A 142,617-nucleotide genomic window follows, 5' to 3' on the forward strand; every position below is an offset into this window, starting at 1 on the left:
CTCAGTGGCTCCTCCAATCAGTTGTTGCATGAATGGGCTGAAACAACAATTGACATTGCAGGATCTGGAGCACATGAGAACTGGCATTAATGTCAGAGCAGCGATGGAATCAGAGGACGTGTTCCAAAGGTTGGTGCTAGCAAAGCATCTCAACAGCCATGAAAGCACCAGATGGAGATAGTCGCTGAAATCATGTGTGTGAAATTGAGGGAACCTGGGGGAGTGAGGAAAAGGTGGCTGGACACAACTGGGATGCTAACAGTTGATGCCACAGTGCCACTCACTGTAATTAGAATCCAGGAAGGAGTATACAGCTGAATAACCACAACAACTTTGCACAAATTAGACATTATACAGCAGGTTAACTAGATTTGTTATTGCTGACGTGATTAGCCCAGCTCTGTGATCTGCTGTGAGAAATGGATGGGAGCCTCTTGAAACTAACAGGCTCTATCACTTGTAGATTTGGGTAGTTAAACACCTGACTGGAAAAATGCTGCAGTGCGTCTGCACATGTGAAAAATAGCAAGGTGCACACCCTCAGAAGTGCCCTCACGCCATTGCTTGCAGGGAGGTGAGCAATGCAGGCTTTCCTTTTACATGAATTCCCACTGTGGATATTTCATGTGATCACCTCTTAATGATTTTTTTTAAAGGAAAATGTAACATTTAATTGACCTGCATGGAGCAGGGTGAACAAAGAAGAAAAACAAATCTGAAAATGTCCGTTCATATTTTTAAACCAATTTACTTTGACTGTGTCAGGGCCTGTTTTGAGTTTGCTAGACAATTATATGGCTAATGAGAACGTTCTCAGTGACATTAGACCAGATTAGAAATGTAGGGCTATAGACCCTCATGCTTTGATGCATAAACTGGGCACAATCTAATGAGGTTAGGAAGCCATGTCACTCCATATTTGTCCACTGTGGGTTTTCTTGCATCTTCTTCTGAAGCAGTTGGCTGGCAACTGTTAGACCAGCTGCTAAGCAAGATGGGCCCTTGGTATGGCAATTTCTGTGGTCATGGTAAATGAATGAGGTTATTTGCAGGAAGAACCAGTTTTAAGCCAATATTGGAAAATGGTTGTGGGAAGTTTGTGATGACAAATTCAAAACTAACATTCTCATAGAAAACCTGGCTGCATAAGTCTCATCCATCCAATCAAGGAACAGAATCAAACCATATTATGACCAAGCATGTCCTCTCAGAACCACTTAAAACAGCTCAGATACTGAACACTCACCATGAATAGTTCTCACAGAATCTACAGACCTTGAACTACATATCCCAATTGTTCAGCAGATCATCTGAAATAATGAATAAATGAGAAAATGAGGCTGCTCACAGACCATTTGCAAACAAAATGAAAGGTGAAATCTGAATCAGCTGCCCACTGAGAATTATGAACTAAGCTCTTGTCTCATGCTACACTAGTTTAATGTAAGAGATTAAACTCAGGGTGGTCCATTCCTACGGAAGAGCCGTGAAAAGGAAAGTTCCAAACCCGGCAAGTGTAATCAAATAAAGAGGATGTACAATCAGTAAGAACCTTAATATACATCATCTTCTGTATTTCATAACGTACTCTCTTTGTACATTATCTCACCTCTCCCACCTCCTAACCCAGCACAACGCCCAATGTAACCCTACCTCCTCTTATCCTTAACCTCCTCTTATCCTTAACCTCTGTAATGGGTTAGAAGCTGAACGTTTAGCCTTCATTAACATTGTACTGAAGTGTAATTTAGGCTCTCTAGTCAAAACATCTACACTGCAACTTGAGGTATAATCTCCAGCTTGGGTAGGCATACCTGCTCTAGCTTTGATGGAGCTAGTGCACTAATACAGCAGTGTAGCTGTGGGGGTACAAGCAATGGGATAGGCAAGCCATCCAATAACAGACAGGATTGTACTTGTGCAGCTAATCCCTCCCACTGCTTGTGCTGGCCTGCCTCTACTACTAGCACATGTACGTCTATCCAAGCTGGCAATGTAGCCAAGCGATATAAGCAAACAGCTGCTGGCCATAGCCAAAAGAGAGGCATTGTGCTGCAGGGAGAGCTTGTTTTCCAGGTCACCCAGGCAGAAACAGACACCAGCAGTTAAAATTGCCTTATGATATCTTCTCCCAGCTGTCTTTCCATCTCTCCATCAGGTCTCCAGTGGGCCATTCAGCCACGCATCAGCTCTCAAATCAGTCAGCCATCCAGCCTCTTCCTTTAGCAATGGGAATCTGTTTTCAGTGCTCTCTGCAGGTGTCATAAGTCATGTTCAATGAATTCTTACAACCTGCTTGCAAGAATTCTCACCCCTGCCCCCCCGCCCCCCGTCCAGTCTTGAGAGCAACTAGCACTCTGTTAGTAACTCGAGAGCTTTCACATGCCCTCCTCAAACCCACTTCTTCCTTCATTCTCCCCAGGAATGACTCCCATGCAAAGCATCTGCAGCCTAAGCTAAGTACAATGTAAGAGAGTTGGAATCAACATGGCATATACAGGCAGTCCCCGACTTACGTGGATCCGACTTATGTCAGATCCGCACTTACGAACGGGGCTTTCTCGCCCCGGAGCTCACAGGCAGCGGTCAGCCACCTCGACCTCCGGGGCGAGAAAAGCTGCTCCCGGTGCCCCAGGTCTGCTGGAGACCGTCTCCGGTAGACCAGGGGCATCGGGAGCAAAGCCACAGCCCCGGCGGGTTTGCTCGCGGTGCCCCTGGTCTGCTGGAGACGGTCCCCAGCAGACCAGGGGCACCGCGAGCAAAGCCGCAGCCGTGGCAGGGTCCCGCGCTTCTGAGGCTTTGCTCTGGCAAAACCTCAGAAGCGCGGGACCCCACCGCGGCTGCGGATTTGCTCCCCGTGTCCCTGGTCTGCTGGGGGGGGGGGCAGCTAGTATGCCCCCCCAAGCAGACCAGGCTTTTGTTGTAGACCCTGGGGCAGAGCAGCTGGGGTGCTGCCAGTTGGTCCTGCAGCGCCGCTCTGGGCACTACTGGACCAACCCGGCAGCACCCCAGCTGCTCTGCCCCAGGCGTCCCCAAGTCAGCCGTTGCTGAAACTGACCAGCGCTGACTACATGTAAGGGGACTGTTACCCCTTACTAAAACTCTGTGGGAGTTTTTTGGTTTACCAGCTTCAGAAGGGGAAGGGTTCATGAGACTGACAGACCCCAGAGACAATGGAAAGCAGTCAACACTCCAGCTCAGCCTGACTGACAGGTTGTAAGTGGGGATTGTTCTGGCTCTGGCTCTGAACAAACAAGCTGTGTGCAGAAGAGGTCCTGCAAAGACAGAGAGCTGAAAGAGGAGTACAAGAAGAAGTCCTGCAGCAACAGAACCAGACACAGACAGGCCAAGCAGTGCAGACCCTGTGTTGAGCAGCAGACTGGCAGTGCTCAGAAAGCCAAAAGGAACAGAGAAACAACACAAGGAGCTGGAACTGGCCAAGCAGCACAGCCTGCAGCTGGATGTGGTGAGCTACTGGGACCTGCAAAGTGTGGGGAAAGGCTCTGGACTGGGAGAGGGGTCTGGCCACTTAGAGACTGAGGCTGTGTGGTCACTGCCAGTGCAAGCGTGTCCAGCCTGCAGCCCCTTGCAGCACATCCAGGGCTTCTAAGGAAGAGACTGTGAACTGTCCTTACACTCTGCAGACTGCTGTGTTGATGTCCCTGTGCTACAGAGCAGGGCTGTGTGTTCTCATTTAACCATTCTCATTGTTTCTTATTCTATTCTCTTTAATCAGTTGATGTTTAATAAATTGTATTTGCTTTGAACCTTATGAAGTGGTCACTGGGCCAAGAAGGCCTGCAGTGTAAAGAGAGCACCTCGGAGTGGGGACACCCTAACTCCTGCCCCTAGTGACTACAAGGTCAGGGATTAAGCCCCAGGAAACCTGGGCCCAGCCTTGTTGGGGTTTCAAGGGCTCTGCTACTCAGGAGAGTGGAGGGGGAGCCCTCAGGATCAGGGAGCCGTGGGGTAAAGGAAGTGGGAGCGGGGACTCAGATCCTTTCGCTGGTTCATTTCACCGGGGTGTATAGAAGCCAGGAAAGTTCCCCACAAGAGCGGGACCATTCCCCCGCTTACATACAGGAAGCCTAAGGCACAGTTGCTCTGCCCTGGGCTTCCTGGAATCAGCGGCTGATCAGTTTCAGCAGCAGCTGACTTGGGGTTCTTAAGTTGAATCTGTATATAAGTCAGAACTGTCGGTCAGTTTCAGCAGCGGCTGAATCTGGACGCCAGTTCCGACTTACATACAGATTCAACTTAAGAACAAACCTACAGTCCCTATCTTGTACGTAACCCGGGGACTGCCTGTATTGTATAAAAACAGTCAACTTCATAATGGAGCTGGGTACATAATGTATATTTGGTTTGCTGACAGAATTATTTTGGCTCAAACTAAACTCAGATTGTTTTTAAATGTTCAGTGAAGTAAAACACAAAACAAAATACACACACACAAATCCATCACACATTTTGGGTGGAATGAAATATTTTTAAAATATTTTTGTTTTGTTTTTTATAAATAAGTAGTATTTGAAAACAAAACATTCAAATATTGCATTTCTGAAAAAAGTAAAATTGTGTTCGGTTTTGACATTTTTAAACTGAGTTTTCTTTTGGAGCAGGGATGAATGAAAAAAATGTAGAAATACTGACATGAAATGTACAACATATTTTGGTTTCCACTGAATTTGCATTTTTTTTGCCCCAAACTAATAATTAACACAAAACATTTGCCCAGCTCTACTGCAGAGACTGGCTTTTCTGATTCTCCTCCTTTACCCTTTGTCATCTCTTCCTGAATCTCAAAACCTAGGTTGTCAGCTCCCCAAAGCATGGACTTTGTTCTCTCCCTACAGCATCATGCACACTTATAGGCTATGCCTACATTGCACCCATAGCTCAAAATAAGCTCAAATTGCATAGCTTATTTTGAGTCAATTTTGAAATAAACTATCTGCACAGCGCCAGATTTCGAAATAACCCACTATTCCAAAATGTCCCTTACTTCTCATAGAATGAGGTTTACAAGGATGTTGGAATAGCAAGCCCATTATATTTTGAAATAACAGGCTTGCTATTAAGACACAGGATAGCTATTTTGGGAGTTTTCCTGTGTCCCGAAATAGCCATAGAGAGTGGAGGGCAGAAACAGTCCTGTATCCTGGCTTTGGGAAGAAATAACTTGCAGTGGTATTTGGATTCCTTTGTCATCATGGCTATGTCTACACTGCAGAGTTAGTTCAAACTAACGTCCGTTAGTTTGAACTAACTTTCATAGGCGCTACACTAGCGCTCCGCTAGTTCGAACTTAATTCAAACTAGCGGAGCGCTTAGTTCGAACTAGGTAATCCTCATTTTACGAGGATTAAGCCTAGTTCGAACTAGCTAGTTCGAATTAAGGGGTGTGTAGCCCCTTAATTCGAACTAGTGGGAGGCTAGCCCTCCCCAGGTTTCCCTGGTGGCCACTCTGGCCAACACCAGGGAAACTCGTCTGCCCCCCTCCCGGCCCCGGACCCCTTAAAGGGGCACGGGCTGGCTACGGTGCTTGCACCAGATGCAAGCCTGCCAGCACCTCGAGCCAGCCACCCGATGCCCCCCAGCTCTCCCCCTCTTCCCGGGACCAGGCTGGCGGCTCCCAGGAGCTTGCCCGGGACCGCAAGAGGCGGGCACCCGCCTGGGCTAGTGCGGACATCATGGACCTCGTCCATGATCTCCGCACTAGGCACAGGAAAGTGGCCGTCTAGGGCAGGAGAGCTGCCAGCCTGGCCACCCAGGAGCAGGTGTGCATGAAAATCAAGGGGGTTCACTGAGACCCCCGACCCTGAGCCCTGAGCTTACAATGGCCGTCCTGGATCAGACCAAAGGTCCATCTAGCCCAGTAGCCTGTCTGCCGACATCGGCGAACCCTAGGGACCTTGGAGGGGATGGACCGAAGACAGCGACCAAGCCATTTGTCTCGTGCCATCCCTCTCCAGCCTTCCACAAACCGTGGGCAGGGACACCACTCCTACCCCCTGGCTAATACCACTCCATAGACCCAACCTCCATGACTTGATCTCACGTCCCTTTAAACTCTGTTCTAGTTGTAGCCTTCACAGCCTCCTGCAGCAAGGAGTTCCACAGGTTGACTCTTTGCTTTGTGAAGAAGAACTTTCTGTTACTAGTTTGAAGCCTGCTACCCATTCCTTTCCTTTGGTGTCCTCTAGTCCTTCTTTATGGGAACTAATGAACAACTTTTCTGTATGCACCCTCTCCACCCAACTCCTGCTTTTAGAGACCTCTATCCTGTCCCCCCTCCGTCTCCTCTTTTCTAAGCTGAAAAGTCCCAGTCTTTTTAGCCTCTCTTCATATGGGACCTGTTCCCAACCCCTGATCATTGTAGTTTTCCTCCCCTCTCCCACCTCCTTTTCCCAGTCTCCCCCAGTTTTGTTCAATAAAGACAGATTCCATTTTTGAACACAATTGTCCTTTATTTTGTACATCAAGAAAAGGGGCTAGGGAAGGGTAAGTGGAAGGAGGTGAGGGAGGAATGGGGTACGAGCCCCCGATGGGGAGGACTGGGCTGGTTCTGCGGGCTTCTGGGGGTGGAAGCTCTCCTGCAGCCCCCCAATTGCCCCCTCTCCCCAGATGGCAGCCTGCGGCAAGTGCAGCCGGGCTGATGGCCGAGTGCTGTGATGTGCCCAGTGTGGGCACTCCAAGCCAGGACTGGTTTGCAAGCGGGGCACCCCTGAGAACTGTCTGTCCGGGGTGGGGGTCAGGTCCCTTTAAGCGCAGCCCTCGGCTAGCCTGAGACAGCATCTCCACGCTCTTAAGTCCTCCTCTGATGCCCTGCCGGCACTGCTTCCGGCCATCCTTAAGCCCGGTTCAGGGTCCACTTAATGTGGACATGCTAGTTTGAATTAGCAAAACGTTAATTCAAACTAGTTTTTAGTTCTAGACGCGTTAGTTCGAATTAGCTTAGTTCGAATTAGCTAATTTGAACTAAGTTCGTTCGAATTAGTGCTGTAGTGTAGACATACCCCATGACTTTATCCCGCTGATCCTGACCCCACCTACTGTGTGGAAGAGCTGTTCACCACCAATAGGCACTTCTCCCAGCATCCCTTCAACAACTGGTGCTCTGTCTGAAGACAGAGTGGTGGTGGCAGTAGTGTGGAGAGGGGTTGAGTACAGGGGAAACCATATACACTAAATAGAGAGCTCCCCACATCAGCTGTGTTCTAGCCTTGGACTTCAAGGTACAGAGCAAGAAGCACTGACTATTAGAGCTGGCAGTATCCTGGGAGGGGTTTGCGTGGCCTAAGTTAAATGGACTCCAAATACAGCCCTAGTTTCTGTGAGCAGATAATACTTGTTCAGAGGAGCCTCTCTTGAGAGCAGGCAGCCTAAGCCCATCTCCAGATGACTAATTCAGGCTGTAACTGAAGGGGAAATGAACATCAGAATGCTCTGGGGCACTGAGAAGTCAGGCTCTCCATCTTGGCTTCCTTCAGGGAAATGTCTTAATTAAGAGTCTGCCTTTCAGAGAAAGATCATTTTAATCTTAGAGATTAAACATTTCTTCTTGAAAGAGCAGGAAGGGAGTTTCCTCCATGCCATCTTCTCTCTGGATCAGTGTGACCAGATGCAGAAATGAAGGACAGACAGAGATCCCATCTTGCCCTCCCCACACTAGTGCACCTGAGTCCTGGGCCTCTAAGGAACACTGCAGACCTGACTTACAGCTCCCCATCATTCCAGTCCTGAACTCCTATGCAGTTCTGCTGATGGTCCTTAAGCCTGACCACAGTGTACCCTGCTATTCCAAGTCCTGCTCTTGTTTCTTGCAGTTCTTGCAGTTCAGTCCTGACCTGTGGTACCCCCTGCAGGGACTGGGTGCCTAAATAACAGCAAAAAAATTGTTCAGCACATATTGCCCCTTTCTCTGGGAGGCTTTGATTTGGATGACTGTGTTCTCCACAAAAGGAAGTATTTCTTCATTCAAATGCAGTCAACCTGTGGAACTCCTTGCCAGAGGATGTTGTGACGTCTAAGACTAAAACAGGGTTCAAAAAAAGAGCTAGATAAATTCATGGACTGAGGATAGATACATCAATGGTTACTAGCCAGGATGGGCAGGAATTGTGTCCCTAGTCTTAGTCAGAAGCATGAGCAATAGGGGATGAATTACCTGCTCTGTTCATTCCCTCTGGCACACTTAGCATTGGCCACTGTTGGAAGACAGGATAGTGAGTTAGATGGACCATTGGTCTGACCCAGATGGCTGTTCTTATGTTCTTAAATATTTCCATAATGATTTGAGATAACTTAGGTCAGCCCGTTGTTTGCTCTTAATTGTATCTTCTGTGCCTGGAGTATTTTTAGTCTGTTGCTTCCCTGCTTTCTGAGTGGGGGCCAGCCCACCTACCATCTTCACAAATGCTGCACCCGTGCTTCTGGCGCAAACACATCGTGGCACCCGTGTTCACTTCCCTTTCTGAAGAAGTCTTTGTCAACAAAAATTTGCTCATAAGAATTTTCGTGTATGGGGCTGAGAATCCCAAAGCCAACTCAGTCTTTTGACTGAACGTTTGGCTGTCACTTGCTACAGCCTTCACCTGGCTGCGTCCCCTCCAATTGCAGCCCTGGCCTCTCTCAAGCGGACTTTGGGCACAGTGGAGGAAAGGCCAATGCTTTCTATCTGCTGCATGCCACTGCCTCCATTAGCACTGGTCCTGCAGGCACCACAGTTGACGGGGCAGGCTCCCTTCTCGAAGGGCTGAATTCCCACTCTGCATTGAGTCAAACTGTTTTAAGGGTGTAAAATCATCTCTCCTCTCTGCCCCCATGACTAGATTTGCTGTGCCAGCCCCTTGCACTGTCAGGATTGGCCTCTGCCTTCCACAGCTTCACTAGACTCATGCTGTGCTATGGCCCAGGGTGCCAGCCCATCCCATATAACAGATGTGCCACAATTGTTTCTCGTGCACGTTCTGACATCAGGAAGAAGAGATGAGCATGAGGCAGCGTGCGCCAGAGGGGAGGGGTACAATGAAGGCCCACTGTACCTGTTGCTTTTGCTTTGAAAGCATTTATCTCATCAAAAAACCCAGCCCCTTCCCCATGGCCTTGACACATGCAGCTGTTCCCTTAGAAATAGCTGTTGCCATGGTTTTTCCAAAGAAAACACATCCCCCCCACAACTGCTTTAACCTTGTGACAGCAGCAATGACGTGGCTCCTTTGGAAAGGCCACTTCATGTAACTATGGTAACAATTAGCTCTCTATTTTACCTCAAGGGTTGTGTTAACTAGACAGACACAGATTTGCTCTCCCAGGAGCCAGGTGCTTCCCTTCCTGGCCGCGGGTCCAGACCACTGTGGCTGTCCCCACAGGGAGGAGGTCACTTGTACTACCTTATAGGGCTTTTCCTGGGGTAGGGCAGAAGACTCCTCTTCAGTCTACTGAAGACATTTACTTACAAGACAGAGATTGGAGGGTGGAGAAGCAAAGCCCAGCCCCCAGGAATTCCTCCAAGATAATAATCCCCCCTCCTCGCCCAATCCGTGGTGCCTTCCTTCACATCAGATTGCAAGGAGAAGCTAGACCAAAAGGGACTGAGCAAGCAGTAGGCTCGGAGTCCACCCACATCCAAAGGGCTCCTTTCAATCCCTCAGCTCTGGCAGTTGTCTCAAGGACAGTCTGAGATTTCTAGCATCCTCTGGGCTGCAGAAATTAAACCTCATTGTCCTGTCATGGTTTTATGGGGAGCTACGGCACAGTCTAAGCCAGCAAATGGCCATTCTTCTCTCAACCTACCGAAGTCTCGAAGATGGGACAATGGGCCAGAGAAGAGACATGAAGGTGAAACCCAGCAAGGCAAGGAATGTTGCTTGTACCCATTAAGGCTATGTCTACACTACAAGGTTTTTGCACAAAAACCAGCAGAGCATCCACACCTCAAGCACGTTTTTGCACAGAACATAGGGCCTTTGCCGGTGGAGTTATTCCTCTCCCCATGAGGAATAACTCTTTTTTGCATTACAGCCCTTGAGCAAAAAGGCAGGTGTGAATGCTACGGAGGGGTTTTTGTGCAAGAAACCCCTATTGGAAAAAGCACAGGTGCTCTGATGGCCATTCTGAATGGCCATCAGAGCTTTCTTGCACAAGAGTGTCCATGCAGTGTGGGTGCTCTCTTGTGTAAGAGCACATTGCTTTTGCAATGTGCTTTGAGGGCTGGACACGCTTTTGTGCAAGAACTCTTCCTCAAAAGGCTTCTTGCGCAAAAACCCTGCAGTGTAGACAAAGGCTAATAGTCCAGCAGTGAAGGAGAAGAGCAGCTGGCTTAAAATGTGGCTCCTGTCTGAAAAGAGACTATAAAAATGGCACCTCCTTACTCAACAAATCTGCTGCTTGGATTTAACGGAGTCACAACTGCTCACTGCAGTGACTAAAATAAGCACTGAACTGCTTTTTATTCCTCTTCGCCCTGCATATCCCACTCATCTCTGGGAGAAGGAGCTGGATTTGGTCCGACCGCATACATCATTAATACAACTGTTCACTTGCTTCCAGTTCTGCTCTCCTTTCACCCGGGGCAATCCACTAGAATCTTGATTAGTGTGGAGGATGAAGTGAGAACCAGACGGAGCCCAGCATGGCTATCCGCACCCAGGCTTGCCAGGTGCACTGGCAGTTAGAAAAATCATTCTTTTACTTTTCAGCGGAGCCAATGTGATGTAGGGTCACTTCAAAACCAGACATGAGAGAGGTAGGTCCACAATACCATCCTTACAGTGTTGCTCTCATAGTCAGTGGGTTTGTTTTCTTTTTACTGCATGAGGAAGTCAGCCATGTTCTTTCAAGACTCCTTGGCTACATCTAGACTGGCATGATTTTCCAGAAATGCTTTTAACGGAAAAGTTTTCCGTTAAAAGCATTTTTGGAACAGAGTGTCTAGATTGACATGGACACTTTTCCACAAAAGCACTTTTTGCGGAATAGCGTCCGTGCCAATCTAGACGCGCTTTTCTGCAAAAAAGCCCCGATCGCCATTTTCGTGATCGGGGCTTTTTTGCGGAAAACAAATCTGGCCTGTCTACACTGGTCCTTTTGCACTGGCCAGTCTAGACACAGCCCTTTAGTAACTGTCAAGGACCATCTCCAGATTTCCCTCTTCTGTAACGGATTGTCAATAAACTCTAGAATGTAACGTATCACTGCAGAACTAGGAGCAAGGTGCAATGCAGGCCACTCTGAAATGGGTCAGACCCCCAGGAAAGGTAGATCCAGCTCCTGGCAAGAGAATGTGGGGAGCACCATGCTTGGTTAAGCCACAGAAAACCCTGCTTTGTAGAGGTTGGGGGGAAGAGATCACGTTGCAATGGCCAAGACACCCACCTTTGTATCCTTTTGGGTGGGAATGGGAAGGGGAGAAAGGCCTAACCTTGCAGATGAAGTTTCTCATCCTTTCCCTTGGGTGAATCAGCTTTTCAGATCTCAGTTTACGTCAATGTGCGGGTCCCAGCACTAGATCTAGTTCTGGAGGAGAGGAATCCTTGGGACAACAGGGCCGCACCAGTTTACTTAAGGGACCATACTTATGATCAGTTGTAGGGAAAACCTCCTTCCCAGATGAATTGGAAATGTGAATTTTGCGGGGCAAATTCAGGAGATGTTCAGGTGTGGGTGTTCAGTGTATATAGGGTTAATACAAGTTGTGCACTAGACAGGGTCGCTGTTAAGGCTTCAGGAGCCTGAGATCCCAGCCCACAGCTTCCTTGATTTCAGTGGTTCTCAAATGTGTATGACTGTACAGACTGGCCCATGAAGACTTAATACGAGATGGCAGGCCACCCGCTCCCCAGCAAAAGGTTCAGTCCCTGCTCTAATTTCTTCTCCTCCCTCCTATGGTAGAGTGGATCTTCCCAAGAGTAGCTGTCAGGGCACTGCAGCAAGCAAGCCTCACAGCGGGTGGGTGGAGAAGAGTGACAGAGTCTGAGAGGGCAGGCGGGGGTGTGTGCAGTGGTGTGTGTGCACAAGCGACAGAACATGCTACAACTGACAACATGAGTCAGCTACAGAGCCAAGGAGCAGGAAAGGCAGAGTCTGGAGCTAGTCTTGTGTGCTCAAGCTCAAGGGAAGGAGCCTTCACACACACTTGCGAAGGGGAGGGAAAGCCAAGACACCAAAGACATTCTGAGCAGCTGGATCCTCAGAGGGTCCATCTCTGACAACCTCTCAACTGCTCCACTTTGGGGAAAGGTGGGAACAAGCATGGGATCATTCCCAAATCCCATTGGTTTGTCGGATGAGGAGGATGCAGATTATTTCTCCATCAAGCATAATCCCATTAGAATTCTGATGGCTCCTGAGTTAGAATGGGCAATTGTTTATGTTTATGGGAGACCTAGCAGCTGCGCACAACCCAACCTGGGCTTCTCTTTCATTGTTTCTTTCTGCTCTAGAAAGTTAGGACAGCAAAACTACTTTGGTCAGGATGTGAAACCACCCGCACAGCATAGTTAAACTGACTAAAGGTATGTCTACACTGCCACCCTAGTTCGAACTAGGGTGGCTAATGTAGGCATTCGAACTTGCAAATGAAGCTCAGGATTTAAATACCCCGGGCTTCATTTGCATGTTCCCGGGCGGGCGCCATTTTTAAATGCCCGTAGTTCGAACTACCTGCCCGCGGCTACATGCGGCACGGACTAGGTAATTCGAATTAAAACTCTTAATTCGAACTACTGTTAAACCTCCTGCAAGGAGGAGATTTAATTTGAACTACCTAGTCCATGCCGCGTGTAGCTGCGGGCAGGTAGTTCGAACTATGGGCATTTAAAAATGGCGCCCCGGGAACATGCAAATGAAGCCCGGGATATTTAAATCCCGGGCGTCATTTGCAAGTTCGAATGCCTACATTCAGGGTAGTCTGCCTTCTATAGCCTAAGTGACTTTGTAGACAGCACTACGTTGACAGAAGAATTTGTCTGTTGACCTAGCTACCACCTCTCAGGGAGGTGGATTACCCAGGCTGATGGGAAAACCCCTCTTGTGGGCATAGGTAGTATCTACACTGAGGTGTGCAGCTTGTAGTATTGTTAGTGTAGACAAGCTTTAGGGCAAGGAATGCATTCTTGGTGATAGGAGTGCGTGGGAGGAGGGGTTTATGTTCAGCACAGCTAGATCTTAACAACACCCTCAGCAGGTGACAGACAATAAAACCCAGTTTTCTCTTGTGAGTGCAGGGACCTAGTGTCAGTTCCCGTCCTCTGATGGGAAAGTGTGATTTATGGAGAACACTGCCCACACTCATAGACACAGCCCAGCCACTCTAGGAGGGGTTCATCATGTGCCCTAGGAGGAGGGTGATGCTGCATTAGAGTAGGCGATTGTCTGGTTTGAATCCCATGCTTGCCTGGTCCCTTTCTTGCAGCTCCTCTCAGAGGGGGGGGTCTAGGACAGTCTAGTCAGAGAAGGGAAATTCACAGTCTCTCCACATCCCAGGTCCCCCTCTGTCCAATGGAGATCACAACAGTTCCCTGCCTCCTGGAGGTGTTTCACGAGTAAATCCATTGATGTATGTGGGAGACGCTCAGATGTCTACAGCGCTGAAGGCTATAGAAATGCCTAAGCGGAGTGAACTGCTCTAGCCTTCCCAGTATTTCACCTGGCTATCCAAACCACAGCTGCTGTAAGGATCATCAGCCACACTCAGATGGAAACAAGTGAGAGGAAGACAGCCAGAGAGGAGAGGGTGAGCACCCCCCAGCAATAATCAGAAATCCAGCCTGGTGTGAAGAGGTAATTATGCCTGGAGTCAGTGAGGGGAAGGGAGAGAGGGAGCCAAGTTCTCCATAGCAACAGGTGTTTGCCACGTAATGGAGCCCTTTCCGTTTGGCCTCAGCAGCAGTCACCCTTATTCGCATGGTCATAAATAATTCAATTTTATCATTCACACACATGAATGCTGCAGGCCTGGGCTCCGTGCACATCCAGCCTCCATCTGTCTGGAGTGGGGAAGGCAAAGCACACACTGATAACAGAGGCAAACATTTGTTTAACATGTATGAGTGTGGCCAGATGGTACGGTGATTTGGAGGAGGGTGGGGGGTGAAAAGGAGTAGTAAAGAAGGGGAGAAAGAGAATGAAGTGAGCCGATGACACCCCTCCCTTTGGTTCCAATTGCCGTATGGGCCCTTAAACAATTCTATGCTATTTCATGGTTTTATTCCACATTTGTGTTCTTTCTATTTGGAGATATCCTTACATTGCCAGGTTAGTAGCTTGGCCATCTTTCTTCCTGCGTAGCAAACAGAGGAAGTTTCTAGCAACTACTGCCATCTCCATCAGCTAATGCAAGAGGTCCTTGCTAATCAAAGGGAGGCTGCTCAGTCTCCTAAAAGATGTGGGGTATTCCTGATTCTAGTAAGCTAAGCTTCTAGGACAAGGAAAGAACCCAAATAGTTTGGGGAAAGCTAAGACATCACACACATACAATCATGGAATCAGGCTATTACGCAAAGACACCAAGCAACATGGACAGCAGTGGGATGGGTTTGGGGTATTCTGGGTATGTCTACACTACATGGCTATTTTGGGATACTGGAAGTATCCTGAAATAGCTACCCCACATCTACACAGCCGCCCATTATTTCGAAATATTTTTCAAAATAATGGGCATGCTATTTCGCCATCCCGGTTAACCTCGTTGCAGGAGGGATAAGGGATGGCTCGAAATAGCATATTATTTTGAAAATTGGTGCTGTGTAGACACGCTAAATTTCAACATAAGCTATTTCAAAATGGTTTCAAAATAAGATACAAAATTTGCACTACGCAAATTGCATATCTCATTTCGAGTTTAGGATGCTGTGTAGACACACCCTCTTTGTCCAAAATCCAGTGGTAACCTTTCTCTTTCCTTCCTGTCTTGTGAAAGGGAATGGTAAACAGATGGGCAGCTCTCCTAATGTGTACAAAATGCTAGAGGATTTGGGGAGCAATAGTTTGCAGAAGGACCAAATTAGTCATATGTTGTAGGCTTGGGAAAGCCTCCTAGCCAGACAATTGGGGGCATGTAGATTTTTGGGGTCAAGCCAAGAAATCTTCAGCTCAGGTCTGAGCTAAATATTCCTGCCAAAGCCTGTGCCAATATTTGTGAGGGGGAGTAAGCAGAAAGCTTTCCTCTCCAGCTGCTTCCTAGAGCCAGAGGATTCCTGGTGTTTACCGCTGTATCCCACGCTGCCTGAGAAGGGAGAACAGCCCCCCTGAAACTGTTGCCTTTGTCAGAAAATAATGAAACTGACAAACAGAAAGACACATTGCAGAACGCCCATTGTTAGTGTAATTAGTAGGCTCTGTGCTGCTCTCTTTTGGGTGAAGGGGGGCTGATGAGAGAAAACAATAGAATTAACAGAGTTAATAGGGTGGATTTTAAAGAGACTGCATATTATTCCAGAAGAGATTGTGTATGCTGCATACACACAAACTGATCTGCATGCTGGAGATACAAAGATGGGTCATTAGTTCCCAGTGGCATCAGTTTCTAAAATCCCCTGGCAGATTCCACACAATCCAGACCAAATCACAACAAGGACAACAAGGGCACAAAAGTTGAGATCTTTTGTCTCCTCTCCATTGGATCTACATTTGGACACAAAGAGGGTTTCATTTGTACATCTGAAACATACAGACCATGTATGGGCAGATATAATTTCCTGCACACAAGCATTACATCAAGTATTATGATCAAATAGTAAAACAATCAGAAGTCTACAGCTACTCATGTAACCTTAACTCTGTCCCTTTGTGCATTGGCTTTTCAAAACATTATTATAATTCCGTAATTGCATACTATTATTTTCACAAGGCCTCATTCCATAGGTGCAAAATTAAGTCCTTAAATCTTGGTTACTCTTCAGAGCAGGACAGCACCTAAATACATGAGAGAGTAGGTATTATCTGAGGCACACTGAATCAGCAAAGGCTTGTTAAATTATTTTAAGTCACTTAGTTCTATTGCTAAGAGGAAGGGCTCACACTCTGCAATTGCTATCACTCAGCCAACTATGACCATTTTTCTCTCTAGAAATGAAAATACTTATTTTAAATAAAATAAATGTGTTGAGACAGAACCATAGGAAGCAACAGCAGCTATAGCTCTGGCATTTCCAGAACTGTGCATGCTAACTGCAGCTGCAATGCTCTTTGTAGAGGGGTTTTGTATGGAATGTCCCAGGATTTTTTTAAAAGTGATAACAATATAACGATTTAGTTATTTAATATTTAAGAAATACAACAAACAAAACAACCCCCCTGGATTATCCGGACATGGACAAATCACCACATCAGCTACCTTCCTTGTATGTTGTATCATTTCTCCTTTGTCTTTTCAGAATGTAAATTCCAGGTCAAAAAGGGTACATCTACACAGGAGCATTATTTCAGAATAATGTCCGTTATTCTGAAATAATTATGCAAGCGTCTATACAGCTAGCCCATAATTTCAAAATAATTTCAAAGTAACGGGTGGCCTATTTTGGCATTTGTAAACTTCATTCCATGAGGAATAACGTCTCTTCCTAAATAGCCATTTCAGAATAGTTTAGTGTGGATGCTCCACTGCTGCTATTTTGAAATAGCTCCTCCCCCATGTCATTCAAAGTAATTACTCCCCAGTGCTTCCTAGGGCTCTTAATAGAGGTAGTACGTCCACATTAGGGGAGCCTGCCTCAGACTAATTTCCAGGCTTCCCTGTAGTGTAGACATGCTATTTTGAAATAAGCTATTTTGGAATATTTATTTCAGAATAGTTTATTCCAAAATAATCATGCAGTGTAGACATAGCCATACTGTGCCTTTCTATGTCAGTATCGCACCGAGCACATTATGGGAACAACTGCAAGAATATTAGGCCCACAGCCTTAGATATCCTGTACTATCAACAGGCAGTTGTTTTCCAAATAGCTTCTACCACACTATTAGTGCCAAAGGAAGTCTTAGGTCAGGTTCTAGCAATCCTCCAGCCAAGTGGTTATTACATTCATGGATCTCTATAATCCAGTCTAGCACCTGTTATAATTTCAAACAGGATCTGATGAGGCATTTCCTTGCCTCAGTACCAGAGCTCTCTTCTCTGCTGTTTTGTGCAGCAGAGATTGCAAACACAGTTAAGACATTCCCCAGATTACTTGAGTAATCTTCCATTGGGTGAGTTACCCCAAACAAGAGTCATCTCAAGAACATCAACTTCTTCCTCAATAACCTGGACCAACAAACCCTTTACTAATTAGTAAACTCCACAGTTTACTAATTCAGTCTTAGGTCATATAATGGCCTGAGAGTGCACTAATAACATGTACACTAGTAAGACAAATCACATGTTAGCTGGTAAATTATGAGTAGTATCACTCCCATCATTCCTTGAAGAGGTAACCAGCAAGAACTGCCTGCTCTGAATTAGCCTACGAAGGAAGATCTCAAGATAATTAGTCCAGTCCTCATCAGTACTCCACAGAGGTTTACATTTGACAAGCAACTGATTCCGATTCGATGATCCTAGCCACAGGACATTATCTAGTATTCCAGATTCTTGGCACACAGGCATTTTGTTACAGTTGTAGCTAACAGCAACATGCAGTCAGTCTCCTAGAATTTTTAGCTCCTTGAAAGTTTAACCCTCAAATTTCCCCAGATCAGGTATCCTTGGTCTTTCAGTGAGCTCCTTAACACTCGCTCCCTACTGTCTATTGGTCAACACTCCTGCACCCCTTTTTGCTGCACCAGTAGGTACTGCTCAGATGGCCTCTTGGATTTCCTTTGTGCTCCTCTATCACTTTTGGAAACCTCATCTCTCCCCGAGTGGCATAATGGTTAGGGTAATGCATAAGTTGTAAGTGTCTTCCAAAGAGCTGATTTGTAGGGATGGGCTCAGTAGATTTCACCATTGGCTTCAAAGGCTTCATCCATTACTGTACAGGCTTCCAACAGCAAGTTCCCTTGGTAGCTTCTGGGAAGAGCAACCACACTTTCTGGGGCTTCCTTATTCCTGCTTGCAGTGGGGGTGCAATGTAGATGCTCAAATATATCATATTTATATGGAGGAGTGTGTAGCTGTGGGGGCTTCTTGGATTGACCTCATTAACTTTCTCAGCTCTAAATTCAGTGATGCAATTCAGTAATGGAGTAATGCACCGAAAGAGGCCATCTGACCTTTCTAATCAGTATGGTGCTACTCCTCCCCTTACCTTAACCCTCAAAACAAACAAAAGATCTGCCCAGGGACAAGCCCCTCAGTGTATGCCAAAGCACTTCAGCTCCCCATGCTGCTGCTGCTGCTGCAAGAGGGAGAAGTAGTAAACACCCAGGAAAGCAGAAGTCTCGGATTCCACCCCGTGGGAGATTTCCATTTTATTACTGTATTTGCTTTCCTGCTACCTCAAACAAAGGAGGAACTAGTACAAGTTCTCAGCACCCTGGACAATCTCAGGCATCATCACTTGTCCCTTAGGTGACAATACCCCAACATCAATGTAAGTAAATGCCAACAACAGTTTTGTCTGCAGATGAATCCTGAAGTGGGGCTGGGGATGAAGTGAAGATGTCTACTTTCTCTGACAATGGACATACCCGGGAGCTATTTGCTCTGTTGCTCTAGGGGAAAAATCTGCCCCCTGGGGATGGGGCATTTGACAAAGTATCTAGTGGTTCATCTATGAATAGCACCCTCCCATTGTGATCTGGGTGGGAAAGGAATTCTGTCCAGAGGCAGACTGAGCTGGTCCCAGTGGCTGGCCCAGTGCCTTTCACACACCAGGGCTAGATCCTCAGCTAGCATATGCCAGTGAAGCTTTTTGAGTTGGAGGGACCACCACCATTTACACTAGCAGAAGATCTGGTTCACTGCGGTGCAAACCTCAGCACAAAATAGCCTGGGGGAAGTGGAGTGAAGAGGTTTTAGAACAATATCATTTATACAGTCAGGGAGGCAGTTCAATATGGCAGGGAAACACAACCTACTTCTCCTTCCTCATCTTCTCTTAGCTTCTCCCAAGCCTCAGACCCCAACCCCCCTCCTTCACCCTTCAGCCTGTACTACTGCCATTTGAATCCTCAGCAAGAAATAATGCAAGGCACTTACCTGCCCTGGAGCCTGGCTGCTTTCTTCCACCTGAAGATGGAGGACTCGTGAAAACAGGGCACCAGCCTTGCAAAGCAGGAGAAGCTGCATCTGCCATGCCATCCCCTCAAACCTTTTGGCTCTTCTGTAGCTTTCTTCCCTTCCCAAGGGAGTCACCACATCCCCTGCCCCACGTTCACCAATTGTCTCATGGGTAGGGTACCTATGAGCTTCTCCATCCCACTCCCACCCTCTTTTCTGGTCCACACTCAGCACCCGGGAGTTTTGCTTCTACCCCATTTGCACGGAATCCACCAGACATTCCAGGCTGTGGCAACATGCCGGGGGCCATGCTGCTCAGTGCCACAGGTCCAGCTTGCTGCCAAGTGTGGATGAGAAGACACCAAGCTCCCAGGCTTTGACGAGGCACAAGGCTGCATTTTGGGCACCTCCAAAACTGGGAACCCAAGTCTGACTCAATTTAGAACTAGTGCCTGCTACATGATCCTGTTTATCCCCTCCCCAGAGGGGTCTGCTGCCTCTGACACCCTCAGGAGCCTGGATCTGCCCTCACCTCATGGCCGGGCTAGAGAGGCAGCAGAATGAAAGCTGTTGCTAGAGATCTGAACATACACGCAGGTCAGGACGAAGCAGAAGTGACTGGAGCCAGGCGGCAGTGACAAGGACGCTGGCTGGAGAGGCTTCCACCTGAACTCCGCACGGAGCTGTCCGTGGTGCTGCTGCTAGGAAGCTGACTATAGGGGGGTATGGCCCGGGGAAACACCGTCCACTTCGCTGGTGCTGAAATCAGACGGCCGCCAACACACTCCTTCACCCTGCCTGTGGGGCCAGGCGCTACCGGATCACCGCACATCTACTCTTACTGAAACCGGGGACATTTCCTTTTCAGGTGCTGCTGGAAGTGCCTGGCTGACAAATCTCTGGTTACCCGTCATCGCGCCGCACAAAGGCAGCCCAAGCTAGCTAGCCTTTCAATTATTAAACCCTAGGGTATTACAGGACACATGACCCAGCACCTGAAAAGTTCATCAGCTAGGATACCCTGCCCTTCTCCAGAAAGCCGGGGGGAGACCGGAGGAAAGCAGACTGGGCCACTGAAGAGAGAACTGGGAAGAGCCAGAACCTCACCCAGAAAAGTGCCTCTAGCCTCTTACCGCCACCATCCAAAGCGCAGCCAACCTTTCACCCTGAACTGTCCTTTGCCTGCCCCTTCCCCAAAGCCACTTCCTTGCTGGGAAATAGCTCCCTTGGGAAGGCGAACCCCTGGGGAAAGGACACGCTTTTTGCTGGGTGGTGTGAAACAGGCGTCAAGGAAATGGGTTGGATGCATTTTCCCGGTAATGGAGAAGGGCAGAGCTCGGACACTAGTGCCATTCGCTGCCACCGTTTCATTAACAGCAAAAAAGGAATTGGGGGTGGCACACGAGGAAGCCCCTTTGTAAGCTCCCAGCCCGCAATTGCTCTCCAAGGCGATTTGCACTGAAGAGACTCCAAAGCAAACCCCTTTCTCCTCTTGCAAGAGGGAAAACCCCGAAGGCCAGAGAAACCTTCCGGGATGTGAGATTAAAGCCCAGGGACACCACCAGGAGTTTGTTGAAATCAATTGTTAGCGTTCAACAAGTCCCGCAAAGGGGCGGTTGCCATTTTCCAGGAGAGGGTCCTTGCTCCGATCCCCAGGAAGCTGGGACTAGCAAGCGAAGTGAAGCGCGGGTAGAACTGCTGGCGGCGGGGAAAGGAGGGCAGGTAGGGGTGATTGTGCCGAGCAACTCTCCGCAGGGAGACTCAAGAATCGGAGTGAGGGGCAAAGAGACGAGCGAGGGAGTCACACGGCAGCCTCAGGGGAAGGAGAAAGGCGGGTGGCGGGAGGCGAGGGAGAACCGATGAAGAAGCACAGGCAACCGGCAGGGTCTCCCGCTACCTGGGACTGGGAAGTCCTGGCTCGAAGGAGCGCTGCTAGGAAAGCGCCCCCGGTCCCTCTCCCGGGTTTGCGGAGAAGAGGCTCCGGGAGTCACCCCCCGGCTTCCACCGCAGCACGGCGGGCCCGGCTGCCGCAGCACAAGCGCGCAGGGTTGCCGCCCCCCCTGGCCACCGCAGCCCAGTCCCCGCGGGGATGGGCGCGGGGAGCCGGTCCAGGCGCAGGCGGAGAAAAGAGCCGCCGCTTGGAGCCTGGAGGGCAGCCCCCCTCTCCCCGCGCAAGACACAGGCGCTGGGGCCAGCAGGACCCGGCCCTGCGAACCTCCCGGGGGCGAGGGAGGCAGGCTCCCGGGTAAACTTTCCCCAGCCTGCTGCCCCCCGTCCCGCGGAGCGGGGCTGCCGCCAGGAGGAAGCCTTACCTCTCGCCAGCCCCCGGGGCGGGAGGGGAGCCCGGCTGGTGGCTCCTTGCCGCGCCTCGGGCTCCCGCCGAGTGAGGGAGTCTCCCCACGCCCCTCCAGCGCAGCTTCTGCTCCGAGTCGTGCTCGCGGGGGCTCAGGGGGTGGCCTCGGCGCGTCCTGCCCCACCTGCCTCCTCCGCCCGGCGCGCAGCCGGCTCGGGCGCAGGGTGGGGCCAGGGCTGCGGCGCCCGGTCTTTTTATCAGGTGCAGAGACAATAGCCGGGGCGCCGGTCGCGGGACTGTCTCTTTAAACCCTCCATCAACCCACAGGTGGCCTGTCACCGCCGCGGACATCCATGACGTCACCCGAGAGGCGGTAGAGAGAGAAATCCGATTTCAAAACAAGAGTCCCTGGGCGACCATGGCAACCGGTTGCAAATGTCAGTGCACACATCATCCGTCCTGGGGCTGCTAAACTGCCTCCCGCGGGGCGGGGGGGTTGGAATCGGTGTAAATCGACAGCGGTTAGCGCCGGTGCCAGCCTTGCAAAGGAAGACAAGTTGCAGGGCTGCCTCAGGGTGCTGCCGGATTTGCAGACTCCGCTCTGTGCCTCCCCTCTCCCCGCAGCGTCTTCCTTTATTCTCTCTGCTGGGAGCGAGCAGGAGCTCCTCGGATGGGGAAAGCTTCGCTGCTGCTTTGCTCAGAGCAAATCCCAACCCAGCGAGGTTTTACCTCTGATTGTCAATAGGAAGAAGCTCTTTGAAAAGGAGAAGAGGCTGGATCCATTCAGAGTTAAGGAACACTGCAATTAGCCTCGCTTCCTAAAAAGGGGGGGGGGATTAAAATGCAGCTGCATAGCCTTGTTAGAACCTCCTTACACACACCTGGTCCTATTTTTTTCCTTGTGGCAGGAGAATTACTTGTCTCAGTTATATAGACTTAGAGAGAGCACTTGCTGCCCTCTTCCCTTTCAAAGCCAGCAAATGGGCTGGAAAGGTTTTTTGTTTACATGAGGAGATTATAACAGATTGGGTAGGAAGAAAGGTTGGATAAGGGGGGGAGGGTGAAGGTTGTATCTCTGAAACACTTGCAGATTCCTCCCTGGCAACTCAGTGCAGAGACGTGACTCTCTCCAGACACTACCTGGATCTGGTATAAATACCTAACTAGAGATTGATTGTGATGATTTAAGGGCCCAACTCAAACTCTAGGTCCTTTTCAACAATTTCACGCAAGAGTTAAACCATTACAACCCTCTCAGCAGTGGCCTGGAAATCATTTTAACAAATTAATCCCTTTAACAACAATGTCCATCATCCCAGGTCCCCAAGAGAAAGCAAAGGTGGGATGCCTGGAAAATTAACCACCTGGGCTCTGGCAGACCAAATGAGGGTCCCCATTCCAAAATCAAGGACCCCCCCCAAAATGCCTTACCCAAAGTCCTGTATATACAGCATAGATTATTCTTATATACACAAGGAATAGGGCTCCAGTTATGGAAGCATTGTATGAGAGGCAGTGATGGCTTCTCGCTTAGACAGCTCCCAGTCCATTTCATGTTTTATAGGTCAAAAGCTTTGCTCTTAAGCAGCCAGTGTGGTTACCAGAGAATGGGTGTAAATTGCTCCCAGAGTGATGCACTGATTAACAAGTGGGTGGCTACATGCTGCATTAGCCTCAGTTTCCAAATGGCCTCAATGTGCAGCCACATGTTGAGTTCACTAATGTAATCTTGATGGATGGAACATAGGCTGATGGCGAGTCCCATTGCCTTGCTCCTTTGGCTTTCTGAAGTGTTTTGCCCTGCAACATGGGTCACTGGAAGTGTCAGGATTATTTTGAAAAAATCTCATGCAACTTTTTAAACTACCTACAGCTTTTAGTAAGCATCTAGCCCAATAGGGCACTGATTCCTTATTGGGGTCCTTAGCCACAAGAACAGTACAAATAACAATGCAATTTTGCTATTTTCAGCCATGAAAGGAGCTTTTGGCATCCATTAAAATGGGATTTGGGGATGTTTCACTATGATGAAAAGGAAACCATATTACCACACTAAATAGTAATATAAAGGTATGTAGTGCTTTATGAATCACCAAGGAAAACAAGGTCCTGGCCCCAAAGGGACATAATGTCAATCAGAACCACAAAAGGACTACATAGAAAAATGGAAAAAAAATTAAAGTGAATTCATAAGAGGCCAAATCCGCTTCAATTACACCATTACACCTGCTGCTAGTGTCAATGGGGCTGCAGACGTGTGAGCAAAATGTGACCCCTGGTATTTTGTGAATCTGGGGACAAGTCATCTCAGTGTTTGCCTGAATTGAGAACATTTTCACCCAGAACTGAAATAAAGTTAATGTATCTGAATAATACTTTATTAAAAATCATGCATTGCACCTTCCACCTAGGGAGCTTAAAATGCTTTGCAAACATCAATTATATCTCCCCACAGACTTGAGGGATAAGTAAATATTTCATTAAGGTTGCTTTGGGGATTTTTTGGCAGTGTAAAAAAATCTCAGACATTAGAGATAGTTAAGACCTTTAGAACCAATTAATGCCTGCTCACCACAAAACCTAGGTCTGAATTGTTCCTTACACTCCTTGTACAGTCCAAATGTAAGTTACTCAAGCAATAGAGCTTCCACTCTCTCTCCATGAAGAAGTTCAAAGGTGCTTGAATGTAAGGTAGGATGATTTCAGTTAAAAACATGATCCTTTCTAAAGAAAAAAATGCCTTTTATATTTAAGTGGCATAAAATGTTCTGAAGGAAGCTTTCATAAGACAAGCTGTAGGATGTGTGGACAACAAACGGTTTGATAGCTGAGAATGGTAGCACTCATTAAAACTTCTGGATGACCCAATAATTTAGCAGCCTAAGCATGCATGAGACTGTTGTATGTCACTGTGTTGGCAGGGTTTACAGCAACTAGCTGAAATGTAATTAACAAGCCAAGTGTATTCTGAGAATTCAATCCTTGAAAGGGAATGGGTCTGACAATGGATAAGAAATACTATTCAAGGATGAAGTGATCTTAACTGTTCAACAGTATTTGTACTAACAATTTTCTGAGCAAATCCCCAGAAATCTGTATTTTCTTTGACACAATGTGTAAGTCATGCTTAATGTTCAGCATCACTCTATAGACCTTGTGGCATTTGCTATTTCTGATGCATACTGCTAGTCTTGGAGGGGGAAGTTAGCTTAAGGTTCAGAAACTGAAGCATTTCCTTCTCTACAAGTGTGGCCCTTACAAAGAGAGGCTGTAATTTCTCTGTAGTAGCATGGCTCTCGCTCATAACATCTTCATAATCTGCTGCAATAGGCCACCCAAGAAAGCAGAGAGATCTAGATCCAGAAGGCTGTTAGTAAAAGGCATAAGGAAGAGTACAAAGAACCTATTACACATCAGAAGAAAATTTGCTCCTGTACCAAAGAAATGAAAAGTTATACATGGGGCATACATGGTAGATGGCTACTCCCTGCACACAAGGAAGCTAGTGAAGCAGACCTGAAACAGAAGCAATCCAAGGAGTGAGGTTAGTGTTGCTAGTCTTGTTTTGGAAAGCACTTGTCTTTCCTCTTCCATTCAGGCACAACCAGCATGGCTGAAAAGTCAGGTAGAGCCTTTCGTCTGCTGGATTGGCCTCTGGGGGCTAGGGGGGTCATAAATATCTTCATGGCACCTAAATCCTGCCTCTTGCCTTTAGGTGGAGCCACAATACAAATAATAGTAAAGGGAGGCCACACTGGGAGAACAAATCAATGTCTTAGAGGAAAAGAATTGGGACTATCTTTAATGGAGAGAGAAGTTTGAAAAGAGGAAACAAGGTGAAAGATGCCACACATCAGCAGATTGGTCTGTCTCAGATGAAGAGGGTTAGGCTCTCTATGGGCTTTAAAGATTTCTGAAGAGGGCTGGAATAAAGGTTCTGAGAGTAGAAGTCCTAACAAAAGCCCTGTCTGTCTCCCAAACCACAATGTTCTTCACAGGAATCTTCATTTATCCCAATCCCAGACCAGATCCCAAACTTCCACCTGAGGCCTCCTACAATACCTGATTTTTGGTCAAAACAGCAACCAGAAACTAATGTATATAGCACTCCAAATCTCTTTTCTTCTCAAATATCTGCCACAGTTTTCACAACAACAATATGAGGGGCAGCTCATACTTTCAGACGGGAATAAAACATTCAACCTCATTTCAGATTGTGCAAAATGATTTCCTGTGGTAGGACTGACTCACGTTTCACAGCATGATGATTTTGCTTCTAATAAAACAATATCTGTGAATAGTATGTCACAAAATACACCTGGCTATAGTCCAAATCCATCCTTTCCTGAAATTTGTCTTTATTCTTAACATTCACACTCAAGCCCCAAGATAGGGTTACACTTTCAAAGATAGACTTTTGCCAGCACTGATTGCTTCTAGGTTTTTCTCCCTTGCTACATCTCCTGATCCTCCTGTGAACAGAGAGGCTGTGTCTAGACTGGTCAGTTTTTCCGGAAAATCAGCCGCTGTCTACACTGGCCGCTTGAATTTCCGCAAAAGCACTGACTTCCTACTGTAAGAAATCAGTGCTTTTTGTGGAAATACTATGCTGCTCCCGTTCGGGCAAAAGTCCCTTTTGCACGAAAGGGCCAGTGTAGACAGCTCAGATTTGTTTTCCGCAAAAAAGCCCCGATCACGAAAATGGTGATCGGGGCTTTTTTGCAGAAAAGCGCGTCTAGATTGGCCATGGACGCTTTTCCGCAAAAAGTGCTTTTGTGGAAAAACATCCGTGCCAATCTAGACGCTCTTTTCTGAAAATGCTTTTAACGGAAAACTTTTCCGTTAAAAGCATTTCCGGAAAATCATGCCAGTCTAGACACAGCCAGCTATTTTTATTGCCACGTGGCATCTGAAACAACATTATGAGAGAATATGTATTTGTCCCAGGACTTGCTGGCAGGCCTGTATTGTAGATCTCTGCACCAACTCAGAGACCCACAGCACAAAAATACACTACTGGGACTATGAATGTAAAGAGCTTTCTCTGCAAACTGGAAAAGGAGCTGCTTCTTTTGCTTCTGTGCATTTCATCAGCCACTGCTGAGAACTTGACATGTACTGTTCCATTATCATCCCATTGCTACCAACCTTTCTCTCCCACTAAGTGCCACTGAGCCGCCCTAGCAGAGATTTCTGAATGAGTAGCCAATGAGCCAGAGAAAAGGGTTAGAGTCTATTAATAGTTTATTTTTGTGAAGGATGATGTAGGGTTCAGCAATTTGGACCTCAGAGAATACATCAGCATCCCCCAAAGACTTTGGGCTGGACCTGGAATGAACTCCTCTTGCAAGTGCTGGTCACCAGTGGCAATGGGAGGTTGTTCGAGTACATCTTGGATCTCCTGGGCCCTTTGCTGGAATAGTCACAGAAAGTGCTCATCGTCTTGGATGGATGTTTGTCTTGTTTAGCCTTCAGCAAAGGGGTGGATGGCTATTTCCTTAGTAACACCAAGAAAAAGGAAACCAAGAGACACCAAGGTCAATGGCCTTGCAAACTGCGCACTAATTCCATGATTACAATCAAGAACAGTTACCTCTCCGTTAGACTCAAAGGAGACAGAGTAGGCAATGAGGAGACCTTGGAGTTGAACTGACCCTGGCAGCCAACCAGGTTATTTTCTCTGCCAGAAACAATGTAACAAGAACCCAAACCCTAACAGCAGCATGTCCTGAAGGATGCAATCAACTCTGAAAACTCTACCTGACAAATAGGCCAGGAAACAGGTATCTCACTCCTAACCTGACACTTTTATGACACTCAATTAAAATTTATGAGTTAATTGAAGAAATGGCTTGTCAGACCTCCTAGACAGACGGTGCAGCCCCAGGCCTTATCCACAGCAAGTATGGGCAGACAGTAAATCCCCATTTTCCAGTAGTTGTAGAATTCAGGGTTTAATGCCCAAGCCCAGCTACAGCTTTCCAGGTATTGTCCTCCAGATCCCTTAGAAAAGTTTTTAGAGAGTAGGCACAAGGGATTTCATACTGAAGAAATGACAAAGTACTCAGTGTAATGACCCAAAAGTGGCTAAGTTGCCATTGATGCTATTCATAAGTGTGTTTCTAGAGGCAGAGAGCCTCCGTGTTTCAAACCTGACATTTAGACAGAGGTGCCATCCTCTCCAGGACCCCAAAACTTCCTAGAAAGGAGGCGATTTTAAACTGCCCTTGTACAGCTCTGAGAGTATACTCTGTCTCCTTGAGCTCGGCTATGTATTTAAGTTTTGTATATTCTTCTGGGCACATTCTACACAAAACATCCATTAACAAACACCAAAAGCATCCCCATGCAGAAGCTAAAATAAGGCTACGTCTACACTGGCAGCTTCTTGCGCAAGAACTCTTTTGCGGAAGAGTTCTTGTGCAAAAACTCTTCCAGAAGAGAGCGTCTACACTGGCATGTGCTTTTGCACAAGAAATGTGCTTTTGCGCAAGAGTATCCATGCCAGTGTAGACGCTCTCTTGCACAAAAAAGCTCTGATGGCCATTTTAGCCATCGGGCTTTCTTGCGCAAGAAATTCATGTTGCCTGTCTACACTGGCCTCATGCACAAGAACAGTTGCGCAAAAAGGCTTATTCCTGAGTGGGAGCGTCAGAGTTCTTGCTCAGGAAGCCCTGATTTCATACATTACAACATCAGTTTACTTGCGCAAGAACGCGCAGCCAGTGTAGACAGGCAGCAAGTTTTTGCGCAAGAGCGGCTGCTTTTGCGCAAGATCACACCAGTGTAGACACAGCCTGACAGTATGCCCTGAAGGTCAAGAAACCTGATCTAAGTTCTCTCCTCTCCTCCACTCCCATCTCTTTATGTGTCCCAGTCTCTCCTGGCCTCCTCCTATTGGTTGCTTCTCTCAGGCATATCTTCATGTTTGCGTGTCTCTTGTAATACCGCAGTTAAAAGGCTCATTCCTGTCCATATTTTCCATTAAATCCTTTTGTCTGAAGGTTTCTATATTCCAAGTCCAGTGGAGACAGAGCTTTGCTGCTTGGTTTGGCTCAGGCTCGCTGTGAATGCTAAAGATTCCCAAAGTCACATTTCATTTAGAGTCAATAAGATTTATTGTGCATCATGTAAATCCCAGCTGATTAGTCAAACCACATTACAGAATCACCCCTCCTGGCACACACCAGGCTCGTCACAGCCATGTTGAGATTGTAATAATGTTATTAGCTTGGGAACCTCTAATAAACACTATTAAATGGGTCTTTTGTCCATTTAGCTGCCTTTCTCCCTTTCTGTATCTTGCTGCTGTTTTCCTGCCAGCGGATGGGCATTTGGATGTTCTTCTGTGTATAGTTTTATCCTATTAAGGTGGATCTCAATTAATTACACAGGAGGAAGAGAGACAAAGAGATAATTTGGGACCCCTCATTTTAATCTTGGCATCATGCTTTTGCAACATCTATGTAGCTAAGGCTGAGGACAACCCAGGTGCTCAACTAGCTCAGAGGGTTAATACATGAGCCTTTCACCTCTGCACACTTGAATTCAGTTTCTGATTAAATCACAAGTGAAACATGTTTGATGGGCTCAGTCTTATCCTCTTGCCAACCAGCTGCATGACTACACCAGGAAACCCACCACTCATTCTGACAGGACCTCATTTTGTAGCAGCAGCTGGATAGGAGCAGTGAGCTACACTAGAGTACACACAGCAGAATTGTGTGGGAAACTCCTGTCCTGGAAGAGCCAAGATGCTGTGGGTCAGCCCGAGGAGCACAGTAAGAGCAGCAGAGGGCAGTCTGGACCTGGGGAAGCAGGATGTGCTGCAGGTCAGGCTAGGGGGGCAGTGTCAGAGCTGCAGAGAATGGGAAGTTGCTGGCTTCTCTCTTGTCAACGTTCTCAACCTCTCAGGTTCATAGGCACCACTGTTTGCCCAAAAAGCAAATGTAAAGGAAAGTGAGCATTGCCCTCCATCTCCCCAACAGGAGAGCAGGCACTACCAACCTTATGCAGTCCCACCTCCATTCAGGCCCTGCAAATATCTGCCTAGCCAGCAGCTCCACACTCACTGCTTTCAGCAAAAGCCTGTCCAGGCATGGGGAGGCAGAACTCACTCTGACATGTCACAGCACAAGCCCCAGAACAGCCTCAGTTCTCTCCTGAAGCCCACCCCCAATGTTGGAGCAGGAGCAGAGATGTAGCATCTCTCAGGCCACAATGCCCTTTCACCTCTCTGCCTATCAGGCAGGTAGTAGCTGCTGGGTTTATTTAAAGCACCCTGCCTCATTAAACCAGAGCCAAAGCGAAAGAGGCCTGTCCTTCCTCTGGCTCTGAAGTTCAAAGGTGGTAGTAACAGATGTCCCTATCAGCTTTACAGCACCTGAGGCAGGCCTGGCGCTGTTTGTTTAACAGCACCATCAGTAACTGATTATTGGCACCAGCAGGGAACATCTGTTCAATTTACAGAAATGGCCATGCAGCCCCTCTCTCACCTGACATCCTCCCTGGGTTTTATTGAATCTTTGGTCCTCACAATTACCTCTAATTTCATTGCCAGCCTGGTGAAGAAAAGCACTTCCCCTGCAGCTACTCCAAGACATTTTTATGTCCCCTTCTCTCTGTCTCCACATTCTCTCTTTATCGTATTCGTGACCAGCACTTAAAAACTGCTTTGAAGGAATCAGAAAACTGAGGCTGGATGGGGTTTATCTCTAGCATAGCCAATGTCAGGTGCCCAGGGAACCACCTTTCAAACAGGAAGTCTCCGACTCTGCCTTGCCTCCAGACCAGTTGTGCCTGAGCTGCACACGCCTAATGCACAAAGAACACTTCATGTGCGAAATCAAATCAAGGTTAAAATAAACACATGGAAACCAAGGTAAGATATGCAGAGCGAGATGTGGATTATTAATGGCTGGCTGCTGCAAGGTCTGTTGCGCATAAGACAGGGCACAGGGCTTATACTTCTTGAGGTCATTTTACTGTTTTCAGCATCGGACTCAAGACTTGTGTGACTCAGGGTCTCATCTCAGCAGTGTTCGCATGCACTGTTTTTCATATGTTGAATGTTCCTCCAGTCTCAATTTGGTCTAGGTGCAGCAACTAGCATGTATATCTAAAGGTCCTGACCCAGCATGCCCTGTTCTCCTCAGCCCACATACCTCTACTATTACTCCTGATCCACCTTGCCTTATGCTTTTTCATTCCAGGTATCCCTACACAACTTTGCCAAGGAGCCTCAGTCCTGAACTGCTGTAGTTCCCAGAGCCCAGTTTTCCAGAGGTGAAAGGCTACTGCATTAACTCCTCTAGAGATATCTGGCTCTTAAACAGCTTTTATTATCTTACAAATTGAGATATGTATTATTTTCTTGGGTAGAGCCACATAATGAGGCTAGATGAAGCTCACCTTCTTGCAATAATTAATAATTAACAACTATTATTATAGGTAGAGCCAGCAGTGCTGCAAAACACTTTCCTTTATAAGACCCTGTTTTCAACAGCTTATAACTTTGCCAAACGTGAAATATTTGGACTGAAATTTCTTATGCAGAGTGTCTATTTCTGATAAATCAGAGAACAAGAATTGGCTTTGTCCATGCCAAAAAAATTCTTCACTTAGGGGACACAACTTGGCAGGGGATCTGGGGAGCTTAGTGGAGGGTCCAGATGTTGGGGGAATGGAGTTCAGTGGAGTGGGAATCCAGGTTTAGCTGGTTGAAGCTTATTGGGGTGGGGATCCAGGTGGCTCATTGGAGTTGTCCAGGTGCAGGGGGAATGGAGTTTATTGAGGAGTTTTGGGGAGGCTTGGCAGGAGGGTCTGGGTATGAGGGAGTCTGGATGCACAGGGGTTGGGTGGATGGGGGGAGCAGCTCCATGTGCAGAGATCCCTCCCCCTTCAGCTGAGGAGTGATGAGTGCAGGAAGTGGGGTTAGGGGGGAGAGTTTGCAAAGCTTCCTGCATCTGGGAAAGAAATATGGAGGTGGACCTTACTGAGCCCCAGGTGCTGTGCAGGGGATGAGGAAGTCCTGTTTTCCCTAGCCCAGCTGAGACTAGCAGCTGAGCCTGGCTCAGGATAGGAGCCACCAGCTGGGTCTTCCCCAGTCCTTTCCATGCCCCACAATGATTAACCTCTCTGTCAGCTTCCTTAGGTACCAAAACATATTGCTGGGAAGGGTCACATAACTGCTTTTTTTGGCTTCCCTGTCAGAGGGTCATTTTTGTTTTGTGGGGAAGCAAAGAATTCTGCAGGGGACATAAATTCTGCACATGTGCAGTGACAATTAATTCCCCCAGGAGTAACACTGGAACTGAGATAGAAATGTAGCTGTGTTAGTCTGGTGTAGCTGAAACAAAATACAGGACTATTAACAAAATGGTTTATTAGATGATGAGCTTTCGTGGGCCAGACCCACTTCCTCAGATCAAATAGTGGAAGAAAATAGTCACAACCACCTATTTGATCTGAGGAAGTGGGTCTGGCCCACAAAAGCTCATCATCTAATAAACCATCTTGTTAGTCTTTAAAGTGCTACATAGTCCTGTATTTTGTTACTGGAACTGAGAGCAGTCTCACATGTGCTCTCAATGCTCCCTCTTCTGTTGCACAAGCACTGTTAAGGAAACTGAGGTAAGGCAATGCCTGCAGGTGTTTCATTTTTTTGTCTAGCTCTGTATTTCTTGGGCTATCTAAAGAATAATTGTGTTAGACCATTATGTGGTTCCACTATCACATGTGCATGTAAGGAAATACAGTAAATCAGAGTGCCATAAGGTTGGTGCTTTGGGGAAAGGAGTGATTAAGAAACTAGAAAGTTTATGCAGGATCAGTGCAGGTCCCAGGGACCTAAGGCATCTGGATTGTGAGGTCTTAGTTCTATACAAAAATCCAGGACTCAGGAAGTGTTCCTGAGAGACCAAAGAAGTTTAAAGAACAGGAGTCCAGTGTAGGAGGATGAAACGCAGCAGGGTGGTGAGAGTCTCATGATTAAAGCAGCTGAATCCTGCCCTGAAGAACTGGATTTTATCCCTCCCTGTTCACAGCCATAGGATTTGCAAATGTTGCTGGGCAAGACAGTTAACCCAAGCCTTTTGCAGGCACTCCTTAATTATGAGTTTCTCATTTACTGGGTGCCTGACTTGAGACCCTGGGATTTGATTTGCAGAAGTGCTGTGCACTCACAGCCACAACTGAAGTCAATGGGAGCTCTGTGTTGAACAAATACAGGGCTAAATAATGCTAAGTATGGTGAAAAATCAGACCTTAAGCATCTCAAATTTGGCTCTCAAAATTAGTGGACACTTTTGACCTTAACCTTTCTGTACTTCAATTTCCTAGCTGTAAAACAAGTCTCTCCCTGGGTCTCACAAAGGGGTTGTGCAGATAAACTGATTCATATTTGTGAAGCACTCAGATGTCACAGTGATGAGTGCCTCAGAAAAGCCAATGAGGAAATTAATACTTTTGTAGTCAAAGCAGCATTCAAATAGTATGCAATAAGGAAGGCTCGGGGCCACACACTGAATGAAAATGCTGAGGCGCTATCTGTTCACTGAATGTCATCGGGATGCTGTGGGAAAAGAGTATGTAATTAAACACTATATCATAGTGCATATGCACAAGGGGAGGCAAATTAAGGCTGCAGTGCACAGACAACATGGAGCAGGAGTCTCAAAGTGTAGGGGGGAGGAAGGGGCTGCACTAGCCCCCCCCCAGTAACCCCCAAGCTGTGTCTATCATGATTATGAGGGTTAGCCAGCAGCCTGGGGATTAAGGGGTTAACTACACCAGCCAGATGGAGTGGCCAGTAGGAATGTAGGTAGGACTTTCAAACTGGGACAAAGGAATTTGGGTTTTTTCCTCCTTTGTCTCTCTGGGTGAGTCCTCTGCAGCTACAGGGAGGGACAACCATGTCCCTCTCTCTCCAAGAAACAATGCTTCACTTTCTGTAAGTAGGGTAAAGTTTAGGTAGTTTCGTTAGGCTTTATTGTTTTAAGGGTTGGGTATGGGAACTGATATCTGGTACTGCTTAAGAGATGTTTGGCTTTTCTTTTTAACTAAGTTCTAGCCCATGGTGTAAATCCTCCATGAGTATATTTTGTTACCTTTCCATCTGATCCTTATGCTTGCAACAGGAATATTGTTGTAATAATAAAAGTTTTCTCTTTTCTTTTTATTAACCTGGCATTGGTTACTGCGTGTCCTGATTTTAATAATAGGGGTGAGATTTCCCAAATGATCTTTCCCCTAATCTCGTTATTAATATTTGGGTGGTGGTGGCAGCAGATGTTTTATTCCCAAAATCTAGGTTTTTAAGATTTTGGGGGAAGTTTTATACCAAAGCCTGGTAGATAAGGCTTTGGGGTACATTTGCTGGCCCCCACTTCTGCATTTATCATGCCAGAGCGGGGAAGGAGCCATGACAGCGTCCCTCAAGGACAGGGTACAATGGGGGGAGGGAGGGAGAAGAGGGTGGGGTGGTGGTAGGAAAAGGAAGGGCTTGAAGGACCAGGAATGGAACCCCCACGTTGTGCCTTTGGGGCTCCCAGGTTGGATTGCGACAATACTCTGGCCACAGATGGCCTGGGGACCAGGAGTTTGAGACCCCCTGACCTAGAGCCTGGCATTGCATAGCTTTTGAGTGCTTGACTTTTCAATCTTAATATTATTTTAACATAGTTTCTAAATGTCATCTAATATTTGCATTGTGTAGATCCTTTGTCAGGATCAGAGTCCCACTGCCATTGGCACCAAATCCAGGGGTGCTCTGGGGCTGGACCACCCATGGGGAAAAAGGTGGGTGCTGAGCATTGTCCCATCATCTTCCTTCTCCCTCCACCACATCCTGCTTGCCAGGGGGCCCCACAGACAGTGCCCTCCTCTTCCCTCCCCATGACACTTGCCCAGCGTGATCAGACGTTTTGTGGTGTGCAGGAGGCTCTAGGAGCAGAGGGAGGAGTGTGGGCGCGGCACACTCAGGGGAGGGAGTAAAATGGGCCGGGGTTGAAGATGGATGGGAAGAGAGCAGGGCAGGAAGAAGTGGGGCAGGGGTGAGACCTTGTGGAAAAGGATGGAGTGGGGACAAGACCTGGGAAGAGCTGGGGTCCAGCACCCCCTGGCACACTGGAAGGTTGGCACCTGTACTTGCTGTTCTAGGCAATGTGCCGACACATGGTCCCTGTCCCAGGGATGTACCTTGTTTTGTACTTATAGAGTAATTTCTAATATAGGATATTGTCCAGAAGAACCAGACGTTCCTCTCTGCCTCCACCAAATACAAGATGGGTGGTGAATACCCTCCACTCACTGCATTTTGAAAACAAGTGTATATATAACACACACTGGCATTTGCAGATCATCCATTGGATGGGAACTAATAACCCCCTCACCTAGGTACCTGGGAGATGGGCTCTGTGCCACAGACAGTACAGATCCTTTGGGACACTGGTGCACCCAGGTCCTAGTTTTAAGAGAGGAAGTATCAGCCTAGCTATTGGGACAGGAGGGCTCCAGGAGAAACTAGAACCAAGGACAATTATTCACAAAGCCCAGGAAGTTGGGAGAGAACATTAAGGCTACGTCTACACTGGCATGATTTTCCGAAAATGCTTTTAACGGAAAACTTTTCCGTTAAAAGCATTTTCGGAAAAGCATGTCTAGATTGGCAGGATGCTTTTCCGCAAAACACTTTTTGCGGAAAAGCGTCCGTGGCCAATCTAGACGTGGTTTTCTGAAAAAAAGCCCCGATCGCCATTTTCGCGATCGGGGCTTTTTTGCAGAAAACAGTACTGTGCTGTCTACACTAGCCCTTTTGCGCAAAAGTCTTTCGGAAAAAGACTTTTGCCTGAACGGGAGCAGCCTAGTATTTCCGGAAAAGCACTGACGATCTTACATGAGATAGTCAGCGCTTTTCTGGAAATTCAAGCGGCCAGTGTAGACAGCTGGCAAGTTTTTCCGCAAAAGCAGATGATTTTGCGGAAAAACTTGCCATTCTAGACACAGCCGAACTGTCTGAGCCTGATTCACTCACGCAGCTGTGCCACCATGGTCACAAAGAGGCTTATAGAGACTGCCAGAGGGAACTACCCTCCCTTTCTGAAACATGCTCAAGGTGTGAACTTGACAAGAGCTGGAAATTGAGCCTGGTGTTGTTAGTTTGCATCATTTGAGTTCCTGTGCGTGACCTGCCCAACAGAGCTGGGCACTGGACTCAGATCTCCTTAGATGGGATGGTCTCTGCACCACAGAAATGAAGCCTCTGAGCAAGAAGTTATTTTGTTTACTTCAGTGAAGCCTTCTGAGTTGGGTGGATCTGAACATGAGGCCTGGTTACAGACTTTCTAGAGACACAGCCAGGTTAAATCTAATATCCTCTCTCCAACCTACAGCCATTAGGGGCCCCCACTCAGTTTTCTGGCTAGGCAATAAAGAATTCTAGCATTTTCAACATCACCCTGTTCTACCCCCCCTCCCCCTGTCCCATATCTCTTTTATATTTACTGCACTTATATCCCTGCTTTATGAAGTAGCTCAAAGTGCCAGGAATGCTTAATAAACCACTCAGCCTCAGAGAGAGAGGACAGGCCAGCAGCCAGCAAATGGAACTCGAGGGACCCCTGACATTGTTCTTTTCAAAGAAAAAAGGAGAGGGAGGGACAAAAAAGGCAAGTGCCCCTCTAGTGCATCTTCTCCGCTCCCGCTTCCTCGCTGCTGCCGCCTGTGTCACTAATGCAAAGGGCGGGAGAGGAAGAGCTGCTAAAAGCCTTGCAGAATGCAAGCCTCAGATTGCGGCACAAATGTGAGGAGAAACAAAAAGCTTTCAAGACCTTTAAAAACAACCGAGTGCTGCCCTCCCTGAGCCACCCCTCGCCCACTGGTCATTCCTCAGGTAAAGGAGACACCCACTGGCCAGGCTAATCGGCCAATTACAGTCCCCACGTCATGCACAGAAGGGAAGAAATGAATTGCGAAGGGGCAAAACAAGGAATGGATTTGATGTAGAAACAGATACTAGTTTAGCACTTGTAAAAGCAAATGACTAAACAGCTACTGGCTAAAGGTAGGCCTGCTACGGAGAAGTGATGGGCAGGTTTCCCACACTCAGCTTCTCACTCTTGATCTACAGCATTCCCTGCTATTGTCCTGGGATTTTCTAGCCTCCATGCAGCAATGCCAAGGCAACTCAATCCTGACCTCCAGCCACCTGCTAGTCCAGACCAGGTTCTTCACACAACACTATAATACATCCAACTAGTGACCTACAACACTCCCTGCTGTCCTGGTTCTGAGTTCCCCATACACAGCTCGGTCATTGCTTCCTACTTTTGACCCACAACATCACCCAAGCCTTGCCCGGGAATCCTCTTGTGCTCACACAACTCGGTCAATTCACCTAAATGCTCGAACACCCCATCCTTTCCCAGATCCAAGCTTCTTTTGGAAAGACACCATTATGAAAAACTATGTACAGGCAGTCCCCGGGTTACGTACAAGATAGGGACTGTAGGTTTGTTCTTAAGTTGAATCTGTATGTAAGTCGGACCTGGCGTCCAGATTCAGCTGCTGCTGAAACTGATCAGTTTCAACAGTGGCTGAATCTGGACGCCAGTTCTGACTTACATACAGATTCAACTTAAGAACCCTAGGCATCCCCAAGTCAGCTGCTGCTGAAACTGATCAGCGGCTGATTCCAGGAAGCCCGGGGCAGGGGCTTCCTGTAGTCAGCCACTGGTCAGTTTCAGCAGCGGCTGACTTGGGGACGCCTGGGGCAGAGCAGCTGGGGTGCTGCTGGGTTGGTCCAGTAGCGCCAAGGAGCGGTGCTGTGGGACCAACCGGCAGCGCCCCACCTGCTCTACCACAGGCCCGGGGCTTTGCTCCACGTCTCCCTGGTCTGCTGGGGGGGGGCCACTAGCTGCACCCCCCCAGCAGACCAGGGACACGGGGAGCAAAGCCTCACAGGCGCGGGACCCCTCCACCTCCTGGGAGACACCGGGAGCAAAGTGGCAGCGGCGGCGGAGTCCCGCACGTCTGAGGCTTTGCCAGAGCAAAGCCTCAGAGGCGCGGGACCCCTTCGCCTCCCCGGCTTTGCTCCGGGTGTCCCTGGTCTGCTGGAGACGGTCCCCAGCAGACCAGGGGCACCCGGAGCAGCTTTTCTCGCCCCGGAGGTCGAGGTGGCGGGACCGCTGCGCTCTGGGTGGTCCCGCTGTCTGCGAGCTCCGGGGCGAGAAAGCCCCGTTCGTAAGTGCGGATCCGACATAAGTCGGATCCGCGTAACTCGGGGACTGCCTGTATAGGCTTATGAGCCAGGGGTGAGTTGGATGCGGCTGAAAGAAATATGAGAAGGGCAAGGTGGGCTGGTACTGAGGTAAATGAAAAGATGGTTTGTAGAGGAACTGTTTGAGGCAAGGGCCTGTGTCACTAGAGATGTCAGTGTTTCAGGCTACAAACCGGCAGAGATGGAGTTTGGGTAGAATACTTTTCTGGCTTGTTTGTTTGGGTGGAAGGCTTTGTTGCAGGCCAGTACTCTGAGAAATTCCTTCCATTAATAGCTCTGACAGCATCTCACAGCGTACACAGCCCTGAGATCTGGGGGAAGACTGACCAGACCTCCAAAGAATAAAGCATTGGGTAAACTTTTTGGAGGGACTGTGGGCCCAGTTCTGAAATCCTTGTGCACACAAAGCTCTTTCTGTCCTCTGGGTGAGTGTGTTACATGTATGAAAATATGCAGTATGGCTGTAGCCACATCAGTCCCAGGATATTAGAAAGACAAGGTGGATGAAGTAATATATTTTATTGGAAATAAGCTATTGGGCCACAAAGATCTCTTCTTTCTCTATGGCTCAAAAGTTTGTCTTTTTCACCAACAGAGTTAAGCCAATAAAAAAGGTTACCTCAGACATGTACAAAAGGACAAGAATTCTGCCCTTAGAATCCTGCATCCCTTTAGAATACAGTAGTGAGCAGGCAACAGCAAGGCAAAAGGGGAGGGAGTAAAATCGGTGATTCCTATTTAACAAACACAAATCAATAGAGGCCAAGCAATTGCTATTTCTCACCATGCTGCAGATCACTTACCCTGCTACACCAGCAGAATTGCTTGGCATCAGAACCTCTCTCTGGCCAGAGGTGTCTTGTTTACTGGGCAGGGCAGACTAACCTTTGCTGTCTATTAAAGTGTTTCTCACAAAATTTCATGTGCCTTACTCTGGGGAGAAAACACCTGCCCAATACCTGCAGATGTCAACTCAACACTAGCCATGATGCCTAAGCTAGACCTGCACTGCTTGGAAATCTTGAGTCCCCTGTGTACAGTAGCAGAGGCAGCTATTTCCTTGTGCAAAGAGGGAGGCCACACAGTACTGGTCTACAGTAGGGAGATATTTCAAAATAATTCCTTATTTAAAAATAATAAATAGAGCATAAGCACTACCAAGCCCGTTATTTTGAAATAACTCCTGCTTTCCATGTGGAATAACGCTGATTTCAAAAGAGTTATTTCAAAGTAGCGTTAGTGTGGATGCTCAGCTGCTGCTATTTTGAAATAATTGGCCTCCAGAGGCCTCTCACAGCTGCACTTGTGGCTGCTCTGGCCACATACCTGACATCTCCAATGCTCCCATTCTCCAGCAAAGCTTAAAGCAGCAGGCTGACGGAAAAGGGCTTGTGGCACATGTGGACTTTCCACAGCTCCATGCCACACAGCACCCATCCCAGAAGCCATGCCCGACCCCAGTGCTCCCTCTGAGCCCCCGACAGCTGCCAGCATTCCCACAGCACATTCGACTCACCCTGGCCAAGGATGAAAGGGTACTGGCCTGGACTGGTGCAGAGATCCTGGACCTCATCGAGATCTGGGGCGAGGAGACCAACCTCCAGGATCTCCACACCAAGAGGAGAAATGCCAGATGGCCAGCAGCCTGGCCGAGATAGGGCACATGTGGACCCTCAACCAGGTCCACATGAAGATAAAGTAGCTCCGGCAGGCCTACAACAAGGCCATATAGTAAAGTGGACACTATGGGTTAGCTTCTCACACCTGCTGAAATTACAAGTAGCTCGATGCCATCCAGGTAGGGGGGCTGGTCACCTCCCCCCCACTGTTGTCATTGAGTTCAGCAAGGACATGCCTCCATGAGGACGAGCTTGTGGAGGAGGAGAAGCAGTCTACCAGGCCATCATTCTTGCCAGCCATGAGCTGCTCCTCACCCTGGAGCCAGTTCTCCCTCCCAGGATCTCTCCCGGGCCTCGAATGATCCCAGTGAAGGCACTTCAGGTGAGTTCTATAACTTTCCCTATACACATACAGGGGCAGGCGATAGGCTCCAAGGGTAGGTCTACACTACCACCCTAGTTCGAACTAGGGTGGTAGTGTAGACATACCCCAAGGGACTGCACACTCCTCATTTGGCCTACTTGGCCTGAGAGTCACACAACAGCCTATGTATGTGGCTGTACATGAAGCACCAGACCAGAGCTCTCAGCTCCATGACACTCTCACACAGGAATCCCTTGCGTCTTCTCACAAGGTTCCTAGAGAGGCCTGCCTTACTCTGGCCTCTGTGGTGGGACACCTTCCCATGGCAAGTCACCACTAAGGAGGCTGGGGTTATGGAAACACACAGCAGTACCACACCTGGCACAAGGTCATGCCTGCACTTGGGCAGCAGCCGCTCTAGGTCAAGTGTGGCAATGCAAAGGACACTGATTCCATGCATAGGAACCTGCCGGGGACAGGACGAGGAGGGGACCCAGTAGCACTCTCTCTGGCAAGTGGCCTCTGCTGCTTACATACACCTCCACCAACACCACACTCCTCTTCCAGCAGGCAGGGATAAAAGTTCTCTGTCTGTGGGACACCACCAGTGCCGGACTCAGTGTGTGGGGGACACAGAATGAAGCTGATCTACCCTGTCCCCCCCCTTCCACCCACAGACTCCTGGCTTGGCTGGTATATTCCCATGCCTGCTTGTCCCGAGGCTGTAGGTGTAGTGATGCTCCTCTGGGATGTCCATGCCTCTGCAGGAAAATGCCCACTCATTAGGCAACAGATGGCCTTCCTCGAAGCACATCACCATTGTCTGAACCAAGACCTTCAGTGTCAGCGCAGAGATTAGGGCTAGGCTTCATACACAGTGTCTCCTGGGATAACTGCCGTGTAACTTTTCTTCACAGCTGGCCCAACTACGAGCATGCTGCATCCTCCACCTCCCACACCATCCTCCTGACTCTGCAGGATCCATTGGAGAAAGTGAACCTGCTGTGGGACCAGATGGCCTGCCTCCAGTTCATCATCCAGTGGCATGATGAGCAGTGCTGGGAGCCGGCTGCTGACGGAGGAGCGTTGGGCTGACGGGGAGCAGCAAAAGGCCATGTTGGACCAGGTAGTGCCAGCATGAGGCTATATGCTCCTTTATCACCTCTGTGATGGAGTTCATGGCTCTGTGCATGGAGCAGGCAACCAGCCATCTCTTCACCCCCCCAGTTCCTTGCCCCCACCCCATCCTTCCCTTCACTTCCCCTCCTATGCCCCAAGGGGTTTCTGGGGTCCCTGAACACATGGTGATGGGATCTCTTGGGCAGCTGAAGCCTCCCAAGCTACACAAGGCAGGCACCAGTTCCATCTCTGAGGTCTCCCTCTTTCATCCTCCCTCATTCCAGGTTCTTTCCCCAGTTCCTCCCCTGTTGGATATCCCCCAAATAAACAGGTTTTTTTAATGGCTTCTTTATTTGCTCTGGAGGTAAGGGGAGGAGGGACCCTTTGTGGAGAGGCCTGGAGGAGAGTCTCACAGGTGATCTTGGCTAAAACTCTCCCTCAAAGCCTCCCAGATGAACACAGCCCCCGATGTGCTCTCTGTATGGCGCTGATGTCTGACTGCTCATAAGCTGTGGCCAGCCAATCAGCCTCTGCAGGAAAGTCTCCTCCTTGCTTTCATGTAGGTTGTGGAGCACGCAGCAGGCCGCCACTATGGAGAGGATGTTCCGCTCACTCATGTCCAGACAGGTGAAGAGACTCCTGAACCTCCCCTTTAGGTGGCTGAATCATAGAATCATTGAATACTAGGACTGGAAGGGACCTTGAGAGGTCATTGAGTCCAGTCCCCTGCCTTCATGGCAGGACCCAGTACTGTCTAGACCATCCCTGATAGACATTTATCTAACCTACTCTTAAATATCTCCAGAGATGGAGATTCCACAACCTCCCAAGGCAATTTATTCCAGTGTTTAACCACCCTGACCGTTAGGAAGTTTTTCCTAATGTCCAACCTAAACCTCCCTTGCTGCAGTTTAAGCCCATTACTTCTTGTTCTATCCTCAGAGGCCAGGAAGAACAAGTTTTCTCCCTCCTACTTGTGACAACCTTTTAGATACCTGAAAACCGCTATCATGTCCCCGCTCAATCTTCTCTTTTCTAAACTAAACAAGCCCAATTCTTTCAGTCTTCCTTTATAGGCCATGTTCTCTAGACCGTTAATCATTCTCATTGCTCTTCTCTGGACCTTCTCCAATTCCTCCACATCTTTCTTGAATTGTGGTGGCCAGAACTGGATACAATACTCCAACTGAGGCCTAATCAGCACAGAGTAGAGCAGAAGAATGACTTCTCGTGTCTTGCTCACATCCTTGCTCGTGTCTAGGATGTTAATGCATCCTAGAATCATGTTTGCTTTTTTTGCTACAGCGTCACACTGACAACTCATATTTAGCTTGTGGTCCACTATAACTCCTAGATCCCTTTCTGCCATACTCCTTCCTAGACAGTCGCTTCCCATTCTGTATGAGTGAAACTGATTGTTCCTTCCTAAGTAGAGCACTTTGCATTTGTCCTTATTAAATTTCATCCTGAAGGCACACTCCAGCACCACGTGGAACCTTCTGAGCTTGGTATTGAAGTTCTCATTGGTGGAGTCCAGGCTACCCATGTAGGGCTTCATCAGCCAGGGGAGCAATGGGTAGGCTGTGTCACCCAGGATGCAGGTCAGCATGCCTATGTCCCCAACCTGATGGTGTGTCAGGGAGAAAAGTGCCAGGGTGCATCTTCTGGAGTTCCAGAAGATGTAGGTGTTGTGAGTCCTCCCCTACCAGCCAATGTTAATGTCCACGAAGTATCCCTTGTGGTCCACCAGGACCTGCAGTACCATAGAAAAGTACCCTTTTCTATTGATATAGTCCAAGGCAAGGTGGTTGGGGGCCAGAATGGGGTTGTAAATGCTGTCTATAGCCCCCCCCCACACACACACAGTTGGGGAAGCCCATGGTGGCAAAGCCATCCACAATGGAATCAACGTTGCCAGAGTGCAATGGTGACACGCTTCTGCAGGGGGATGGTGGGTCTCAGTTGGGTGTCCTGTCACCTGAGGGCAGGGGCAAGCCACTTGAAGAGCTTAAGGAAGGTGGCATGTGGAAGTCCTGGATCCACCGCTGGTTGTCCCATCGCTGCAGGATGATGCGGTTCAACCTGTTGGAACTGGTTTCCCTCTGGCAGAAGAGGTGTTCCACGGAGTGCAGGGTATTGAAGATCATGTGCTGCAGTGGGAGTGCTAGGACGTGGGTGAAGGGGTCCTCCAGTTGGGGCTGATCATTGTCCTGTTGGAGCAGCACATGGGCGGTTGGGATGAACTGCGCCAAGAGGTGTAGCATGAGGCCCATGAGCCTGGTGCTGCTTTACAGCAGCTCTGGCTCCATGATGTGAGTGCTGTGGTATCTGCAAGGGCAACCAGAGCACACGGCATGAGTTTGGTGTCCCATGTGGGGGTAGGCAGTGGAGGAGTGGCGTGTGAGATGTGGCCATAGAGAGGAGCCCCTGAAAGCATGTGTCTCAGCTAGCCTCAGCAAGCAACCACAGGAAGTGTCTGCCCTCCTGGTGCCTTCCCTGGAATGCTTCAGGGGGCTTTAAATCCAATGCAGGCTCCAATCAGTGTAGACGTGCTATTTTGAAATCATTCTGCACTATTTCGATGCTGCCTTGTAGAGTGGACATGCTATTTCAAAATTATTATTTCAGGAATTATTATTTCAAAATAAGTTATTTTGAAATAATTTCCTAGTGTAGACATACCTGCAGAAACTGTGCAGACAATGGAGCAAGATAATACCACTAGCAAATGATAGTGCAAATCAGAAACACGGAGCAGGAGAGCAGACACGTTCATTCCCTGGGTGGGAAATTATTGAACATACAGAGGTAGGGGCAGACACAGGGGCATTCTTGGCTTCTTCCTTTAAATAATCTTTGTTGGTACAGCACAGGGGAGAGGTAGAAGAAGCAGAGGTGGGACAGGTGCCAATCCAGAAACATTACTGAAATATGGGAACAATTGAGGTTCAATAGAAACCATTGGAGAGAGAAATTATTACCCACCATCAGAACAGAGAGAAATATATTGTAAGCTGTGTGCAGTACAACAGGGATTTAAATACTCTAGTGCTGAATTTGGCTTAACATGACTCCGTAGCTCATTGTTTCTTGCACCTGTTCTACCAACAAATACAATCTGCTGTGATGCTGAGTTCCCACTGATGTCATTGGCTCACAGGAACAGGGCCAACATAAGCAACTTTGAAACTGCAGATTAGCTGGAATGGCCTCGTTTGGGCATACCAGTCCCAAACCACATGGATCAAATTGTATTGTACCAGCATGACTCTGCCAGTGCCTTCTAATGGACAGTTACAGTCAATCCTGTATGTTTAGATTACAGTCCCAGATTCTGAAAGTTGTCGGGGGGAAGAGGGCAGATTTAGCTCTAATTAGTTCCTGTCTCACCTTGCAGATGTTAATACTGAGCTCCCCTCTTACTTGAGTTGTGAGGTACTGTTCATGCCCCACCCTTTTCAATATCAGCCCAAAACAACAAGAAAGGACAGAGGAGTCTTTGTTGAAAGAATCTGACTCCAAATTTCTGCTTTGTTTGTTTCCCTCCCTCTGCCTCTTTAGTCTATTTTGGGAAGAAGGTGTTTGAATAAGAGGCACTTTACAATAATTGTTTCATTCCTGCAGATTCATGCAGCACTGAGATTTTTTTTTCAGCTTACAATGTCTTTAGCTCAGAGACTATTGAGACAGAACCTACAGTTCAACTCAGGGCCAACCTTGCAATTTGTGAGGGAGCCAACAAAAGGGGCTGCTGGGAGGAGAACATAAATGGAACGGTGAGTTGTCTCTCTCTTTGGTTCCACTGTGGGGGTTGGTGGAAATCAGAGTGGGCTGTGAGCCTGTGACCTTTTTTGTTTGCTTGTTCCCCCGCCATACACCATACTCTGCAATGTGAATGGTATCGCTTCTTCGCTATTTTACTGCCCTGTGGAATCATTTCTTTGGAAGCTGAAATTCATGAAGAATACATCATAAAATAGAATGACCACAAAATCATGTCCTGCAAACAAGCTGCTCTTAAAACCCAGAGGTCATACACACCCCATAGGCCACGCACCAATGGAGGCCCTAGGTCAGTTTTCAGCTTTCCCTATTTCTATCTCATTGGTGGTTTTTTCTCCCTAGTGGCAATCTGGACAGAAAGGCCAAAGTTACAGCAGTGAGGTGTACCCTGCAGTCTACAGAAAAGTGAAGATGCCACATTTCCTCTGCCGGTGTAAACATAATTGCAATTAGTCCTTCCAGGAGGCCAGCATTGGAAACAGTCTGAGCTCTAGAATGAGATGCCCCCATTTGACAACTCATGGCTGTGTCTGTCTGAGTAATACAGATCTTTTGTGGATTGGAGAGAATGGGGAAAAGGGAAAAGGAAATTCTGCTCTCCAAATCATTTTGGTGAGTCAGACCTCAGGAAAGACCTCACCTCAGTCTACGCCTTTCTAATTACTGTTTCCCTCCCACAAAACAATGTTAATTAAGGACAAGGGACTGTCAGAAGTGAATGGTAGCAGGAAATATATCTTATCCTTACACCACTCAATAACCATTGTCACTGGACATTAACTAGAATGGGAAACTAAGATACACAAAGCTCTTCCCACCAAGAAGCAAGGGTGACACCAAGTGACAGAACAGAGACCCTCTCTATTCCTATACCCACACTATGGGGGCGCATGCACGACTGAGTCCCTCTGATTATCAGGAATAAGAAAATAATTGAGGAAAAACTAGTGCCCTGTCCTTGCACAAGAAAATGTCCACACTGCCATGTGTGCGCTGTGCTTTTACACAAGAGCTCCCATGGCAGTGTGGATGCGCACAAGAAAGCTTTGATGGCCATTTTAGCCATAGGGCTTTCTTGCACAAGAAATCCCTGCCGAGTGTCCACACCGCCCTCTTCCACAAGAGCTCCTGCGCAAGAGGGCTTACACCTGATAAAAAAAAGCGTAACTCTTGTGCAAGGAGCCCTCTCTTACCACACCGTACTGTAAATTTCCTTGCACAAGAGGGGGCGGGCAGTGTGGATGCTCTGCAGATTCTTGCGCAAGAATGGCCATACTTGCGCAAGAAGCCACTAGTGTAGACATAGCCTAAAGTTTAAACCCAGAGACAGTGGGTCCTTGAGAATCTTCAGGAAGTGTTGGAAGGGAGCCAGGAGAGCCAATGAAAAAAGAGTGAGAGTTTTAGAATTGAAGTAGGACCCTGCTGCGTCAGTCTTTGTGTGATCAGAGCAAGAGCTGGGAGAGATGAGTTAAGCCACGAAAAGGCATGGAGTTTCCAGTGATATCCATGTGTAGGAAAGACTAAACCTTAGAACAACAGATATGTAAGTAGTACAGGGAATGTTTAATCAGATGCAATCAGGTTATTTTCTTTATTTTTGGATTTGTTAAACTCCTTTGTACTGAGCCCATGTGCTCCCCCCAACTCTTCCAAACACTGTAACTTTTAAACTGAATCTCAGGAAAGCAATTCTCTGTGTTTTTAATCTGCCTTTTTTTAGTTGTCCTGTAACACCTAGCAACCAAATATGCTTTACTAAGTGTGTCTTCTTTGTTTTGTTAATAAAATCAGCTTTTTAAGACTATACTCTGATTCCTGTGTCCTAAAATGAGGAGATTGTGTGCATATGCTTGAAATTGAAAGGTCCGTTATTAAGCAATTACTGTTTGTTATTACACTTTCTCTAGAGGGAGGATTAAAGAGCTCGAGGGTACCCCATAGGAACAAATTCCCAAGTGAATCTTCCTGGGTTCTCGAAAGGATTTTTGCATTTGGGTAGCAGTGTACCATCCAAGGTCAGGGAATCTCTGATCATGAGGAGTTTTTAAGCAGAAGCTTTAATGGCAAGATATCTTAAAGTCTCTTATGGGCCCCGCACCTTCTGTACTTCAAGTGCCAGGGTGGTAACAGCTTTGACAGATACCACCCCCCCAGTTTGAGAACCCCTGCTTTACAGGAACAATAGACTTTTGTTATCTGAGCTAGGAGGGGGCAGTGCTTTTGTAGTGGGGGATGGGGCAGGATCTAGGATTGGGAGTGTATTGGGGTTATGCTGCACATGGTAACCAAGACTGCTGGAAGCCAGAGTATAGCTGGTGTTTCTGATTGGCTGTTGTGGTCAAGAATTGCTGACCCATGGCTGTGGCTATGCACAGACACTCAGGCTGCGTCTAGACTGGCAAGTTTTTCTGCAAAAGCAACTGCTTTTGTGGTAAAACTTGCCAGCTGTCTACACTGGCCGCTTGAATTTCTGCAAGAACACTGACGATCTCATGTAAGATTGTCAGTGTTCTTGCGGAAATACTATGCTGCTCCCATTCGGGCAAAAGCCCTCTTGCGCAAGAGGGCCAGTGTAGACAACGCGGTATTGTTTTGCGCAAAAAAGCCCCAATTGCGAAAATGGCGATCGAGGCTTTCTTGTGCAAAACCGTGTCTAGATTGGCACAGACGTTTTTCCGCAAAAAGTGCTTTTGCGGAAAAGCGTCCGTGCCAATCTAGATGCTCTTTTCCGCAAATGCTTTTAAAGGAAAAACTTTTCTGTTAAAAGCATTTGCAGAAAATCATGCCAGTCTAGACATAGCCTCAGGGTGTGAAATGCAGGATGTTTACAAGGAACCCAGTTTAGGAGCCACAACACCAAAGCATAGTGACTGACCCTCTCATTGTTCTGAATTTCACTGCAAAATGTCATACAAGGGAAGCAGAATAAAGACTGATAAAGACTCAGGTATTCCTGCAGAAACCCTAGTAGGCAATCCAGAGACTAAATACCTAGCCGATGGGCAGTGGGAGTGGAATAGGCACTGGAAGAGAGTACCAATTTTGCATGGGGTTTGCTCTACCCACACCACTACACCCCTTCAGAGCTAGACACCCTTCGGAGTCTGTTGGCAGTCAGGGATGTTAGATATCATGTAACTGAATAGTTGTGTAACTGCATGAAATCTTAGGGGATACACAACTATTCGATAGTTCTCAGGGATGGGGCCAGCAGCCAGTGCACTCTCAGCCCCTCTCCCAGAGAGGCCCCTGCCACCCTATGTTGTTGCCTCTGTATCAGAGGCAGCAGCGTGGAGTGGCAAGAGGGAGCTGGTCCGCAAAGGGAGCCACTATAAAAAACAGCTCCCCATGCAGACCAGCTGCTTGCCGCCCAGCGCTGCTGCCTCTGATAGAGGCTGGTCCGTGGCAGCAGCACCAGTTTATGGGGGGTCCGAGCTCCCTGTGGACAGAGGCTAGTCCACAGCAGCAGCCCCCATCCACAAGGGGTCCAAATGCCCTGTGAATAGTGGCTGCTTGAAAGCCAGTTCCCTGTGCTCATCACCTTCCGCTCGGCTGCCTCTCTATCAAAGACAGCAGCATGGGGGTGGGATTTGGATCTGGTGCTCATGGGGAGCCTGCTTAAAGCTGATACAGAGGCAGCAAGCGGGGGGAGTGTGTGCAGTCGACAAGATTAACCGACAAGCCCAGGCTTCTCGGTTAAAAATCCCTATGGGCAGTGGCTGTACGGAGAGGTGTCATGCGACCGGAGGGGAGAGTGGGCACTGCACTTTGGGCAGGGAGATACTGGCGAAGAGGGTGCCTGGCGGGCACAGCTGGCTCTGTAGGGGACAGAGGTAATGCCCTGCCAAAGCTGAGTACAGCTCCCTCCTGGGGTGTGTCCAGACTGTGCCCTGGGGGTGCCCTGTCCTGCTGGGGCCCATGTGCCATCATGCCCAGTTGTGGTGGTTGCCATGGTTCCCGGCGGGGCTGCCCAGGCCCCTACAGGCGATGACTCCTCCGGCCGCCAGGGGCCACTGTCGCTGCCGCGTGCGGCCGACTCTCAGCGCCTGCCGGCGGCCACGCTCCGGAAGCACTGCCGTGGTACCCTCTTGCCCTCGTCAGCAGGGCTGAGGCGTTGTTAGTAGCGGCGCCTTGGCGGAAAGATGGCGGCGGCCATCGAGTGAACGGATTGCGGAGGCGCCGGGACCCCGCTGCGGCCCGGAGAGGTGAGGAGACTCGCGACGCCCACCAGCGCCGGAAGCGCAGCCTCTCTGCCGAGGCGCCCCGCCCCCCTCACTCTGTGAGCCTCCCACCCCGAGGCCCCGACACTGGGGCTGCCTCTGGGGGAGGCTCCCGCCCCCCTCTCAGCATGGCACCCCGCCGCCGGGTCCCCGCGGTGTTACCCTTGCGGCGCCCCCAGGGGACCCCCTACCATCCCCCCCACCCCCGCGTGTGGTGTTGGTTCTGCAGTTCCAGTACAGTGTGTTTCTTCCCTCCCAAGGGACGATGAAGTGATGGATCATGAGGCTCCGACCATCAGGCCCCGCAGAATCCAGAACCAGAACGTCATCCACCGCCTGGAGCGCCGAAGGATCAGCTCTGGTAAAGCCGGCACCCACTGGCACCAGGTCCGGGTCTTCCACCAGAATGTCTTCCCCAACTTCACTGTGGTTAACGTTGAGAAGCCGCCCTGCTTCCTGCGCAAGTTCTCCCCTGATGGGCGCTACTTCATTGCTTTCTCCTCGGACCAGACCTCCCTGGAGATCTATGAGTATCAAGGCTGCCAGGCAGCAGAGGATCTCCTGCAGGGTTATGAGGGAGAGATCTTGGCTAATGGCAATGACCAACGATCTGTCAACATTCGTGGGCGGCTCTTTGAACGTTTCTTTGTCTTGCTGCATATCACCAATGTGGCCTCCAATGGCGAGCACTTGAACCGGGAATGCAGTTTGTTCACCGATGACTGTCGTTATGTGATTGTTGGCTCTGCTGCCTACCTGCCTGAGGAACCTCATCCCCCATTTTTTGAGGTTTATCGCAACAGTGAATCAGTGACTCCTAATCCTAGGTCCCCTTTGGAGGACTATTCTCTGCATATCATAGATCTTCACACAGGGAGACTGTGTGACACAAGAACATTCAAATGTGACAAAGTCATCTTATCTCACAACCAGGGCCTATACCTGTATAAGAATATCTTGGCTATTCTCTCTGTGCAACAGCAGACTATTCATGTATTTCAGGTGACACCTGAAGGCACATTCATTGATGTACGGACTATAGGCCGCTTCTGCTATGAGGATGATCTCCTGACCCTGTCTGCTGTCTATCCGGAAGTACAACGGGACAGTCAGACAGGGATGGCAAATCCCTACAAAGAGCCCTTCATAAATTCTCTGAAACACAGGCTGTTGGTGTACTTGTGGAGGAGGGCAGAGCAGGATGGGAGTGCAATGGCAAAAAGAAGGTTCTTCCAGTACTTTGATCAGTTGAGGCAGTTGCGTATGTGGAAAATGCAGCTGTTGGATGAGAGCCATCTGTTTATTAAGTACACCAGTGAAGATGTGGTCACGTTGCGGGTGACAGACCCTTCACAGGTAGGGCCTGTCTTCTTGGGGCAGCTTATTTCTTTGTTGAGATTATTCTTATGCAGATAAATACTATAAGCTAAGTTTCTGGTATAAGTGCTGAGTTGGGTTTTTGAGTACTGGGTAGAAATGTGCTGTTAGGTCTGCCACAATACATAATTTGGATTTTATTGTGAGGTGTCTTGGTGGTATCTTGGATGGTATTTGGCAAGATTTCCCCCTCTTACAATGTCAAAACTTGTTAGAAATTAGAGAGAAGAGCAATGTGGTTAATCCAATTTCATCTTCCAGTAAATGCAATTTTGTTTTCTATACTACACTACTGTTACTTATAGAGAGTGATCCAGTCTTTCCCCACTCCTGAATCAGATGACTTACACAAACTATATAATTTTCATTCAATTAGCTTCTGGTTTCAATCCTTCCAGCCTGACGATCATTTTGTTCTTTTTTCCCCCACTCTCACCAGTTTCTTTCAATTCTGGTGCCCCGGACTAAACAGTGCTTTAGAAGCAGTCATGCTAGAATAATGTAAAGAACTGTTAACTTCCCTACTGTGTGGCCTATGGACTCTGCATGTGCCACCCTAAACTGACCCTTTTTTCTTGCTGTATTGTATTGCATAGTTGGATCTCTAAGCCATTACTGTTTTCCAGATATTTATCTCTTAGTATGTATGTGTGTTTGAGTCTTTTTCAGTTGTAATAGCTGGCATTTTTTGCAAGCTAAATTTCACTTTTTCTGCTTACAATTCTAATCCCTCAAGCCTCTTGCTCTCTTTCTGTCCTGGATGGTATTTTCAACTCCCAATTATGCTTGGGAGAGCGCTGCACCAAAATTTTTTTAAAAGCTGCATACTATTTTAAAATTCTGCAAAATTCTGCATATTTTATTTGCCAAAATAATAATGTAATCAGGCCAGTTTCAATTATTTTGGTAGTTTATTTCAAAATACCTGTCAGTAAGTACGACTGTAACAATACAGACAACAAAAAAGATTTAGGAAATGGTTTTTGACACACAGATTTCTCACTAGGCATATTAATACAGAAATTTGAATGTTAAAATATACAATATAATACATTTCTGCAACTTTAAATTTATTTCCCGCACCCTTCTAAAGAAGTGCAAAGGCTTTAATGAGTTGGGGTAACAGAAGAACTGAAGGAGAGGGAAGTAATTGCTGGGAATGAGCCTGGGAGTGAACCTGCCTGATTGTTGGATGTGGGTGGGAGCAGTATGGAACAGGTTTATTTTTTGGGGGGAGAGAGACAATTGTTAGGGAGTTGAGAATCTTTCCCCATGCAAACCGTGGTTGAACCCTAGTCTTTCCTGTTCAATCAGGCACATCTGCCCCGGCCTTGTGTGTCCCTATACCTCCATTCAGCCAGGAATAGCTGCAAGTGTCCCCTGTGGCCCTATACCCCACTCCTCTCTGTCCCCATGTGTCCCTGCATCTTCACTCTGCTAGACATAGCTGCTCTGTATCCATGTGTCTCTGTATCTGCACCCTCACTTCCCTTTCATCCAGGCATAGATGCCCCTATTCCCATGTGTCCCTGCACTCTCTCCTATTCCCATTCAGCCCCAGCTCAGTGTTGTCTCCCCACTATCTCTGCATCCAATCTGTCTCCCCTCACTAGCTATTATGAACTCTAGCCTGTGAGAGCCCCATGTGCCCTGCTCTGTTTGTCCTCCCACATAATACCTGTCTCCTTAGCTGGCAAGGCGCACTATGAAGAAAGCAACATTTGCCCCCTCCATTTCCAAGGTTGGCTACTCTGGCCCATGAGCCAGCTGCCTCTCTTCTGATACCATGTACACCACTCGTGTGCAAAAAGTGTAATTGTAACATGACTCCTCGCATGGCTTTCACCTCCCCATCCGAATCATTTATTTTGCAGGAGAAAAAAATCTGTGGAGGACATGAATTCTGTGCTTGTGCAATGGCACAGTAGTCAATTTTGGTATCATCTACTATTTCTAACTAATACATTGTTTACTCCTACTTTCAGGTCAGTAATAAGGTTAAATCAGACCAGCTCTAATGCCAGTCTATGTGGTAGACTTCCCCTCACTCCTATAACACTTGTTTATTATTGCCTTTTTCCTAGAGACTTTCATTTGTTTTCAGTCCATATGAGATTGGTCTCAGACTACTTTACATTTTTTTTATCTACTTAATTCCTTTCATCTGCTTATTTTATAATTCTATTAAAATTATCTGGCAAGAACTCTCTCTAAACTTGCAGTTCTGCTCATTGTTTCTTTTTCCCTGCAAGCTTAATAACTCCCTTCCTACTGCCCTCAATATTTGTCCCATTGTTTTTCTAGGGCTAACAGTTGAAATAAATGGATGGTAGCTGCCCATTATGAAACTTTCTTTGGTTGTTGTTTCTTCCATTGTTCACATACATTAGTCTGTTATAGAATCACAAAGAATATTAGAGTGTGTGCACTGTTTGTTGTTGTAAAATCGTTGAGGACTGAGGCTCTTTTGTAAAAAGCAGCATTGAAATATTTGTGGAACAAAACCACAAAAAATAACATTGATATTGCAATTGGGTTGTGTTTTGGGGCCCACTTTATTCCTCAAAGAGCAGTGTTTCTTAAACTGTGTTCTGCGGCACACCGCTGTGCGGGGAGGCAGTCAGAGGTGTGCCGTGGAGAACAACAGAATTCAAAATGGCTACCCTTAAAGGAGCAGGCGACCTTTCTTTCCTCTGACATTCCCCCAACCCTTTTTTTCCCTAAGTAACTTTCCTCCCGACCCTTTTTCCCCCTGAATTTTTTGGGGGGGGTCAACCAAAAATCCTTGGTGAATGGTAATAGAGATGTAGCCGTGTTAGTCTGATCTTGCTGAAACAAAAAAGAGGTGTTCCTCATTAAAAAAAAAAAAAAAAAAAGTTTGGTATTCCTCAGTCTTAAAAAGTTTAAAAAAACACTGTCATAGAGTCTTGAGCTCTGTCCGTGTCCAAAAATATTGTAAGACTTCCTGATTAGATTAATGCAACCTTTTCACTTGGATGTGGACTTTGACGGGCATTTGTGACTGATCATTGCAATGTTCTTTAGTTTGCTTCCATTTCAAGTACACTTAGATTTCATAGCTGATACAGTTCATGTCTGGCTTAAAGCCTGAAAGGCAGCAGCAAACTAGGTTAGTTCTTCAGGAGACGCACTTAGTTTCCCACTTTTTTTGCAATCACTTCCAGATATTGATTTTGTTCTGTGATGGTCTGTGTAGTGATGTAAAATTTCAATTATTTGGCTAATTGAATAGTCGATGCAATTTGCACTATTTGATTAGTCAATAAGGGTGCTTCCACCTTTGAAGTGTAGCAACAGCTTTGCTACACTTCAAGGGTGAAAGCGCTGTGGAGAGCATGGGTCCAGTGGAGGACTGAAGCAGTCCCCAGCTGACCCCATGCACCTCGCGGCATTTCAAAGTGGCAGTGCCGTAGGTAGCCCAGGGTAGCTGGGGACTCTCCTGCTGATCCTGGTCTCCACATGGTGCTGCCACTTTCAAATACTGCGTGCAGCCCGGTCCAGCCGGGGTCTCCCAATAGCAAGCTGGTCTTTGTGTAAGGCTCTGAGTTGTGGAAAGTCTTTCCCTTACCTCTGATTTGAGGGAGCCAGAGTTCGCTGACAATTAGGCCCATCTCATCTCCTAGGTTCTGCTTGAGGAAGAGTTGGGTGAATTGGTATTTATGACTTTGGGGTTTTTTTTCGTACATTAAGAGGGAAAAGTTGAGATTTTAATTTTTATTACAACTCATAGAAAGATTGTTTAAAAATGTACATGAAGCCTGACTTTTGATAAACACATTTATGCATTTAAACAAACAGAAAATAGTAGAAAGGAACACAGAAAAGGTCATGTTTTAGATCTGCCTACCTGAGCACAAGGTCCCTCCTGCCATTTCCATTGCTCTAGGATGGCTTCTATGGCAGCTGAAGCAGGGTTCTATATTTAGTGAAAATTCTGTTCTTTCCTCTGTATTTGAGTCTAACCTTTCCTTTATTTGTTTGATTTTGCAGTATGTCAATGTGTAGATGACTACATAATTAATCAGTAACCCTGAGCTTATTAGTTAATCTTGTTGACTACATGCACTCTCCCCCCCCCCCCCCCCGCTGCCTCAGGGGTGAGGGGTGGTGCCTGTGAAGACCTAGCTTAAAAGTGGCTCTCCACAAGCACCAGATCCACCTCGTCTCCTTCCACTACACTGTGTTGCTGCCTCTGACAGAGACGCAGCAGCACGGAAGGTGAAGGGGCAGGCGGGAGCCAATACATGTGAGGAGCTGGCTTTCAAGCAGGCTCCCCCTGCGTGCTGGCTCCGCAGACCTGCCTTCACATGCAGCAGGGGCGGGGAGAAGAGGAGGCAGGAGCTGCTGCTGGGGGGGAGCCAGTTTAAAAGCTGGTTCTCCCCAGCACCAGCTCCACTGTGCTGCCTGCCTCCTCTCCTCCCACACTGCTGTCTCTATAAGAGGCAGCAGCATGGAGGGGGGCTTGGGAGGCTGTCGCGCAACAGCCCCTTTCCGGGAGGGTGGTCTGAGCTCCCTGAGGACAGGGACTGCTGCTGTAAAGCAGTCTTTGTCCATGGGGAGCTCGGACACCCACAGACAGGGTCTACTGCCACCCCGTGCTGCTGCCTCTGATAAAGAAGCAGCAGCGCAGAGTGGTAGGGGGCACACCAGGAGTGGGGCCAGGAATGTATTGGCTTGCGGCCCCACCTCATGGACTATCAAATAGTTGTGTAACTGCTAAAACTTCATGCGGTTACACGACTATTCAATTATATGCTATCTAACATCCCTATTATGCAGTAAGGCCTAAAATTAAGATACAGTGTAATATCAAGTCTGGTTTGTTTTTCCCTAGACTTCTTGGGATCTCATCTTTACATTGGCAGTGGCCTGAACTAGATGATTAGTAGATGTTTTCCAACTCAGTCTTCTGAATAATACCAGCACACGTAGTGGAAACTAGGGATGTTAAACTGTGTTTAATCAGCTAATTGAGTAATTGATTAGGGGGGAAACTGTGGAACCTCAGTGGGGTTAGCTCCCAGCTAATTCCCATCTTGCACTCAGTCCCCCCTCCCCCTTCCAGCTGCGCCTCTGCTTTTTAAATGTATTATGAGCCTGGTGCCTCTTCATCCTTTTAAAAAGCAGAGGCACAGCATTTGGGACCGGGCAAGACCTGGAAATCAGCTGATTCCTGGCTCACGACCAGTCCCCCGCTATGTCTTTGCCTCCCTTGCTCCCCCATGGAGACAGTGCTGGGGGGAACTGGCTTTTAAGCTGCATATGCTTATGCTTATTGGGTAGTTGACTAGTTGTTTACATCCCTAGTGGGATCCTATACTGAAAGTATGGAATATGATGTATTTATTCTTATGGGTCTAGACATGAAGTGTACTATGGATATACACTTGAACCTCTTTAAACTGGCAACCCTGGAAAACAGTGTATGCCAGATTAAAGAATTTGCCAGGTCAGGGAGGCTGCTGAGGGGTCTGAGCATGATAAGGATGGGTTGCTTACCTGGCACCCCATTCCCAGGGACACATGGCTCCACACTCCCTGCTGCTTTCGGCACTGCCCCTTCACTACTATGGGAGTGGCAGGGAAAGTCTAGGAGGAAATGCATCCCTGAGTTGCCTTTCTCCCTTTGCCTCCCAGGGTCTGTACCACAGGTGTACCCAGATTAGGGACACCCAGAGTGCAGTGGCCCCCAACTTGCGATGCGATGGGTTCCTGGGGAAGCGTGGCAAGTCGGGGGCATCCTAACTCGAACCCGCATTTACGATAGGTGCTGTGCGCCATCGTAAATGCGGGCCGGGGACAAAAGTCGAGGGTTTTCAGCCCCTTCCGCACTTACAGAAATGGTCATAAGTGCGGGGACTTGCAGCTCGGGCTGTCCTAAAGCGGGGGTTTCCTGTACAGAGGTTCATGTGTGCGATGCTTTTCTCAATAGCTATGTGGTTACCTAACTGATACCAAGTATAGAATAACATCCCACACAAAAACAAGTAGCTCTAAAATATAACTTAAGAAAAGTTTCTCTGGTTTGGCACTTTCCATTGGTAAATAATTACAATGAATATAGAGCTCCCTGTAAAAGAAATACCTTAGAAATGTAATTTTGCAATTTTTAAAGTGGTAAATATGTGTACAGAGTTGAATTGAGGGTCATCAAACCCTTCTCCTTTCCTTTGCACTCCAATTCTATAGACCAGTAAGAGTCTTTCCAGAGGGTAATGATTTTTTAGGCAATACTTCAGGTGATTGGGAATAATATGTGGGTATTTGGCAGCCATCCATTTCCTCCATTTTCTGACTAGTCTTAGGGTACGTCTAGACTACATGCCTCTGTCGCCAGAGGCATGTAGATTAGGCTACCCGACATAGTAAAATGAAGCGGCAATTTAAATAATCGCCGCTTCATTTATATTTACACGGCTGCTGCGCTCAGCCGACAAACAGCTGATCGGCTGTTTGTCGGCTCAGCGCGGTAGTCTGGACGTGCGGGTGTCGACATCAAAGGTATTTGTCGACCACCCAGGTAAACCTCCTGGGATGAGGTTTACCTGGGTGGTCGACAAATACCTTTGATGTCGACACCCGCGCGTCCAGACTATCGCGCTGAGCCGACAAACAGCCGATCAGCTGTTTGTTGGCTCAACGCGGCAGCCGTGTAAATTTAAATGAAGCGGCGATTATTTAAATCGCCGCTTCATTTTAATATGTCGGGTAGCCTAATCTACATGCCTCTGGCGACAGAGGCATGTAGTCTAGACGTACCCTAAGTAACAATGTTTCAGTAACAGCTCTCTTGAGAGAAAGAACAGGGTAGCATGGATCACCTTCTCCAAAACCAACACAACTCTGTAACAGGCCATGGGTTTGGTGTAGTGATAGTCTAAACTAGAGATGTAAAATTCCATTTAATTAGTTAACTCATTAAACTTTATGTTTAACTGGTTGACTGATTATATTGGGGAAGCACTCCAGCCCACTGGCTGGAGCACCCTTCCCCCACTTCCCTCCGCCATGGGCAGTAGCTGCTGCAGAGAGGCTGCTTCAGCCCCCACCAGTTAACCATAATAGGGTGATGCTTATTTTGTTAACCATTTACATCTCTAGTCCCAATGCCATCCCTTTTTGAGAGACCTATCTGAGTTCTCTCATTCTTCTCCCCAACCCTCAAATTATCCTGTAGGGTGAAGTCTTGACATGTGTAAGTCTGAGTTCTTCAGGATTTACAAAGGTGTTACTCTGTTGCTATGTGGTGTTAGAGGTAATGCATGTGTCTTATATTTGGGTTGGAAAGTTAGTGTCTGTAGCAATTGATTAACGTTACTTAGGGAAAGATTTACTGCAGAAGTACCTGAGTCATCTTTTCGATTTACAATTGCAATGGCACCTGGAAATTCTTGGATATGAGTGCTAGTATTAAAAAGAAATAGTTGTTCTCTTTTAGGCTTTCATTTCTACATCAGCAGGGTACGTGGAGGGCAAAACTTTTGCAAGCAGTGTTGGAACAGAATGCACTAAAAATATCTCATCTCTGCATGTTGGAAATATTAAGAAGGGGAAGACAATAAATGTGGGGGAAAAAAAAGCTCTCAGCTCTTCACATGCAGGAAAAATAATTTGTTGCCAGCCAGCACCTGGTTTAAAATCACTTCCCCAGCAGGAAAGAAAATTAAATCTGCCACTTTAAAAAGCATTTTATATTTGGTGGGGAGTGAGGAAAAGAAAACAGAAATATTGACATCCAGTTTGAAATGAAAAATTGAAAGCATATTAAGTTCCCTTTATAAATAATTACACTGCGGTGAATAGGCTGGATAATCTGGTACCCTTTGAGTTATTTGAATAGCATGATGAATTTGTATAGTGCATGTGAGATTCTCCTACATAGCAGAGTAATTGTGGGTAGTCTTGTGTGTTGTGTGTATGGGGGGAGGGATTCCCAGCTAATATTGGCCCTGTATTGTATGTCTATACTCTGCTGGAAAACCACTAACACTGCTACTCTTTGCAGCCTTCATTCTTTGTTGTATACAACATGGTGACCACAGAAGTTATTGCTGTGTTCGAGAATACTTCGGATGAACTACTGGAGCTCTTTGAGAACTTCTGTGATCTCTTCAGGAATGCCACCCTACACAGCGAAGCTGTCCAGTTTCCCTGCTCAGCTTCCAGTAACAACTTTGCCAGACAGATCCAGCGCCGGTGAGCCATTCGGAGCATGCCTTATACCATATAGGTACATGCTCAACACTGCCATCCAAAGGCCAGTATCAAGTAGCTATGGCAACCTTGAAAAACTTAGATCATTAGTGACCGATGGGTATATGAGTCCATTCTGAAAATGGTACATCTCAACACAGCCTTATGGTTCTAAAATCTGCCGAACACATAAGGCGATGCAAAGTATGCCTAGTTCTGTCTTGTGTGGCCTTCCACATAAATGGTAGACCAACACTAGAAAGCATACATGACAATCTATGCAACCAACCCTACGGAGAAAGATTTCAGAGGGAAGACTGCTGCCAGCACTCCTTGTGTTGTGACTTTATCTGAGCAAGGATTTGTTAAACCAAAAATGTCACCAAACTTGGGATTTATTTTGCTAGACGGTTTTCCCCAAATGTAATGTGAATAAAGCTGTGTTTGTGGCATTTTCTACAATTTCAGCAAAAAGTATGCTGTTCCTTTTTTCAGTTGGACTTTCCTTTCCAGTGTGAGAGTAAAACTGCAATCTAGTGTCAATGAAAGTAGAGTAAGATATAAAAGTAAACAGGTCTTCTAAAATTATTTTAAATAGACAAGTCATGTTAGTAATGCATTTGGTGATATTTCTAAAACAAGTTCCTAGGAATATATAGTGATGTGCCCAAGTGTGCGAGAGTTTCTTTTGCTTCCCACAGCTTATTTAATTTCAGCATAACTATTTAGTGACCGTTTCTGCCATTGCTTATAGGGGGGCTTCATTTTGATTCAAGTTGTTGCATCCATACAAGTGAAGGAGACTTAGTCATCTTGTACATTTCCTTAAGTCCCACTGGGGATTCCTTACTGCTTGTGAGAGACAGAACTTGATCCAAACCTATGAAGTGCTGCTCTTGTTCTGTAGCTGAAACAAAAGTCAAGACCTTCATAAGCAATCTGCTTGGTTGTCAGAGCCTATAATGGGGCTGGTTATAGGGATGGGATGCTGCTTTTTAAATAAGTAAACGTAATAGGCCCCTGTTCTCAGAGTTTACAGTCCAATATAAACGATTCCTAATAAATTGTTCTTACCTGTTGGTCTCAAAAATGTTGGATCGCACCAGCAAAAAGCTCAAATTTTGCTTACGAACTTGTAAAAAAGAAATACTCCAATCTAGATAAATCTCTTCACAGGAAAGAACGTTTCAGACTGTGTTGAGGTAAACAGCTGCAGGCTTCTCTTCAAGGTGGTTCTTCTTCTACAGTTTCTTCCCTTTGTGCAATCAAAACATAATGGCTGGGGAGAGATGGATTCCCAAGTCATCCTTCAACCTGTGGAATTCAGCTATTATTGCACACCCTTAAGGCTTCATTTACAATGTTTACAATAGTTGCAGTAAAATTGGATTGATTGATTGATAAGATGCTAATCCATCTCTCCCCATTTCTGATCCTGCATATATTTCCTGTACTGCAGGGCATCTGTAGCCCAGACCTTGTGGAATGGCAAGTTCCTATCGGCTTGTCAGTCTGTAGTTCTGAAGCAGAATAGGAACACTGACTAGAGTGGGTAAAAGATCATCAGAATCAAGACTGATGGTGTATTAGGTGAATTACAATTTCTGAAGCTAATAGTACTAGTTTTTAAACAGCTGCTGTTTTGATTTTTGTTATCTCTGTACTTTTCAAACACTAATATACCTACATTGTGCCATTTGCTTGTGTGCTGTGCAAATAAAATCTATCCCTTTTTCTCTTCCAGGTTTAAGGACACTATTGTGAATGCAAAGTATGGAGGGCACACAGAAGCTGTGCGGAGGCTGCTGGGTCAGCTTCCAATCAGTGCTCAGTCTTACAGTGGCAGCCCTTACCTTGACCTCTCTCTCTTCAGTTATGACGACAAGTGGGTATCAGTCATGGAACGGCCAAAGACGTGTGGAGATCACCCCATCAGGTATGAGGAAGCGTCTGAAAATTGCACATGGCTAGGACTAAATGTGTGTTTCTCAGAAACGTATGTGTGTGTCAGACTGATGTGTATGTATAGGGATGTTTGCCTTTCCCCCTCATCTCTCCCATTTGACCAAAGTCCTTGCATAAATTATTCTGGAAGACCAGTAAATTAGGAAGTTCTGTCTGTCCTCAGATCCCCCACAGACAGAGCAGTGCTCCCAGTGCTTCCCTACCCGCTTGCATGTAAACATGTAGCTGCTGAAAATGTCACCGGTTACACATTTACAAAAATAAATATATTTTAATAATAGGGATGTTAGTGTATAGTCGAGTAAATGATTAACTGATATACCTACTAACTACACGCACACAACCACCCCACTCTTTTGCCTCTATATCAGTGGTAGCAATGATGGGGTGGGGGTGGGGGACACGAGCGGGAGCCCACGAGGATTTAGCTTTAAGCAGGCTTCCCATGAGCAATAGATCTGCCTGCCCCTCCCACTCCTGCGCTGCTGCTTCTGATAGAGGCAGCAAGGGGGGACATGCAGGAGCCGGTGCTGGGGGAAGCCAGCGTAAAAAGCCGGTTTCCCCCCAGCACCAGCTCCAAGGTGCCGCCTGCCCCCGCCCCTGCCCCATGCTGTGCCTCTAACAGAGGCAGTAGTGCAGGAGTGGGAGGGGCAGAGCAGCCTCTGTCCATGTGAGGTCCAAATGCGAGTCCAAGCTTGCCATGGACAGAGGCTGCTCTGCTCCATGGGATGTCGGAGCAGCTTCTGTCCACACGGAGCTCAGATCCCCCACAGACAGAGGCTGCTGATGCGGACCAGCCTCTGTCCATGGGGAGCTCGGACAGCCTCTGTCCATGGGCAGCAGGCTGACTACTGATCCTACTGTAATGAACAGTGAAGAGTAGACGTTGCAGGAGATACATTGTAGAATGTAAAACCGAATCTGTTAGAATAAAGGTCTTGATAAAGACAATAGGGATGTGTTATGTACCAGACCACATTTATGCTTTTAAGCAGACACTTTGCAGCAAGTACACCTCAGAGTTCTTACGGAAGCAGCTGGTCTCAGTTTGGTGGCAAGCATGGTAAGGGATGAGCTGGGGCACAAGCCTGCAGGCAGGAGTGAGCAGGAGGCCCAGGCATGGGGGCAGGACAGGGGCTCACATGGCACCTGTGTGCTCGGCATCCGCTGTTTGCTGAGGGAGTGCAACTTTCCCTTTCTGCAGGAGCAGGCGGAAGGGACAGAGTGGGAGGGGGTTCCAGCATGGTGGAAGGCCAGGGGGGGTCAAATGGCACCTGTGTGTTTAGCACCCCCCTCTTTGCTGGGAGAGTTCAACTTTCCCTTCCCACAGGAGCGGGTGGGGAGGAGGGAAGGGGACCAGGCATGGTGGCAGGGGAGGAGCTCAAGCCATGCTTCACTGAGCATGAGCAAATGGAGGTTTACTGCAGAGGCATCAGCTAATAGCTTCCCCTACTTCATCCAGATTGCCATGCGAGATATCAGCCTTCTTCAAATCACACAGAGTGATGGGGAGCAGATGCTGACTGAATGTGGCCACTTTGTGCTGAAATGATGCTAGACCACTTACTCTGCTGGCTTGGTGTGGAAAGGTATCCTACCATGGAGGACAGAATAAGGCAGGCCTCCCCTGAAACCTTGTGAGAGAGATGAAAAATTTCCTCTGAGAGTTTTATGGGCAGATTGTCCAGACATGTTAAAAGCTGTTTCAGGGACTTGCCACTGTGTAAGCACTGTGACCACTACAGATCACACCCAATTGCCTTAGACCACTTTTAGCAAGGAAAAAGAAAAAAGGGAACTCACCAGAAGTGCCCTTCTCGGAATCAGTGCTCAACTGAGAGACATCCTGGGAGGAGGGGATTGTCTCCAAGATTATAAAAAGTTCTTGGCTCTTGGTGATATTGGTTGCTCGGCTCAACTATTGACCATTCTCCTCTTCCTCCTCCATTCTGCTGTGCTCCATTCTGCTGCTTGAGTATGCCTGAGTGTCCTGGGAGGAATCCACAGATTGTCTAGGGAAGCTGGTTGGGTTCCCCCGCAAGTATTCCATGAAGCTGCTTGTAGAAGCCGCATGTTTGTGGTGATGCTCCAGTCTGTCCATTTGCCTCCTTTGCCTCAGCTCCTTTATTTTCACTCTGCACTGCTCCTGGCATTCTCTTTTTCCTCCCTTTTGTGATCTGTGTTTCTTTTGCTGGTTCATTTTGCAAGGACAGATCCCTCTCCCCACACAGCAATGAGTCCAGGATCTCCTGCATGCTCCATGCTTGTGATCATCTGCAGCCCTGGAAACTCATGGTTGGGTGTTCTGCCTGCTCTGAGGTCTCCATGCTAGACACGCAGGAAATGAAATTCAAAATTTCCCGGTGCTTTTTTTATCCACATGGAGAGCCATAGAGTTGTAATTCATGGCCAGAGAAGTCACTGCAGGGCACTGTGGGACACCTCCTGGGGTCCAAGAACATTGAGTTTCACAGCACTGTGTCTTTACTACCATAAAGTTGACTATGCAATATCGAATTTAGCAGGAGTACAGAAATTGACTTTAATTGATGGAACAACCTGCTGTTTAAAAAATCAACCCAGTGTGGCTAAGTTCAACCTAAACTCCAGACCAGATTTAAGAATTAATAGTGTGCTCTGTGACTACCCTAATGTCAGTGTTTTGATTAGTCCAGAGAGTTGAAAAACAGCCTGGTCACCTGCTGTCTACAATATTCCTTTCTACATCCTGCACACTTCACCTGACTAAAATTTGGGAACTTCTGACCATTCATATACAGACAGTTCCCAAATTATAACTATTTAATTGATTTCCAACTGTACAATCTGCAGAAAAATCTCCATTTCCTTTCCTGTCACTGTTCTTGATGTTCAGAGATCTCACTGGGTGGTGTTTGTCTGTATCCGCCAATATTTGTGCAGCCTTTACAGACAAAAGGGAGCAGGACTGCAGATGTTTTCTGTGGTCACGTCTTCTGTAGTAAACAAAGCAAACTACCACCTTCCCTCTCTCCCCTGAGTAGACAGGCAGTTTTGTGCTTTAGACATCCAGGTTATAAAATGCCAGTCAATCAAGCCTTGAATAGGGATTTGGAGCTGTAGGGGGGCTCTTACTTCCCAGTTTCCTGCTTATAGTACACAGGGCAATTCAGTAGCAGAAGTAACCTTTAACCCTTCAATAGCTGGAAAAGTGCTGCCATGTTTCTTTCACACAAGACAGCGATAAGTTACAACAGCAGCCCATCATGAAGAAAACGGTTTTGAAATAAAGAAACTTTAGCTTTATTTTCTCATTACTGGTAATGTAGGATTTATAGTGATGGTTCTGTACAAATGGCTTTGGCACAAAGCCCATCAGCATCCCAATCTACATTCAATCCACATTTTATTTTCTTCTACACCAGATGTGGTTTGAGGTCCCATAGTCAGGTCCTGCACCCAGGGCTGTGACAAGGACAGGGCAAGTGGGGTGCTCTCCCCGGGTGCATCATAATCATGGGTGCAAAGACGCAATAAGTAAAAACAATAAGCTGCAAAAGTAAAGAGTATCACGCGTGCTAATCTAAAGGGGAGGGGCATATCATTAATATTTTGGCCTGGGTGCAAAAATACCTAGTTACAGCGCTGCCTGCATCAACTCAGCATATGCTCTATGCTGCCACTAACCTAACTCCTCCCCTCTCTTGGTTTTACTGACTCTTTCCCCTTAGAACAGTGTTTCCCAAATGGTGGTCCGCAGAACCCTGGGGTTCCACGAAGTGAAAGTAAGAGTTCCATGAGAACTCAACCCTCCCACACACCTTTTTTGTTTTGCTCAACCAATTTTCCTGGCTGGGGTTTCTCAAAGTTCTAAAAGGGTTCCGTGGCCAAAAAAATTTGGGAAGGTTGCAGCAGTCTTCTTTTTCAGCTACTGGAGTAGCTAACCTCCTGCTTCATGGCCTCTTTGTTGATGGAGTGGCAGCAGGGCCTTTTACCCAGTATCTGTTTGCAAGAAGCTCGGTAGCAAACTCACAGCAGAGCACTGCAAAGCTTGTGGGAGAGATGCATGAGCTCCCTAAATCCTTAACACAACTCCTCCCATGTTAGGAGGTTAAGGCTTGTAAATCTAAAGGGTTAATAAGGAGCTTATTTAAAGAAGTGGTTGCAGATAATTTTACCATTTTTGTACAATTTGAAAAGTCTGGTCTAGTTTTTTTTATTTACACACGGTCTTATATTTCAGTACCACAGAAGCAAGAGTCCATGGAAATGGCCTCTGATTGCGGAGCACTTTTAAAAATACCAAACTGAGCACATCTTTAAAATTATAAGGAACTCATCTTGAATGTGTTGATTACCTTGAATTATGGAGAGAGAAGCAGCCCTATAGGCCATGTTTTAGTTAGAAACCACCCCCCATGTGCCCAGTTCTGTGTAGGAGGGAGATTTTTGGAAAGCCAGCTACCAAGATTGTAGCTCTTTTGCTTAGTTCTTGTATGTAATTGTCAGGCAGGTTGGTTGGCATTTTTATTCAGGTGAGGAAGGAGCATGGAGAAGAGAAAGGCATGCTAGAAAAAATGTGAGGAATTTAGCAAGCTGCATTATCAAAAGAGAGTTTCAGATATTGAAAGAATCTGTCTGGAGCCATTTCTGCCAGCCTAAGAGCTGCGAGTGCATCAGGCTGGCAGGTGGTGATAGGAAGAATGTGCTCTGATACAAAAGCAGTTTTGAGCAGAAGCCAGAGACAAATGCAAACAACCAAAATCTTCAAGGCAGGAAGAAAATGGAGACATATAGGGACAGAATGAGCATCAGAAATCCATGCTCAGAAAATGTCATAATAGTTGAGCCAACTTTAGGGCCAGGGCTGCTGGATTTGTGTAATAACAGGAGGCCATTTGGTTTCTAAATTACATGCAAATCCCATCAAAGCTGTAGGTAGACAGTAAAGTTGCCTAGATCTTTGTGCTCTCCTAGAAATGAAGAGGATGCAGCTTGAAACAGCATCACTCTTGGACATGGAGAAGAATTCCTGCAGGAGACAGGAAATATAAACAAATGAAGTGAGTGCTAGGCAGAACTCCTTCCAGAGTCAAGCCAGCACTGCTCTGCTTATGGACCAGAAAGTCATGAAAGAGCACTGTTTACTTCTTACCTGCACACCAGGCTGCAGAGCACCCCAGGTTTGAAACAATGGACCACTCTGAGTCCATGGTGGTAGTACAAACATAGGGCAATTATTTCCCCTTTCCAGATCACCCACATTTGCTGTGATCACTGCATTTGGCCATTAAGTAACTTCATCCTGCACTATTGCAGTGACAGTTTTCACTGAAAAGCTGCAAGTGACTGTGAAGTAAAGTAGTTTAAGGCACTCTAGGGCAGTGGTCTCCAATCTTTTTCAGCACAAGATCATTTTTTGTATTTAAGTGCAATCCAGGATCTACCTCAAACCCAAACACCCTTGCCCCACCTCCTTCCCGCCCCACCTCCTTCCCACCCCTTCTCCGAGGCCCCACCCCTGCTCACTCCATCCTCCCTTCCTTCCCCATCCTCATTCACTTTTATCAGTCAGTGGGCTTGGGTGCAAGGAGAGGGATGCAGGCTCTGATCTTGGGCTGAAGGATTTGGTGTGTAGGAGGGACTCTGAGCTGAGGCTGGAGCAGATTATTGAGGTAAAGGAAGGGGGTTCAGGATGCTTACCATAGGTGACTTCTGGATGGTGGTGCAGTGGTGCTAAGGCAGGCTCACCCCTACCCTAGCCCTGCACCATTCCCAAAAGCAATCAGCAAACTCTCTTCATCCTTGTCCCCATTCTGCTCTGTGGAGATGGGATACGAGGGGGTGGGTGGAGAAGGGCACCCAGATATCAGCACCCCCTCCTCTTCCCTATGCTCTGCACAGCAAGCAGGAGGCTCCCAGGGATGGCAGGCAGCTCCAAAGCAAAGGGCAGGACCAGCGCAGCAGTGCTGAGCAGGGCAGTTGAAGTGCTGGCCTCCTGGCCAAACCAGTCAGGATCACCTGTCAAAGGTTCCAAGATCTACCAGTAGCTCCTGATCTACTGCTTGGTGACCACTGCTCTAGGGCAAAGTCAAGTCCAGTGGCTCTCCTACTTTTTCTGAATGGGGACACAATGAAGGGACAGGAGTAGCCAAGTTAAATTGCAGCAATGTGAAGTTGTGAAGTCTCTTTTGTAGAACAGGAGAGACATTACTTTTTCACAGTTGGAGAGTGAAGGCTGCTGCTTACAAGTTATTAAAAGGAGTGGATTTTTTTCTCATTTGCTCATGTGTAACACCCTTTATGACTGTGGGAGATGTTTGCATCAGTGGCATGGTAGGGAGACAGTATGCATCTAATAGTGATAACGTCTTTTATTTCTAACTGGATCCAGAAATTGGAGCTCACAAGTCTGAAATACAGCCCTTGGCAAGAAGTTCTGTGGTTTATAGCACTAAAAGAAGTAAATGTTAGATTTTAAAAATTTCTGCCCATGAAGTGACTTTTCCTATGTGACCCTCCATCATTTGTATTGTTAGTCCCATGGTGTCTAACCAGTTCTGAAGCAGAAGTCACTATAGTGACTACTGCAATGGATGTTAGATATCTGGTAATTGAATAGTTGAGTAACCAATAAGAATTCTATAGTCCCCAGAGGTGGGACCAGCAGGCAGTGCACTCACACCCCGCTTCTGGGGAGCCCCCTACCACCCAGCACTGCTGCCTCTGTATTTAAAAGCCAGCTCCCCATGCAGACCAGTTGTCCGTTGTCCTGTGCTGCTGCCTCTAATGGCTTAGTCTGTGCTACTTATTGATTAGTGCAGGCTGAGTCTGTGTCACCATTTTACCAGCATGACTTTGGATAAATACCAGCAATGGAATAAAGAGTAGTCATCAGTGGTATCCATTTTCATGCAGAGTCCAGGATGGCAAAACCAGTGAGCAGGAATAGACAGAACCATCATTCTCTGTTTTCTCTTCCTTACAGATTTTATGCCCGGGATTCTGGTCTTCTAAAGTTTGAAATCCAAGCAGGACTCTTGGGCCGACCCATCAATCACACAGTACGACGCCTGGTTGCATTCACCTTTCACCCCTTTGAGCCCTTTGCCATCTCAGTGCAGCGGACTAATGCAGAATATGTTGTTAATTTCCACATGAGGCACAGCTGTACATAGAACAATTGTGCCAGGGCAGCTGCTGCCATAATGGACACACCAAAGCCAGACACTCATGCCTTCTAGGAAACCAAACCATTGCTTGTGTAAGACCTGGAAGCCCTACCCAACCAGCATTGTTTCCCAGGACTTGCAGCTGACACTCTCAAGCTATTGAAAGGGAATCCCATTGTTCTCAAGAAGCCACTTTGATAGATTAGTCTTGTGACCATTTCTTTTTCAGAGATACCAGCCCATTCATACTGCCAAAGCCTGTTGTTCCATTAAGCCGTCTTTTCTCACCCCTATTGATGAACAAAATGTAGCTGAGAATCCTTTTTCTCCAAGCAGTGTCATCTTTTTTCTCACTTCGTCTGTTTTGTGATAGCAAAGGTAGAATTCTCCACAAATACCAAACACTTCCTTCAGTACCAATGCCCTTTTACCTGGTCAAGGCAGGTCGTCCATCTTACAGAGAGAATAGAAGCCATGCTGGTAGTGTTTTTTAATTTGTACCTTCACTGTTATAGGGAAACAAAACTAGCTTTTGGTTTTTGTTTTGATACAGTGTACTCAAGCCATGTTGATATGCAAGGCATTAGGAGAGAAAGGTCTGTTAGTAGGGCAGTCTAGTAATTAGAGCAGGTCACTGGAATCAGGGGAGATTATTTCTGTTCTTGACACTTATGCAAGTCACTTAATCTTTGTGCCTTAGTTTCTAACTGTAAAATGAGGATGAGACTGAGACATCTTCTCTAAAGCACTTTGAGCTCCTCGTGAAAAGTGGCAAGTTCCAAGGGAGGGGCTGATTGCATGCCTAACCTGTGAGTTGGTGCGTAGGGTGGGAAGGTTGGTAGCTAGAGTGGTTATGCGTCAGAGGGGCCTGAAACTTGAGATCAGCTTTCTCTTTGGCGCCTCAGGGAGAAGAGCTTAATGGGCCCGAAATGTGTCCCTGGTGGTAAATGTCAACCTCTTCCCTAACCTTTCTTCCGCTCACTGTGTGGGAAAGAGCCAGCCCTAGTCACTGGCGCATACCAGGTACATGAATATGGAGAATGTCGTACTTGTGGCATCCTTTTCTTTCCCATAGCTACTATGTAATGCCTTAAACCACAAGGTTATAGTCACCAGGATAGAACAGGATTAGACCTGAGAGAGCTGGTTCCAGGGTGTCTTTCTGCATGTCTCTTTGACACTAGAAATTGTGCTTGCCTTTCCCTTGAAGTTAGAGGAAGCGAGGCTGGATTTCACACTGGGAGAAGAGGGAACTTGGATTCATTTTTATTGCTGGGAGCTTGTAGCTGATGGTCTGACTTTTGCTGACTTAATGCTGCCTGCCCTTTCCTGCTTCACACCCTATTCTCAATGAGAACTGGGGATGAGGAGGCAAGGGGTGCTAATGGATGGCTCCTTGGGATTGAAGCACAGATAGATGGGTGCATCGCTGGAAGCAGAATGAACTTTTCCTAGGGAATGCTGTCATTTGAGGCAAACATAGGGTTGGTGAAAGGTGCTGGATTGACACTGGAGACTGCTGTTCTCTGCACATGATGGGCTGTGACAGGGGAGTGCCCTTGAGGGTGCTGCCCTCAAAGGAAAGCCCTTCAGACTGAAAGCCTAGTTATACCTTGATGTGAGTCTGCTGGAGGTATCAAAAAGGGCCAGTTGTGGCCACCTGTCCACTATAGGGATGTCAATATGTAGTTGACTATACAATTAACCAATAAGCCTAGGTTTATCAGTTAATCTTGTTGACTACACTCATTCCCCTGCCTCTTGCTGCCTCTGTATCAGAGGCAGCAGTGGGGTGGGAGGAAGCAGGAGCCTGTTCCCCCTAGCACTGGCTCTGCAATGCCGCCTGTCCACCTGCACACTGCTGCCTTTATCAGAGGCAGCAGCACGTGGTGGTGAATAGGGGAGGCTGCTCTATGGAGGTGGAGCACCCTTCATCTGCGGGAAGATCGGACCCCCGGCGGACAGGGGCTGCTGCCTCTCTGCACTACAGTCTCTGTATCAGAAGCAGCAACACAGTGTGGCAGGCAGCCAGTCTGTGTGGGGAGCTGGTTTATAAACTGGCTCCACTCACGGAGTGGCTCCCTCCTGGCACCCCGCACTGCTGCCTCTGATAGAGGAAGCAGCATGAGGTAGCAGGGCAGCTCCCTGAGAGTGGGCCTGGAAGCTCACTCACTGTCAGCCCTGCCCTTGGGGCTTATAGAATAGTTGAGTAACAAGTAAGAATTCATGCGGTTACTCGACTGTTCAATTACCCGATATCTAATGTCCCTTGTTCACTGGGAAAGTCCTCAAGTCACAAACTCATCTCACACATCCTTGAATAGCCATCAGATAATATTATTTTTGTCATTGCTACCCTGGACAGGGTTTGGATACCTCACCTAGATGTGACAGGCTTCACATCCCACCCAGATTCATTCCTTTCTCCTCTCCTGCAAACATAACCTATCTCAACCCTGTTGAAGGCAATTTTTATATAAGAATCCCAAAGCCCTCTCACAAAAATAGGTAAGTATTGCTGCCATTTTATGGATGACAAAATTGAGATTCAGATGAACTAATTCACATGAACTTGTGTAAACTAAGTATAGAATGGACTTCCAGTTCTAACCAGCTGCCTCTCTGGATCTGTGCAGGATTGTTGAGGCTTTCAAAGCCTGGCTATGGAAAATGTAATCTTCGGGGAAGAATACATATTTTTGGTCTTCTTTCCCGGGGTATTTGCTGATGGGAAGTTTCTCAGGGCTGTAACAAATGATTTCAGGTTGGAAGGCCACTTGCTGGGGGAGGTGTCAGAACATGCATGCAGTTGTGCCTCATTCCTCTCCAGCCCAGAACACTATTTCATAGTTTTAGAATCTTTCACCTACAATCTGTTTCTCAAGCTCTTTCTATTAAAGCTCTGAGCAGGGAGTCTTCACACATTGTCCCCTGCTTGATAAAACACACTGTAGCTGATAGATAACTGAGTTATCTGCTCGCTCTCTCTGTCTCACACACCAAAAGTTCACTCTTCATTACCCTTTTCCATTGTTAATGTATCCTTCTGTCTTTCCCAAAGTTCTCAACTGTTCCCATTAATTCCTTGATGCCACAAGCCTGCATTCCTACACCCAGAAGCTCCAGATGGGATGGAACAGTGCTTACAAAAATATCTCTGCTTCTGTTAATTTTGTTTCCGTTAAGTGGTATAAGTAACAACATCTTCCCATCTCTGCCAGTATGTTGTGTAACTGCAGGTGAGTCACTTCCCCTCCTCCCTGCCTCAGTTTCCTTCTCTGTAAATGGAAACTATGTGGATTCACTTCTGTAAAGCACTTTTGATTTGTGGATGAAAAGTACAAGATAAGTGCTAAATATTGTCTTAATGTGCTTCTGGAGAAACAGATTGATGGTTGTGAGGAGTATGGGGCAGTACTGGTGATTCTGGGGCTGTGGCTGCTACATTTTATATCTACAGCGATATAAAACAGGAGTGTCATGAAAGAAAAGCCTGTCTCATTCTCATGCTTGAAAATGTGATTCTTTTATTTAAGAAACAAGAAGGGCGGCGGGAGGCAAGGGAGGGACATATATTTTCTATCTAATATTTTTACTAGGTTAGGATGAGAACTTGTTAGCAACACGAGATAAACAATAAATACCAAAATAAACAAGATCTTGTTTTAAAAGACTGACTTGTATCCTCTTTCCAAGATTTCCTAGCAGACGTCTGTAGTAACTTAAATCCTTTCCTAAGAAAATGCAATGTTTGTCTGGAGGAGTCATGGCCTATATACATAGATGTGTCTGCATAAAATCTAAGTATGAGCTAATGGCAAAAGTGGGATGCACTTCTTTCCCCTATTTGTTTTTCGAGTTGCTAGCCTCGCTTGTGAACATAGACTTTCTTTCTGCCAATTCCTATGGCCTCATCCTGTGACTATTTCATCTCCCCTCCCCTAAACTACTGTAATGAGAGTGGCTTTGCAGAGCTATCACCCTTTTTTGTGGGGGTCAAAAATACTGGTAGGTTTTGTTTTGATTTATTTTTACTGCATGGTCCTCAGCAGGCAGAATGTGCTTGTGCAGAGCTTGAGCAGTGGCTGCCAGTTTGTAAATGGGCCCTATGTGAGGCCCCATGGCTTTGGATTTCTCCTTGATCTGCTGCACTGGGTACTTAATAGCAACGCTGTGAGCACTAGAGGGGTCAGTAACTTCACTTCCTGAGCCCTTTCCCTCTATTGTGTGTAGGGTTCTTTATGCAATGGTTTCTCTTGAACTTTGTATCAAAGTGACCCCACGGAACCCTTTAGCACTGAACACTTCTCACTCAATTCAGTTCAGTTCTGAACTAACTGGCAGGGAAACTCATGCCTTGAAAAGACAGTGTGTTGATTAACAATGGATCTACTTTATGCTTTCTGTGATTTCAGCCATCTTTGATCTGGCAGACAATCAAAATAAGACTGGGTCAGCTGTGGGAGGATCATATATAACTGTATTAAGTGATTGAGTTACAGAAGTCATTGTGGACTCAAAAATGCAGCCTACTGTACACCTGTGTATTCATCTAAAGACAGATGTCTTCTAAAGACTCCTTTCAAGCACTGACTTCCTTTCCACCATTTGTGCCCTGTTCCTTGACTTTGTTCCCATTCAGTCCCAGTGTAATTATGGTACCTTCCCTTTGTTCACATGATCTCCAATGTATTCAATAAGCTTGATTAGAATTTTTCTGACATGGAGGAGAAAAAAAGGTTTGGGACTTCCTGCAATTTTTTTCAGTCCTTTCTGTGAGAGCCTCTTTTTGTGAGAGCCATTTCAGTCCAGGGAGAAAGGGGATGAAGTCATTGAGGTCTAGTAAAACCCGGATTGCTCCTGCTATTTTTTTTAATTATTTAGAAGAGTGGACATAGAAAATGTTTTGTAATCAATAAATCATGTGCTAGGTGTGATGGTGGTGTGTTCATGTTACTCACGCAGTGTTAGGGTCCAGGGTCATGTGTCCTTGTGCCTTTCTGCCTCCTAGGCATCATGTTAAACGTTCTCTTTTCAGAGTAATTGTGAGAAACGTTTGACTAAAAGAAGGAAATGGAGTGAGACACACACTACCAACTCCTGTTGTGTCTGTGCAACAGATGTGTGCTCTAGTGAACTACAAAGTGAACTCTTCTAGAGGTAAAAAATCTGCATGACCAGCCAGCTGGGACGACAGCCTTGTGAAGGGACTTCAAAATCACAGCTGCTTTTTGGCTGGGAGTCTGGCTTTTCCAGTGCAGAATTTTAGTTGGCATGGAGGGAAATGAGTTCTGGTTTTGATAGGAGAAATATTGACAATGAAAATGCTGAATTGTATGGGGGTTTTCTTATGCGATGGGATAAAAATACACAGGCTTAATAAAACTGTAGCAACCAGACAAGGATAGAGATGTATAGGTAACCAATAGCATAGCAGTAGGTGTGTAGGGCAATATACTTATGAAGAAGGGCTAGTGAGTACTGCACCTACTTGTACTCCATTGGAGACTGGCAATCTTAATCTTTATATCTAAACTTCAGTGTCATGTTTTGGGGTTATGCAGTAATGCTAGTTTAGTGTTGGCTCAGCTCCTTTGATCATAGGAGATGGCAGGCTTGGACGCTTTAGTGAGTCTTGTGGGTGGGCACAGGCATGCCCTAACGAGCTGGCTTCCAGACAGACAGCTGCAGCTGGTAGACTTCTCTTGCATCTCTGCATGGTTTGGCTGTTCTTCCAGTGTCTTCCCTTTTGTTTTCTCACTCTGGCAGCTGGCAAAATCTGCTCTTAAAACCTCTTCTGTTTCCTGTGGTTCATCCGCCTGACAAAATCGCCATCTGCTTTGCAGTGACTGGAATGCCAAATGCACTGAGGACTACAGGGGAAAAAATTGTCGGTGGGGAGACAGATGATTGCCAGCTGCTTAATGAATTAGCAGAACCTACTTGAACTTAGAGAAGAGACCAGAGAGAGAATCCACAGATAATTTAGGAGACCCAAAAGGCTTTGGATACCAATCACTGGGAATGAGTAATGTGTTATGGAAACTGAAATGAGACAACATGGAGCTAGAGGAAACCTTAAATGCCCCCATCCTTAAAAACCCCAGTGCTCTAACAAAGGCTTATGCATGGTGTCACTGGCCTTGTAATTGGACATTCTTTGTTGCCTTGCTAATGTGCAAGGATCAGCTGACTTTAACAGAATTGAACAGTTCTTAATTTTAACCATAGAAACTGGACCTTTAATAACTCCATTCATCTGAAGAAGTGGGTTGTGTCCAGGAAAGCTCATGATGCCATCCCCATGTTTTGTTAGTCTTTAAGGTGCTGCAAGACTATTCATTGTTTTTTAAGTTTTTCCAGTTAGAGACTAATTAAGCTACCCCTCTGCATACTTTGTAGGGTTTATCCTCGGTCTGAAGCTCTCTAAATGGCTTCACTATGTGCCCGCTGCAGATTGGTGCAATGTGAAAACAATCTCAAGGAAATATAGTTCTTCATAGGCTATTTGGCTTTTACCTGAGGGATGTGCACTCTCAGATTTCCCAACTTGGGACTACCCTGAAGAGCAGGCCCTTTTTCAGGACTCCTCTCTGTGTCTCTCTCATCTGCCAAATCTCCTCCCCCACACACCTACTTCCCCAGCCTTGCTGGGGCTGCTTATAGGCATTAGCTACAAAGCAAAGTAGCAGTAGGAGACAATAAACTATAACTCACTGTGGCTTCTATTTTCTGTTCCTTATGATCCCAAACATGCTGGCTTTATTGCTTTGTGTGAGGAAGGGGGGATCAGGTCTTTCAATGCAATGGGTATGGCTGCTTGAATTTTCCTAGTCTGTGCCTGGGAGGAGTGGTGCTGAGGTGGGCCTGCAGCCAGGTGGCATTTGACTGTGAGTGCATGACACATGGTGTTTGGAAGTACACTAGGGCTGTGTCTAGACTGGCAAGTTTTTCCGGAAAATCAGCTGCTTTTCCGGAAAAACTTGCCAGCTGTCTACACTGGCCGCTTGAATTTCCGGAAAAGCACTGACCATCTCATGTAAGATCGTCAGTGCCTTTCCGGAAATACTATGCTGCTCCCGTTCGGGCAAAAGTCTTTTTCCGAAAGACTTTTGCGCAAAAGGGCCAGTGTAGACAGCACAGTACTGTTTTCCGCAAAAAAGCCCCGATTGCGAAAATGGCGATCGGGGCTTTTTTGCGGAAAAGCGCGTCTAGATTGGCCAAGGACACTTTTCCGCAAAAAGTGCTTTTGTGGAAAAGCATCCTGCCAATCTAGACGCGCTTTTCCGAAAATGCTTTTAACGGAAAACTTTTCCATTAAAAGCATTTTCGGAAAATCATGCCAGTGTAGACGTAGCCTAGAGGTGTGTGAATGTCTGCACTCAGACCAGATGGGGTCCAAAAGACGTGTGCACATACTGCTGTACCTTCAAGTAGCTCGCCCCAGTGGGTTTCTCACCAGTAAGAAAGCAGGAATGATGAGTGAGGAGAAAGGGAGAACCTGGGCTGGAATGGAACAAGTATGACAGAGTGAAAGATGGGAGGAGGTGACCCAGCCATCTCCAGAGACACCTGTGCGGTAGCCTTGGTCAGATTTGATTTAGAGTGCTAATAGGAGTAGTTGGATGTGTACTGCATCCCCTCTCAGCAACTATCGCCCTCTTGGAACTGGTCATTTGATAGCTCCTTGGTGCTTGTCAAAGGCATAAGCCGGAGCAATGCTGGGATTAGATGTACCTGCTGCCCTTGGAGCACACGGCGAGATGCAGCTTTTACCCCTCCCCCATCTCAGGATTGAGCTCTTGCTAATCACAGTAACCATGACAACCAGGAGAGACAGGCCGCAAAAGCAGCTATCAACATGGCAACGTCCTCGGAACAGGGCAACAAAACCCAGTTAAAACAGCCACTTGGAGAGGAAAGAGCGTCCAGCAAACAGCCTGGCCTCTTCTGTGAGGGGAGAGGGTGCAGCAGCACGTATGACTGCTCTGCACGTGGCTGAGGTCAATACCCACCCTTCCGCGGAGTGTCTGTGCAAGGCCCCTATCCATATTAAGCCTCTCCAGGGTGGGGTGCATCAGCTTGAGCTTGGACTAACCTGTTACTCTGAGCAGCCTGTGCAAGAATGGTGCTAGCCAACGCTGGAGACAACACTCCCACAACTGCAGAGCAGGCTCTTATGACACTGCGGTTCACAATGGCCAAAGGACTGCTGATGGCACTATGCTAATGCCAATACGGTCTATGTGGGGGTTAGTAGCTAGTGTCACCTACAGGCTAGGCCCCAGACTCATGCTCCCTCTTCTGCATTTTCTTTCCAACCTTGAGGGGAGCTTTTCAGAGCTGCTTATTCCATTTTCTAGTTAGATTTTGAGTCTGGGGTCCAGCCAGGTTAGACATGCCGATATCTGTAGAGAGCTAGCTAAGGCACTATCTCCCTCCCAGACAGGGCATGCACAGCACGAATAAAAGCAAGGGACAGGCATGGGAATTAATTCTTTTTTTTTTTTTTTTTTTGGCTAAAATATGGGCACTTTCGGAGGGAGAAGGAAAGTAGCACTTGGCAGCCAAAGCAGCTCTGCTTTCCAGTCCCTTGCCTAGTTTGTTTCCTCTCTCAGCTCATGGTGTGTTGATTAAGGGAAAGGTGAGACTGACCTGAAGGACTGAAAGTACTTTTAAATCTAGCTATGGCCCAGGGCCAAGAGATGATTTTCTTTTAAAGCTGCAATTCTGTGTACCCACCAACTGCCGTGAATCTTTTCTAGCCCTCTCTACCCTTCCTACATTGAATGACCATCATTTTGGAGACTATTTTGCCTCGTCTGCTTCTTCCAAAATAAGTTTTTAAATTAAAGTGTCTATAGGAAGCCTAGCAGGCTTAGAAGCAGGGTGCTAGACGCCTTTCTCTTCCCAGGACCTATTTAAACCTAGCTGTGCTTATCCCTACCCTCCAATGGTCATTCTTTGACACCCGAGGAATGAGTTGGCTGTGACAGCATTCACTTCTGCTCATATCTCACAAAACACCAGCACAGGTGGGAGAAATTTCAGCAGAGGACAGATGCAGACTGTCTACTGGTGGTCAGGTCCATTGTGAAAGGAGCTTTCTTTCTGCTAAAGTTCCATGACTAAATGGAGTCAGCATGGCTATTGCTGTTGGCACTAAACAGACGCTTTACCAACATGATGCACAATGGTGAAACTGGGTTTGGTGCATGTTGGGTGAAATAGTGTCTGTTGGAGGAGGATATAGAGAGAAGCTGCACCGATTTCCCCATGCACCTCCATGGAATGAGAGGCATTGGGAGCTGACCTCCCTTGCATTGGTGACACTAAAAGTTAATCTGTTTTTGTTTTCTAGACTTTCTTGGGCAGAATGTGGTCTTGACTGTTCAGTAAATCAGTCATCCGCTTCTGTTACAGACCCCCAGGAGCAAATGAAAGCTTGAGTCTGGATTGCTGCAGTGTGCGGCATGAGGGCTATTCCCAACAATTACTGGAGAAAGTTACTTGCCTCAGGGTAGGAAAAGGAAGAGATTAGAATCATCTTTCAACACTTCAGCCTGAGCCTTGCCAGAGGAGCTGATGAAGAGGGGTGCAAGGCTACACTGAGTCCAGTCAGCTGTGGAAAATACAGCCTGTTCTCATAGATGGTAGCTAGAAGAGGAAACACATATGTGTAATTAAAATGGATCAAAAATGGAAGTTCTTCTCCAAATGGTTTGGCTAAACATAGGATGTAAACCCAAATCATTCCTGTTTTTCACTTAGGCTTTGCCAATCAGAATCCTAAGTGGTGAATTATTGCAAATTCTAAACTAGCTCTTAAATAGGGATCTGTGCATAGCAGCCCCCAGTGGCAGCATTTCTGAAGGGGAACTCACTGGGAGATCACTGCCTCAAGTGCTGGTAAAGAATCTATCTCTGTAAAGGCAAGCAAAGGCAGACAGAGCCTCATGGACAAATCGATTTAAGTTTTCCCCTGCCCAAACCCATGGGGCTTTTCAGAACCAGATGGGGAGGGAAAGAAAAATTTAAGAGGTTTCATTTCCACATTGAGAAACTGAAATTAACTAAAGAGGAGCATGGTAGAAGTAAATTCCCAATTAGATAGCCAGGCCTGTATTGAAGGCAGCTAAGCAAAACTGGGCTCTTCATGCTAAAATCAGGTGTGCATGGAATCTCCCAGATGCTTTTTGGGGGGGCTCTGGGAGTGGTGGGAGTTGGAAGAGCAGGAGGGGAGAGAGTTGTTTGAATAGGTATAAACCATTGAAATGTAATTGCTGCTGCAGTGGTCCCTGATTGTACAGCCAGACTCATTTGGTAACCCTGATGCCTCTAAACTGTGAGCTGGAGACTCAGTCTGGGAGAATATCTGTATAGTTAAGTGATAGAAATGTAGCCGTGTTAGTCTGGGGTAGTTGAAGCAAAATGCAGGACAATGTAGCACTTTAAAGACTAACAAGATGGTTTATTAGATGATGAGCTTTCGTGGGCCAGACCCACTTCCTCAGATCAAATAGTGGAAGAAAGTAGTCACAACCATATATACCAAAGGATACAATTAAAAAAAATGAACAAATATGAAAAGGACAAATCACATTGCAGAACAGAAGGGGGATGCGGGGGGGTGGGAAGGCAGCATATAGCCACCTAGTTCCTGTCCTTTGATCCCAGATTTCGCTCATCTTGAGTGGCTCTTGTTTTGTTTCCTTCATCTTTACTTAGCATTCAGTCCCATAGCCTCATGTATTTGCTCTGCATAACTCCTCTAGAACAGGAACTCTAAGCTGTCTGCTCCCAGAAGTAGCCTAATTTAGCCTGGACATAGAAGAGTATTGCAGCTTTTCAGCTGGTGCAAGATTTCAGTTCAGATAGCATGAGCACATACAGACTCTCCAGGGCTCAGCAGATGTGGGGCCTAGTGAGGCAAGGATTTTGAGCACCTGAGAGGTGAGGGGGTGGGGGCCAGAGGGACAGGAGAGCTTTGCCATTCTTTTTACAGGAGGGCTGAGAACCTAATGCTTCCTCCTACACTGGTGCTCAATTTTCTCACCATCTGTTGTTTAGCTGCCCAGTAGGAGCTTGAGTGATCACAGGCAAAAGGAAAATAGCCATTGTCAGCCCACTTCTCTTGGTACCCCCTCCTCAAGAGAAATGTGCTGCTCATCCCCACCATGATCTCAGGGACTTGGATGCTGTTAGCTAGCTGAAAAACAAAGCATTCACTGCTGTTGAGTGCCAATTAATACCTGGGCCTCTTCTTGGGGAGTGGAGAGCATTATGAAAGCAAGAAAACAACATGAAGGTCCTTGACCTAATTTGGCCTGAGAGGTTGCTCACTAAGAACCTGGAGAGATAATTTGGAAAGGAAGAGAGATGGCCAAGATAAAAAGGCTTGAGCTGTGTTGGTATCAATGATTTGTTTGCAGACTGGAGAATATTTATGCCAATCTCAGTGCACAGGAAGGACAGAATCATGACCTCACTTGAAACCTCTGATACCCTCCAGCCCTTAGGGGAATTCATACAGATTCTTAGTTGGGGAAGTCTAATAAAGTTAATTAGATTTACCCCCTATAGCTGAGCATGAATTTGGCCCACTCCCATTTTGTCAGCGTAGAGTGTAATTCCACTGGAGTGTGCCTGAGTGATTCCTGGTTACAAGTATTCCCAGTGGGGGCAGTGAGGAAAAACTAAGATGCCCCTAACTAACAGATGCAGACAGTGGGCTGAAGTAAACCATCCCTGCTACTGCAGTTTATTGACCTGGTAGGCTCTGTGCTCTTCTCCTCACTTACAAGCACTTGGTGCCAGCTATTAAAGGACATTTGATTAACATTTCAGTTGAAAAATGCAAAGGAATTGGATTGATGACTTGTCGCCAGCAACCATTTACAGCTAAACTAGAAAGGAAACAGTGAATCATTGGTTCAGCAAACAAGAGTACTCATTGCTCCAGCTCCTGGGTGCAAACTACTTGGTATAGAGGCTAGGATTGGGGGCGTGGGGAGTCCTTGTATAGTGATGCACTGTGAGGGGGTGAGGTTTTGTGGCTTTCCTTCAGAGCACCAAGCAGACATGCACAAGGGAGACTTGGGCACCTCAGTACAACCTGCTTTCCTCCTAGTGAATGTGCAGACTGCTGCCTAATACCTGACATTTCTAAGCAGCTTCATGCCTAGCTCACACCTGAGCCCAAGTGGGAGACAGACATTAGGTGAGACAAGAACAAGGGAATTGGCTTGTCTGTCAGTTCCACCATGAAACTATACACCAACCAAGCATCAGGGAAAGCAATTAAAACTTGTAAATCCTGATGGTTGACTCCAATTGGATTTTAATTAACAGTTGGAATGAAAGGCAAAGAAATCTTGTAATTAAGTGTTCTTGGGATCCATTCCTGTCCAACAAACAAATGAGCACTCTGCACTAAATGATCAGCAGCAGTGTGTTTAATGGTAACTGTCCCATACAAAGGGAATAAGAGTCCAAGTTGGATACAATTATGCTCACCCCCAAGGCTAAAAGCTGTAGTGTAGATCTAAGCTTTGCAGAAGAACAAGAAGGGTTAAAGTTGCAGCAAAGTCAGGGCTCCTTGGCTCTTCCACTCACTCTGAGCAATTGGCATGGGCTCAGATTGTGCTTTGGGGCCCCTCCTATCTTTTTTTCAGCAATGAAGTCAAAGAGAAAGCAGGTGGATTTGAATTCACAAACAAGCTCCGTAGCTAATGCATTGTGTTTGCAAGCCCATGAAGATTATGCTGAGCTGGGGGATTGGAAGAGAAGCAAACAAGTCAAGATGTTCTATATGGCCAGCTAATGAACAGATGGAAAGGTAATGCCAGGTACACAGGGATTCTAACAGAGAGCAAGGCAAACATCAATATTGGATAGGAAGAGAGACAGGCATTGGGGCCAAGACAGGACAGCAGAGATGAGAAACTTCTTTACTGCACATACAGTGCAAAATGTTTGTTAGATTCATGCGTTAAGTCTCAGGATTCATAATAGCTTAGAAAGTGGGAAAGAATTATTCTAGATTTGGCCTAGACCTACAGAGGGTATGTGTGATGAGCGTCTAACTTAATACAAACTTCCCCTACATGATTTTCTATTTTTCACTCCCTCCACCAGTAGTCTCTCTAACCTTTTCCATCCATGTGTGGAATAGATTTTTGTGGGCACTGAGACTACAAATGGGCACCCCTAGTAGAAACAAAATCTAGCTGTAGGTCGACTGCTAATCAGCTGGGCAGCATTTGAATCTCTCCTGAGCAACCAGACAAGCTCAGAGATTAGAGGGAACACTGCCTTCCACCACTTACACTTGCAGGCACTTCGTGGTGCTTGTTGCAAGAATCACAAGTCCAATGATGCATACCCAAGGGGGGAAGGACAGAACCAGGTGGACAGTTTTAGCAAATAAAAGGTATTTATTTGACAGTGATGAATTTATAGTATTTATTCTAAGATTTTTAATAGACTGTGTTAATAATGAATTTACAGTATTTATATTTATTCTACTATTCCTAGTTAAAGGTGTCAGAGATATAAGGATGGGAATGGCAAGGGGAATAGTCTCTATTCTAAAAATATCCAGCTACACTAATTAAATAACAGTGATAACTACAAACTATGTACTACCCAAAACAACTACAACACTAAGCTTATACAGCGAAGAAAATCAAATCATACATACCAACTTACACAGCAAACGGAACATTTCAAAGATATCGGTTCGGTTGCAAAGGCCTTGGTTACGCCCGAGAGTCGGGGGAGGTGGCTGGTCAGTCGATCAGGCCGGCAGCGCTTTGGAGTATACGGGAAGGCACACGCACTGTGGTACGTGTGTTGCAAAGACCTTCTCAAGCGAACTGTGCGATGGGTATTTATCCCCAAATCTGCACATCGCTGTCCCGTTCTTGCATATTACCATATATGGCCCAATGGTCACCAAGTGGGGGGGGTCTGTCCCCCAGGGGTTGGGCCAAAACTGTGCAGGTTTCATGCAACCAGGTAAGCCCCGCAGTTCTCATGCCAAGGTGACGGGTGGGAGAGTCTGAGGCTATTCTCCCTTTTTCACACCTTCCCTTTTTCTAAAGGCAATGGTATGCAGGAAGGGTGCAGCTGGTTTCTCCCAAGGAGTACTGCAGCCCACTATAGCAAAAGTGACCTGGCCAAACTTTTTACTGAGGGGCAGTTTTTTCCTCTAACAGTGCTCATAGTAGCACTGGATTGAGCAGCACATAAGCAACTTGTGCTCAAGAATGATTTAGTTCACTCCAGAACACATATGATACTGTCTTCATCAAAGCCTGCAGCTGTTCAGCAATGCTGATATATTCACCCGTTTAGAACCATTCCATATCTTTGCTAGATAGTGGATGTGCACCTTCTGGGATATTGCTAAGTTCTGACGACTACTTGCTGATCCCAGATCAAGCTTTACTGCAGGTTTTATCCATATCTCCCCATATGTTCTCCCTGGCCATTTATAAACCACGTGTATATTTTTCTGACCTAGCTGAAATGAGGTAGGACTCATTATTCAAGCCTTCATTTATTGTCATCAGTTAAATGTCACCCAATAGGCTCCTCTAAACAGCCAGATTTCATTTGTTTGCTGTACATCTCGCAAAGCCATGAAGGAGTTAAACAGAGCCTTGTTGCTATGGCACCTTCTCTCTTTAAAGGGGAAAGAATAGCTAATTACACTATTTGAGAAACTGTAGAGCAAGCAAAAGGAGAGAGAAATAATGGAAAAGAAGCCTGGATTCATGTTAGACCTGGCAGAGGAGCCAAAAGAGAATTTGTGTTCATTAACAGCCCTGACAGAGGTGAAGTACTTGCCTGGTGTTTGATTCATGTAACCAATGTGTTCTGTTCCTCTCAGTCTTCTCCTAGAGCTGGACCTGGCTAGTCAGCAAGCTTCCCTCAGTCAGGAAGAGACATCTTGGACAGTTGCTAGTTACCACCCTCCTTTAATACTACAGATAGCCCATATCCTCCAAGACTCTCCCTGGGTGGAGCCGAAACAGGTGGCAGCATCTAGCACAGGGCAGGTAATAAGTGGCTCACAGGCTGGATGCAGTTTGCCAGGGTTAGCCCCTAGCAGGGTACCAGTGCTTATTTCCAGCTTCCGTTGGCTGTGGATCGCCATTCCTAGCCAATGGGATCCGCAAGAAGCCATGTCCGAGTCTGTGCTGCTTCCTGAGGCTCCCACTGGCTGGGAACAATGACCTAAGTCTAATGGGAGCTGCAAGCGGCCATACCTCCTGATGCACAGGTAAATAAAGCACCAGCCTTGGCAAACCACCTCCAGCTTATTGCCCACCCCTAATCTAGGAGGTACATTCCAGGCAAATAGGTCCTGATCTATGCCTGCCTCTAGCCAATGGCAGTATTGGCCTGGATTAGCATTTTAAATCTCTTGAGCAGCATTTGATTGTTCCTCAGGCTTTACTTCCCTTCAAACCCTGACATAGCAGGTGCAGTTGGTGTGAGACAGGACTGAAAATACTGCATGCAATGGTGAGTGGGAATAATGTACCCACTACTATATGCACGTTTCATAGTATTAGTTATCGATGGACTTGGCACAGTCACAGCAGCAATGCAGAATATCAAAACTGGCAGCATTCCTACTTCAGTAGAACTGGGGTTTTCTATTAGTAAATACCACAATAGGCCAACTATAGCTAATGCAACATGAAGCAACAGAATAAACCTACAGCAGCAATGACTCCAGACTTCTCCACTCAGTGCAGCTAGGGGAGCTGGCTGTTCTGCATGCCTCTCACATAGCAGAGCAGGGCTCTGGCATCTCATTGGGAACACCACTCTTTGTAAACTACATGGGGAGAAGGGGTTCTCCACATCCAGCTTCCAATCTTTGTGTCTGGATAAAAAGGAGAGGGAAAAATCTGCCATTCATTGCAAGAAGGCCCTTCCTAATGACAAGAGTAGCAGCACCTGGATTTGTCAAGAGCTGCATATAGCAATGACAGGAGGAGAGTAGCTGTTAAGAGAACAAATCAAAATGCTTCCAGGAAGCCAACAGATATGACCATCACAAAGATGAGAACATTTTAATTTGTTAATTTTACAGATGAGGCTTCCTACTCAGTAAATACGGGCTCACTTCAACCACTAGGCTGAAGACCAGGGTTGTGTCCATTCTCTAAGATTCTCCTAGTAAAGGTTTCCAAGGAACGCATCCTGCCAAGATCCATCAAAGGCAAAATTCAAAACGAGTTCACAGTACATCAAGGTGTACATGGTGTCTTCCTTTCACTACTGTATCAGAGTCTTCGTGCTTTACGAGGACGGCAGCCGTTGTGAGGAATTGGGGTATTGTCTGTGATGGAGATGACCTCCAAACCCCCCATAGTCAACCCCTTGATGGCAGCCTGTAAAAGCAAGAGAATGAACATTAGACTGCACATTATTGGACAAACAGCACAGACTAATAGAAAGTTAAAGGGATCTTGGAGAGGACAGTCTGGAACAGGCAAGCAACATCTCTTTGCAGTAGTCTTAACAATCAGGAAGCCCTGTTTGGTTCAAGTTGGTCCTATCAAAGACAGGATTCTTTCTTACAATGTATTCTTCATTGATTTGCTACTCTAGTTTGAAGTGACCTAAGCAATTTGGCTTTTACTCAGTCCCTCACACAAAATTATTCTAGGATCTCACCAACAGGACATTTTCTTCTTGTTGACTGTTTTCAGGATGACAAAACATTAAATTCTCTACTTCATCTCGGTTTCAGGAAAGCAGGTTAACAGGCATCATTATTCCCCAGGTCTGAATAAAAAACCCTGCAGCTCCACACAGAAAGGAGCAAATAGATGAGAGCTTATACCCATGAAGAGGAAACTTGGGCACTTACCATACGCCCAGGGCCCAGACCTTTTACTACCACTCGCACATGGGACACACCCTTTCCACAGGCTTTCTGTAGGGAGAAAAGTGCTTTCAGTGATGAGGTAAGGCAGGTCAAGTACAGGCTGTCCCCACTATACCTCCAAGATAGTCAAAAAATCGTGAATGTATAGCAAAACAACGTAAAGTGAAGAATTTCTTTGATTTGCATTCAAGTGGCTGACTTTCATTTGAGTGAATTTTTTTTTCCAGCGATATAAAATCAGGGAACGGGAGGACTTATAACAAAACAGTTCCTAAATTCATCAGTGACGTTAGTGCAGAACCGATGTATGCTGGTGTGCCATATAGCGGGGATGGTCAGTATTTGCTAGTACCAATCTGTCTCTCTGGATTAACCCTTGCATCCACTATTGAAAGCGTCTTTGGACAGAAAGGAAGAGGGAATCAATTATGGTTCTGGGGTGATACACATGGAGATCTCTTGGCAAAACTAGGGATTTGGGGAAGGATAGGCAATGAGTGACCAGGGATCGATTCAACACAATATTATGAACGAAGAGGAAAGTTGCTGAGAAGGGAAGCTGTCTTGGGTCATAAATTGAGACAGCAGATGATATGTACTTTTAAGGCTGATAGGTGACCAAATTAGGGAGGGCCCAAAAAAATTTCAAAGCAAGATATTTTACCTCAGAGAAGATCAACTTCTCCTAATGTGTGGCAGGACTGCCATCTAGTGGAGATCTCTAAACCTCCCTGATGATTCATTTAAAAGTTATCTGAAGGTATGTTTATACGTAAAATGCTAACCTCTTAAATCTTCAGGGCTTGTCTACACTTAAAACACTGCAGCAGCATAGCTGCACCACTGAAGTTCTTCAGTGAAGACACTACCAATGCCAACAAGAGGGTTTTTTTCATTAGTATAGGGACTCCACATTCCCAAGATATTGGGTTGGCTTAACTGCATTGTTCAGGGGTATGGATTAGGGATGTTAGGAAGCTAGTAATTAGCTAATTGTGTAGTTGATAGAATTTCTATCAACTACTCGATTAGTCGATAAGGAAGGAAGTGCTTAGACTGGCCTCGCACTGGGTCTAGGAGGTACCCCTGCTGTGGCTCTGCAGTTTAAATGTGGTAAGAGTCAGGCTTGCACCAGGTCCAGCAGCCCTGTCTGTGGGGGGTTCCAGTGGGGAGCTGGGGCCCCACATGGACAGGGGCTGCTGCTGGAACAGTGGCAAGCCTCCCCTGCTCCTCCCTGCACTGCTGCCTCTAATGGGGGGGGAGGGAGGGAAGAAAGAGCAAGGTGGTACTGAGGTGCAGCGGCTTTTAAGCTGCTTCCCCTTCTTGCTGCCTCTGACAGAAGTGGGCGGGAGGAGGGAAGGGGGAGAGATGTGAGCAGTCGACTCAACTAATAAATAAGCTTGGGCCTATCAGTTGACTACTCGCTTACACCCCTAGTATGGATTTTTCACATCCCTTAACAACATAGTTATATTGACTTAAATTCCTAGTGTACAGGCAGTCCCCGAGTTACGCGGATCCGACTTATGTCGGATCCACAGTTACGAACGGGGTTTGCTGCCCGTCTCCCTGGTCTGCTGGTTTCCAGCAGACCAGGGAGATGGGCAGCAAAGCCGGGGAGCACGCGGGCAGCGGACAGCCCAGACACGCCGCGGCTGTCCCGCTGCCGGCATGCTCCACGGCTTTGCTCCCCGTCTCCCTGGTCTGCTGGAGACCAGCAGACCAGGGAGACGGGGAGCAAAGCCGCGGAGCATGCGGGCAGCAGGACAGCTGTGGCGCGTCTGGGCTGTCCCGCTGCCCCCGTGCTCCGCGGCTTTGCTCCTGACGCCTGTGGTACAGCAGCTGGGGCGCTGCCGGTTGGTCCCGTAGCGCCGCTCTGGGCGCTACGGGACCAACCCGGCAGCACCCCATCTGCTCTGCCCCAGGCGTCCTGATTCAGCCACTGCTGGTCAGTTTCAGCAGCGGCTGACTTGGGGACGCCTGGGGCAGAGCAGCTTGGGTGCTGCTGGGTTCGTCCAGTAGCGCCGCTCCTCGGCGCTACTGGACCAACCCAGCAGCACCCAAGCTGCTCTGCCCCAGGCGTCCCCAAGTCAGCCGCTGCTGAAACTGACCAGCGCTGACTACAGGAAGCCCGAGACAGAGTTGCTCTGCCCCGGGCTTCCTGGAATCAGCCACTGATCAGTTTCAGCAGCAGCTGACTTGGGGACGCCTGGGGTTCTTAAGTTGAATCTGTATGTAAGAACTGGCGTCCAGATTCAGCATGTTGAAACTGACCAGCGGCTGATTCCAGGAAGCCCGGGGCAGAGCAACTCTGCCTCGGGCTTCCTGTAGTCAGCCGCTGGTCAGTTTCAGCAGCGGCTGAATCTGGATGCCAGTTCCGACTTACATACAGATTCAACTTAAGAACAAACCTACAGTCCCTATCTTGTCCGTAACCCGGGGACTGCCTGTAGATAAGGCCTGATGCGAGGGGTTCTCCCACAGATGTAGGTAAGAGGCAGAAGCTGTCTTGATGGAAAAATTCTCCTTTTAACTAGCACTATCTACACCGGGAGTTTAGATGGCAGAGCAACATCTCAAGTGTGGATTTTTCACTTGACAATTATGCCAACATGTATTCCCAGTGCAGACCAGGTCTCAGGATTACAGGGACAGAAGCTAATTTCTAACACTGGCCGTTTGAGAGGGGTAACCATGCATCACTACATTTGTATTCTAATAATCTCTTCCTGATGCATTAGATGAGTGCTGGAAACGTTTTTTATTAATCTAAACCAGTGGTCCCCAACCTTTTTAGGTTGTCGGGCACCAGGGGGCGTGGCAGTTTGCCCGCCGGGCGCCAGGGGGCGGGGACCAGGGGCAGCCCCCCCATCCACGCGCCCGGGGGCGGGGCCCCCTCCAAGGGCCGCGCGCCCGGAGCCGGCGCTTCCCCCCCCCTCCCGCCGAGTGCCGCGCGCCCGGCGCTCTCCCCGCCAAGCGCGCTCCCCCCGCAAGCGCCCGTCCGCCATGTGCCCGGGGCAAGGCCAGCCCCAAGCACCTGGCGGGCGCATTGAAATGCCCGTGTTGGGGACCACGGATCTAAACCAATTTTAACATGTTGTTCTCACAATGGGGGAAGAGGATAAAGGTTTAATCAGAGTGAATACTATCCCATTTGTGAGGTTTCCAGGTTTCTAGTCTCACTGTGCCTCATTCTGCAGCGTTGGGAGTCCAGGACACAGGCAGCCTCATCTTTCTCCACACATCATGGACAAACTTATGTTCTTTTAGAAATCCATTAGACATAGGACCAGATATTAAACACTGGGTGCGACATATTACATGTGCAACAGTATCATATTCTCCAAGTCTGGCAATGCTCTTTTAGGAATGAAGGGTTCTGGAATGGCTCAGATCTCTGGTGTGGTATTCTGCCTCCACCAGCAGCTTATAGCTGAGACGTCACCTGGCCAACTGTGCTGTACTGGCTCATGAGAAAATGCTAAACATAGCAATTCCTTCCCATTCCTCACACCTGCTTGGCTTATGCTTAGATTTCATTTTCCTTATTTGGCTTCTGAAAAAAATAAATGCCTGTGTTTCAGCTGAGATCATCAGAGGAAAAGCTGCTCTCAAGTCAGAGCCACGACTCTGCCCAATATAAGAATTTCTTACTTTGGACGAGGAAGTGAAATGGAAGCTCTGTGTCTCAACACAGCTGCCATCTCATCAATGAGCAACACTGCTTATGGCAGCATTGATATGTGGAAGGGAAGTCCCAGCTGACTAACATGTTTCGATCAGGGCTTAACAGTCAAATAAAACATACAATTGGGCTAAATGTTAAAACGATGGCACTGTCCAAACTGGAGCTCAAGGAAGATAGGATAGGAAATTGTTCACATTTCTCCATTATAGGCCACTAAAGCCACTGTATTTGCATTTAAAGCTCCTATTTCACATACAGTTTAACCAGGTTGAGATGCTCACCATGCCCCGCTCTCAAAGGAAACAAAGGCAGCAATGTGTAAAAGGGGTGTACTGCTCATACATACAAGAACTAATTGACTCTACTGCTCTCCTCCAACAGAAGACAGAAATGGGAATAGGAAGCAGAACATTTCACTCTTCCTGATCCTACTGAGGATAATGTACATGTCCCAGTAGAGCCCATCCATAAATGCATTCCCTTGGCAATCACTCTCCTGCTAGCACTTCTCCTCTGCTTGTTAAGGCTGATCTTGCTGAGCTCAGAGTGACCAGACCAGACTCACCACTGCTGCGGCGATGCCTGCAGTCTGTGCTGCAATGGCACTGGCCTTCTTGGCATTTCTGAATCCTTCTGTGCCACAGGACGTATGGGCAAATGACATGTTCTGAGGGCTCAGGACCTGGACGTGGGTGCTGGAGATGATAAAAGAGGTAAGGAGCTATAAGAAATTAATTCTTCCATCTTTTCTTACTCTGATTATCTTCAAGGCCACCCAGAAGGGGCCCCCACACCATCACTCCTGCACTCTAGGCCAGGGGTGGCCAACCTGTGGCTCTAGAGCCACATGTGGCACTTCTGAAGTTAATATGCAGCTCCTTGCTCAGGCACCAACTCCGGGGCTGCAGCTACAGGTGGCAAATTTCCAGCGCTCAACTCCTGGCTCCACTTCCTCCTCCAAGCTTATTGTGCTCTTGCGCCTTCCCTCCCAAACAGAGCCTCTTGAGTGCCATGAAACAGCTGACTGCAGTGGGCAGGAGGCGTGGGGAAGGAAGAGGAGGCACTGATAGGTGGGGCTGCTGGTGGGCAAAAGATGCTGGAGATGGGAGACAAGGCACCTGATGGGGACTGGTGACAAATCACTGTAGCTCTTTGGCAATGTACATTGGTAAACTGTGGCTCCTTCTCAGGCACAGGATGGCCACACCTGCTCTAGGCTAATGGTTCTCAATTGGGGGGTACGCTGAGGTCTTTCTTCAGGTTAGATCTAGATATTTCCCTAGTTTTACAAAAACACTACTGAAGCCAGTATAAACTAAAATTTCATACAATGACCTGTTTATACTCATCAATATACTATACAATGACATGTAAGTATATTAGTATTCTAACTGATTTTATAATTATACGGTAAAAATTAAAATAAGCAATTTTTCAACAATAATGTGCTGAGATACTTCTGCATTTTTATGCCTGATTGATTGTGTGAGCAAGTAGTTTTTAAGTGAGGTGAAACCTGGGAGACAAAACAGACTCCTGAAAGGGGTACAGTAGCTTGGAAAGGTTGAGAACCACAGCTCAAGATAACTTTAGAAAGGTCTGCAACACCCCTGGTTTCTCTTACTAGAGTGGCAGAATGAGAGTACTGTTTTTTGGGGTAATATACTCCTACTAGTAATTGTTCAAATGGGGAATTCCCCTTTCCAGACCCACTTCCCCACTGCAGAGTCACCATCTCTGCTTATTTTAAAGTGTATAGAACACTTTTGTTAAGATTTAGAGAACTTTTCAGAGTAATAAATTATGTCACATTAGGGATCAATAATGAATCAAAGTGGTTTTGCTGCGGGCTATTTTACATGACCTGTACACCAAGAAGTTTGTGTCTTACTTGTTATATGTAGCTTTGATGTGAGCTATTGGGATATCTTCATATTTCTTTCCACCCCAACTCAAGGAACTTTCCTGTCCTGGTATTGGGGGAAAAATGCTGAAAAGTAAAATAAGAGAAATCAAATACTTGCAATCTCACTAACACACAATAATTAAGAGTCTTTGGAATTTGGAAAAAACATGGATCAAATGCTGCCAAACAAAGCTCAGAATTTCTTATTGGAACTGTGTTTTTGTGATTGTCTCTAGTCACTTGCTTTTCTTACTTTGCTGAAAGATGCTTGAAGTGAAAGATGCTTGAAGTGATTTATCCCCTATAAGAAACAAATGAAGATACTTTATGCCACAACTTGGTTTGGAGTTGTACAGGATGCCTCACCTGATTACACCTTGACTTTGGTTCTCTGTCACCTCCGATGCAGAACTTTCTGTATTCTTTGTAAGTTCCTGCAACCTCTGGAAACCAGTGTGTATGCCACGACACAAGGCAACATTGCAACCACTAAGCGAAAGAAATGGGAGAAATAGATTAGGAATTCACAGCTACACAAAAATCTTTTACATTATCTTTTTCCACCCTCACATAAGACCTCCCACAGAATATTTTCACACAGGAAACAACAAAACCTGTTTGCTGACTGCAGGACTATCTTAAACAGTCATCGCCACCCTTTGGGTTCTATAGTCGCCTTCAGGAGCCAAATAGTAACCACCCCAGGAATATTGTCTCTTTTTCAAGGGACATTGTCAGGTCTCCACATTCCAAGTTTTTATAAAAATAAACATTTGGGCAACTGAGGGCAGTTTTCAAAATAAAAATAAACTCAGACAGCATCTTGGCAGTGCACAAGAAACAGAAATGGAAAAGGGATAGGCTAGGTTCACTGACCAGGATCTAGGGAGGAGGAAAAGCAAACACACACGGAAATGTGCACTTTGAGATACTTTGTTATAATATTTTTAGTAGCACAGAGGAGGGGATTTTGTGTGTCTAATTTAATTTGTAGCTTGATAACCTTTCTGAAGAGGCACTCAACTGAGAGCAAGTTTGAAAATAAAACTGCATCAATAAAACAACAGTTTTGCCCAATCATTTCCTGCCATGACTGTGTTATTCCCTAAGAGCCTCTACCTCAAGCCCTGGATTTCTCTGTTTTGCCTAGATTCTGCAGGAGGTTATCTGTTGATATGGAAACAACAGCAACATCACATAGTATGACCTTGTTACAAGTACAGCTGGGAAGGAGGAAGCACTTGTTAAATGCATGTAGCTTTAATAATTTAGTTAATTCTACCCTAACCAATCTTATAATCCAGCAGAGCCCCTCCCTCTGTGTATCAATCAGAGTTGCTGACTTTGTCAGCTACATCAGTTTCATTAGTTGGAGGAGAGTGAATTGGTTTCTGTTGCACCCCAGGCATCTGTACAAGGATGAAGCGTTGTAATGACAAGGCGCACAGGCTGTATATAAGACAGGGGTGGGGAAAAGGGGCCTCCGCAGGGCAGGTTGATCTGGCCCATGGATGCCCTGTCACTCCCTGACTGGTCTGGGGATGGGGGAGCATGTGAAATCTCCTCCCCCATCAGTGGCATGTGGCTATTAGTCAACCACCGTGCACCTGTTGCAAAGCGGGGGAAGAGAGTGAGAGACTTTGTGCTCTCCCTGCCACCACGGAGTGGGGGGCAAAAACTTCACATGCTCCCCCCCCCACTCCCAGGCCAGTCAGGGTCTGTGGGTGGGAAACTATGAAAGTGTCCTGGCCCCACCCATTTTGCCCGAGGCATCGCCCCTTTTGGGGCAGCCTGAGGCCCCCAGTTCAAAAATGTCTGAAGTGGCCGCCTGATATTGCCCACCCCGATATGGGAGGAGAACACAAAGAGTGTGGTTGCACTGATGGCCCTGGGAACAGAATATTACTAATGTCCAAATGCAACCAGAGGGAGCCTAGCCCAAGTCTGCAGGCCTGGCGGTCAGAACAAATGTTTTTATTTGCACTCTGAGCAATCTGGCTCTAGAATCAAGAAATATGAGACTAGCAAGGGAGCCCCACAGCACTCACGTGGTGGAGGCACTGCATGGAGCAGAGCCATTCTGAACCCACTGTGCAACCCAGAATGAAATGTGGCTGCTGTGGATAAACCAGCCCCAGAGCATTGCCATCAGCCTGCAGCCAGGACCCCAATGCCCTGGCTGGCCACCCGCTGCCCCACACAATTCTCAACCACGGGACTGGCTGCCTGCTCTCGCCCTGCCCCCACCAGCAACTCCAATGCCATGGTCACTTGCTCTCCTGCCATTTCCTCCTCCCCCCTACTCCCGGCACCCACTCAACCCCTCCCGGCACCCTGGGCACCCGCTCAACTCCTCCTCCCCCCCCCCTACTCCCTGCACCCCGGGCACCCGCTCATCCCCTCCCCCCTACTCCCTGCACCCCGGGCACCCGCTCAACCCCTCCCCCTACTCCCTGCACCCCGGGCACCCGCTCAACCCCTCCCCCTACTCCCTGCACCCCGGGCACCCGCTCATCCCCTCCCCCCTACTCCCTGCACCCCGGGCACCCGCTCATCCCCCCCCCCCTGCACCCCGGGCACCCGCTCAACCCCTCCCCCTACTCCCTGCACCCCGGGCACCCGCTCAACCCCTCCCCCTACTCCCCGCACCCCGGGCACCCGCTCAACCCCTCCCCCTACTCCCTGCACCCCGGGCACCCGCTCAACCCCTCCCCCTACTCCCTGCACCCCGGGCACCCGCTCAACCCCTCCCCCTACTCCCCGCACCCCGGGCACCCGCTCAACCCCTCCCCCTACTCCCCGCACCCCGGGCACCCGCTCAACCCCTCCCCCTACTCCCCGCACCCCGGGCACCCGCTCAACCCCTCCCCCTACTCCCTGCACCCCGGGCACCCGCTCAACCCCTCCCCCTACTCCCTGCACCCCGGGCACCCGCTCAACCCGAGCGCATGCTCCGCCCACCGGCAAGCAGCGACCCCGCCGACCCCCATCTCCCCCGGGTACCGCAGTCCGGCTCCGAGGAACCGCTGCCAGGCAACGACCAGCACCCGGCTCATGGCCCTTCCCCGCGACCGCCCGGCCCGCCCAGCGAGAGGGGCCGGTGTCCCAGCCCGCCGGAAGAGGGGAAAGGCCAGCGCCGGGCATTGTGGTCTCTGGGAGGAAAGATGGCGGCACCCGGTGGCTGGCGCGGTGCATTGTGGTCTCGGGGCGGGGGGAAGATGGCGGCGCCCATGCAGCGGGGCCTGTGCGGTGGCGCGGGGCGGTGGAGGGGGGCGCTGGGCTCTCGCTGCCTGACCGCCGCGGCCGCGTCCCCGTGGCGGCTCCTGGGAGCGCTGTGTCTGCAGAGGCCGCCTCGCATCACGCCGGCCCTGAGCCCGGTGCAGGAGGAGATGGCGCGGCTGGTGCAGCAGGTAGCGCGGGGCGGGGAGCCTGGCTGTGGGGGGCGCGGGCCGGGGGGAGCGCACTGGACCGAATTCCGCGGCGGGATCCCGAGCGCAGAAGGTGGCCGGCGTCTGCATTGGCCACATGCTGCGTGGCCCCCCGGAGGACACCGCGGGGTCCCCTCTTGTCCGCTTCCGGAGCAGCAGGGCTGAGGCAGAGCCGCTTCCCGTGCCCGGGGACGGGGACCCACCTGTAAAACTCTTCCCGGTAGCTTTCCGAGCACGTAGTTGAAACCCAGGTGAAAATGAACAAGGTGGGGGCTGTGCCCCAGGTGCTCATGGCCTTGGTGCAGGAATCGCTGAGTGAGGGTTCATGGTCTGTGGTGCATGAAGGATATTAAGGACTAGTCGACTATCGGATAAGCACATGTTTATCAGATAGTCAACTAGTCATTCCTCCTCCCCGCCCCTGCCTTGCTGCCTCTATCAGATAGAGGTGGGAAAGGGGATACAGTGAGCCCTCGCTACTTCGCGGTTCGACCATCGCGGATTCACGACTTCGCGGACTTCAAAGGGCAATGAAGAATCAGCCCCCTGCTAGTCAATACATTGTCACCCTGCAGTGCCTGCTGTGTTTTCAGCTGCTCCATGCTACGCCAAGGTGAAAGGATGACGTCCTTTTATAAACGAACCTGAATACATTCATCTTCACAAAGTGTCCAGGAGATGATTTCTCTTCGCTCAGTCTGCTGCCACCTTTATTTGCCCCCAAGCAGCAATGTACGCTCAGCAATTGATTTTCTACCTACTGCTTATAAACTCAGTCTCTGTTCCCTTGCTGGTTAATTATTAAACTATTAAACTATTAAATCAAAAGCAATAGGAGTGAGAGTGTGTAAATCAAAACCTCTCGCATGTTAAATATGGTGTCCCTACTTCGCGGATTTTCAACTATCGCGGTCGGGTTTGGAACCTATCTACCGCGATAAACGAGGGTTCACTGTACTTCAAAGTGGCAGCACTGCACAGATGATCCCGGGCTCCATGTGGGGCTGCCCCTTTGAAATGCTGCCATGGCATTGGGGCTCTTGTACGTTTCAAAGGAGGAATGCAGAGGTGCCTTCCTGTAGTTGATGGAAATTCCATCAACTACTTGACTAGTAAATTACTTGATATTTAACATCGTCAGTGTGCAGTCTAGATTATTAAAACGTCCTCTCCTTGCCTTAAACACCATGATTCCACTTCCATAAGGAGGGTGTGGCTGTCAGGGGGGAGTAATGCAAATGGCACATTCAGGGTGTCCTTTGAGTCATTTCTGAGCAACATGCTCCAGCACAGTGCTACTAGGTGTCGAGATTCCATGAAGGTGACTTGTAGTAAGAGAATACTCTCTCCTCTGAGATAACACTGAGTTCAATGCCTGGCTGTTTTAAAAGGTAACATCTGCTGCATGTAACATGAAGTCCATGTTACCGTGCAGTTCTCAAAATTGGAATTACCTGACTTACATGCATTTAGATTTCAGACTGTAATATTGTGCTAATATGCTTTGATAGTGAACATATAATTGTTTTTTCAGTGGGTAAGCATCTCGTTATGTCTGCAATATTAGATGTTATCTCAGTGTGTAGCAAAACATTGGCTTCCTGGGGTATAGTGTATGTTATGTGAAGAGAAATTATTCTCCAACAGGAAGAAATCAACACATGCCCTGTTTGTGGCAATAAAAATAGCTTTATTCTTTCCAGGTGATTCAGGATAACAGTGCTTTTAATTGTGATCAATGGTCAGGCCCCTGATGAACTAAGTTCTATACATGACAATTTTCTATTATGACCTTTCCAGATAGAGGTGGAGAAAAGCCACTTTTCGGACCATGAGATCCGGCACTTGGTAGAAGAGGAGCAGCTACAAAAGAAGAAATACAACATCCAGGATGAGGCGACTGACTCTGGGCAAGCTATTTTGCTGGCCCAAGACCTAGAGGATGCCTGGGAACAAAAATTCCAAAGTTTCAAAGCTGGCCACCGACTAACAGGTTCTCATCCAAGAGGGTTGGGGTGCCTCTGGTCTCTCTGAAAATATTTGACTTTGGTACATTTGCGTGGAGGTGAAGGAGGGTACCGAGCCCTCAGATGGAAGGACCTTCTTGACTCTCATGACCCCTTTCAGCTATTATAGGAGGAATTAGCTGGCCTTTGAAAGGAGCTGGCCTCTGATCCTTTTTTGCAGAACCTTTGAGAGAGTATGAAGTAGGAAGGCTGGATATTTTGTCCTTGAAAGAAAAACTATGACAGCCTGTCTCCTTTCACAAGAGCATGCAACATAGGCATTGTTTTTATGTAGAGTCTACATAAATGTTGACTGAGTTATTAGGCACTACATTGAACTAGAGACTTATATTAGTTGTTTTAAATGGTCTCTTTTAAAAAGAAGAGCATCTAAAGTGCAATTCTGTCACCTTTATGAGACATGACTGGAAATCAATGGATTCTGTCCAGATTCCCTGTGGCATTTATTCTCTTGTATATAGATTCGTATCTTGCTCATTGGACCCCCCTCCCCACTCACACTGAGTGCCTTCCAGCAGTATGTTAAGCAATATGACTAATGTCTGTCATCATCTCCCCAGAGGTAGAAGCATGTTTAGTTGAGTGTCTTGAGAACGTAAGAACAGCCATGCTGAGTCAGAACAATGATCCTTGTAGCCCAGTATCCTGTCTTCTGACAGTGTTCAGTGCAAGATGCTTCAGATAGAAGGAATTGAACAGGGAAATGTAGAGTGATCTGTCCCCTTCTGAATAGTCCCAGCATCGAGCAACTGGAAGTTTAGGGGCACCTGGAGCATGGGATTGCATTCCTGGACTATCCTCTTGAACTTACCCAATTTTTTAACCCCATTATACTTTTGGCCTTCATAACATCTCACGACAAGTGAGTTCCATAGGTTGTGTGTTTGTATGAGGAGATGCTTCCTCTTTTAAAATTTAAACCTGCTGCTTATTAATTTCATCAGGTGAACCCTACTTCCTGTGTTATGTGAAGAGGAAAATAACACTTCCCTATTCTCTTTCTACATCATTCACAATTGTATAGGCCTCTCTTGTCCCCTCCCCTCCCTTAGTGTCTCTTTTATAAGAGGAATAGTCCCAGTCTTTTTAATATTTGCATCTATGGAGCTGCCATACCCCTAATCGCTTTCATTGCCTTTCTCTGTACCTTTTTCCAAGTCTAATGTATCTTTTTGATGTATGGAGAACTGTGTGGAGAATTGAAAGACTGAAAGTGCCATGGTTTTTTATAGTGGCATAGTTTTATGCTTTATTTGTTTCTTTCCTAATGGTTCCTAATATTCTGTTAACTTTTTTGACTGCTACTGCACATTGAGCAGATGTCTTATTTTGGGAGGGGTTTATTTTTTAATAAATATACCTATTCTTATGGGTCTATGTTAGAAAAGGCAAGATCAAAGAAATGTGCCTTGCACTTGGAGTGGAAAAGAGTTAGGTTTGTGGTGTTTTTTATTTCTTGAGGAAGCTTATTCTACAGTCTTGGAGAAAGTTCCAAGTTGATGAGAGCACTTGTATCAAGAAGCATCACTTGGAATTGTCCCATGTGTCCTTTTCAGAGTCTGAAAGAGAGGAAGGCTTGGTCTCTTATATAGGTACTGGATGACCTATCTGTCTCTGGAATCTGTTCTCTCTTGGCAGATGCTGACAAATGCAATGATCGGACATCTTTGAACAGGAAGCTGGATAGGAACCTGGTGCTCCTGGTCAAACAGCAGGTTGGCAGTCAAGAGCAGTGGCTCCTGCCTCAAGCCGAATGGCAGGCTGGGGAGACTTTGCGAAGCACTGCAGAGCGAGTCTTGGCTACTCTCTCAGGTGAGTCATCTGTTGTGCAGCTGCTGCTGCCACCCCTTCTTGTCCCCATTTCTTTCTCTTGTCATTACAGGGCTATTATCAGCTTATGGTAATAAATTCTCATTGTACTACATGAGAGAGAGGACATGCAGCAGCAGATGGGGTGGCTTGAACCCAGTGGGGTCTCTGAGGAGAGTTGTGTCTGGGTAAAGTTGCTGGGAAGCTTATGGATATTGTCCATTGTAGAGTTTTTGTACTGACTCTCTACAAGGGGTGCTAGCTGCCCAAGACTGTGTCTATATTTACCACGGCATGTAGAGCTCGGGCACTACACATGCAGCTGCACACCACAGTGAAAGGCAGGCTGCCTCCACACTTAACACTGCAGGTAGGTACCGTAGGAAGAGACTTCAGAGGTGGGGAGGCAGAAGGACACTGAACTGCTTAAAATAGCAGTGTAAACAGAGGAAGTACTGTTTAGCCATGTAGAGTGTGTGTGTAGGGTATATACCTGGGGAGTTCAGGCATGTAGGGTACCTTACTCAGCAAATCCATGTCTCACTATGTACTCTGCCATATATATCCGTGCAAGGGGGATGTGCAGTATCTATTCTGAGCACCACCATAAATATATATGTACCCTAAGAGCAAAACTGGTAGCTGCGGTGAACTTGACCCATTAAGTTCTTCATTGTGGATATACAGGTGTGCAGTGTTTCAGCCTTCGGGTCTGGCTCCTGAAGGGTACTTAGTGCTATAATGGGGGCAAGAACTTCTGTCTCCGCCACACAACCCATTAGCAGCCGTGGTGGGCATGTACAACCTGTTCTCAGCAAGGTCCTTCTTGCTTCCCAGCAGGGTGCACTATGAAAGCAGTGCAGTTAGCTTGTCAAAGGAAGAGGCCACTTCATGATCTCTGGGACCACACTACCTGTAGCCGGTCCTTGAGAGGGGTTGTTGGACTACAAAAAAAGACCCGAAGAGGAAGTTGTGGCACAGGATGGGCCTGTGAAAGGGTGTGTTGTTGCTAGAAGGAGAAAATGTGCTGTCTTTTGCTGTTCCACTGTTACCCCTTGTATGCAGCAGCTGCTGTCATTGTGTGATCTGATCTCTGTTTTCTTTTTCCCTCTGGATCCCTAGGAAATCACATCCGGGCCAAATTCCTAGGGAATGCGCCATGTGGGTTTTATAAGTACAAGTTCCCGAAGGCCTTCAGGACAGAGGACAGTGTGGGGGCCAAAATCTTCTTCTTCAAAGCCCTCCTCCAGAGTGATGACATGCTCCAGGCAGAGAGGAGAGGAGAGTATGTGTGGGTCAGCAAGGGAGAACTGGGGGATTACTTGAAACCGGACTACCTAAAACAAATCACCAGTTTTCTGATGGACCAGTAAAAGACATGGCTGGGCTCCAAGCAAATGGGGAGGACACAAAAAGCAACTTCATGCAGGTGCATGGATAATACATAGCATTGTTTCTGTGTACAGAGAGAGGGTTCTGAGCCTGAAGAAGAGTCCAACCTCCCCTTGTTTTCTATTCCTCTTCTCTGGGCCAGTACCAAATAAATATTAAAACCTCTGCTAAGTGAAGATCTCCCTGAAGAGAGTTGTGCTTATGTTGTATCCATCTTGAACACTCCTTGGATTCTCCTTTTCCCCCCTCCCAACCATGCTATTCCCTAGATCTGCAATACCTCTCTTCATTGGATTCCTACAGTTGCCTGAAGTATTCTTTCTTTAGCAGCTGTTTTTAATAAGAGGAGCAGTGAGGGCATGTCAACACCAGGAAATTATTTCAAAATAACTAAATTTGAAGTAATAACTCCTGAAATAACTATTTAAAAATAAGCTTATTTCCCAAGGAAAGTAGGAGTACATATTTCGAAATAACCAGCGCATTACTTTGAAATAATGGGCTTGATAGTGTGGATTCTCTGCTTATTATTTTTGAAATAACTCCCTAGTGTAGACCAGAGCTGAGTAAGCTGTTAAAATTGTAACAAGGCATTTATTAATTAGCAACATTGGGAGACTTGGGAAAGAAACATGTTTAAAAATGGGGAACTTTAAACTCTTCATCGAAGCTTCTCACTCCTTAACTTCCTTCTTGTTTGGGATGGCCCCTCTGGGGAGGAGGCACACCTATCAGTGTGCATGGGAGGAATAACAACTGCTTGCATCTGTAAGGAATTGGGCTCCCATTGGCCTGGACCATGGGAGAGCAGCATCTTCAGTAACAGGTTGGTCTCTGCTAATGCAAATTGTACACATGGATAGGTTGCCAGAGGTTCCTTTGGCCTCCTAAGAGGCAGACATTATAGTGTATCTAGCGAACCTGTTCTAGGCCAGTGTGTATATTAATTTGTGGCATCTGTGCCTCAGTAGAAAGTATATCAGTGGCTTCCAGGATACAGTGGCTGAAGACAAACTGTCCTCTCAGCTAAGTTGAGCATCTGGGCTTTATGCTCTGAGCAATGCCCAAGGAAATGTGCATGCTACAGCTGTGGCTTTGGCTCCTCTTTTGTTTTCTCTCTGCATGGGAAATTCACAGTGAAAGCCAAACAGCTTAAATCCTATGCAGCTGTTTCATCCCAGGCTGTGTCTAGACGGGCAAGTTTTTCCGGAAAATCAGCAGCTTTTCCGGAAAAACTTGCCAGTTGTCTACACTGGCCGCTTGAATTTCCGGAAGAGCACTGACGATCTCATGTAAAATCATCAGTGCTTTTCCGGAAATACTATGCTGCTCCCATTTGGGCAAAAGTCTTTTTCCGAAAGACTTTTGCGCAAAAGGGCCAGTGTAGACAGCATAGTACTGTTTTCTGCAAAAAAGCCCCGATCACGAAAATGGCGATCGGGGCTTTTTTGCGGAAAAGCATCCGTGGCCAATCTAGACGCGCTTTTCCGCAAAAAGTGCTTTTCCGGAAAAGCATCCTGTCAGTCTAGACGCGCTTTTCCGAAAATGCTTTTAACGGAAAAGTTTTCCGTTAAAAGCATTTTCGGAAAATCATGCCAATGTAGACGTAGCCCCAATGTTTACAGGGGTGCTGCAGCAAGTGGTCTGGTAGCCACCTAGCACACAGCCCTATTTCTCTACATAAAGATCAAGGTGTGGTTTTCCTGTTACCATTCTGACAGAGCTTCTGTGAGGCCATTGCAACCCACTTGTGTATGTGAAGTCTGACAGACTTAGATGCAGAACTGCTGCTCAAACTTTGCCCTTACTGAGTGCTCAATGAGTATCTTCAAAGCACTCCAAACACCTGTTCTCAATCTCACCAAGAAGTTCTGCATTAGAATTGACACTTCATGCATAGGGGAAGTTATGGCAGAGACATGATTTATCCAATGCCAATCTCGGTTAAGCTACATGTAGCAATTCCCCATTCCTATGCACAGCTTGCTAGGTTAGAGCTGTTAACTCTACTTGGTACCAGTGTTTCCTCAAGATAATCAGCAGCACAGCCCTGCAGATGACTAATCAGCCCCACCCAGTCAGGCTCAGGGCTCTGTGCTGATTGCTGGAGATTACTATATGTACTTTGTCAGCCCCTTGGGATCTGTCAAGCTGCAGGCCTCAAATGTAAAGCTGTTCTTAATTAATCCATAAGCAGTTAGAGAGACAGCCCAGAAGCCTTCTGCTTTCAAAAGCCAGGGAGTTTTGAAGCTGTAGGTTTGTAAAATTTTATTTATATATCCACATACACTGGAATATTTACTCAGCTTTGTTTGGGTCCTTAACTCAATTTTTATGTTTTGGTGGGTTTTTTTGGGAGGGGGGGGATAAAATTAAAATGTACATGTTTCATTTAAATCACTGTTCTAGGGTTGAGGGGTTCAATATGCAGACTGCCTTAGGGAGCGAGGATTACCCCAGCCCTCTTTTGCTGCAGCTTGGGGTCAGGTGAGAAGTGCTTCTCCATGGCTGCTGCAGTAGTCACACCTGAAGGAGGGGTGCATGTCTCTCAGCTGAGGCAGGTCTAAGTTCATCTGTTCCCCAGCCAGCATGAGGAATGCAGCAAACTACACTCTCTCCTTGCTCCCTGACAGAGGGGAACAGCTAGCAATGTTCCCATTTGCATGGGGGGAAGCTTCAGGCCTCTCTTCACTAAAGGGTACCTGAGGTGTGGAAGGCTTGGTGCTGGGCACTCCTTTCACTTGCCTGGGTATTGTCTCTCTTTATGGTTTTATAAGAAGCAATTGCATTCCATTTTCCTGGCACAACCAAATCCTTACTTTGCTCTAAGTTTTACAAGAGGACGCTGCATACCAAATTTGATGGTCCTAGCTCTTATTGTTCAGGAGGTGTTCTTGAATGGATAGACAGATTCACAGCCAGACTCTCTCAAATATAGAGTAGATTAAAATGTATAAAACCTCTCATCTTAAATTGCCCTAGGAGGCTTAAGTGGGGAGCTGAATCATTGCAGAGAGACTAGAGAGAGCGAAAGCAGACTGCAAAGAAATGAAATAAAGCCAAACATGTGCCTCAGGTCTGTGAGCTTCATTTGCCAAAGCCTGGTGACTCCAGCTTTACTGAAAATGGGGAAGGGTTGGACTTCAGCCCTCGGTGATACTGTATGCACCAGGAAGAGGGCACTTCATCCCAGCCATGCTAAGCACCTGCTTTTGCAGTCCCCTGCCTGTCAGACACACCTCACAGCAGGGTGTTCCTAGTCTCCATGGCAACTGTGACTGGATGTTTGTTCTCAGCCTGGGCTCAGAGTTGCCCCTCAGGAAGGACTCAGCGGAGCTCTGCCTCCATGCCGCTCACTCCAGGGCTCCCTGTGCAGGATTTCGGAAAGACTTTTAACTAAATGTCTCGCTGTTGGCTTTGAGGTTTTTTGGAACAAAGAGAATTCCATTTGGCTTTGAGAGGGTTTGAATGCAGCAGCTCTTCTCCCCACCATCCAGCTCCTAGCCATGGGGTGGGTGAGGTCTGTGCATAGGCAGGTTGCATAGAAGCTCTCTTCCCTCACACCGGACCACAATCATAGCATGGGAGCAGAGGTAAGGGTTTTGATGTTTTGTTTTTTTTAAACCAAGCCCCCATATGGAACTCCTAGTCCCAGAACTTGCGCTGTAAGTGGGAAAGTTTCATGGAACCACCTGAAGTGGTGGGGCAAGCAAGGTTTGTTCTGACAAGAATCCAAATCATCCCTTCTTCCCACAAGCTGTTTCACTTTCAAGGCCTCAGCTGCGAGGAAAGATGCCAGCTCCTGTGACCCTTCAGCAACCAATGAGTTGTCTCCAGCAGCTCCAGCTCACTCTTTATTCTGTCTGGACCCCACTCAACCTGGACTCAGCAGCAGGGAGTAAGGGGTAAGGTGATTCAGAGTCCCTTCCCTGAGAGAGAGATACCTACCTACTTTCCCCTTCCAGTTTCCAGGGGTCCTACAGGAGCTTATCTTCTCCTTGGGAGCCAGTAGCAAAGCAGTCACTGAGGCAGTATACAAAGGATGACCCTCCCTCCTTCCAGTGAGAATGTCTTCAAACTGCTTTATATCAGTATAGCTGTCCCTTTGAAACATCTCCGCTCTTCTAGGCTCCAGCTTAGATTTCACGTGAGGAAGAAGCTGTTCCTGCCTTACCTGAGAAGTAGAAGACACAGGTTGAAATTCTTTTGTGTAGAAAAAAATATGGAGCCCCATAAGCTTTCAATTTTTGTATTTTCAAGTTTGGGCAAATGCTCCCTTTGTGACCTTAACCATGGGTCCTTATCTGTGATTGACCTACTTAAGATAACCATGAAAGGCTAAAAAACCTCAAACTCAGTATTTCAGGATCAAGTTTATCCTTTCTCCCAAAGTGAATTAATATAAATCAACACTAGCAATAGCAAGACTCTTTGTAGAATTTGAAGATGAAAGGTGCAGATGTCCATCTCCTACAGATTACAATGACAGAGCCAATTTCATGAGGAAACATATTTTAGAAAAGGCATAAGATTCTTTGTTGTACAAAGACACAATAGCATGCAGCCCGTGTTAGATTTTGAGTCTTTCCTCACCCATGAGGAGATCAATATTCCATGCAGAAATACTGAAATCCTTCCTTATTGCATTGTTTACCTCCAAGCTCTGGAATATGAAAATATACCTCCTGGAGATACACGGAAGATAGGCACCTACATATATATTTAAGTTTCTGCTATTGCAAGAAGTATTTTCAATATAGAGCCCAATCCTTTGGGGCTCAACTTCTAAATGAATATATAGTCAAATGCTTCATCAACCTTCCTTTCAAGTGGAAGAGATACATATCTACCCTTATCTAGATGACCTTCTTATGCAATAATAGGACCCAGGAGTCATTGCTAAAAGCCTTCAGATACAGGGCTTTGAGCAAACAGATGGTAGGGCCATTTACAGCACGCTCAGATCTCCAGCAACTAAGTTATCACTCCAAACCATCTTTATTTCAGAAGAGAGATAGAAGATAGTTTTCCAAACATTAGCACACCTAAAATAAAATCTCACTCAGCTACTGGGCTAGGTTGCCTGAATGGACCATTTTGGAGGGGCAGGAGAAAGAAGAACAGTCTTCAGAGCTCATGCAGGCTTTAGTCTCGTTGTTGACAATATTTCCAAGGCTGTGTGTTGGTGGTGATGGGTTAGGGATGTGGGCACACTCGAATTGGCTAGTTTGGGAGGTGGTAGGCAGTGTGACGAGAGCTAATTCTTCACTCCTGAACCAGAGCATGGTTCTGTCCTGCTTCACTGAGCTGGGAAGGACAAGATCTTGTTCATTGCACTGGTAGAAACAGCCCAGGCCATCCTTTCCTTCACCCTCAGTTCTGGGTATCTCTCTGCTTTGATCTGTCCCTTCTTTCTTGGGAAAGAAAAGAGAAAATGAGGGCTTGGCTCCCTCTCAGCTCTATGGCCCCTTCTGCTTCTGTGTCTTCCCCCCACCCCACCCCCAGTGATGTGCAAAAAGCCATGCCAAGGGATCCTTTGCATTTTATTACATTAACTCTCTCATCCCAGCAGGTCTGGGAACTGTGGGTCCATGACTGATGGATTCTAGCCCCAGACCATGTTCCACTGCCTTGTCCCTGCATTTACAGCCTCAACATTCCTGTGGTGTGGAATGTCAGTAGGTAACCTGTGTGGTGTGGGCAGAGTGTACAGGCCTCTTACCAGCATCTTGGTTGAATTTTAGCTGTTTTTGTTTATTGGGATATTTATTGATACTGTATAAGGTCCCTTGTAGGGGTGGTGGGTGAACCCAGGGGTGGCGCAGACAAGCCCCCCATGCCACCTCTGCCACCCAGAGCCCTGTGGGATCTAATAGCCACCCCAAACACTGTAAGGGCAGGCCACTCTTCCTCCAACGGGTGGCACACAGCCCCAGACTCCTCCCGTCAGCCCAGGAGCATGGGGGAGGGCAGGTGGTGGCCCCAGGCTTCCCCTGCCCTGGGAGCAGAGGAGGAAAAGTGCATGGACCCAGCCTTCCCTGGCCCTGGCAGGAGAATGTTGGGGGAAGGCAGGTAGTGTGCAGCCCCGGCTTTCTTTGGAGCATGGGAAAGGTAGCCCCCCAGTCCTGGAGGGCACGCAGCCATCCTGGTCCTGTAGTGTGTATGATGGTCCGCCTCCCTGGCCCCAAAGCGTGAGATCTTGGCCTCAGCCTTCCCATCCTTGGTGGGGTTGAAGACCAGACAGCCCCGGGAGATGGGCTGAAGGAGGGCAGAGGCTGGGGATGGTGTATGGGCGGGGCCAGGCTGGCAATTTGGGAAGGCATTGCCTTCTCCTGCCTCTTATATTCATGGCTCATGGTCCGTTGTGCACTCTGTTTGCCTTGCTGGAACAAAAGGTGGGGAGCAGGGCCGGCTTTAGGAAGTGCGGGGCCCAATTCAAACAGTTTCGACGGGGCCCTGGCAGCCAGGATTTTTTTTGTTGATCCAAAAAAAAAAAATTGCACACACAAGAGTCACAGCCCCTTTAAATCCCCAGCTACAGGGCAGAATCATGTCCTGCCTTCCCGCCAAATCCCACCCCCCTCCCCCCGTGGCGCAGGGAAACCCCTGCACTCAACTTAACCCTCCTGCGGCACAGAGAAGCCGCCGCTCTCCTCCGGGGCCGACGTCCCCTCCCGCAGCGCGCCCGGCATGCCAGCACACTTCTGGCTTTAGGGCACAGGGCCCGATTCGGGGGAATCAATCAAATTGGCCTAAAGCCAGCCCTGGTGGAGAGAGAGGACTCTAGATTTCTTGGCAGTTTCTTTCTCGCTCTATAAAATCCCTGTATTTTATTTGTGTTGAAAGTTCTGCACCATAAGAAGCCTGAGGAACTTTGTACCAGAATGTCTCTGATACCGCACAGCATTTCCAAGCTCTGCCTGAGCCTCCCATAAGCTGGTGCACACAGTCTGCAAAAAGCAGGCCTACTGAGCTGAGTAAGGCAAATTTCACTCTGTGCAGCCAGGTGGCACAATCATGTAAAGATTTAAAAGCCCGATTTAGGTTTCCAGTGGCATGTGTTTACCTGTCTCTCTAGTGCCTACCTGGTATTTATTTCCCCATAGTATGAAACTATCCATGTAACCCAGTGGTCCCCAACATGGTGCCCGCGGGCACCATGGCACCCGCTGAGTGACCAGGGCTGGCCCAAGCTATTCTTGCACCCCAGGTCCCGAGTGCGTGGCGCATGTGCGGTGCTGGCCCCAGGCACGTGGCGCATGCGCAGCCCCACCCCGGGTGCGCGGTGCATGAGTGGCCCTGCCCCCAGGCGCCCAGCAGCCCCCAAAGGTTGGGGACCACTGATGTAACCTGATCTGGCTGGTTGTGTAGGACAGGAACGTGGGACAGCAGGGGCTGTACCGAGGAATAGCTACACGGATAGGTGGGAGGGACAAGACGTGCATAGTGAGGTGGGGCATTGGCAGGGAGGAACAGACTCAGAACAAAATTGTTACGGAATCTGTGCCTGCAATATCAGCTCCTTTATTCAAGAACAAACAGCTATAAACTGGCCATCAACAAGTTTGGGATTGAAATTAGATGAAAGTTTCTAATCATTAGAGCGACGTTCTGGAATAGCTTTTCAAATGGAGCACTGGGGGCAAAAAACCTAGCTGGCTTCTACACTAACCACGATAAATGTCTGGCGGGGATGGTATAATGAGACTGCCTGCAATAGCACATAGTCAATCTGCAATGGCTAGTAGTAAATCTCTCCAATGGCCAGTGATGAGACACTATATGGGAAGGGCTCTGCTACAGAGAATCCTTTTCCCGTTGGCTGGCTTGTAAGTCTTGCTCACATGCTCAGGGTCTAACTTCCTTATCTGGTGTTAGGAAAGAATTTTCCCTTGGGTTCAATTGGCGGAGGCCGGGGGGGATTTTTGCCTTGCTCTACAGCATGGGGTACGGGTCACTTCCAGATATAAACTAGTGTAAACGGTGAATTCTCTGTGACCTGAAGTCTCAAATCATGATTTGAGGATTTTAGAGATTACGGGTCTGTTACAGCAGTGGGTAAGTGAGCTTCTGTGGTCTAATATGTGCAGAAGCTCAGACTACATAATCATGATGGTTCCTTCTGACCCTAAATTAGGGACATTAAAAATGAGTATTTGTGTAAACGTGTAACTGCTGAAATTTGTATCAGTTACCCATTTACATGCAAGGGGCAGGTGGGAGCTGGTGCTCGCAGGGAACCCACCTGACCTGCCCCTTCTGCCTCTGATAGAGAGACAGCAGTGCGGGGCACAGGCCCCCAACCCCCTGCACTGCTGCCTCTCTATTAATCCTAACAGTTACATGCACCTCATCCTTGCTACCTTTGTATCAGAGGGAGCAGAGTGGGGGTGTCGCAGGCAGCTTCCACCTCTCCCCCCACTTGAAACAAGGATGGGGTGCGTGTAACTGTTAGAATTAACCAATGAGCCCAGGCTAATCAGTTAATTGTGTACACAAGTTCACACTAACACCCCTACCTTAAAGTCCGAGTCCATATCTTCAATACACACACAGTCAGTGGGAAGCATTTTTGAGCAGGATGTTTGAGGGCAGGTGGTGTTTCAGATGTGATTCTCCTGAGAAGGACATTTTCCTCTTTAAGAACTTGGAAGTCTGGTTAATACTCTAGTTCTGCCTTGAGTACATGACCTACTGAGATCCCTTCCAGCCCTACACTTCTATAAGTCTCTATGTACAACGCTGCAGAGGAAAACTGACTCCAAGTGCAGCCCAGCTGGGTTTCAGATGCCACCCAAAAGCATCTTGTAAGACCAGGGACAAAAGGCCATTTAATGAAATTAAAAGGGGGCAAATGCAAAACAGACACTAGGAAAGACTTTTTTTCATACCATGTGTGATTAGATAGAAAGGCATTACCCCCAAGGGGTCATTTATACTGGGAGCTTAGCAAGATTCCAGAACGGACAGGACTCTATATGGATAACAACTCTAGATATTCTTGTTATAATTAACAACGCATTTTGGAGGAGCTGTTAAACCTCATGCTTATTGATTTAAACCAGCGATGAAAGTAACTTACAATTTCTTACAGGTACTGTACTATTGTAACCCGGGTCCCTGCCAGTTCTTTAAATAGCTCCCTGATGGCTTTCGTCGCAGATCATCCAGTTCTTCCCAGAGCTGCACGCCAGGATATACCCCCTAAATTTCACCTCTGGTTTAAACCCATTTCTAACTATTAGCGGACCAGGACAAGACCTAAGATTGTGGCAGAATATCCCACATCTGCCTCCTGCACAGTGACACCTTCCTCTGAAGCATCCGATACTGGTCACTGCCAGAGGCAGGATACTGGACTGGCTGGACTTTGGGTTTGATCCAGTCAGGCTCTTCCTATGTGTCTTCCTACACCAGTAGCATTGGTAGTGTCATTCCCATAGTTGTATGTGTGTGGCCTTGAAGCTCAGTGTACTCCCTGCTTGCCTTCTGCTCACTCTCATTTATCAAAGTAATTACACACATTACATTTATCCTTTCAGGTTTTACCCTCCCAAATGTTATTCCTGAGCATTAAACCTGTGGGGGAAGTGAATTACCGGTGAAAGTAACTAGATATAATCCAAGTTTAATGGGCACATAGAAAAGCAAACCAGCTTGGATAGGGCGGCTCAGGCAGCGTCCTGCATTTGCAGGCAAATAGGAATTTATCTTGATGTGTGTATATATCCAGCTTAGTGATCTGTGAGCTCTTAATAATTGGTTTGGTGCCCTGTCAGCAGTACTCACTCTGCAGAGCTTTTCCTCGTCTCTGGTTAATATAATGGGTCACAAATCCCATTCGCCTTTGAATTCTGAGTAATCCTTTGTGCATGTTGCCTATTGCTTTTTTGGAAGCATTGGGGGGGAAATCAGAGCCATGTGTCTGGACCCGTGTATTTGTAGGCCATTGGCCTGCCTGGGCTGCTCTTCTGAATGGCCAACACAGCTTATTAGTGCCAGACACCAATGTATCACTCTGGAAAACAAATTGCTTTGCAATCAATGACATTAGCAACTTGGGACTGTTGGGGAGCCTAGGAAAGGGACAGGGTGTATTCAAGAGCAGGCAGCCAAGTGCTAATAGGGTTACCAGATGGGTTTCAAAAACAAACCGGACACATGTGATCTCAGAACAGGGGGGCGGAGCAAGCTGGCCAGGAGGGGGTCAGGAGGAGAAGTGCTGACTGGGAAAGACTGGGGTGGGGAGGAACTGGTCAGTAGGAAGCAGGGCTGGCCGGGAGGAGGTTGTGGGGAGCGGGGCTGGCTGGGGGAAGGGAGGAGGACAGGCCAGTGGGAAGCAGGGCTGGCCGGGAGGAGTTGTGGGGAGCGTGGCTGGCTGGGGGAAGGGAGGGGGACAGGCCAGTGGGAAGCAGGGCTGGCCGGGGGAGATTGGGGTGGGGGAACTGGCCAGCAGGGAGCAGGGCTGACCAGGCATATCCTGACGTGCTGCCCGTCCCGTGCACAGTCCCGGCAGGGTGCACGGGCGAGTCTGGCCCTGGGGATTCTATCCCACCCCGCTCCACCCCTGCCCCCCTCCTCTCTACTGTGTAGTTGCGTACAGCCTGGCTGGTAGAAATGCTCACGCAGTGTGAGTGCATCTACCACCCAGGCAGCATGCAACTATGTACTGATACTCATGAGAATAATGAAACCTACTTAATTAGAAAATACTGGACATTTATATGTCCGGTATTTTCTCAATTTGTTTCCCGGACAGAAAGCTCAAAACCGGACTGTCCAGTTCAAAACTGGACACCTGGCAACCCTAAGTACTAAGGAGAAGGGCTGTGATTAATGGACTGCTCTTGCAGACCCCAATATCATGCCATGGCTGCTGTACTTCAGGGAGCAGTGTGGGTGACTCTCTCACCCTCTGAGCCCATGCAGACTCCAGTGTTCCACTTGTACTAGGGGCTTTGTGTTGCATGGAGCAGCCTGGATGAATGTAAAAGATGTTCTCCTTTGACTCAGAGCAAACTCTTGCCCAGCATTGTGCTAGAAAAGGTTTGCTTCATGGCCTGGTAGGTAGTTCCTTTTGAATCAGTCCTGATGCTGTAGTGTGGAAGGGAGCTATGTGCTGGGGAAGCAATGTTAGTGACTCAGTAGTGAATGTTGTCCTCTGAGAGTCAATGCTGATCCCAACCCTCTGGCATGGTGCTAAGAAGTCCTGGGCTGCAGCAACTTTAGAAACCTTCCAGTAGTGACCATTCTCCCAGGCTTCCTGCCTTTCAGTCCCTTTGATTTCATTGGCCTGGAAACAGGATTCTTATAGCTCCTGAGTTCATCTGCTAGTGATTGTTCTTTCTCATTCCATCCCATCTGACTCAAAGCCCCCAGCACGATATGAGGTATTGGAGTCAACACCACTGATTCAGAGAGAAAAGCATCCTCTCCCCGAAACACAGTGCCCCCTAAGGTCGCCTTGGATGCTGTCCTCTGAGAGTCAAGCATTCACCATCAGCCTCTCGGTGTGCGTGCATACACACAGCATTGCTATCACGGACACCTGTTTCACTCTGATTGTAAATGAAAGGGGATTGCAAAAATATTTGACTTCAAATAAGGGGAATGCCAAACTGGAAAGTTTGAGAAACTCCTCCAGCCACACAGCACTCTACAGCACCATGACTGGGTCATGGGTGTCAGCTGGCTCAGCAGAGAGCACCCCCTATAGCAGGAGATGACATGTTTCAGATGAGACTGTGGTTGCTTATGGGTAACGTTACATTCAAACCTGAGACTATCTGGAGTTGTATAATGGGACACAGGCCAGCTCCACTAAGATTAGGAGAATCTTGTGTGCTAAGTCAGTGTTTCTCAAACTTTCCAGGTTGGCATTTGCCTTATTTGAAGTCAAAAGGGTGCAATCCCCTTTAATTTACAATAAGGCTATGTCTAACTCGCGGCTTCTTGTGTGAGTAATATGCAAATGAGGCTAAGCGTGGAATATTGCCGAGCCTCATTTGCATACCTAATGGCCACCATTTTTTTCAGAAGAGGCTCTTGTGCAAGAAGGAGCATCTACACTGCCCTTTCTTGCCCAAGAAAAACCCTCTTGCACGATGCCGTTACACCTATTACTTTTCAGGAAGAACGGCATTGCACAAGAGGGTTTTTCTTATGCAAGAAAGGGCAGTGTAGACGCTTCTTCTTGCACAAGAGCCTCTTCTTAAAAAAATGGTGGCTCATTAGGTATGCAAATGAGGCTCGGCGATATTCCACGCCTAGCCTCATTTGCATATTACTCGCGCAAGAAGCCGCGAGTGTAGATATAGCCCAGGAGTAAAAAAGAGTTTTAAAAAAGAGTTACAAACGAGTATAAAAGGTATCTGTGCTAGTAATGCTGTGTGTATGCATGAACACTGAGGCTACGTCTATGCTGCACAGTTATTTTGGAATAAACTATTCCAGAAAAGTTATTCCGAAATAGCTTATTTAGAAATAGAATGTCTACACTACAGGGAAGCCTCAAAATTAGTCTGAGGAAGGCTTCCCAAATGTAGAGGTGCTATCTCGATTTAGAGCCCTAAGAGGAATAACAGAATGGCCCTGGTGAGGGGCTATTTTGAAATAGCAGAAGTGGAGCATCCACACATGCCTTATTTCGAAATAGCTATTTTGGAATAGGCGTTATTCCTCGTAGAGCGAAGTTTACAGAAGCTGGAATATCCTGTCTGTTATTTCAAAAAATTATTTCAAAATAACAGAATTGCTGTGTAGATGCTCGCATAGTTATTTTGGAATAATGGCCGTTACTCCGAAATAACTTTGCTGTGTAGACACACTGAGAGGCTGATGGTGAATGCTTGAAGGGTAAGCGTGTGCGTGGAGTGTGAACACCAGATCTCATTTACTTTTATTTCTAACAACAACTTTGGCCTCTCACAGCCCTTCCTCTTCTCCCCCCACCCCCCCAATTGCCTTCTAGACTCTCCCCACCCACCCACCGGTATTGCAATCCCCTGGTTGAGAAACTTGGTACTAAGGAGTGAAAGCAGGCTCAGTAGGGCGTGTCTTTACCAGGCTCCCTCATTGCTTTCATTGAATTGACCCCCTGTGATCTGGACTGCTGGCCTCTTCTCATAGTCATAGCCCGGAGGGAGCAAGCCTTTGCAGTGGGGATCTGAGGCTGTGGGCAGCTCTGGACTGCACATCTGGCTCAGGCCTGGGGCCAGATTAATTTAAGAGTCACGTTTGGCCTAGTGTTCTGCTGCAGAATTTTGTTGACAGCCGTGTGTAGGCCAACACTTTACTTGCCGCTAGGTGGCAGGCTCTGTCTGGGAAATCCCATCGGCTGCTCCTTCCCCGAGATTTTCCTTAAGCTCGCCCAGGGCCTCAGCATCATGAGTGGCTGCGGCAAGGGTGGGAGCAATAGCCTGGACTAGTTGCCGGTGGTTATTACAGCTCCAGCCCTGTTCAGCGCATGGGAGGCTAGCACCAGAATGGCCCTGGGGAGGCTGTTGCGAAGGGAGTGTGTAGCAGCTGGCTTCTCTGCTATGCTCCCTGTGGCTCAGAGGGCCCGAGCGGTGCCATCGGGGAGGGTCAGGCCGTGGGGCCGGGGAGGCATGTCTGAGAATGGAAGGGGCGGGGGGGGGGGAAGAGTGTATGTTTGTGGTTGTGTGAATGGAGGCTGCACACGTCTGGTCGTTCATGGGAAGGGCGGACATTGGAGAGTGTGATGACTGGTGGTTTTGCTAGAGGCAGACGCAAGCCATGAGACAGGCTCTGATTTCCAGAGGGCCAGGGGTTAAATGTTTCCTCTGTGGAAGGCGACAAATAGCTTGCCTTCAGCACTGTGGTATCCTGTGTTGTGGAGAGGAGAGGAGTGCTTTCAGGTCCGGAACTGGAGGAGCTTTATTCTGGGCTCAGAAGCTGGGTTGAGGACTCCAGCCCCTGGTTAAAGTGGCCACAAGCCATTTAAAACACTGCTTTGACCCCTAATGATTCCCCCCGCCTCTCAGCATCGCCAGCAGAATTCCTGAGGGTTGCAAGAGCCAGTTTCAGCTGCATCTCAAGGAACTGGAGGGCGGGGAGCTGTGGGTACTGCAAGTCCCTTATGCAAGGGCTAGGGTCCTCTAATAGTCATGCCCAGCACTAACTCTCCAAGGCCAAGCTCTTAGCATATTTGTGTCTCTTCCCAAGCGGTGTGATCCCAGGGCTGTCTGGAGCCTGGGGGAGAGTTGCCTGCCATGGGAGGCTGTCACAGGAAACTCTCAATTCCCAAACGCTTATGACTGGCTCCTTAGCACAATGGCATCAACAGGGCCGGCCCACAACATTTTGGCACCCGAGGCAGGGAGCTCAAATGATGCCCCCATGCCTCCTCACTTGGGCCAAAACTTTGAGAGGTCTCAATTCTGCCTTTTTCCTGTTCTACTCCTCTCATGGTACTGCTCTGCTACCGACCAGCAGCAGACACAATTTTCTACACTCTGGGTCCTAGTGGCACCCCCCCCCCCCCACAGTCTGGCACCTGAGGCGGCCGCCTTAGTTCGCCTCATGGTAAGGCCAGCCCTGGGCATCAACATCCCATTTGCAGTGTGGCAGAGAATCTGTTCACATTAATTACCATTAGTAAAAACTGCATTAATGTAGCACTTGTGAAAGTAGCAGACCACCCTCCCTCCAGCCCCAAGGCTGTTCCAGACTGCTCTGTCGATGCCCCTCACTCTTGGCCTACGGCCTCCCCACCTATTTCAGGTTTGGGCTCCCCCTGCACTGATCTGTCAATACGCCTCAATCCATTTCTGCCCCCGCTCCAGCACACTCATCTGTCAATGAACCTCAGCTCTGACCTGCAGAATCCTTACTATCCTTCTCCCTGTACCTCTGCCAATGCACCTGCCATCCATCCCCCCTGTTACTCCACTCTTTGGGATGAGCAGAGCTTGCCCTGCTCTGTATCCAACTCTGCTTGTGCTTTGAGGCATCCTCTTTAATGATGACCCCCACCTGCAAGTTGCTGTGTTCCTCCTCAGAGCCAGGACCCAAGCTCAGCTGTCCATCCATCACTGTCAGAACTTATGTCCAACAGGACTTGTGCTGATTCCACTCGGTATATCCTATAATGCCAGGTGGCCACGGGCTCTCCCTCTGACCCCAATCTCTCTCAGAGCCATGTAGGCAACTTTCCCCCGGGGGTGGGATGTCTCTCCCCAGGGGAAGCATGTCAGTCGGAGTCCAAACAGCTGAATCTGGCCTGTGTGAAAACTCACAAGTAACTCCATAAATTATCAGGTTGTAAAGCATTTCCTCCTCCCTCCCCTCCTGGGCTTGATGTGCCCAGCTGCATGTTCCAGATGGCCAGGAGGGGCGTAGGAGGTACCATCTCTGGCATTGTCCCATGGGGTGCATCAGCCCTGCTGTGAACTCACGGCCACAGCTAGATGGGGGAATTGACACCCCTGAAGCATTTAGCAACATTTCCATCTGTGCCCAGTGCAAGCAGCCTTTGCTTCCAAGATCTGCCCCAGGGCTGCAGGGAGAGGACCCCCCAGAATGGCACCCAGTGGAAGATGCATCAGCAGGGATGTATCTGAGCCATTGATCTCTGAACTCTCATGCTTTATCCTAGAGATTCTCAGGGCATTGGTAGCAGGAAAGTTCTGGGTTCCAAGAGAAGATCATCTGAAGCAGGACTGGGGAAAGAGGCTCAAGAGCAGGCTGCCCTATTGCTCCTCCCCTCCCCCCCCTCCCCCCTCCCCAGCATCCTAAAGAAGCAGATGGCAGAGTGAAGTAGCCGGGAAGCTGCTGCAGCCTGTCCCGTCCCCACCCATTTGAGATGAGAGACAAATTTCCAGCATGCCTCAGCTGACAAGGCCCTTCCGCAAATGCCATGGAAACTTCTCCATTTCATGCAGGCCCTGACGCTTTTCAGTGTGGGGGAGGGAATAAGGATTGTTTGGTTTGGGCTAGTAGGAGATGCTCTGCCCGATCTGGCTAGGGCTATGTGTGGGGATCGCCTGTGTGGGGGACACTGCAGATCACAGCTTTGTCAGGGAGCCCGTGGAAGTTTTTGCTCTGCAAAAGTGCCAACAAGCAGCATTTACACTGCCTTTTAGCGACACGCCTGTGAGTGTGGAGAGTGCAAGGGGCTGGATTCCTGCTGTCAATGCCTGCCTCCTGGCCCTGCTATTTCCCCAGGCTACCACCACTGGGGGAAGAGGTGGGGCAGGGCCCCGCAGGGGTGAAGCAAGGACAGGGAAGAGGAGGGGAGAGGGCAGAGCAAAGGTGGGGACAGCACAGAGCAGGTGCAGAGAGAGGCAGGGCCTGGTGTGGGGTGGGGATTATCCTGGGCCTTCCCTGAGGTGGAGGGGGAGGGGTCATGTGGCCAGTGACTCCTCCACGTCCTCCCTCACCAGCTGGCTCTGCTGACAAACAGTGTTTACATTGTCTAACTTTTAGCCACATGACCATGTGGACACGGCTATGTTGCTAAAAGCAGTGTAGTGTAGACAGAGCCCTATCCCACCTCCACGGCTAAGGGGCTTGGCTTGTCACACAGGCTTTTGTGAGACTTTCCCATTAGGGGCCTTATCCTGCTTCCACTGCATGCAGCAGAGTTTTGCTGTTGATTCGGCAGGAGCTGGGGTGGGTGCTTCGGAAGCCAGCCTGTAATTCAGTGGCACTCAGTTGCTGCTGGAGGAGAGTTGTTAAAATTGTTTGGAAGCTGCCTAGGAACCAAACACACTATAGACCAGTATATAACAACCGGTTCCTCAAAAGGGCTGCAGAGGCGCTCCTGGCAAAGACAGGCTGGGAAGCCTAAATTCAGGAGCAGGCAAACTATAGAAACTAGGGCAAAGAACAGAATTATTGGCTACAGAGATAAACACGATTTTGTTGGCACACGATTGTTCCCATAGGTAAAGGGAAGTCACATGTCATCAATCTATTAGATTCTTTCAGGGAGTCAACAAGCATGTGGATATGGGTGATCCAGTCGATGGAATGTGTACTTGAACTTCCAGAAAATGTTTGAGATCTCTTGCCAATGGCTCTTAAGGGAACTAAGTAGTCATATGATAAGAGGGAAGTGCCTCGTGGAGCAGCAGCTGGCTAAAAGATAGGAAACAAAGAATAGGTGTGAATGGCCAGTTTTTACAGTAGAGAGAGGTTACCAGCAGGGTCCCCTAAGGATCTGTACTGGGACCTGTGCTCTCCACATATTCATTAATAATCTGAAAACAGGATTGAACTGTGAAGTGGCAAAGGTTGCAGACAATACAAAATTATTCAGGATAATTAAGTCCAAAAGAGACTACAAGGAGTTCCAAGAGGTGTGACGGCGAGTCGGGATTCCCCCTAGTCCTGCAGCCCCGTAGCAGCAAGAATGGACTCCACCAGCCAGTAGAATAGAGAGGGTTTATTGCTCCTCCAGGATACAGCACAGCACAGACGTGATATGCTTACAGGAGTCAGGGCCAGGATGCCTCAGACATCTTGGGATAGGAGTCCAGTGCCTCCCCTAGACCCTCAGTCCTCAGCTTAGGCTGTTTCCTTCATGTTTCCCCACCAGCCTCGCTCCCAGATCCTGCCCCCAAACCAGGTGTTCGTCTCCACCTCCCTTCCTTTGTCTCTCCCTTGTGGAAAGAGCCTTGTTATCTGGTCAGGCTGGTCCTAGGTGTCTGGGCCAATACACATGTGGGTGAGTCAGTGGGAATCACACATCACAGCGCAGGTGGGACACCGGGTTACAGAGCAAACAGCACCCCCGCTACATCACAAGGGGATCTCACAAAGCTGAGTGACTGGGCAGCAAAATGGCAGATGACATACAATGTTGGTTAGAACTCAGTAATGAACATTGAAAAAAAATCATTCCAATCACACATACACAAGTATAAGGTCTAAATTACCTTTTGCCACCCAAGAAAGAGATCTTGGAGACACTGTGGCTTGTTCCCTGGAAACTTCTGTTCAATCCACAGCAGCCACCAAAAAGGCTAATAGTATGTTAAGAACTATTAGGAAAAAGATTAAAAATAACATAAAATAGTATAATACCACTTCTAAATCCACAGCGCACTTACACCTTGAATACTGTGTCCAATTCTGGTTGCCCAATCTCAAAGGGTGCATCTACACTGCACCATTATTTCGAGATAGCTAGCGTTATTTTGAAACAACAACGTGAGCGTCTACACTAGGGAAGTTAAATATTGAGTAATTTACTAGTTGAGTAGTGGATGGAATTTCCATCAACTACTTGACTAGTCGATAGGTACTTCCGCATTCCTCCTTTGAGATGTACAAGAACCCCGCTTGGACTCTTGTACATTTCAAATGAGGAACTCTGCATGCAGCCTGGGGCCAGAGGGAAGTCCTACTGACTCTGAGCTACATGCGGGTGCCACCTTTGAAATGTACAAGACTCCCCAGCAGGGGCTCTTGTGCATTTCAAAGTGGAAGTGCCCTCATGGAGCCTGAGGTCAGTAGGGAACTCAAAGTCCCCTGCTGAATCCAGGCTCCATGCTGCTCTGCTGCTTTGAAATGCCATGTGGAGCCTGGGGTCAGCTGGGGACTTTGAGTTCCCTACTGACCTCAGGCTCCATGGGGGCACTTCCACTTTGAAATGCACAAGAGCCCCTGCTGGGGACTCTTATACATTTCAAAGCTGGCACTCACATGTAGCTCAGAGTCAATAGGACTTCCCACTGGCCCCAGCTGATCTTGGGCTCTGCGCAGCATTTCCCCAGAGCCTGGGATCAGTGACTCCCCAGCTGACCCTGGGCTCCACGCAAACACCACGGTGGCATTTTAAAGGGCAGCACTGCACAGCTGATCCCAGGCTCAGCTGTGTGGCGCTGCCCCTTTGAAACGCTGCCCCGGTGTTTCAAAGGGGCAGCGCCACATGGAGCATGGGTACAGGCTCAGTGCAGCACGGGCGCTTTGAAGTACTTCCTCTTCCCCTCCCCCCTTTGCTGCCTCTATCTGATAGAGGCAGCAAGGGAGGGGGGGAAATCAACTAGTTGACTCGACTATCCGATAAGCATTTGCTTTTCAGATAGTCAACTAGTCCTTAACATCCTTAGTTTACACAGCCATTCTGTTATTTCAAACAAAAATTTTTTTTTGAAATAACATCTGGCTTATTCTGAAATCTGTAAACCTCATTCTTTGAGGAATAATGCCTATTCTGAAATAGCTATTTCAAAATAAGGCATGTGTACATCCTCTACTGGTACTATTTCGAAATAACCCCTCACCAGGGCCATTCTAATTCCTCCTCGGTGCCTCCTGGAGCTCTAAATCAAGGTAGCACGTCACATTAGGGAAGCCTGCCTCCAGCTAATTTTGAGGCTTCCCTGCAGTGTAGATGTGCTATTTCAAAATAAGCTGTTTTAGAAGAACTATTCCAGAATAGCTTATTTTGAAATAGCCTTGCAGTGTAGACCTACCCTAAAGATATAGTGGAACTGGTTAAGGTTCAGAGAAGGGCAACAAAGATGATCAAGGGACTCCACACATGGAGAGACTCAAGGGAATAGGGCTGTTCAGTTTAGAAAAGAGACAACTACAATGGGGATCTGATCAAGGTCTATATGATCAGGAATAGTATGGAAAAAGTGAATAGACAAGAGTTATTTATCCCTTCATACAATAGAAAAACCAGGGAGTGGGGAAGTTGCACTAATAAATTAGGAAGCAGCAGGTTTAATGCAAACACGAGGAAGTACTTTTTCTCACAATGTGTGATTAACCTGTGACACTCATTGTCATGGGGCGTTGTGATGGCCACATGCATAACCTGGGTTAAAAAAAGATCTGGGAAAAATTAATAAGAGGATGGGTCTATCAGTGGTCATGAGTCAAGATGATGAAGGATGCAACTCCAAACTTTTGAGTACTAGAAGCCAGGCATGTTCCTTCTCCCTGAAGCTCTGGTACAGACTTCTGTCAAAGACAAGATACTGGACAAGATAGACCAGGCTCTGACCCACGACGGCAGCTCTCATGTTCTTAAGGTTCCTCTGGCACTCCTCTAGCTGAGCCCACTACTACCAATGCGATGTCCTCTGATGGAACTCTAGAAACCGTCTGCTATGTGCATGTCTGGATCATGCACATGGCGCGATACCCATGCACACCTGGCTGTGCTAGGTGCCTTGCTTAGGCTTTGCCCAGTGCTGAGCCCCACATCCCTGTGCACCAGAGGGATTGTAGCCACAGGCCCTAGGCTGTGTCACAGAGGCAGGGAAGCTGCAAGTAGTCAGGTTCCACTGGTATGCAAAGTAGCCAGCAGGCTTTTGTGCTGTGGAATTGGCAAAGCCCTTGTGCCTTTGTAGATTCCCTGTAAGTACCTTCCAACAAAAAAGGGATTATCTGTAGCTTGTTAGAGTCCTCACAGGGAGAGAGAATCAGGCTCTTTGCTCTGAAATGTTCTCTTCTCTGGGATTACAAGATAATGCATATGAAATGCCATTAGCTCAGCCAGGTTTATGGATTATTTGAAAATCAAATTCTTGTAATCTCACCCACCATCTGGCACGGGCATAGCAGCCAGCCACTAGCCTGGGGCCTTGAGTTTTGGGGAGCCTGGAGCACCACAACCAGCCACAGGCGCCTGGGAGCTGCTCCTGGCTCCTCCCTGTCTGTCCCCGGGGCTCAGGGCCAGAGCTCAGTCCTGGGAGCCTTGGCTTTTTCCCAAGTCGCTCTGGATTCAGCCAGAGGCCAAGTTTCTCTTTAGGCGCCCCCAGCCTGGCAGCATTTGCAGGAAGTTTCTCTAGGCTCCCATCCACCCACAAGGAGACCCCACCCCTCTGCGCCCCCTCGATTATCATGGTGAAGGCCAGGCCTTCGTCACACCTCCTGCTGCCATACCAGGTGGCTCCGGCTTGCACCAGGGAGCGCAATGATCATCTTACCCCATCTCCCATCCCTGTCAGCTTCCTCCTGAGGGCATGGGCACAGAGAGGGAGACCTGGGACAGGAGCTGGGGAGGGGGAAACAGAGCCTGGCTCCCCTCTCAGCTCTGAGCAGTGGTCACAGAATCACCCTTCGTTCCATCTCCCACCCTGGGGCCCAGGCAGCTGTGAGCGTTGCGTGGTAGCGGAGGTTCTTTTGTTCCGGGGCTGCACTCTGTCGCCTGGTGGGCACGTTCCAAAGAGGCAGAACTGGACGTCTCACTTAAAGACGTACTAATATGCTCGGTGTTTTTCTCTCTTTAAAGGTTCATTGGGGCCCGATGAAAGGTGCCACTCTGAGCGTCCCAGAGCCAAAGGGTTGATGCTGCCTGGCAGCAATAGGGAAAGCTCCCCTGATTCAGCTCTGCTCTGTAGCAGCTTCCTGCAGGAGTAGAAGGGGGTTGACTTGCCTTAGCCTCTCTGCTCACTCCACACCCTGGGGCCCAGGCAGTGGCAGGTCTGTCATTGCTCTGAGTTCCTTCCCTGGCTCCCAGCAGGGATTTCTGATTGGGGTGTTGACTGAGGCTACGTCTAGACTGCAGGCTTCATGCACAAGAAGCTTTTCTCAGAAGAGATCTTCCGCAAAAACTTCTTGTGCTAGAGAGCATCCACATTGCAAAAGTGCATCGAAAAAGCGATGGGCTTTTGCACAGGAGAGCGTCCAGACTGCCTGGATGCTGTCTCACAAGTGGGTAGTGATTGCTATGGACAGAATGGCCCCCAGGGCACCTGTGCTTTTTCCTCTTACCCCTCCTCCCCCGTCCACACATGCCTAGCCCCCCCTCTGATCTTTCAATTTACTTGTGCAAAAATGCGCTTGAGGTGTGGACGCTCTGTGAGTTTAAAACAGGTGTTTTTCCGCAAAAATTCTGTAGTGTAGACATAGCCTCAGGTGGTGGAGTGAGTCATGGGCAGGGTTTGTTCTCCCTTGCAGCTCTCTGGAGTTACGGGGATGTGCCCAGGAGGTGGATTCTCCCAGTGTGGCTTTAAAGGGAAGGAAGTAGAGGGGCAAGTTCCCAAGATGAACGGGAACTGACCCCAAGGTAGGGATGTAAAATCCTGTTTAATCAGTTAACCAGTTAAACTATGGATGGCCTGTCCATGGTGGGCCCCGCGGGGCTAGAGTAGACCCCTTTCTGAGGCGGGCGGAAATGCTCCAGCCCCCACTGGGTAATCGGAACTTGTAAGCCAAACCTCGCATCCCTACCCCAGAGGATACCTTGTGCACACGCACACGTGTGTGTGTGAACAAACAGGCTGACAGCCTAGTAAGCTAATAGGCTACCAGCAGGCTGCACCTGGGGAGCCAGCATGCCCCAAATAAGCAGCTTTCCTGAGTATGGTGCTCTGCCCTGCTGTATCTCTGCAGCCCATTGATTCAAAGTCAGCAGGGACTGAGGGGGGGAGGTGGGAATCTAGCCCCGGAGAGAGAAATGGAGGCCCCTGGCTGGTCCACATGAATCCCCCAGGCAGTGGGACTGTTTCCTTTGCACTAATGAGATTTGCATTGATGTCCTGGCTGGACAGAGCGGGCGGAGGGGTCAGGACTCGCTGCAAGATGCTGATGCAGGGATTCTTTACAGGAGGTTGCATTTCCTTATGAATATGAATCTGGAGCTGTCACAGTGAATCTGAGCTGCGTGCTGGGGCTGGAGGCGCCCATCATCAGGAGCAGGGAGCCAGCGATAAATCGGATTGTTCGCTGTGTGTAATGCAAGTGGACGTGAGCGTTCTGTGTGGGGCAGGGCGTTAGTGCCACCCCGGGAGAGCATCTGTGCCATGGCCTGGGGCTGAGTTCGTGTACAGCCCAAGCTCTCGTGGCAGAAGCCTGGCCCCTTGGGGGCAGTCCCAGCCCCGCACTTCAACTCTCCTGTGGCCATCTTCATAGGCAAAGGAATAGGCAGCATGCGAGGTGACCCAACAGGCAAAGGGATGCGTGTCTCGGTGGCTGGGGCTTGAAGTCTGCCTGCCCCAGTCATCCCTGCTGTGCCAACCATTGGCCACCTTGTACTAACCTCTGCTGTGACACAGCCTCCCATCTCCCTGTGTTAGGTCCCCAGCGGGGACCCAGCCTTCTCCGGGGCTGTTGCAGCTAGGAATTGCTGTGCGATCCTGCCTGTGTGAAGGAGGCTCTGTGGTGCTGACCCGGGACTTTCCTGTCTGTCCCTTGAATGACAGGTAATCGGGGACGTTTGTCTCCAGCTTCTGAGTCCAATTCTGTGTCAAACCTCAGCTCTGATGAGCTCGGGGCACACACCTTACGGTCTGTGCTGACCCACTCCTGTGACCTGTACCAAGCAATTCTGGGGGATTCCCCAGGCACCTCCCCCCAGCCCATCCCCTTCCTCTGCTGCAGACTCCCATGGCCTGTGGAGGGCAGTATAGCCCCTGTTCTGGTCCAAACAACCTTTGTCATGGCTTGCTCACACTGAAACACCTTGAGTAGGGTGTCCCTGTGGCCCTATAGCCCCTGGAGTACTGGTTGGGAAATGCTGCCAGCCCTGGGGCTGCTAACTTGGCTTAGACGCTGCCCAGGGCTGAGTCTAGACAAAACCCTCCCCTCTCCAGCCTGAGAAAAAGGCAATTGCCAGGGCTTCCCTAGCACTAGGGCTCTTGTTCTGCCATGCAGGGTAGATCCCCCGTGCCCCTATGGCCTGGGTGAGCACGAGGGACTGTGGGCGGAACCTCCCTTCTGCCCAAGGCCTGTGGGGCAAGGATCATTGTTACAGGAATCAGCGGCAGAGGTGATGAAGGCTTCTGCCCTGCCTCAGCCCCACATCCAGCATTTGTGCCTCTAAGAATGTAATGAGTCCTGGATTGTTTAATGGAGATAATTTGCAGATTTAATTGGCATTTTCCCTTTCTAATGCTTGCCCTACACACACCCACACCCACACACTGTACATACACAGCCATTCATGTAAACGCTGCCCACAGCCACACGTGTACACACACATTCCCACCCTCCTACACACACGGTGCACAGCCACCACGCTGTATACACACCGCACACACACAGTGTCTACAGCCATCCACAAAGCACGTACTGAAATTCAGACACACACAACCACAGCCACGGAGCAACTCAGCTCTCTGCAAACTCGGAACCACACACATTCTGCCCTCTGCCCCCCCACCACAATCACATGTGTTGTGTCTACTCTTCACACTCGCTCACGCTCCACACCCCTCCACCATACACCCTCACGTGTATTGGTACCCCTCCTGCATCCTCCCCTATTGAGACACTGTTGCCTTTACCCTTCCCATCTTGCTCATACCTCTATGCACTTGAGCATGGATGCAGGCACAAGAGATGCCCAACAGTGGAGCAGGATGCTGGACCAACCTCCTCAGTCTGAGCTGCCTCTCCTCTTGCATACAAGCACATTGGGTCAGTTGAGGTTTATCTGCTACCTTCTCCACATACATGCAGATGCTCCCCAGCCAGACGCACACTTGCCGCTCCCACATGCAGTGCTTGAGTGCCTGAGTGCTGGGCTGCCCCACGGTCTGGCTGGAGCTGGCCTTTGAAGCCAGAAGGGCCTGAATGCAGAGAGCTGTATTGAGGCCGGCTTCTGTGCTATTTGTGCTTTCACACTGTGCCTGGGGACTCAGCCCTGAACTCCATGTTCGTTGCATCGCTGCGATTTCAGAGCCATTTTGTCAAGCTCAGAGGAGAGGGTTTCTACCATCCAGCCCTGCAAACTGCCCTGGACTCTGAGCATCAAGCTGGGCCCGATCTGGATCATGCATCATGATCACTGATAAAGATGCTGACCCGGGCCCAGCCCTGAGCTGTAGCTGAGCTCAGCAGAAGGACTGAGCAGGTCGGCCATGCACCTTCTCCGTCCTGCCCCAGCTTGCTTCCCAGCTGGTATGGCTCCTGTGGGCACTCTGACAACTAGCCCCTCCTCCCACTCAAACAAGGCTCAACAGGCTCTGGTACCATGGCCAGGTAGTGACAGGGGCATGGCACCCACTGTTCTACTCACAGCCCAGACTCGGAGCCAATCCATGTGACTTCTTCTCACAGTAAAATCTTTCTGGTAGAGATTAATTGTGTCCATATTTTCACAGTCTGTTGACTGTTCCTACGACCTTGAGCCAAGGGCTGTCACGTGCCTCATAATTGCAGGCACTGCACTTGCAAGGGGAGAGCTATTGGATCTGATAAGGGGCTCTTTTAGTTTGCCAGCTCCCTAGCCTGAGGAGATGGGGGGCCTTGCTCCAGGAACATCATTGCTTGACCCCCACATGAAAACCTGCAACTGTTCCATGGGCCTCCTGGCTTCTTCTGGAGCCCCGATTCAGGCTGTGGGCTCCTGCTACCAATTCCCCAGGGACTGGAATTGGCAGGCTGTTCTCATGCATGCAGCACCCACCCTCCCCCCACCATGGGCATTTCTTGCCCTGTTGGAGAGCTCGCACCTCTCAACCTTGCACACAGGAGAGGCCCTGAGAACACCCATAGGAGGGGGTCTGGGTGGGAATGCTGCCTCCTTCGCTAGCTGAACCAGGAGCTAGGGAAGGGAGGGGGCGGGGTTCAGGGGTTTTTGTCTTTGCTAAATCAGCCAAATTCCAATTTAATGACACTCCACAGCGTCCGGAGGTTTTCACTTTAAATACTCCTGTCCCTGCGGATTTGCTCTTCCCTCCCTCTGCTCCTGGGCAGGACCAGGCAGCCTAGCCCGTAGCCCTGCCTTCCGCTCTGGGTTCACGCTCCTGAGTTCTTCTCCGAGACTCACCGGAGACTTGTGACACTCGCTGCTGCATCAGGGCAGGTGCTCAGAAGGTGCAGAGCACCAGCATGGAAGGAAATGCATGCAAGGATTGATCCCTTTGCTGGCACCAGTGCCCATGTCCCAGGCAAGAAGTGGGGGTGTCACACCGGGGCTCAGAAGCCCTGTTATCAGGCACAGGTGCGATCCCCCTCCTTTGGGACCCAGCCAGATAAGGAGGTGGGTGGGCACCCCCTCCCTCAGGCACACCAGCTACTCTGTTGTGAAAGGCAAGCGATGGTTAAAGCAGACCTGGAGAGAGGGGGGTGCAGCTTGGGTGACAGGCAGGGAAAATTGTTAATTCTCTGGCAGTTAATAACAGATTATCCATGAACAAGGGCTCATAACATGCTGTGTGTGGAATTATTTTGAAAAAAAAAAAAAACCAACTGCAAGCCTTAATTGATTCTATTGGTTTTCTGCCCTAGATGCCAGAATGCAGAGCTCACCCCATGCCGTTAGCTGTCCAGAGGGGGAACTCCCCCTGCAAGGGCACACACACATGTGGGGTAGCTCCTGAGGTAGCAAGGGGGAAGGGAAGTGCGCACAAGCCTTCTCTACCCTTTCCACCTGAGCTGGACAAGGAGTTTGACAGGCATTAATGAGTACAGTCAGGCTAAGGAGGATTGTCTTCCCTGGTTTACAGTGGGGGAAACTGAGGCATAGTCATGCGGCCCTAGGCCACACAGGACAACTGGGGCAGACTGAAGAACACGGCCCAGGAGTCCTGAGTCACAGCCCTGTCCTTTAGTTATTAGCCTGTCTTTCCCCTCCTGGGATTGAGCATGTGTGTGCACAAGTGGCACCGTCTCCCCTAATGCATGGGTTGGGGCTGCTTTTACTCCTCCCTCCATAACCTTCTGGGAAATCCCCCAACCTCCAGCCTAGCTGGCAGCTGGCTGTACTTCATTAGCACTGCTCCGGAGGGTAACCAGCCAAATTCTACAGCTGGCTTGAAGAGGGCAATGTGGGTTAATGGCCACTGGTAACATCTCTGGCTATGTCAGCTAAAGTAAAACCTTATACCTCGCCGCTCACAGGGCTCGATGCTATTGCCTGGCTGGAGTAGGGCTGTGTGCTTCCTCTAAAGCAGGGGTGGGGAACCTGCCACACAGGGGCCATATGCGCTTTGTCAGGGTTAGCTGCTGGCGGGCCGCCAGGCAGTTTGTTTACTCGAGTATCTGCAGGCACAGAGCCCCACAGCTCCCAGTGGCCACAGTGTGCTCTTTCCTGCCAATGGGAGCTGCCAGAAGCTGTGACCCGGCCTGCACCGCATCCTACGGCTCCCAATGGCTGGGGATGGTGAACTGCGCCCACTGGGAGCTGTGGGGCTCTGTGCCTGCAGACATGGGCGGCGAGTTGTATGGGCTTGTGGTGCCTAGGCTCCATCAATATTTGGAGCTTGAGCTGGAGTGCTACACTACACTACACTACGCTACACTAGCGCTCCGCTAGTTCGAACTTAATTCAAACTAGCGGAGCGCTTAGTTCGAACTAGGTAAACCTCATTGCACGAGGACTAAGCCTAGTTCGAACTTACTAGTTCAAATTAAGGGGTGTGTAGCCCCTTAATTCGAACTAGTGGGAGGCTAGCCCTCCCCAGCTTTCCCTGGTGGCCACTCTGGCCAACACCAGGGAAAGTCTATTGCCCCCCTCCCGGCCCCGGACCCCTTAAAGGGGCACGGGCTGGCTACGATGCCCGTGCCAGGTGCAAGCCTGCCAGCACCCAGCCAGCAGACCCTGCATCTGGCATGGCTCGAGCCAGCCACCCGATGCCCCCCAGCACTCCCCCTCTTCCCGGGACTAGGCTGGCGGCTCCTGGGAGCTTGCCCGGGACCGCACGAGGCGGGCGCCCGCCTGGTCTAGTGCGGACATCGTGGACCTCGTCCATGACCTCCGCACTAGGCACAGGAAAGTGGCCGGCTAGGGCAGGAGAGCTGCCAGCCTGGCCACCCAGGAGCAGGTGTGCATGAAAACCGAGGTGGTCCACTGAGACCCCCGAACCTGAGCCCTGAGCTTACAATGGCCGTCCTGGGTCAGACCAAAGGTCCATCTAGCCCAGTAGCCTGTCTGCCAACAGTGGCCAACCCTAGGGACCCTGGAGGGGATGGACCGAAGACAGCGACCAAGCCATTTCTCTCGTGCCATCCCTCTCCAGCCTTCCACAAACTTTGGGAAGGGACACCACTCCTACCCCCTGGCTAATACCACTCCATGGACCCAACCTCCATCACTTGATCTCACTTCTCTTTAAACTCTGGTCTAGTTCTAGCCTTCACAGCCTCCTGCAGCAAGGAGTTCCACAGGTTGACTCTTTGCTTTGTGAAGAACAACTTTCTGTTACTAGTTTGAAGCCTGCTACCCATTCCTTTCCTTTGGTGTTCTCTAGTCCTTCTATTATGGGAACTAATGAAGAACTTTTCTTGATGCACCCTCTCCACCCCACTCATGCTTTTATAGACCTCTCTCCTATCCCCCCTCAGTCTCCTCTTTTCTAAACTGAAATGTCCCAGTCTCTTTAGCCTCTCTTCATATGGGACCTGTTCCAAACCTCTGATCATTTTAGTTGCCCTCCCCTCTCCCACCCTCTCTCTTCCCCTCTCCTGCCTCCTTTTTCCAGTCTCCCCCAGTTTTGTTCAATAAAGAGAGATTCTATTTTTGACCACACGTTTTCTTTATTTTGTACATCAGGAAGGGGGGCTAGGCAAGGGTAAGTGGAAGGAGGTGAGGGAGGAATGGGGTACGAGCCCCCGATGGGGAGGACTGGGCTGGCTCTGTGGGCTTCTGGGGGTGGAAGCTCTCCTGCAGCCCCCCAATTGCCCCCTCTCCCCAGATGGCAGCCTGCGGCAAGTGCAGCCGGTCTGATGGCCGAGTGCTGTGATGTGCCCAATGTGGGTACTCCAGGCAATCCAAGCCAGGACTGCCTTGCAAGTGGGGCACCCCTGAGAACTGTCTGTCTGGGGTGGGGGTCGGGTCCCTTTAAGCACAGCCCTCAGCTAACCTGAGGCAGCATCTCCACGCTCTAAGTCCTCATCTGATGCCCTGCCGGCACTGCTTCCGGCCATCCTTAGCCCCGGTTCAGGGTCCACTTAATGTGAACATGCTAGTTCGAATTAGCAAAATGCTAATTCGAACTAGTTTTTTAGTCTGGATCCGTTAGTTCGAATTAGCGCTGTAGTGTAGACATACCCAGAGTGTCTCTGCCCCGGCCCCGGCCCTGCCGTGCACAACCTCCATTGAGCTCCCCCTTGCCGGCTGCTGCTGCCATGTGCAGTGTGCTCAAACCGGTGGGCGGGGAGACACCCGGGTGTGATGTAACATCACAGCCCGGGATTTTAAAACTGCTGGGCACTGCGTTGCGCCATGTGGCTGAATTGAGGGTTCAGAGTCTGAGGACGGAGCGCAGACTCCGGCTCCGCAAACTGGAAGGCAGAAGGTAGGGTAGGGCGAGGGCTGGGAGAGAAAGGGGCTTATGCGGAGGGGGAGGCGAGAGGGGAGAGGGGAAGGCACCAAAGGGATAGGGTAGAGGAGAGACAAATGCCAGGGGGCCAAGTGCAGACATTGAGGAAAAAGGCAGGAGGGGGACAGGATGATTCTGGGAGGGGAAAGGGTAAGGGTGTTGGGGGCTGGAGGAGAAGGTGCTGAGAGAAGGCTTGAAAGAAGGGGTGGGCATGAGGAAGGCTGGGATGGAGCAAGTCATGTGTGAGGGCACAAGGCATGAGGGAAACGGGGGCAGAGGATGGTGAAGTGGTGGGCATCATGGAAAAATGAGGAGTAACGGTAGTTGGAACTAGGAAGCCTAGTTCGAACTACCTAGTTCGTGCCCCGTGTAGCCGCGCTGCACGGGGTTCGAACGAGCGGGGTTTTAAAAATGGCGGCTCCCCGCTTATGCAAATGAAGCCCGGGAAATTCAAATCCCGGGCTTCATTTGCAAGTGCGGTATGCCTACATTACCCTCCTAGTTCGAACTAGGAGGGTAGTGTAGACATACCCGCAGGAGGTAAGACAGAGCAGCTATCGGCCTGATCTGTCACAACAAAGCCTATGCTCCTTTATATTGGTTATAAGGAAACGGGCTTAGAGCAAGCGTCCCTCACTGTACGGTGCAACACACACCATGCAAGCCATTTACAGAGACTTGGGCTAGAAGGATGCTTGGTTTATCATGCCCCCAGTGATTCTGGTACATTTCAGTGGAGGTTCATGAACCTTCCATGCTGCCAAGTTGAGCTTTGGTTTCTAGGGAGTCCCTAGACAGGATCTGCAAATTCCTTTCTTTTGCCCTGGTTGGTTGGTATTTTAAAAGTGGAGGTGAGGGGGGAGGGGGATTTTCCTCCCCATGATGAAGGGAGAGAGAGAATGCACCACAAAGGCCCTGCTGGAACCTCTCCTCCACACCTGGAGCCCACATGTCATCCAGAAGCCTTCTCACAGTACCTGAGCAGAGGCTGGACCTTGGGCTACACTTATACCAGATGGCAGCTCCTTGGGAGCTGGGGAGAAGACAGGTTGGTGGCCACGGAGTTCCCAAGAGTTCACAAGCCCAGCCATCTCATGAACGTAGTTACCAGCCTCTTCCTGCGCCTCAGGGGAAGGGCAGGATGGTGGTGTTTCTACTCCACTTGCTGATAGGCTGGGATGCCTGGGCATCCCACTGCCAAGCTAGAGATAGACACATGTTACACAGGCACTGGGGTTAGGGACAAAATCAGGGGAGATTCCCACCTGGGTATTCTAAGCAGCTCCCCTGGGAGGTTCTGGACCAAGGGCAGCAGTGGTACAAAAGGATGGGGTGTAAGGGGCTGAGTTAGGTGAGTTGCCCCGGTTGCATTGCTGAGGAGGAAATGGGGGTGCAGGAGGAAGGTGTAAGAAAAAGCTGCTCCACTCACGGGACAACATAAATCTCTCCCTGCCGATGTCTGAGGTGAGCCCGGTCAGGGCCTGGGCTCCAGCCTGAGGCTGTCTGCTTGGGGACAGGAAAGGAGCTATTGTCGGCAGTGGTGGTGTATTGTGTGATGGGAGCCCCCTCGCACACACCCATCAGTTGGGAATGGCTCTCCCTCACTACTTACCTGGCTGGGATAGGAAGGGGGGGGGGGGCTTCTCTTCTCATCCACGTATCCAGTCCCCCCTGCCCCACCCTTTTTTATCCCAGCGTCTCTATCTCTGAGTTCTCTGACCCTTCAAGAACGGTTGTGGCCATCCAGTAGCACTTCCTGTATAGCACAGGCCATAGAACTTCCCCAGACTAATTGTTAGTGTGTATTGGGTGCCAGGCTCATCCTGATCCTAACCTTGTTTGCCTTTGCCCTGGTTTTGCTGCAGGAAACATTTCCCCTCCTGGCTCCACAACTGCTCGCTACTGTTTGCAAACAGGGCTTGAGGGCTGCCCTTTGTTTTTCCAGACATGATGCCTGTTGCACTGTAGAGCAGTATGGCTTGTTCCTAGAGGGCAGCTGCTGAGGTGTTTACTCCTCTTTATTAGGCCTCTCCTGATGGCTCTTCAGCACTGCCAGAGCAGCCCTTGCGGTTGTCCAGTTACTTTGCGATTTGGGGCCGATAAGCTATTATATTAACAGCAACATGAAGTCTCTGGGGAAAAGTCAGAGGATTCACAGTAAAGTCTGGGCAGAGGTGAGCTGCGGAGTTTAAGGGATCAGGCTTCATATAGGCTAGAGACCAGTTTCCATCTTAGGTCACAAATGAAAGTGACTTTGGTGGATGTCATTAAACTCCCGTTGGGACTTTTCACACGGTGAGGAAAAATTTGCCACCCTGGAATACATGTTTTGGAGCACCTAGTGCTCAGGAAAAAAAATTAATAGTAAATGAAAGTGTCATTCCCATAAGCAATTAATTACTAATTATACAATCACAACATTGTCTATATCAATACAAATTACTAGGTTTTTCAGTAAATTGTAGTTGTAGTTAAATAAATCTTTAGACTTCTTTTAAAAAATACCCTCCAAATCATTTTTTATTAGTGCTACAGAATAACATAACTGTGTAATTAATAACTATTAATCTGTCACTCCCAGAAGGGTTATTTCCAGGTTGCACATGTTTATAAAAGTATGCTTTGCTTCCAAAGCACTTCAGGCAGGATTGAGGTACATGGACGGAGCTGAAAGCAAAAGAGCTACCGCAGAAACCAGCAGGTGGGGGCTGCAGGTCAGGATTGAGAAGAATCTAGAGAGCTGGGTGTGAGAGGCCCAAGACTGGAACAGTGCTGCAGGTCAGGACTGAGGTGCATTGGCAGAGCTGTGCATGTAGGGGAGCCTGGGACTAAAATAGCAGGGGATGCCTTTGATCAGGATTGAGATGCATTGGGGGAGAAGCTTTCTTGACAATCAGAACATCACAACAGAGTATAGGTCCCAGGACTGCAATTCTTGAAGGTCTTGAGGAAGTTGTTTACCCTTGGATATTGCAAGGCTTATATACGCCATGGGAAAGGAGACACTTTGCTCATGAAGAAAACCATTCTGTTGGCCATACAGGCAGCATGGTTAGCCCAACCAAAGGAAAACCTTTTTGTCTACTGCCATGAGCAGCGGGGTTCATGGAGAATGGACGGAAGATCTGAGAAGGGGAACCAAGGAAGATCTGAGAGGAGAACCAAGAATGGATGGAGAGCCAAGGGTTCATGAAACATCAAGGCCTGTTTTTGAAAATAAAGTGTTGGTTTTCACAAAATATTTTCCCCTTAATTTAAACCATTGTTTTCCCAGGGAAATGGAGTAATAAAAGCCCATGTGTTTCTAACTAAAGGAGAGTCTGTGCTGTGTAAACAATTGTGTCTCCTGTCTGAACAGGATTCCTGAACTGTGTCTTCTAGGCGTTTATAACAATAAGGTGCAAACAACGCCCAGCCTATCCAGCAGCCCAGCACTTGCTTTTCACCGGAGCCAGTTGACCAGGAACCCCACGGTCAGTCCCCGATGGAGAACCCAGGCTCTGCGAACAATTCTGCCGGGCAGGGTGGTTTCTCTCCTTCCTGATGCCCAGCTCCTGCTGGCTTCTTCTGCCTGTCTCCCTCTCCTTCCAGCAAGGCAGGCTGCTGGCAATGATCCAGGTGGAGCAACTCTGGCCATGGGCATCCAATCTGCAGCCAAGCCAGCCTAGCTGGGTCCAGTTAGTGCTTCCAGTGCCGTGCCTCATCTGTTTTCCACAGAGGCAGTGGTTTGACCAATGAAACCCAGGCCCCTTGCCCAGACCCTCTAAAGCTGCAGGAGGACTAGTGTGTGCTGTGCTTTCCGCTGTCTGCTCTGTCTCTGGGAAAGACCCATCTGCTCAGATCCCTTCCCCAAAGCACTGATGTTAGGGGGCTAGGTGGCCCAATACATTAATTACCTCCCAATAAATTTTAATTATTTCATGCTTGCCAAGCGCTTTGGCAACGCAAAGCCTTTTCACGTAATAGCTGGATATCCCTTCCCTCCACTCCCCTCTCTAGAGCCCAGCTCTTCACATCATTGTCAGACCAGAAGCCAACCTGCTTTTCTCTGCACCATAGGGGTTAGTCCTGTCTCACAGGTATACCCTTAGCACTTAGCACTAGAACAGAGGGCATGACTGGGTGGGGGATTGACTGGAAAACCCTCTGGCCCTCACCCAAAGTCAAGCCAAGACCTGTCCTAGGGATACAGCCATCAGGGTCCTGCTTCCAACACAAATCTCCCCTGATGTCATGCAGATAGGATTTTAGCCATGTCCTTAGGCTGCGTTTAAGTCTCCAATTGTCCAAGACGCTGTTATGTTTGGGGAAGAGATACTGGGGTAACCCAAACTCTAATGTTCATCCTGCTGGTGAGAGCTGGGTCTGGTGTCAGTGCTCACGTTGGAGGCAGTTTGGGTCCAGATTTAGATCTGTATCTGATCTTCACTAAGGACCCCACCCCTATTAACAAGCGAAGCCAACCCCCTCACCCCCCCGCTCTGAATGCTCTATACTTGGAGTTCACATGCAGGGTTGTGGCTTGACAGAGCCATCTCCTGTGCTGGTTAAAGGTACCAGCTTGACAGTGATAGAGACTGCAGTCCTCTTAGTGCCTCATTGGACCAAGGCAATGAGACATCCCTCTGCCAACGTGCCACTGCTAGGAGCAGTTTTGTCTCCAGTGTCCACCCAGGAGGTGATTGACAGCCAGGGAGACAATTAGTGTCCACTGTTATTGTAGTTCTTCTGCTAGGCATACCTGGCCAGTTGAGAAATGGTCTGAAACCCACCATTTCAAATCATGAGGCTGGTAACAACTTTCAATTTCTACTGCCTTGGCCTGGATTTGAACTTGCAACCTAAAGGATGAAAGAGCGATATCTCTAACCAGTCCCCAGGGGAAGGGAAACTGTCCCCTGGATAAGATAAAAGGGAGCTCAGGGTGAGAGCTCCTTGGAAGGACAGTGCTACTAGCGGGGTAGTATGAGGATTTCAGTACCAACCATTTTCCTCTGACCTTAATCCATCATTCTAGTTTTTTCATTGCACCCTGCAGTTTCCTCACTTTTCAGGAACTGATCCTTTGTAAGGCATCTTCTACTCTTTTTCAGCTACTGCTGCAGTCTCCTTCCCCGGTTATTTATTCCACAGAGTTTTAGTCTCATGCTGTGGACATCTCTCTCTGTGACACCCCATACCCACACATCAATGTAAACATCATTCCCCAATCTGGGCTACTAATCTCTCCTGTGCTCCTGGAGTGTTTCTATTGCCCATCAGTCTAAAGCCTCCTGAGGGACCTGAACCTGACCTTAGAGATTCCAGCCCTGTACCCTGACCTGGACTGATGCTACTTATGAGCCTTCTGAATTTCAAAACTTCATCCGAGAGGAGACGGTACAATCACAGAATCCTAGGGCTAGAAGAGACCTCAGGAGGTCATCGAGTCCAAACACCAAAGTAGGACCAACCCCAACTAAATCATCCCAGCCAGGGCTTTGTCAAGCTGGGACTTAAAAACCTCTAGGGCTGGAACCTCTAGTAAGTTACCTCAGGAATCTGGCTCCTTCTACCAATCATCCACAATAACCCATCAGTTGTCCTGGCCAGCATTGCTCGTCCCATTACTCCTCAAGTCTCCAACTGGACTGAATGTGGCAGTGAGGCCTTCCTTTGGAAACTGGAGTCGAGGGTCATTCAACAGCAGGAGCTAGGAACCTCTGGCACGCTGATGGCACACAGTTCATGAGCGTTAGCCGCTAGCAGGCCACCAGATGGTTTGTTTACTTGAGCATCCACAGGCATGGAGCCCCTCAGCTTGCAGTGGCCACATTTTGCCGTTCTAGGCCAATGGGAGCTGCAGGAAGTGGCATGTGTTGGGCCGCCCTCTCCTATAGCTCCCATTGGCTGGGAACGGCGAACTGACACCACTGGGAGTTGCAGTGTTCTGTGCCAGTGGACACTCAAGTAAACAAACCATGTGGTGGCCCACCAGTGACTAACCCTGATCAACCGCATGTGGCCGGTGGGTTGGAAGTTTCCCCACCTCTGATCTAGATGGACTGGTGGAGGCAGCTTCCCCCCTAACTACATCAGAAAAGCAATGGGGAGTGGGGAACCTCCCTGAAAAACTCAAAAAGCATGGAGGGGACTGAAAAACTTTCAGAGATCTGTGTTTCGAAGTGTGATCAATTAAAACTAACGAGGCTAATTACATGCTCTCAAGAATGGCTTCCAACTCCTGGCCCTGAAGTTGGATCCAGGATCCTCAGTATGATGGCATGTGCCATCACATCTATCCACAGCATGTGCTGTCCCATCTATCTTCTGTTTTTAGCCATGCTTGCGTAGGTAAAGCTGGTATCGGTATGTCTACCTGGGCTGTGATCACACTTCAAATTGCAGTGTAGACAAACTGGCTCTTCAGAGCCTACATCACTTTTGAAAATAGCATCTAGGCTCCAAAGTCACTTTGGAACATTTGGCAATGTTATTCCAAATCCCTTCTCCTTTGGAATAATTTTTATTAAAATCCATATTTAGCATTTCTTTTATTAAGTTTTGTAACTGAAATGTTGGAACAAATTTGACCCAACGTTGCAAGTCACTGCTATAATACATCAGACAGTTAAGTTTGACAATTTCACTCTGGGGTTCTCTCCCCCTGCACCCACAAGTGACCCTGCAGTAACAAATCACAGCCCACTAGAGACCCTACAATAACAAGGCAGTGTGCACACAGCCCAGTGCATATGATAAGCAATGACATGGTTTGGAATACATTGATATTCCCACTGACATGTCCTTTCTGAGGGCATCAGCGTCAGCAGTCCTTTTAACTGTGAAGCGATAAGGATGACTCATGAACCATTCAAGCAGAGGCTGTGTCAGTGCCTTAATGGTCTATTGGGTTTCCAACATGCATCAGCAAAATCAGGGATGAGCAGAGAAAAGAGAGTCACGTAAATCCCTAATTTCTAGGGAGGGGATTATGGAGACAAGAAAAACTCCATGTCCCAAGTGTGCTTCATTTGTGTCATGGGACATCTCTCCTGGAAGCACAATCTCCTCTGTTCTTCAAGCATGAAGTCTATTCTCTACTATCTCTATAATTAGTGATACTAGAAATATTAACCCTAGGGACTCTGTCCAAGGAGGTAAAAGTTTTACATCTATTAATAACATCGTCCCCACCTTTTTATGCTAACATTTTGGGGTATTAACTCATGGGACTTGGCAGACTAAGATCTGTGTCCTCCAGAATCTTTATAAGGAAACCTGCTGGGGTTGTTAGATTTGGAGAGAGAAAGCCAGAGCTCCTGAGAATTCAAAGAGCAACACAGATGAGTAAGTGGCTCAAGGATATTGACACACAGGGCTGGGGAAAGATGGAAACTGATAAATCTCTATAGTTTGGCTAAGCAATGCCTGGAGTTGGGACACTCACCACCTCCAGCTGATTGTGGGGTACAAACACCAAGTAAGGAGAGAAAAGGCTTCTGGGGAATCCAAAATCTGTGGTGGCCACAGACAAACAGGAGTGAACAAAGCGAGGGAAAACTTAAGATGGGTAAGAGAAAAAAGGTCCCTGCTGTGCTGATTCTTCTTCGACTGGGATCAGCTCCCAAGGGTGGGGCATTTAGCCTGGGCCCTGAATAGACTGTAGGGAACAATCTCCTAGTGCCAGGGGATAGACCTGATGCTGCCTTGTCCAATGTTCTGGCAGCCCATTTCTTCAAATCCCTTCTCTGGCATCCTCTTACTTTCCATGTCCGGTTCAGTATCCTCGTCCCCAACTTCAGGGCCCTCCATGGCTCAATCCTTGTGCTCTCTTATTACTTCATTCTGTCTAAACACCCCCTTTGGTATCATATTCCCTTTCTGTATTTTCTACAGTGCTGACCCTTTACCCCTACAATCCCCTGACTGGCCTCCATCAACCCTCTCTCCCTTAGGATTCTTTCTTAAAACCACTACCACCTTTCCCTGAAAGCCAGGCTATAAATCCCAAATACACCCCAGCTACTCACCACGATCACAACACCCTGCCCTGCTGTGACACTGGTTACCCAGGACGTTGTGTGATTTTCTTTTGGGAGCTCCTTGGGGACAGAGGCCTCATCTCCCTGTTCTGCAGAGTAGAGCAAGCTACTAGCCTGGTCAATTAACTCCCAAACATGTAGTTGGCCTGCCCTTCTCTTTAAACAACCCAGAAGGAAGGAATCTAACCCTGCAACAGAACCCCTTGGAGACATGACAGTGGACTAGCTGCTAGGCTGTAATGATTTGCTTTCCCAGGCTGGCTCTGAAGATTTCGTTTTGGCTACTTCTTGAAGAGAGTTTAATTGTATGTAGAGCAGAGCTAGAGCAGGTGCATGGTGTATACTCACCAAGCACCAGGGTCACGAGATGCTACTTCTCCCTCTAGAGTCTTTGCAGCTTCTCCAGCAACATTAAAAGCTACACACAGAGAGGGAGTGAGGACGAAAGAGACAAAAGAGAAGAGCTACCAGGTGTGGTCAGGAAACACCCTGCATTTTATCCCACCTGCTCCCTCATGGTGACTCGCCCTGAACAGTCTCAGGAAAATCCCTTGTAAATGGAACATAAATGTTTTATGAATCCAGCCCTGGCAGAGTAAATTAAAGGGTCATTAATGAGCTCATTAAAGAGCTTTGCACTTTGTACTGAATTATGAAAACTATCACGCAGTGTTAAATGAAATGGCGTTTTAGGAGAGATTTTTAAACTCTTCTAACTAGTTCTCTCTGTCGTTCTCTGGCTTTTTTTTCCCTGAGAAATGTCTTTCGAGAGCGCCGCCTGTAGTGCTACCAACTAGATTTCAAGGATAAATCTTCTTATGTTCCACTAATTGCCCAGAATTTTTCTTGAGAGTTGCCTGAGGTTCGTGCTGACAAAGAAAGGATCCCTTCTGCCTCCGCTTAAAATGGCAGCTTCCTCTTCTGAGAAGATGCCAAGCAGGGGGCCCCTGAATGGCAGTGAGAGATGCAGGTGCTGCTGGGAGAGCTGGAGCTACAGGACACAGGCAGCAGATGGACTGTGAGGGTAACAAAGCTGAGCTTGCCAGGTAGGGTTGACAACTTTGTAATATTTAAAAACCAGACATTCTACAAGAGGCTGAAACCTCCCCTCCTGACCCTTTCCCTTGAGGCCCCACCCCTACCCCACTCTTTCCCCAGGCCTCATCCCTTCCCTGCTCCTTCCCCCTGAGGCCCTACCCCCATTCACTTCCTTTCTCCCTCCCTCTGTCGCTCACTGCATTTCTCCTCTCCACCCCTTCCCCCATCCTGTGTGGGCTGGGGTGTAGTGAGCAGGGGTGGCTGCTCACTGATCCAGAGGGGGGAAGAACCCCTCTCCGTGTCCAGGTGGAGCAAGCCCCGTTAAGCCCTTTTAACTCTCCAGAAGCCAAGGGGAGGGGCGAATAGCATAAAAGCCCAGCCCAGGAGCTCAGTATGGCCCTGCCACCTTAGGAGGCAGAGGCTTGCCCTCAGCTTCTGAGCACTGATGACCTTGCTGAGGCTGAGGACTGGCCCAGATCTCCGGGCCCCCACACCAAAGAGGAGACCCTTGTAACCCTGTGGGAGGGTACAGACGCCAATGACCCCAAGAACCTGCAACGACCGTGGAGTGAGGGAGATGCCAAGGGGCGGGGGGTTAGGAAGTGGCCCAGGGGAAACCAACAACAGTCAGGCTGACCTCATTGTTCTGTAGTGTGTCAGCATGTTGTGGGACAAATCCCCACTGACCTCAGTGGCAGCCCAGGCTGCCATTGCTAGGGCCCTAGGCTGGGACATGGTGGAGTAGGGAGGCCTGCGTCCCCCCTGCTGCCCCAATCTATGGGTGGCAGCCTCCTCCTCTTTCGCCATTGATTTACTATGTGTGTTTACCTGCCCCGCCCAGCACTAGGGCTTAGGCTCACCCAACGACTGGGACTGTGGGCTTGAAGGGCAGTCACTTGGACATGTATTTACAGGTCTGAGCACTCGTCTGGGGCCCAGGACTGAGCCAGGTTGCCTACATGGGGACTCATCTGCACAGAGGGGCTGGGAGTTGTAGCTGCCAATGCAGGTGGCCCTGGCTGAGTAGGGGCCGGGGTGGATGATGAGTTGGCACCTCCCCACCACTCCACCTGCAGCAAGCAGACTTGAGTGTCTAGTCAGTAGATCTGACCAGACAGTGTCAAGTCCCCTTTTCATTCAGACTTTCCTGTCAAAAACTGGCTACCTTATCTCCCTATAAACTACAGCTTTTCCTTGCCTTGCTCCCCGCTCTTTTCCTAGCAGCACTTAGAAACAAGCTCTTAATTACTGCTGCCAGGGGAAATGGGTGTAGCTGGCACCAACACTGATCCTAGAGGGTGTACCAGGATGTGTCCACACACAGCTTGCACAGGGAGCTGGGCTCACATTGGTTGTGAAGTGATGACATTTCTGCACTCCCACAAAAGACACTGTGGTATTTGAGCATGGAGGCCCAGGACTGCAAGAACAGATGCTACCGCAGGAGGAGAATCAGCAGAGCTGTGTGGGGAAGCCATGGCCTGGAATAACAGATGGTGCTGTGGGCAGGGGTTGAGGGGCATTGGCAGAGTTATATGATAGTCCCTAGACTGGAATAGCAGGAGTGGGTTGCAAGTCAGGACTGCCTTGCTTTGGCAGAGCAGTGTGTGGGGGAAGCTGCTGCAGCAGCTGCCTGCATTATGCTTGCTTGTAGCCTGCACGATTGGCCCTTTGCTCTTTAGAGCACTAAAACAACCATTGCAAAGACCAGAGCTGGCCTGCTAGAATGGTGACATATGCTAAGGGCATCAGATAAGCAACTGAATCAGAGAATCAGTGGAGTCTGTTTCCCCATCTTTGCCCATCTCATATCTAACAAATCTCTATTATAGCAAAGAGAAGTAAACAAAGCAATGAGAATTATAAATGCCAACAAGCACCAACTCTCTCCTTCCCCCATCACAGAGGTCTTGCTCCCTTCCCTTCCTGCCTTTAAATTGCTTCTTGATGAGGAATACTAGGGCCGCCTGCTGCGGAACGGAGGTGACTTGATATAAATACACATTTAATGTCCCAATAATTGTCACTATGAATAGATGCTAATTAAGAGGTTGCTTTAGAGAGGCTGTATCTGTGGCTGGTGGCTTGTTGTGCTGGTTCAGACAGAGGGAACCAGACTTCATAGGACTACGCCTCAGGTCTAGCACCAAGACAAGAGGGAAACAACAGGGGAGCATAGCGGTGTAGCCGTGTTAGTCTGGTCTTGCTGAAACAAAAGACAGGACTGTGCAGCACTTTAAAGACTCCACGAGGAGTAACGGTAGTTCGAATTAGAGATCCTAATTCGAACTACCTACTCCGTGCCGCGTGTAGCCACAGGCACGGAGTTCGGACTAAGGGGGATTTAAAAATGGCGGCACCTGGGAAGATGCAAATGAAGCCTGGGATATTTAAATCCTGGGCTTAATTTGCAACTTCGAATACCTACATTAGCCTCCCTAGTTCGATCTAGGGGGCTAGTGTAGACATACCCTCAGTCTCCACTGATCAGCTGAGAGGACAAAGACTAGACAAGAATCTGCTCACAAGAAATGGCATCAGAAAGCTTTTGAAGTTGTATCCAAGTATGGCCAGACACAAAGAAGGGCAGATTGTGACCCACTTTCTCTTGCTCGTGAGGGAAACAACAGGGAAGCAGGTTAAAGATAATGGAGCAAGTAATTAAGGAAATCATCTGCAAATACTTGGAAGATAATACGGTGATAGGGAACATCCAGCATGGATTTGTAAAGAACAAATCATGTCAAACCAATCTGACAGCTTTCTTTGATAGGATAATGTGTCTTGTGGATAAGGGAGAAGCGGTGGATATGGTATACCTAGACTTTATTAAGGCGTTTGATATGGTCTTGCATGATATTCTTCTCAATAAACTAGGCAAATACAACTTAGATGGGGCTACTATAAGGTGAGTACATAACTGGCTGGATTACCATTCCCAGAGAGTAGTTATTAATGGTTCACAATCCTGCTGGAAAGGTATAACAAGTGGGGTTTCTCAGGGGTCCGTTTTGGGACTGGTTCTGTTCGATATCTTCATCAACAATTTAGATATCAGCATAGAGCGTACGCTTATTAAGTTTGCAGATGATACCAAACTGGGAGGGGCTGCAACTGCTTTGGAGGATAAGATCATAATTCAAAATGATCTGGACAAATTCGAGAAATGGTCTGAGGTAAACAGGATGAAGTTTAATAAGGACAAATGCAAAGTGCTCCACTTAGGAAGGAACAATCAGTTTCACACATACAGAATGGGAAGTGACTTTCTTGGAAGGAATACGGCAAAAAGGGACCTAGGAGTTATAGTGGACCACAAACTAAATATGAGCCAACAGTGTGACGCTGTTGCAAAAAAAGCATACATGATTCTAGGATGTATTAAAAGATGTGTTGTGAGTAAGACACGAGAAGTCATTCTTCTGCTCTACTCTGCACTGATTAGACCTCAGTTGAAGTATTGTGTCCAGTTCTGGGCACCACATTTCAAGAAAGATGTGGAGAAATTGGAGAAGGTCCAGAGAAGAGCAACAAGAATGATTAAAGGTCTAGAGAACATGACCTATGAAGGAAGACTGAAAGAACTGGGCTTGTTTAGTTTGGAAAAGAGAAGATTGAGCGGGGACATGATAGCGGTTTTCAGGTATCTAAAAGGGTGTCATAAGGAGGAGGGAGAAAACTTGTTCTTCCTGGTCTCTGGGGATAGAACAAGAAGCAATGGGCTTAAACTGCAGCAAGGGAGGTTTAGACTGGACATTAGTAAAAGGTTCCTAACTGTCAGGGTGGTTAAACACTGGAATAAATTGCCCAGGGATGTTGTGGAATCTCCATCACTGGAGATATTTAAGAGTAGGTTAGATAAATGTCTATCAGGGATGGTCTAGACAGTACTGAGTCCGGCCATGAGGGCAGGAGACTGGACTCAATGACCTCTCGAGGTCCCTTCCAGTCCTAGTATTCTGTGAATCTATGTTACTTCCACCAGCAGCCCCGCTGACAGTGGTGGCACTCTTTGGGCAAGTAAGTGCTCACTAATGTGAATTGGGGGCTCCCAGTCTAACCTGGAAATGACACGGGACCTTCGGCACCAAAGAACTAGCCTCTGACTGCTGGGCTGGAGGAGCAACCTCATTAGCTATTAGGCAGGATGGGCACAGTCACATGCCCTAAGTCAGCATAAAAGGCAATCCTGTGATACAATTTACAGTTATCTCCACGCAGAGCAAAGCATCAGTCTCCTTAGACAGGTGAGCTGTTTCTTAAGAGACTTTGCACATGGAATGAAACACGTGTGACAAGACACAAAGTGTGGTTTGCATGAGCAGTATCCATGAGGTTATATTTCCCCATGAGATTTACTGTGAAACACATTGGCTGTGTCTAAACTGGCATGATTTTCCGGAAATGCTTTTAACAGAAAAGTTTTCCGTTAAAAGCATTTTCGGAAAAGAGCGTCTAGATTGGCACGGACGCTTTTCCGCAAAGCACTTTTTGTGGAAAAGCGTCCGTGCCAATCTAGACGCGCTTTTCCGCAAAAAAGCCCCAATTGCCATTTTCTCAATCGGGGCTTTTTTTGTAGAAAACAAATCTGAGCTGTCTACACTGGCCCTTTTGCGCAAAAGTTTTGCGCAAAAGGACTTTTGCCTGAACGGGAGCAGCATAGTATTTCTGCAAGAACACTGACAATCTTATATGAGATCGTCAGTGCTTTTGCGGAAATTCAAGTGGCCAGTGTAGACAGCTGGCAAGTTTTTCCGGAAAAGCGGCTGATTTTCCGGAAAAACTGGCCAGTCTAGACACAGCCATTCAGATTTAAACCCAGTGACACATACATTTTTGCCCAAGCTTGGACCAGATACACTCATTCTCATTCAAGGCAGAGTGAATTTCAGATGAGTCTGGGGAAGTAGTAAAAGCCAAACTTGGTGGCTACTCTTGGTGATTTTGAGCACATTAGAACTCAGGCATGTAAGTCCACACTTAATCAAAGAGAAGATGTATGAAGCTGTAAGAATGCAAATGTCTGTTTCTGCCATCTCTATTGCTGATATTTCACCTATCAAATCTAACCCAACCTTTCTCTGGCATTTTAATGGAATCTATGAACATGGTACTTCTAAACTGGGGTCCAAGCAAGATGAAGTTCTGTAAAGTCACAAAACTAGCTAAATTCTCCTTTTAGATAAATATTGGGATGAATACAGACTGATTTTACAAGGTGTTGAGCACACACATCTCCCACTGATCTCACTGGGAGACACCACCTCTCAGAATCAGAACATCCTGTTTTAACTCCTGGGTGTAAAGTTTGTAAATTTCAGGATGAGCAAAAAGCAAATTGGTGACCCCCGATTCCTGAATTTTGATTTAAGCATTTGTTCCTAATAGATGATGAGTCAGATTTTCCTAAGTGTTCTGCACCCAGCTGCTCCTACCATTCTCCTTGACTTTGAAAACTAACAGAGTCTATCCCTAAGGGGCTGGTTTCCTATAGAAGCTGGGGATCATCCCAAAACTGCTGCTGTCCCCTGGAGTTTTGCTGCTGAATTGTGACAGGAGAAGAGACGCTAGGGCCCCTACAGGGGCAGACAATGCAGAGGCCCCAAGAGAGAACAATGTCCTTAGACATATATGCAGGGAATCTGTAGGGCTTTATAATCAATCTTCTCCCCCAATTCA

The 142,617-nt window shown here is 48.1% G+C and overlaps 3 protein-coding genes and 1 pseudogene across 5 annotated transcripts; 2 read left to right on the forward strand and 2 right to left on the reverse strand.

The window, feature by feature from the left end:
• Positions 1–31,163: 31,163 nt before the first annotated feature.
• On the reverse strand, positions 31,164–40,812 carry LOC149523603 (uncharacterized; annotated as a pseudogene).
• Positions 40,813–48,562: 7,750 nt separating this feature from the next.
• On the forward strand, positions 48,563–71,196 carry DET1 (DET1 partner of COP1 E3 ubiquitin ligase). Its single transcript, XM_006139296.5, has 5 exons — positions 48,563–48,803; positions 49,079–50,174; positions 58,222–58,412; positions 60,154–60,345; positions 67,342–71,196. Exons 2-5 carry the CDS (start codon positions 49,092–49,094, stop codon positions 67,529–67,531), a joined length of 1,656 nt encoding a protein of 551 aa, XP_006139358.2. The 5' UTR covers positions 48,563–48,803; positions 49,079–49,091; the 3' UTR covers positions 67,532–71,196.
• A 12,393-nt stretch (positions 71,197–83,589) lies between these two features.
• MRPS11 (mitochondrial ribosomal protein S11) lies at positions 83,590–93,182 on the reverse strand. 3 transcript variants are annotated; one of them, XM_075897051.2, is made up of 7 exons: positions 93,035–93,161; positions 92,080–92,148; positions 90,398–90,520; positions 90,017–90,115; positions 88,691–88,820; positions 84,420–84,485; positions 83,590–83,937 (listed from the first exon to the last, which is right to left on the reverse strand). In XM_075897051.2, exons 1-7 carry the CDS (start codon positions 93,085–93,087, stop codon positions 83,830–83,832), a joined length of 648 nt encoding a protein of 215 aa, XP_075753166.2. In that variant the 5' UTR covers positions 93,088–93,161; the 3' UTR covers positions 83,590–83,829. The 3 variants fall into 3 exon arrangements, with proteins under 3 accessions (XP_075753166.2, XP_075753168.2, XP_075753167.2); XM_075897053.2 differs by lacking the exon at positions 92,080–92,148 and having other exon boundaries at positions 93,035–93,182; XM_075897052.2 differs by lacking the exon at positions 92,080–92,148 and having other exon boundaries at positions 92,993–93,150.
• Positions 93,183–93,200: 18 nt separating this feature from the next.
• On the forward strand, positions 93,201–98,875 carry MRPL46 (mitochondrial ribosomal protein L46). The gene is made up of 4 exons (XM_075897050.2): positions 93,201–93,441; positions 95,260–95,452; positions 97,125–97,298; positions 98,418–98,875. Exons 1-4 carry the CDS (start codon positions 93,250–93,252, stop codon positions 98,666–98,668), a joined length of 810 nt encoding a protein of 269 aa, XP_075753165.2. The 5' UTR covers positions 93,201–93,249; the 3' UTR covers positions 98,669–98,875.
• The last annotated feature ends 43,742 nt before the right edge of the window (positions 98,876–142,617 follow it).

The sequence above is a fragment of the Pelodiscus sinensis genome, chromosome 14 (assembly GCF_052426305.1).
Source record: "Pelodiscus sinensis isolate ZL-2025 chromosome 14, ASM5242630v1, whole genome shotgun sequence".
Lineage (NCBI taxonomy): Eukaryota > Metazoa > Chordata > Testudines > Trionychidae > Pelodiscus > Pelodiscus sinensis.

Excerpts from the sequence above, each read along its gene's own strand:
- DET1 (XM_006139296.5), top strand. The coding sequence starts at position 49,092 with ATGGATCATGAGGCTCCGACCATCAGGCCCCGCAGAATCCAGAACCAG. Across the intron at positions 50,175-58,221 it reads GGGTGACAGACCCTTCACAG|CCTTCATTCTTTGTTGTATA; the intron begins GTAGGGCCTGTC and ends TACTCTTTGCAG. Across the intron at positions 58,413-60,153 it reads GCCAGACAGATCCAGCGCCG|GTTTAAGGACACTATTGTGA; the intron begins GTGAGCCATTCG and ends TTTCTCTTCCAG.
- MRPS11 (XM_075897051.2), bottom strand. The coding sequence starts at position 93,087 with ATGAGCCGGGTGCTGGTCGTTGCCTGGCAGCGGTTCCTCGGAGCCGGA. Across the intron at positions 88,821-90,016 it reads ATCAAAGCTACATATAACAA|CACCCACGTCCAGGTCCTGA; the intron begins GTAAGACACAAA and ends TATCATCTCCAG. Across the intron at positions 83,938-84,419 it reads GTCTGGGCCCTGGGCGTATG|GCTGCCATCAAGGGGTTGAC; the intron begins GTAAGTGCCCAA and ends TTGCTTTTACAG.
- MRPL46 (XM_075897050.2), top strand. The coding sequence starts at position 93,250 with ATGGCGGCGCCCATGCAGCGGGGCCTGTGCGGTGGCGCGGGGCGGTGG. Across the intron at positions 93,442-95,259 it reads TGGCGCGGCTGGTGCAGCAG|ATAGAGGTGGAGAAAAGCCA; the intron begins GTAGCGCGGGGC and ends TGACCTTTCCAG. Across the intron at positions 95,453-97,124 it reads AGCTGGCCACCGACTAACAG|ATGCTGACAAATGCAATGAT; the intron begins GTTCTCATCCAA and ends CTCTCTTGGCAG.